Source organism: Mesocricetus auratus, unplaced genomic scaffold (assembly GCF_017639785.1).
Source record: "Mesocricetus auratus isolate SY011 unplaced genomic scaffold, BCM_Maur_2.0 Super-Scaffold_100010, whole genome shotgun sequence".
Lineage (NCBI taxonomy): Eukaryota > Metazoa > Chordata > Mammalia > Rodentia > Cricetidae > Mesocricetus > Mesocricetus auratus.
In genome coordinates this window covers 17,160,097-17,300,276 of record NW_024429194.1, presented here as the reverse complement: position 1 = coordinate 17,300,276, position 140,180 = coordinate 17,160,097, and the positions used below count along the sequence as shown (strand labels likewise).

At 51.6% G+C, this 140,180-nt stretch overlaps 2 protein-coding genes across 15 annotated transcripts; one reads left to right on the top strand and one right to left on the bottom strand.

Moving 5' to 3' along the window:
• Positions 1-34,161: 34,161 nt before the first annotated feature.
• LOC101837343 (aquaporin-12) lies at positions 34,162-41,043 on the top strand. The gene is made up of 3 exons (XM_005077210.4): positions 34,162-35,329; positions 36,782-36,898; positions 40,749-41,043. Exons 1-3 carry the CDS (start codon positions 34,723-34,725, stop codon positions 40,913-40,915), a joined length of 891 nt encoding a protein of 296 aa, XP_005077267.1. The 5' UTR covers positions 34,162-34,722; the 3' UTR covers positions 40,916-41,043.
• Positions 41,044-46,025: 4,982 nt separating this feature from the next.
• Kif1a (kinesin family member 1A) lies at positions 46,026-134,660 on the bottom strand. 14 transcript variants are annotated; one of them, XM_013118453.2, is made up of 50 exons: positions 134,512-134,660; positions 115,947-116,111; positions 110,320-110,396; positions 109,271-109,450; positions 108,617-108,682; positions 107,734-107,912; positions 106,506-106,617; positions 105,343-105,420; positions 104,575-104,640; positions 103,688-103,705; positions 99,057-99,132; positions 97,437-97,515; positions 96,492-96,634; positions 96,042-96,068; positions 94,699-94,832; positions 93,246-93,325; positions 93,088-93,163; positions 91,032-91,111; positions 90,510-90,616; positions 88,182-88,265; positions 85,415-85,595; positions 85,272-85,344; positions 85,006-85,099; positions 83,966-84,114; positions 83,421-83,599; positions 81,434-81,571; positions 80,441-80,695; positions 75,810-75,928; positions 73,906-73,991; positions 72,913-73,051; positions 72,645-72,813; positions 72,395-72,485; positions 71,883-72,001; positions 70,968-71,023; positions 70,154-70,262; positions 69,669-69,735; positions 69,485-69,569; positions 67,223-67,328; positions 65,012-65,038; positions 57,021-57,135; positions 56,026-56,159; positions 54,708-54,769; positions 54,241-54,386; positions 53,649-53,849; positions 52,998-53,075; positions 52,348-52,472; positions 51,119-51,271; positions 50,491-50,683; positions 49,530-49,648; positions 46,026-49,148 (listed from the first exon to the last, which is right to left on the bottom strand). In XM_013118453.2, the coding sequence occupies exons 2-50, from the start codon at positions 116,050-116,052 to the stop codon at positions 49,106-49,108; spliced, it is 5,379 nt and encodes a 1,792-aa protein (XP_012973907.1). In that variant the 5' UTR covers positions 116,053-116,111; positions 134,512-134,660; the 3' UTR covers positions 46,026-49,105. The 14 variants fall into 14 exon arrangements, with proteins under 14 accessions (XP_012973907.1, XP_012973908.1, XP_012973909.1 ...); XM_013118454.2 differs by lacking the exon at positions 65,012-65,038 and adding an exon at positions 58,181-58,204; XM_013118455.2 differs by having other exon boundaries at positions 80,441-80,671.
• Between the last annotated feature and the right edge of the window lie 5,520 nt (positions 134,661-140,180).

Below are 140,180 nucleotides of genomic sequence, written 5' to 3'. Positions count from 1 at the left end.
GCTCTAACCCCACACATAACCCAAATAAATAAATAAATGTAAAAAACAGCATAGTAGAAACCCTGTTGGTAAAGAGGAACACTGAACCCCACACCACTATTGGCCAAGGCCAACTAGAACTGGTGGGAACTATTGGAGTAGGTGCGGGGACCCTCCAGAATGTCTGGAGGTGACCTCTGGTTTGTTAAAAACTGCATGTGACAGATCATTCGTGACAAAGCTTGTGCTATACAAATAACTTCCCCAAAGCCCACTCTGTGTGCACCGGCTAGTTTTGCTTTGTTTTGTTGTCAACATGTCACAAGCTAGAGTCATCTGAAAAGAGGGAACTGCAATTGAGACAATGCTCTGTAAGACTGGCCTGTAGGCCACCCTGTTTACCTAATGCTTGAGTGATGTAGGCTCTGTTCATAATAGCCAGAAATTGGAAACAACCTAGATGTCCTTAAACAGAAGAATGTATAAAGAAATTGTAGTTCTTCTACACAATGGAGTATTATTCATCCATTAAAACAAAGCGACACCATGAAATTCACAGATAAATGGATGGAATTGAGAAAAATCATCCTGAATGAGGTATCCCAGGCCCAGAAAGACAAATCTGGTATGTATTTGCTTATATGTGGACATTAGCTGTTCAGTCAATGATACCCAAGCTACAGAGAGTAGATATAGAGTGTGGGGGAGCAATAGATGGATTAGGAAAGGGAAATAGAATAGATGCTATGGATAGATGGGGGTGCCCGAATGGGAGAATCAGGTGGGGATGCAGAGGAGACAGGAGAATAAGAGAAGGGATGTGGGGAGAGACAGCTAAAACTAAGGGCAATTGGAGAGCAATATTGAAACCTAATATAGTAGAAACTTCGTAAAATATGAAGGTGTTCTAAATGAAATCACCAAACTAATGGGGAAGACAAAGTCCCAACAGGCTATCTTTTGCAACCAAATGAAGTTTTTAGTACAGGGATTGGGTTACATCTAATTGAGTTGCTGGCCAAAGGGGTCCCATGGGACTCCCCAAACAACCCAGGCTATTCCAGGACTATAAGTTGCTCTCCACTAACTGATAGTAAGGCCTCAACACCTACAGAACTCATTGACCATGGAGAAGTGGAGCTGGTGCCTACGCAGAGCCTTCACCCCTACACTCTAGCATCTTTGGTACAGGAAGGTACTCTGCGCACTACCAGAAGAGAAGCACAAACACCAAGTCAGCCACCAACTTTTTGATCTACAAGGGTGTTCTGCCTGAAAGACATGCTAGGGTGTGGTGGCACAGACCTTGTGGGAGTGGCCAACCAGTATCTGATTTGACATAAGGCCCACGCCATGAGATGGAACCCATACCCTGCGCTGCTTGGGTGACCAAGAATCAGAGGTTAGACAGCCCAGGGGCCCAGGGTAAAACCAAATACTGTTCTAACAACAACAAAAAGACAGCAGTAAATGACTTCTAATGGCATTCTCCTGTACTCACAGGTTAGTGCCTTACTCAACCATCATCAGAGAAACTTCCTCCTGCAGCAGACGGGAACAAATATGGAGACCCAAAGACAGATATTATGTGGAGAGTGAGAGATCTTGGTACACTCAGCCCTAAATGGGATGTCTCTATCAAATCGCTCCTCTCAGGACTTAGGGAACCCTGAGAAACTTGAGGCAGAAAGAGTGTAAACGCCAGAGGGGATGGAGGATACCAAGAAAGCAAGGCCTCCTAATCAACATGACCAAACCAGCGTGAACTCAGAGACGAGGCAGCAAGCACAGGCCTGGAGGAGTCGGCACCAGGTCCTCTGTGTATATGCTATGGCTTTCAGTTTAGTGTTCTTATGGGATTCCTGAGTGCGTGAACAAGTGGGTCTCTGATTCTTGTGCCTTCTCTTGGGCCCTTTTCCTTCTGTGTGTCTTGTCCAACTCTGAAGTCATAACTTTTGGGTTTTCTTTTAAAAGATTTATTTATTTATTATGCATAGTGTTCTGACATGCGTGCCAGAAGAGGGTATAAGATCTCATTATAGATGTTGTGAGCCACCATGTGGTTGCTGGGAATTGAACTCAGGACCTCTGGAAGACTAGCCAGTGCTCCTAACCTCTGAGCCTTTTCTCTAGCCCCCATAGTTTTTTGTTTTACCTTATTTTATTTTGTTATATTTATTATTATCCCTTAGAAGTCTGTTTGTTTTCTAATGAGAGAGAAAGGGAGTGTATCTGAATGGGAGGGAGGTGAGAAGGAACTGGGGGGGGTGTAAAGGGAGGGAAACCATAATCAGGATATATCATAAGAGAGAAAAAATTCTATTTCCAATAAAGGAAAAAATTGACCTGTAGGCAAGCGTTTTCTTAATGAGTGACTGATATGGAGGGCTGAGCTCATTATGTGTGGAGTCACCCGTAGACAAGTGGTCACGGGTATAGAAGAAAGCAAGCCGACCACAAGCCAACCAAGCGATGGAGAGCAGGCCAGCTCCTGCACCGACTTTCCTCAGCGGTAGAGTATGACCTAAGGGTTATAAGATGAAGTGCTCCTTTCTCCCCAGATGACTTTTGGTTGTGGCGTTTTATCACAGCAATAGAAACCCCAACTAAGACACTATGCAAATGACCCCGAAAACCCAAAGTCCCAATCCTTTGTGTGTATCAGTGTTTGAGCTTCTAAGCGTTCTCTGTGTACCAGCCTGCATCTCTTTTGGAAGTGAATTCTTTCTTTTTTTTCTTTTTTTGATTTGTTTGAGACAGAATTTCTCTGTGAAACATCCCTGGCTGCCCTAGAACTCACTCTGTAGACAAGGCTGGCCTGGAACTCACAGAGATCCACCTTCCTCTGCCTCCTGGGTACTGGGATTAAAGGTGTGTGCCACCACCAACATGTGTGAATCGTTTCTTAATAAATTCTCTTGTTTTGCTTGCTACTATCCTTTGTTTGGGATGCCTGGAATCTCTTCAGAAATGCCCATTGAACTCACTAACGTTGTTCAACAAAGCTGTCCAGGAGGCAAGTCCTATGTGTCTAACTTCTTACTCATTTTATACTCTAAGAGTATCTGAGAGGATCCACTCCAACTGTGGGCATGGGTCAAGGAATTACTATACTTTAACACTCCCATGACAGGATATGTAGCTTTGAGCAGAGACTGTAATCCTCACTGGTGCCTCAAGACACTATAAAACCACAGCAACTTCCTGCTAGGAGCAACAACTTAAAAGGAGCCTAAAATGCTATCAGTCTCTCTCCTTCCTACTTTGAGGGGGAAAAAAGGACAAAAACAAATGTGGGTATGAACCCCTACTCTCTACCAAGAACTTGACTGCTTAGAGCCTAAACCAGTCCCTTATCATGCCTTATACAAGCAACTGCAGTCTAACTCCTGAGGACCTCTGACACCCCCCACCAGATGGCTAGTGTTAGGAGGGGCAAATGGCATTACAAATGTACCTACCCAAGAAGATACTGAGTTGCCCTCCTCTGAGCCATTCAAATATAATCTCCACACAATGCCCAACAGGAAAGACCAAGTCACTCGTCTTAACTGTTATAAAGGGATCCAGTTCCTCCTGGGGTTAGTTCCCTGTCCCATAGCGGCCAAGAGCCGCCTGGAGTCTCAAATGTCTTGACTCCTACCTCACCCAATAATTGTCACCTGAAGGATGGGGTCTTCATTCCTGGAGATTAATAACAGTCACCCCTGTCACAATTACTTTTTTTTTTTGAGACAGGGTTTCTCTGTATAACAGTCCTGGCTGTCCTGGAACTCACTCTGTAGACCAGGCTGGCCTCAAATTCAGAGCTCTGCCTGCCTCTGCCTCCTGAGTACTGAGATTAAAGGTATGCACCACCACCACTCAGACAACAGTTAGCCTTAAGGGCTCTAACCGTTTCCTCAAAGACCTGCAATATGGTTAAAAGGAAGTCTTAGCATTTCAATAATTTCTGGCTACTGATCACCTATGCAACCGTCTGTATGCAACACCCTATTTTGGCAGTAACGAAATCAAATGGATCTTCCAGAATGGTCCAGGACTGAACAACAATAAGTGAGGCTGTGTGGTTATAACCCATCTTATAGTTTGCAATCCTTTAATGCTTTGGGATAGATACCTTCAGTGTTGGTAGCTTTTGTCAACTTGACAGACTAGAGTCCCCTGGGAAGGGGTTGTTGGAACCTTGGCATTATGCTGACCCCGCCTACCCCACCCACAATGACCCCACCCACAATGGGCGTGACACGCATCACCGCCCCCCTTCTCTGCTCCTGGTTGGCCAACACCTAACTCCCCTTATTCCCTTCCTCCAATAAATCCCACATGGGTTTGTTGTGTTTCATTGCCTGTCGATGCAGCAAAAGAACAACAGTAATCTAATGGAAGGATTGCCTCCATCGGATTGACCTGGGATTATGGAGTGTGTGGGCATTTTTTTACATTGACAGTTGATGTGGGAGTGGACAGTGACTCTCGTGGGCAGCTGAGACAATCATGGGGCACATGTCAATAAAACAGGGTCCTTCCATGGCTTCTGCTCCAGTCCCTTCCTCCAGCTTCTTGCCTTGAGTTCCTGCCTGTGTGAGGAACTGTATAAGCCCTTTCCTCTCCAAGTTGCTTTTTTTTTTTTTTTTTTTTTTTGGTCATGGTGGTCATCAGCGCTAGAAAAAAAGTAAACTAGGGCACCCTCAATGCCTCCTGACTGGCAGTGTTAGACGTTGGGGGTGCTTTTGTGTTCTCACCCATCCAGACTCTCCGTTCCTATTTGCTCTCAAATGCAGGACATCTCCACCCACAACACAGTTTATCTAGTCTGTCTCGCCTTAGGGCTTTGGGTTATACCCCACCTTTTTGGACAGACCCTAGCCCAGGACCTGCCTTCCCTTCAGTTTCCTCCTGGAAGTAGCCTCCTTCAGCATCTAATGACTTATTAAATCGGCAGACCAGACAAACCCATGTCAAAAGAATCTGCATCATGGACAAGCTACCACAACTCGGGACTCAGGAAGGCTGTGTTCCTACAACTGCACAACCTTCAGGCAGGGTCGAGACTCTCTTGGCAGCATGGCTGGCCAGCCACCTCAGTAGCTCTTCACTGCTTCTTTAACCTTAGGGAGGGCCCTGGTGACCTTTGTTTCAGCTTTCCCAGACCTGTGTTTACTTCCTGGTGTTTCAGTTTGGAGGAAACTGTTATACAGCCCTAACTCCCTGCTTCTTGGCTGTGGCTGTAATATGACTAGCGAGTGCCTACTGTTGTGACTTCCCCACAGTAATGATGGATATTACCCTGGGCTGTTGGCTAGAACTCACTCACCCTTCCTAAGTAGATGTTGTAAAGGTATTTTATCATCGCCATAGGAAAGCTACTGGGACTCGGGGTGCTGTTTGTTTACCCTTCTGGTGGGCTTGACACCTTTGGATAATAGGCTGCTAAGCTCTAGCTAGGACTGTCTCAAGACTATCAATCATTACTGTCTGTGCTGACACGGTGCCCCACTATGTCTAAATGATGTCACAGGTGAAGTCAACCTCCTGTGACTGCCATTCACCTCCTTCTCAGATATACAGCTCAACCCTTTTACGCCTTATGATCCAAGAATTCTGTGACAGAGGCACCAACCAGGTTCCCCACCCCCACCCTGCACCCCTTCTCAGTTATGAGGACGTTCCAGAAGGAAGGAAGATCTTTACCTCTCGAGGATTTGACCCTGCTGCTCTGTTTGGGGGGGGGAGGGATGAAGAGATAAAAAAGTCAAAACCAAAAAGTGAAACTCCCATCCTTGATTCTGTAAAAACCAGATCCTGATTGCCTGGAGCCTGACCCAGTGACTTATGACACTTTAAAGGATTTATTTAGTTCCGTCCTCCTAAAGAGCCCTGGTGCCTCGCCTCAGTTTATGTCCTATGAAAACAGTGAGCTGCTGTTTTCCAAATTGAACCCCACACAATAGCTCAAGGAGTCGGTTACAGTCCGGTGTGTCATGTCCTTTCTGTTCACCCACTGTTGACAGTCCCAGCCCTGAAGGTGTGGATTTACTCACCCAGTCAATAAGGCACACACTAGAGCACGAGGTCCAGGAAAGAACATGAAACAAAACCCTCCATACCTGCCCATTCGCCTGTTTGTGACTTTGGTTTGCACAGCAAGCTGTGCCTGCAGGTGCAATAATGGCAGGATTGTTATAGGGGATAACTATCTTCTGGTTTGATTTGGGGAAATTTTATTGCTGGTACTGTGTTCCTGGTCAAAAGCCCATGGCTGGAAGAGTCATGGGCCCTAGGTAGAATGTCACGTCTGCTGCGCGGCCTGTGTCCGAGAACGTGCGGAGGGTGTCAGGGATTGACAACACAGAGACTTGTTCAATGATGTAAAGAAAACTTTAAGCAGGCTCCAAAAAGGTTCAAGAAAACCTCCTAAGAAAAGCTCCCACCAGAGAAGCTTCTGCTCTCTCCTCTACCCTGGCTGGTTCTGCTCTGACACCAGAGGTGGATGTGTGTGGGTTTTTGAAGGTGCAGTTTGTCTTTAGACAAGGTCGAGGTCAGGGCGGTTTCCGTGGGAAGGCCTTTTCCAGGAACTTATTGTATCGTTTTTAGTAAACATGTTTTTACTAAACATTGTCTACAGTTGCCTACTCCCAGGCAGAAGGGGAAGTGGGTCTCTGCTCAAGGTCTGGTGTTCCCACAATTCACCCCTTTTTATTTTTAAATGAGGCACTCCTGGCTTAGGTCAAGTAGGGTCACCCTCCCTTTCCCGTCTTTGGGGGACCTTGAACCCCTGTCTTAGGTGGGAGGGGTCTTCACCACAGGTTGCCCGTCGTCGGAGACACCCCAATCTTAAATCATCTGTAACCAGCCTTCATGGCTATCGGGATTGCCATGGGCTAAGCTAAGCAATACTTGGTTAGAGATCTCTTGCCTCTGGAACAAGGCACGTTTGAGCTCGGCATAAAGCCAGAATGCCTACTGCCACTGTCACCATTTCCAGGACCCCCATTGACATAGCACCTCTCCATCACCATACCCATCACCAGATCTGGGCCATAACATTCTACCAGCCTTCATCTGTTACAAGGGTAACCTGCACATGATTTACATTCTGTTACAAGGGTAACCCACATGTGATTTACATTTACAATTTGATAAAGTTTACAATCGTTTCAAGATCTGCTCAGGAAAGCATTTAGAAAGTGCACTTGCATAGATACATTAGGTACAATCATTGATGTTACACATGTAGCATTACGAAAAATATGAACAATAGTTGTCGCATTAGGACAAGTTGCATTTCTCCAGAAAAATACACTGGCCTAGTCGTGATTCCAGAAACAGGAACCACTAAGTCTGATATTTCAAGTGACCATGTCCTGTTCAAATCTTGAAAAGAGGCTTTTGCCACTCATAGTCCATACCAATGTCCAAATGCTTTAAATGGGTCATTTTTTCTCTGTTGGCTTCACGATGAAAACTCATGGGTCTGGAAGGTTGATGCAGCAGGTCTGTTGAGAAACTGGAAATCTCGAACCGACTGTTTTCTTTCTTTCTTGGGCTGTAGATTCGATGACATCAAGGGTCAGGAACACTGATTTAGGAGATCTCACTCAAACTGGCTTAGGTAGGCTCCCATGGTCTCAGGTCCAGTTTTTCTCTGCTCCATGCATTTCACTAAATGGTCTGACAGCTGCCAAAACTTTATTCTTTTCCTGCAAGAAAACACAAACATGCCCTCGACCCCAAATTAGGGTCTTCTCCACTGTCTAGTGCATGGATGTCTCCATTTGACCTGAGCAATGGTTGCTCAAGTTCCATCATGCCAGAATCTGTCTGAAGCTCACTGGCATTCACATTATAAAATTTTTAAATGAGGAGTGTATTATTTGATGAGTCATGTGGGGACTGGGGGCATTATTCCCCCTTTTTTATTTTGTAAAAAAAAATTACTTTTTTGAACTGTTGAAGCTGGACCATAACAGTAGAAGGATTTGTCTACCCTCCTTGGTTAACTATCTAGGTAAATTGGGATTACTACTTAGATTATTTGTAGATGCCCATTAAAAGGGACATATCCATTAAATATTTCCCAAAAACTTCTGAAAATCGCTCAAAGATTGTAAACTATACTGTGTCCAAATAACTTTTGAAAATTATTTGAAGTCTGTGAGCAGTCTTTTCCCAATCTAATCTGTAGAGCTCTCACTAGCTGACAAGGCCTCATTTGTATCTTAAATTTTTCTGTTAAAACATTAACAGACTGGCTGGATGTTCCTTTTGGCTATATATAAAGCAATCTAGGTAGCTTCTTAACTATTTTTGAAGGGACTTAAGTATCCTTTTAATCATATAAGCAGTTCACACTCACGCATTCACAATCACATTTCATACATACCGGTGTGGCCACACCATACATTCAGAACATACATGCATCTTTTAGTCATCCTTTTTCCCTAGGTCATGATTAGTCTGTTGTAATGAAGCTTCCTTAATTGAAATCTATGTAAAAGAACAACTCCAGCTAATCCTTGACCTAAAAGGGTTAAAAAGTCCTGTATGTTCTTTATCATTCCCCCATTTGAGCTACAGTCATGGGGTACAGCCGTACCTACTCCTTGTAATTCTCTAGATGCAAGGTGGAGAGGCCAGGCTTTTGGCCAAAAGTTTTTAGAGATGACTCACAAAATAGAACTTAAATTTTTTCTTTACTTAATACCAGTACCTCTTTACTGTTACCAAAAAAATTTTTTTTGAGTCAGGGTTTCTCTGTATTGTTTGGAGGCTGTCCTGGAACTTGCATAAAGGTGTGTTGGGATTAAAGACGTATGCCGCTGGGAATCTCTTGGATTCCCCTACTTCCTGACCCTGGTATCAGGCTTAGGAGGGGGAAACTCAAAATGTCTAGTTTCTGACTTTTTAATCTCATTGGCAGCAGCCGCTTCCAATGTATTATTGGTGTTATAAAAATTGATGAACAGAGAGCTGGAATGACTAACTGGCATTAACATGGGGGGAGAATCCTCACCAACGCCCATATTTCCTTTACCTGAGTGTTCAGCAATGGTTGGATCATCTTTAGCATGGTGAGCATTCCTAGTATCCGGAGTAGTATTGGGGTCGACATGTCTGATGCACCATTCGGGGACCCAAATGGGCTTCTCACTTCCTGGAGGGAAAACACAAACAGCCCCTCGGACCCTAGCTAGTAGGGGAGTGGGTGGCTGCCATTTTCCTGTGATCAAATCCTTCCATCTGACCCATCCCAAGGACTGGGAGGGTTTGTTCCAATGTCTCTCCATAGCAGACAAATTATTACGGTCTACGGTCAAAAAATTTAAAATGTAAAGTATGGTGGATAACTGAATATTGGGGGAGGTAACATACTCCCCCTTTTTTATTTTCTTAAAATACTGTTTGAGAGTGGCATGGGTGCGCTCCACAATAGCCTGTCCGGTGGTGTTGTGAGGAATACCAAAAGAATGGACAATGTGATGTTCCCTGCAAAAGGCAGCAAAGCAATTGCTGGCATAGGCAGGGCCATTGTCCGTTTTTAGGGCATCGGGTACGCCCATGTAGGCAAAGGCCTGTAGGCAATGAGAAATAACATCTTTAATCTTCTCTCCTGAGTGGAGAGAGGCAAAAATCAGTTTAGAATACGTATCCACCGAGACATGCATGTATTTTAATTTCCCTGCCTGCGGCAGGTGAGTGACATCCATTTGCCAGAGATGGTTGGCCCTGAGGCCCCCGGGATTTACCCCCTCATTGGGAGAATTATGATAAGGGGCACAATCAGGGCACTGAGAGGTAATCTGTGTAGCTATGGATAAGGGGCACCCAGTGTGAAATTTAATGGAGCGGGCATTTAGATGATACCTCTCATGGAGCTGGTGGGCAAGCTGCTCCTGAGTAAATAAGACCCTAGGGCGGGTCAAGGAGTCAGCAATTTGATTGCCCTGGGCAAGGGGTCCTGGAAGGTTAGTATGTGCACGAATAAATCCCACATAAGCAGGGTGGATGCGCTGCCAAATAAGATGTTGGAGCTGAACTAATAAGGAACGAACCTGGGAGGTTGGAAGAACATATGGAGAAGTTTCTAAAGGTCTAACAATGTTGGCAACATAAACACTATCAGTATATAAATTAAAGGGCTCTCCCTCAAACATTTGGAAAGCCATCAAGCAAGCAAACAACTCGGCAGCTTGTGCTGACATCTGTCCTATGGGTACCCTCTTCTGCACCTGAGAAGAAACTACCACCGCGAAACCCTTGGAGGAGCCGTCTGTAAAGACTGAGTGAGCTCCAACTAGAGGGTTCTCCTTTAAAATCTTGGGAAAGATCACAGGGTGTTGTTTAAAAAAGACATCAAGGGGCTATTGATATAATGGTTATCAAACTGGGTGCCAAAACACGGCAGTGGGCGAAAAGCTAGATGAAAGTACAACCAGAACAAGGGGCTGCCCATAATCTATACGCCAAAGGTGGGCTTGCTCTATACTTCTTAACAACAATTGTAGGGCTTCCCTGGCCTCTGGGGTAATCTGTCTAGGGAAGTTGGAGCAGGGTCCCCAGGAAGAATATCATAAAGCGCTTTAAGAGCCCCAGTTTTAATAGAAAGAGAAGGGTGGAACCATTGCACCTCTCCCAAAAATCTCTGCCAATCATGAAGTGTTTTTAAATTTGAACAATCGATCTGGAGTCTTTGTGGCCGGAGGCCACTTTGTTGAATTTGATGACCCAAATAAGTATAAGGGGGTCTCTTTTGGATCTTTTCAGGAGCCAAAATAAATCCGCGGGCCTCCAGAAGTTCCTGTAGCTCTGCAAAGGCTATGTAACATTGTCTTTCTTCGACCGCGGCCAAAAGAATATCATCCATGTAGTGGATAATGTAAAGATCAGGGAACTTACGTCTGAGTGGATCTAAACAGGCAGCTACATAAATCTGGCATATAGTTGGACTATTAGCCATCCCTTGGGGGAGCACCACCCATTGGAAGCGAAGGGCAGGCTCCCTAAAGTTAATCGCAGGAAGGCTAAACGCAAACCGAGGACTATCTTGAGAATGTAAGGGAATAGAAAAGAAGCAATCCTTCAAGTCAATGACAATCAAATGCCAGTCTCTAGGAATGGCCACAGGCATAGGCAAGCCAGGCTGCAGAGCCCCCATAGGTTGCATGGTCGCATTCACGGCCCTCAAGTCTTGTAGTAACCTCCATTTCCCTGAAGATTTTTTTATTACAAATATAAGGGTATTCCAAGGGGACGTGGAAGGAACCAAATGACCTGCCTCCAATTGTTCTTGAACTAGCTGGTGAGCCGCCCTTAGTTTCTCCGCTGGTAAGGGCCACTGTTCCACCCATACCGGATCATCTGATAGCCATGTGATGGGTATGGGGGCTGGCGGCACAACAGTGACCCTCATAAAAAATGACCAAAACCCTTCCTATTCCCTGGGGCCCTGGTCTCCAAAGGGAGGGATGCCACAGGGCAAACCTCTCCCTGTTCTAGTTTACCTAGTTCCCTCCCTGGGCTGCAGCCCCTCCCTTGCGTCATCTGGGGGCCCCTGCTTTTGGACTTGGGTGCCTGGGTGGTGAGGACCACTCCCATTTCTTGCATGAGGTCCCGTCCCCAGAGGTTAATAGGGAGGCCAGGCAAAACATATGGCTGGAAAAGCCCTGTGTGGCCCTCAGAGTCTTGCCACTTTAGGATTCTGGGGCTTTTTTGGGGGCACAGCCTGTCCTATTCCCTGGAGGGTCACTGTCCCTTCCTCTTTCGGCCAGGCGGGGGGGCCAGAATTTATCTGAGAGGACAGAAAAATCTGCCCCAGAATCTAAGACGCCCCTAAAGGAATTGCCTTCTATCTTTAATGTAAGCTGGGGGCGGTTCTCCATAGTGGCTACCCAAAATGCTGCCTGGCCGGTACTTCCAAAACCTTGGTTGCCCCTTTTCTCTTTAATTTTTCTAGCCTCACAAGGAGCTGTAGGGAGGAGGAGTATCTGAGCAATCCATTCTCCTGCAGGGATGGCAACAACCCCACTGCCCACTGATGTCATTATTTTAATCTCCCCCTCACTATCCTGGTCTATAACACCGGGGTGTACCTGGATGCCTCGAAGAATAGTACTGGACCATCCCAAGAGTAGTCCGACCGTGCTTGGGGGCAATGGCCCATGCACCCCAGTAGGGAGGGCCTGGATCCCCATTTCTGGTGTTAGGATTGCCCGGGCGGAGGGAGCGAGGTCCAATCCTGCACTCCCTGAGGTGGCTCTAAGGAGGTCTGAGATATGAAGGGGTTGCTCTGGGGGGGAGAAAATGAGTCCTGCCACTGCCCAGAGCAGGGGTCATTGCCCCGTACACATTGGTTTTGGGGCCCTGGGGCGGGGCCCTCCTCCCGTTTCCCTGATTATTATTAGCAGGAAGGAAATTTCCCTCCCGGTCAGTTTTAGAGTAGCAGTTATTGGCCCAATGATATCCCCTTCGACAACGGGGCATAAACCAGGTCTCTTGAGACCCGTAGTACTATTTTGAGGGCACTCTCTACGGAAGTGTCCCTCCCTGCTGCAGCTGAAACATGTTTTTCTCCTTCCCAGAGTAGGTCTTTCTTTCCCCACTTGGGGCCGAATAGCAGCAGCTAACACTTGGCCCTGGATGAAGTTCCCATCAATGTCCCTACAGATCCGGATATAGTCATTTAGACTTTTATTGCGATAGGGGCGAAGGGCTTCCTTACAATATGACTGCGATGTCATATTGCATTTGTTGCTGAATGGTGGCGTATTGACCACTCCCGGTAAGCACCTCCACATTTCTCTGGGGCTGTCCGGCCTGTGCATTTCTTTGGGCTGTCTGGCTGCATCTTTCCTGAAACTCACCTCTCCAAATCAAATAATCTCCCCTGACAGAGCTGCTCTGCAAAGCTGCTGCCAATCGCCAGGTGTCAAATTAAGAGACGCAAAAGATTCCATTAAGGAAAGTGTAAAGGGAGTTTGTGCTCCATAATTTAAAGTTGCCTCTTTAAGTTGTTTTATATCCTTAAAATTTAAAGGGTTATGACGCCGAATGACCTGTCCAGAACTGTTCGGATCTGGAACTTCCATTACTGGGGCCACCACCGGGCAGCATTGGACCCCTCCTCTGGGTCTTCCCTCCAGGTCTGAGAAGGACTGGGTTATCTCATAGGAGGAGTCCCTTTTTTCAGAGTATGGGGAAGGGTTTCTCTCCCTGTCCTGTCTTTCCTTAATTGGAATCTTTTTTAGTTCTTTTTTAAGGGTCGCGATCTCACCAAGTAACCGTTCCTTTTCAGACTGTGACGAGTCTGAGTCTGAGCTATTTCCATTTTCTAGATCTGATAGAGAAGGATATAACCGATTCTGACTGGAGCCCTTTTTGCGTTTTGCCCGGAGACCTCTACCCATTTTTTTGTTGTTACTAAGAGACTCCCCCTCATCCTCACTAATAATGGAGCCTCTAGTTTCAGTCACGGTCTCTTCCTCACTCTCTTCCCCTGAACTCAAGGAGGCTTGAGTCTCAGTCTCTTGTAACTCTAAAAAAGCCTCTTTTGTGTCCTGAACTACCTGGTGGTGACGAACCTTATCTGTCAAAAGTGCTCCCCTCACTAATCTCCATAAGGAGAATGTCGTAGGGGGCAAGGACTCAGATCCCTCTTTTCGTAAAAGTCTATGAAGATCACGGCGAACCTCCTTCCAATCTGGAATATTTAAGCTTCCCCAGTAATGAACCATGGACTGGCTCGTTCGATGGATTTTAGAAAGCCTTCTAGGGTTTTAGACTTGACTGCAGTCCCATGTCCTTTAAGTAACTTTTTTAGTTGATACTGTAATGATTCTAGGTTCCCAGAACTATTCCCCATAGTTTCTTAACCCTGTCCACTTACCTCGCTTTCACGATCTCAGTGGGACCTCCAATTGTCACGTCTGCTGCGTGGCCTGTGTCCGAGAACGTGCAGAGGGTGTCAGGGATTGACAACACAGAGACTTGTTCAATGATGTAAAGAAAACTTTAAGCAGGCTCCAAAAAGGTTCAAGAAAACCTCCTAAGAAAAGCTCCCACCAGAGAAGCTTCTGCTCTCTCCTCTCCCCTGGCTGGTTCTGCTCTGACCCAGAGGTGGATGTGTGTGGGTTTTTGAAGGTGCAGTTAGTCTTTAGACAAGGTCGAGGTCAGGGCGGTTTCCGTGGGAAGGCCTTTTCCAGGAACTTATTGTATCGTTTTTAGTAAACATGTTTTTACTAAACATTGTCTACAGTTGCCTACTCCCAGGCAGAAGGGGAAGTGGGTCTCTGCTCAAGGTCTGGTGTTCCCACAATTCACCCCTTTTTATTTTTAAATGAGGCACTCCTGGCTTAGGTCAAGTAGGGTCACCCTCCCTTTCCCGTCTTTGGGGGACCTTGAACCCCTGTCTTAGGTGGGAGGGGTCTTCACCACAGGTTGCCCGTCGTCGGAGACACCCCAATCTTAAATCATCTGTAACCAGCCTTCATGGCTATCGGGATTGCCATGGGCTAAGCTAAGCAATACTTGGTTAGAGATCTCTTGCCTCTGGAACAAGGCACGTTTGAGCTCGGCATAAAGCCAGAATGCCTACTGCCACTGTCACCATTTCCAGGACCCCCATTGACATAGCACCTCTCCATCACCATACCCATCACCAGATCTGGGCCATAACATTCTACCAGCCTTCATCTGTTACAAGGGTAACCTGCACATGATTTACATTCTGTTACAAGGGTAACCCACATGTGATTTACATTTACAATTTGATAAAGTTTACAATCGTTTCAAGATCTGCTCAGGAAAGCATTTAGAAAGTGCACTTGCATAGATACATTAGGTACAATCATTGATGTTACACATGTAGCATTACGAAAAATATGAACAATAGTTGTCGCATTAGGACAAGTTGCATTTCTCCAGAAAAATACACTGGCCTAGTCGTGATTCCAGAAACAGGAACCACTAAGTCTGATATTTCAAGTGACCATGTCCTGTTCAAATCTTGAAAAGAGGCTTTTGCCACTCATAGTCCATACCAATGTCCAAATGCTTTAAATGGGTCATTTTTTCTCTGTTGGCTTCACGATGAAAACTCATGGGTCTGGAAGGTTGATGCAGCAGGTCTGTTGAGAAACTGGAAATCTCGAACCGACTGTTTTCTTTCTTTCTTGGGCTGTAGATTCGATGACATCAAGGGTCAGGAACACTGATTTAGGAGATCTCACTCAAACTGGCTTAGGTAGGCTCCCATGGTCTCAGGTCCAGTTTTTCTCTGCTCCATGCATTTCACTAAATGGTCTGACAGCTGCCAAAACTTTATTCTTTTCCTGCAAGAAAACACAAACATGCCCTCGACCCCAAATTAGGGTCTTCTCCACTGTCTAGTGCATGGATGTCTCCATTTGACCTGAGCAATGGTTGCTCAAGTTCCATCATGCCAGAATCTGTCTGAAGCTCACTGGCATTCACATTATAAAATTTTTAAATGAGGAGTGTATTATTTGATGAGTCATGTGGGGACTGGGGGCATTATTCCCCCTTTTTTATTTTGTAAAAAAAAATTACTTTTTTGAACTGTTGAAGCTGGACCATAACAGTAGAAGGATTTGTCTACCCTCCTTGGTTAACTATCTAGGTAAATTGGGATTACTACTTAGATTATTTGTAGATGCCCATTAAAAGGGACATATCCATTAAATATTTCCCAAAAACTTCTGAAAATCGCTCAAAGATTGTAAACTATACTGTGTCCAAATAACTTTTGAAAATTATTTGAAGTCTGTGAGCAGTCTTTTCCCAATCTAATCTGTAGAGCTCTCACTAGCTGACAAGGCCTCATTTGTATCTTAAATTTTTCTGTTAAAACATTAACAGACTGGCTGGATGTTCCTTTTGGCTATATATAAAGCAATCTAGGTAGCTTCTTAACTATTTTTGAAGGGACTTAAGTATCCTTTTAATCATATAAGCAGTTCACACTCACGCATTCACAATCACATTTCATACATACCGGTGTGGCCACACCATACATTCAGAACATACATGCATCTTTTAGTCATCCTTTTTCCCTAGGTCATGATTAGTCTGTTGTAATGAAGCTTCCTTAATTGAAATCTATGTAAAAGAACAACTCCAGCTAATCCTTGACCTAAAAGGGTTAAAAAGTCCTGTATGTTCTTTATCATTCCCCCATTTGAGCTACAGTCATGGGGTACAGCCGTACCTACTCCTTGTAATTCTCTAGATGCAAGGTGGAGAGGCCAGGCTTTTGGCCAAAAGTTTTTAGAGATGACTCACAAAATAGAACTTAAATTTTTTCTTTACTTAATACCAGTACCTCTTTACTGTTACCAAAAAAATTTTTTTTGAGTCAGGGTTTCTCTGTATTGTTTGGAGGCTGTCCTGGAACTTGCATAAAGGTGTGTTGGGATTAAAGACGTATGCCGCTGGGAATCTCTTGGATTCCCCTACTTCCTGACCCTGGTATCAGGCTTAGGAGGGGGAAACTCAAAATGTCTAGTTTCTGACTTTTTAATCTCATTGGCAGCAGCCGCTTCCAATGTATTATTGGTGTTATAAAAATTGATGAACAGAGAGCTGGAATGACTAACTGGCATTAACATGGGGGGAGAATCCTCACCAACGCCCATATTTCCTTTACCTGAGTGTTCAGCAATGGTTGGATCATCTTTAGCATGGTGAGCATTCCTAGTATCCGGAGTAGTATTGGGGTCGACATGTCTGATGCACCATTCGGGGACCCAAATGGGCTTCTCACTTCCTGGAGGGAAAACACAAACAGCCCCTCGGACCCTAGCTAGTAGGGGAGTGGGTGGCTGCCATTTTCCTGTGATCAAATCCTTCCATCTGACCCATCCCAAGGACTGGGAGGGTTTGTTCCAATGTCTCTCCATAGCAGACAAATTATTACGGTCTACGGTCAAAAAATTTAAAATGTAAAGTATGGTGGATAACTGAATATTGGGGGAGGTAACATACTCCCCTTTTTTATTTTCTTAAAATACTGTTTGAGAGTGGCATGGGTGCGCTCCACAATAGCCTGTCCGGTGGTGTTGTGAGGAATACCAAAAGAATGGACAATGTGATGTTCCCTGCAAAAGGCAGCAAAGCAATTGCTGGCATAGGCAGGGCCATTGTCCGTTTTTAGGGCATCGGGTACGCCCATGTAGGCAAAGGCCTGTAGGCAATGAGAAATAACATCTTTAATCTTCTCTCCTGAGTGGAGAGAGGCAAAAATCAGTTTAGAATACGTATCCACCGAGACATGCATGTATTTTAATTTCCCTGCCTGCGGCAGGTGAGTGACATCCATTTGCCAGAGATGGTTGGCCCTGAGGCCCCGGGATTTACCCCCTCATTGGGAGAATTATGATAAGGGGCACAATCAGGGCACTGAGAGGTAATCTGTGTAGCTATGGATAAGGGGCACCCAGTGTGAAATTTAATGGAGCGGGCATTTAGATGATACCTCTCATGGAGCTGGTGGGCAAGCTGCTCCTGAGTAAATAAGACCCTAGGGCGGGTCAAGGAGTCAGCAATTTGATTGCCCTGGGCAAGGGGTCCTGGAAGGTTAGTATGTGCACGAATAAATCCCACATAAGCAGGGTGGATGCGCTGCCAAATAAGATGTTGGAGCTGAACTAATAAGGAACGAACCTGGGAGGTTGGAAGAACATATGGAGAAGTTTCTAAAGGTCTAACAATGTTGGCAACATAAACACTATCAGTATATAAATTAAAGGGCTCTCCCTCAAACATTTGGAAAGCCATCAAGCAAGCAAACAACTCGGCAGCTTGTGCTGACATCTGTCCTATGGGTACCCTCTTCTGCACCTGAGAAGAAACTACCACCGCGAAACCCTTGGAGGAGCCGTCTGTAAAGACTGAGTGAGCTCCAACTAGAGGGTTCTCCTTTAAAATCTTGGGAAAGATCACAGGGTGTTGTTTAAAAAAAGACATCAAGGGGCTATTGATATAATGGTTATCAAACTGGGTGCCAAAACACGGCAGTGGGCGAAAAGCTAGATGAAAGTACAACCAGAACAAGGGGCTGCCCATAATCTATACGCCAAAGGTGGGCTTGCTCTATACTTCTTAACAACAATTGTAGGGCTTCCCTGGCCTCTGGGGTAATCTGTCTAGGGGAAGTTGGAGCAGGGTCCCCAGGAAGAATATCATAAAGCGCTTTAAGAGCCCCAGTTTTAATAGAAAGAGAAGGGTGGAACCATTGCACCTCTCCCAAAAATCTCTGCCAATCATGAAGTGTTTTTAAATTTGAACAATCGATCTGGAGTCTTTGTGGCCGGAGGCCACTTTGTTGAATTTGATGACCCAAATAAGTATAAGGGGGTCTCTTTTGGATCTTTTCAGGAGCCAAAATAAATCCGCGGGCCTCCAGAAGTTCCTGTAGCTCTGCAAAGGCTATGTAACATTGTCTTTCTTCGGCCGCGGCCAAAAGAATATCATCCATGTAGTGGATAATGTAAAGATCAGGGAACTTACGTCTGAGTGGATCTAAACAGGCAGCTACATAAATCTGGCATATAGTTGGACTATTAGCCATCCCTTGGGGGAGCACCACCCATTGGAAGCGAAGGGCAGGCTCCCTAAAGTTAATCGCAGGAAGGCTAAACGCAAACCGAGGACTATCTTGAGAATGTAAGGGAATAGAAAAGAAGCAATCCTTCAAGTCAATGACAATCAAATGCCAGTCTCTAGGAATGGCCACAGGCATAGGCAAGCCAGGCTGCAGAGCCCCCATAGGTTGCATGGTCGCATTCACGGCCCTCAAGTCTTGTAGTAACCTCCATTTCCCTGAAGATTTTTTTATTACAAATATAAGGGTATTCCAAGGGGACGTGGAAGGAACCAAATGACCTGCCTCCAATTGTTCTTGAACTAGCTGGTGAGCCGCCCTTAGTTTCTCCGCTGGTAAGGGCCACTGTTCCACCCATACCGGATCATCTGATAGCCATGTGATGGGTATGGGGGCTGGCGGCACAACAGTGACCCTCATAAAAAATGACCAAAACCCTTCCTATTCCCTGGGGCCCTGGTCTCCAAAGGGAGGGATGCCACAGGGCAAACCTCTCCCTGTTCTAGTTTACCTAGTTCCCTCCCTGGGCTGCAGCCCCTCCCTTGCGTCATCTGGGGGCCCCTGCTTTTGGACTTGGGTGCCTGGGTGGTGAGGACCACTCCCATTTCTTGCATGAGGTCCCGTCCCCAGAGGTTAATAGGGAGGCCAGGCAAAACATATGGCTGGAAAAGCCCTGTGTGGCCCTCAGAGTCTTGCCACTTTAGGATTCTGGGGCTTTTTTGGGGGCACAGCCTGTCCTATTCCCTGGAGGGTCACTGTCCCTTCCTCTTTCGGCCAGGCGGGGGGCCAGAATTTATCTGAGAGGACAGAAAAATCTGCCCCAGAATCTAAGACGCCCCTAAAGGAATTGCCTTCTATCTTTAATGTAAGCTGGGGGCGGTTCTCCATAGTGGCTACCCAAAATGCTGCCTGGCCGGTACTTCCAAAACCTTGGTTGCCCCTTTTCTCTTTAATTTTTCTAGCCTCACAAGGAGCTGTAGGGAGGAGGAGTATCTGAGCAATCCATTCTCCTGCAGGGATGGCAACAACCCCACTGCCCACTGATGTCATTATTTTAATCTCCCCTCACTATCCTGGTCTATAACACCGGGGTGTACCTGGATGCCTCGAAGAATAGTACTGGACCATCCCAAGAGTAGTCCGACCGTGCTTGGGGGCAATGGCCCATGCACCCCAGTAGGGAGGGCCTGGATCCCCATTTCTGGTGTTAGGATTGCCCGGGCGGAGGGAGCGAGGTCCAATCCTGCACTCCCTGAGGTGGCTCTAAGGAGGTCTGAGATATGAAGGGGTTGCTCTGGGGGGAGAAAATGAGTCCTGCCACTGCCCAGAGCAGGGGTCATTGCCCCGTACACATTGGTTTTGGGGCCCTGGGGCGGGGCCCTCCTCCCGTTTCCCTGATTATTATTAGCAGGAAGGAAGTTTCCCTCCCGGTCAGTTTTAGAGTAGCAGTTATTGGCCCAATGATATCCCCTTCGACAACGGGGGCATAAACCAGGTCTCTTGAGACCCGTAGTACTATTTTGAGGGCACTCTCTACGGAAGTGTCCCTCCCTGCTGCAGCTGAAACATGTTTTTCTCCTTCCCAGAGTAGGTCTTTCTTTCCCCACTTGGGGCCGAATAGCAGCAGCTAACACTTGGCCCTGGATGAAGTTCCCATCAATGTCCCTACAGATCCGGATATAGTCATTTAGACTTTTATTGCGATAGGGGCGAAGGGCTTCCTTACAATATGACTGCGATGTCATATTGCATTTGTTGCTGAATGGTGGCGTATTGACCACTCCCGGTAAGCACCTCCACATTTCTCTGGGGCTGTCCGGCCTGTGCATTTCTTTGGGCTGTCTGGCTGCATCTTTCCTGAAACTCACCTCTCCAAATCAAATAATCTCCCCCTGACAGAGCTGCTCTGCAAAGCTGCTGCCAATCGCCAGGTGTCAAATTAAGAGACGCAAAAGATTCCATTAAGGAAAGTGTAAAGGGAGTTTGTGCTCCATAATTTAAAGTTGCCTTTTTAAGTTGTTTTATATCCTTAAAATTTAAAGGGTTATGACGCCGAATGACCTGTCCAGAACTGTTCGGATCTGGAACTTCCATTACTGGGGCCACCACCGGGCAGCATTGGACCCCTCCTCTGGGTCTTCCCTCCAGGTCTGAGAAGGACTGGGTTATCTCATAGGAGGAGTCCCTTTTTTCAGAGTATGGGGAAGGGTTTCTCTCCCTGTCCTGTCTTTCCTTAATTGGAATCTTTTTTTAGTTCTTTTTTAAGGGCCGCGATCTCACCAAGTAACCGTTCCTTTTCAGACTGTGACGAGTCTGAGTCTGAGCTATTTCCATTTTCTAGATCTGATAGAGAAGGATATAACCGATTCTGACTGGAGCCCTTTTTGCGTTTTGCCCGGAGACCTCTACCCATTTTTTTGTTGTTACTAAGAGACTCCCCCTCATCCTCACTAATAATGGAGCCTCTAGTTTCAGTCACGGTCTCTTCCTCACTCTCTTCCCCTGAACTCAAGGAGGCTTGAGTCTCAGTCTCTTGTAACTCTAAAAAAAGCCTCTTTTGTGTCCTGAACTACCTGGTGGTGACGAACCTTATCTGTCAAAAGTGCTCCCCTCACTAATCTCCATAAGGAGAATGTCGTAGGGGGCAAGGACTCAGATCCCTCTTTTCGTAAAAGTCTATGAAGATCACGGCGAACCTCCTTCCAATCTGGAATATTTAAGCTTCCCCCAGTAATGAACCATGGACTGGCTCGTTCGATGGATTTTAGAAAGCCTTCTAGGGTTTTAGACTTGACTGCAGTCCCATGTCCTTTAAGTAACTTTTTTAGTTGATACTGTAATGATTCTAGGTTCCCAGAACTATTCCCCATAGTTTCTTAACCCTGTCCACTTACCTCGCTTTCACGATCTCAGTGGGACCTCCAATTGTCACGTCTGCTGCGTGGCCTGTGTCCGAGAACGTGCAGAGGGTGTCAGGGATTGACAACACAGAGACTTGTTCAATGATGTAAAGAAAACTTTAAGCAGGCTCCAAAAAGGTTCAAGAAAACCTCCTAAGAAAAGCTCCCACCAGAGAAGCTTCTGCTCTCTCCTCTCCCCTGGCTGGTTCTGCTCTGACCCAGAGGTGGATGTGTGTGGGTTTTTGAAGGTGCAGTTAGTCTTTAGACAAGGTCGAGGTCAGGGCGGTTTCCGTGGGAAGGCCTTTTCCAGGAACTTATTGTATCGTTTTTAGTAAACATGTTTTTACTAAACATTGTCTACAGCTGCCTACTCCCAGGCAGAAGGGGAAGTGGGTCTCTGCTCAAGGTCTGGTGTTCCCACAGTAGAATGCAATGCTAAATGCCCATGCTGTCAAATTGCCTCCTAAATATTTATGTTGTACCCATAGCACTGGGGTGGTTTAAACTGTGTCATTTAACTGGGGTGGTTTCAACTTTGTCATTTAGGCCTAAGCCCTCATAATTTCTACTAACACCTTTTAAAAGAACAGGCTTTGGATTAAAGATCACTCAGTACTGTGGCCGGAATAACCAGATCGACAGTCTAACTTCAAAATTGGCAAATGGTGACTAGAAAGCTACAAAACCTTTGGGGTTTGAAATCTACGCATGCAGCTCTTGGTGGCTATGTGTTGTCTATGTGTGTTAGGCTTGTATTTTTGTTTACATAGCACCCAAGTGGCTTATAAATAAGTGGTCACAGAAATTGAAATTTTTCCTTTTAGTTCACAGAGTGAATGGAGTGTTAGGTGAAAAATCCTGATTGGTAGCCTGATGATAAATGATGGAAAGGGATAAAGAAAAGAGGTTAAATCAATGTAGCCATATTGGAAAAAGCAAACTGAGAAGCCCCAGGTCCATGTTTAGACACTTAAATTTAAATAAAAAATGAAAAGCACATCGAGGATGCTTATTAACTATAGCAGCCAAAGCAATGTGAAAGACAAGTCTTGTCCAGGAGACAAGTATCTTCTGACATTTGCTGCTATCTTCTCTGGGTGGGTAGATGCCTACTCAGCCTCGACTAACAAAAGTTAATCCCTACAATACAATCTATCTACTCTGGATCTCTACAGCTTCGAGAACACCTTGAAGGCCACTTATACATGAAAACTTTAAAAAACTAAATGTTTTCTTTAATCGAGAAAAATACATCTTTTAGATGTAGAGAAGTCTGATTAACACATCTGCTAGCATATGTAATCACTATGTTTTGGTCTTCATTATTTTTCTTTGGGCACTGTTTGTATAATACATGCTCAGGGATTAAAACCTCAACTGTTTTCTTTATTCTAGTTCACAATTATACTTCTTCTTTGAATTATTTTCTTCTTTCCCACATTCTCAATATACAACCATCAGTATTTTGTCTTAAAGCAACCCAAAGGTACAACCCAGGAGCGCACTGTACAAGGACGGCTCCCCTAGGACAATGCATGGTCATAGATTTCCTGTGCCCCAGTAGGAGTCATTGGTGGGCACTGTGCATCTTATGTTTTTAGCCTCCTTATAAAATTTGAGTCTCCTAGGATACAGAAGATTTGGGGTCCAAATCTTCCCAGGCACTGCCTAGAACAGGGAGTCTTGGGGGCCCTCTTAGGCAGGGATTGCGCCCTTCACAGCAGGAAATACTTACTAAAAAGTATTAAAAGATGTATCACTGTCCCCCAGCTCTCTCCCAAAGATTTCTGGGACCACCTCTCTCAGGAAGGAGTCCAGGTGGGAGAATTGGGAACAGTGTGAGACCTAGAAGGCCTTGCCAAAAAAAAAAAAAAAAGGGCAAAGATAGCGTATGAGCAACACCTGTTGGTGAAAACACCTGTTGGTGAAAACGCCTCTTGGTGAAAACACCTGTTGGTGAAAACACCTGTTGGTGAAAACGATGGCTGCAGCAGCTAAGCTGCCACCACACCTGACTAGACCTGGCACGTTACTGGAGCATGTGTAGAGGATTCCAGAACACTCAAAAGTGAGCCATAACTCATGAGTCACATGTATCAGGGCACAGAGAAATCCCATACTATACAAATGAAGCACAGAAGTAGGTGCTATGCAAATGAGCCCCCTAAAGCCCACCCTAGTGACACAAGTGCCCCAATCCTTTGTGAGTCAATAACTTTCTTCTGGCTCCAGCACACTTCCTCCTGCCCTTTAAGATACCTATATGATTTATATATTTTGTATACAGTGTTCTACCTGCATGTATGCCTGTAGTCCAGAAGAGGGCACCAGATCTTATTACAGATGATTGTGAGCCAACATGTGATTGCTGGGAATTGAACTCAAGACCTCTGCAAGAGCAGCCAGTGCTCTTAACCACTGAGCCACCTCTCCAGCCCCTGGAGATACATTCTTAGAACATTTACTTGCATTGTTTGTTGCTATCTGTGTGTCTCTGTCCAATTCCTTGTTTTGGGATATAAGAACCTGGAACCCCCCTAGATGTACCCACATGCCACCGTCATCACTGGTACACTGATTAAAGAAACACACAGTGATGTAAAGCAGAAAATTTAATCATTGTGGCCACAGCGGAAAGAGGAACAAATATGACCTCCTCCCAAGTCCTCTTTGGGATACTGACATGAGCTTTAGGTTAAAACAGAATTGGTGCAGGATAAACGAAGCTGTGTATATTGAAGCAGTCCTGGCCAACTCATGGCCTTGTCTTCATAGGTCATTGCCCTTCTCTGGAGAAATGTCCTGGGAGGCTTTGGTGCTCTTAGAATCTAAGGTGACCCAGGTTTAGAACAACAAATCATCTCTGAGATTTAGGCCTCGAAGGTGGGTGACATGGGTTAAGTATGCAAAACAAGGCAGAGATGTCAAGCTCTGACCCTGGGCTTGGCTGCTTTGTGGGCCCAGTGAGGAATCAGTGCTGTTGAACAAAAGTCTCTAAGGACCTATTCTGTCCTCAGCTGCACAGGGACATCTGGGGTGGGGCCAGGGAGGCTGTAACTCTGCAGCCTGTCCCAGCCCTGGGTGTTTGGAAGCCCAAGGCTGTTCCCCAGTGCCTTCAGATGGTAGCAGTGACCATGATCACTGAGCACTGATCCCTGATAACATTCTGGTTACTTTTCAGTAGTTCTGTGAGCAGAAGCTAGCCAACCCGAGCTGCTCTTACTTCTTGCCCCCACTGTACGCTTGGGCCATTGGGGGCTGATCCACTGTGCATGATCAGGAGGCTTCTGGCCCACCCTCACCCTCAGTCCAGTTGCTCATATCCAGGGAGAGGAGAGGAGCTTCCTGCCTTGCATCTGTGCCCTTGGGTGAGAGCCAGGACAATTTTAGGACTTGACCTTATAACCTGGACTCCCTGCATGGCCACCCCTAGGATGCTCAGTGCTAGGGGATGTGGCCCAGTCACCTCGTGACACAGGTCTGAGGTGTGCCCCTCTCTGCAGGGGATGCCATGGACCAGAGAGGCCAGATTGCATATCTCACCATCTTCCCAGCTGAGCATGATGGCAGGTAGGCCTGGGAAATGGGGACAGGAAAGGCATTTGCTTTCCAGGGTTTCTTAAAGCAACCATCTCAAGCACCCCAGCCTGGATGCTGCCTCTTGAGCAGTGTCCAGCACTGCCTACTTTGGCGCCCGTGCAACTGCAGGTCCTGGTCCCTCTGTCTTTGTGACATTGTCAGTCCAAATAGAAGACTAAAGTCACCCAAATGATCATCACTGAAAAAAAAAAAAAAAAGGCCAGGGCATCTATGCCTCCAATCAGGAGAAACCTTCATTTAGTAGTCAGCAGCCGATATACAAGCAGAACTACTAACATTGGCCTCGGGGCCTGGAAAAGGACAAACAACCACCGTAAGTCTTAGTGGTAGCCGTGCTGTGCCAGGAGAGTCAGGTAGAAAGGTAGGTCAGCAACAGCATATGAAAGAAACAGATTAGCAGAGGAGACGTGAATCCGTCACCTCCAAGGCCGGCTCATGGCGAATCCACAAAGAGTTTACATTCTACACACGACCCCCAGGCACTGGCGCCATTGAGCTTCTGACCTTTCTTCAAACTCTGGCCCACTTCTTCCCCTGGAGGTGCTTTCTTCCTTAATAAACCATCTCTGCTTCCACTACTAGTCACACGTCCCTGGGCCATTTCTTTTCCCAGGAAACACTGGAAATCCCAGTGACTGCTGATCAGATTCCAGTATCTGCAGGTAGAGTGATGACCCCATTACCAGTGCCAATGCTTGCTAGCCAAGGCCACACAGGAGGTCTTAGCAGCATCAATGCCTGAACTGCTGCTAGCTGGAGGTGTCTCAACATGCCGGAAGGGTCCTGGCCAGTTGGAGGCTTGCTGTCACGAGCCCGACGTGACAACAAGCCTCCAACGGTTCTGTCACTGAGCTGCATCCTAGCTGTGATAGGATTGGAGCTGTGTGAGGTGATTAAGGTCTGAGGAAGCTGGCTTCTGCTCTGGACTTAGTATCAGAGTGGGGCTGTTGGACGACAGGTACTCTGGTCTCTTTGTTGAGCAGGTGGAATGAAGGTAGGTTTGTACCATCGATGAACAGCATGATGCAGTCCTTCCTATAGGTCAGAGAAGGTGCTGTTTGTGGGTGTGTCATTTTCCTTTCTGCCTTGTTCCATCACATGCCAAAAATCTGTACCAGCCAGCAGTGGGAGACCTGGGAGAGGAGTTGGCCCATGTCCAAGGTGCCAACTGGGAAGTGAAGACAAAGTATCACCTCAGGCAAATGGGAGCATCTATCCGTTACGTCAGCTCCCCACAGTGGGCTCTTCCTGAGGCCCTGACCCAATGCTCATCCCTTATCCTCTCAGGTTAGCGTGGGCTCACTCACCTAGAGGTCTCCAGGCAGGTGGCTTTTGTGCAGGTAGCAGGTTGCAAACCCAGGGGTCTTCATCAGCAATGGCCAACCTTTTCTATATAGAGCCACATAGTAAACATTTTGTCTTCTTTGTAACTAGGCAGCTTTGTACTTGCTGTGTAAGAACAACCATTAGACACAAATCAACTCATGCCTTTGAGATCCAACAGACAGCAACTTGCAAAGGAAGCCAGGAGGAGTTCTTGGCCCACAGGTCAACAGGTCCACCATTGAAATAAGGCTGATGCCTTTCAGTCAGCTGTGGGCTGTTCTACTTTAGCTCTAGTATTTAAGTGCTGCAAGAGGTCTTGGCCATAGTACAAGTTCCTTGCTTGCTAAGAAGGGCAAGGCTAAGCCCTGTCTTTATCCACAACGGCTCAGCAGGGATAAGGAGGGCTGGGCTTGCTGAGAAATTGGCCTCTAAAAAGGGACAGACTGCCCTATACAAGTGCCACTACTCTCTGAACTGAGAATAACCACAGGTGACTAGGGGCTGAGATTCCTCTCCTTGGCCCAGCCTGGCCACCCATAGCTTGCTCCTTATCCTAATGAGCTCAGCTCTAGGACACAGCTAGAATCAACAGCACATATTTTGCCCACTGAGGGCAAGTTCAAAGCGTCTTCAATGAAGAGGTTGTGAGAAAACAGGAGATGAGAGGAAATCCATGCACCGGCAGTGAACCATGGGCAGGACTCACCTCGGGTGTGGCTCCTGTCACATAGTGATCAAGCAAGCTATGTCCATCCTCTGGAGGACAGTGTTGATACTTAGAAAAGAAAAGGCCCCCGGGGCATGGGAATACCTTGGGGAAGCTACCCTCTGGCTCACCAATGAAAGGAAGATAATGGGCTCATAAAACAGAAAGGACTTGGGGGGGGGGTCTCTGTGCTCTGTGAGCTGAGAATCTTCAGATAGCAGCTACCTATTCCCTGGAAGAACTGCTGTCTAGATGGCTCTTATCCAGTTAGAGACACCTGAAGGAAGACAGGAGTCCAGACCGGAGCCTCAGTGTATACAGAGGCGTGGGGAGCTGCAGGGATGTGGGTTTCAGAACCTCAGTTGTGTTTTCTCAAAAGACAGCAGGGCAGCACTGTCTGCAGGTAAGCAGGGGCACGTTGTGACTCTGGGGGATACACGGGCAGCCACGTTCAGGTTGTGACAAGCAGGTTGACCAGGCACTACGTGCTGGGATCAGGACTGCAGGCCAGAGGCTGAGGCCACAGCCAGTTTAGTCTTGATGCTCTGGGTTGTGCATTGAATATAGAGACATGAGGAAAGAGCAGTGGGCAGAGTTAGAGGAGGGGATCAAAAAGACACGGCTCTTGATGGGGGAGGAGGGGCCGCCGGTAGCATCAGGACCTGCCCTGCCTCCTTAATGGGTCCTTCTTGTGTCCGTGATGCTCTGGATGCCTTTGGGGCCAGACTCACTCCTGCTGGAACACCGCCATTTTATATTTGAGGCTGTGAAAGTGGGACATCACCAGCACCTCCAGGACACGATGCTCCGAAACCATTCTCTTGGCAGTAGAGACAAACCACCCTGAGCAGGATTTTAGCCTGTGGGATAGAGACAGCTGGGAAGTCCTGGCTGCAAGTAAAATAGAAACAGAAATTGACACCAAGGCAGGCTGGTGATCTGCAGTCTGGCTCCTCTGATGCCTCGGAGCTTAGTGGGGGTGGCAGCAAATGTCAGGCTCAGGGGAAGAAAATGAAAACAACTTTCTGGCAGCTGGGATGCAAGGCCATGTTGTGTTGTGATGCTCACCAGGGCATCCGTGAGCTGCCTGTAGGCTTTGGAGGAACTGCACTTGTTCCTATGTTTGGCTGGAGGCTGCGGTATTTCTCCGCAGGGCTGGAGTCTTCTTCTACAAGGCACTCAAGTCTGTGGACAGAGACTTGGAGGAAATGACAGGTCTGTCTTCCCAGCATAGACTATCCATGCTATATGGAGGTTGGCCCCAGTCCAGCAGTCTCGGTGACCAAATGGACAGGTCCAATCATCATTTCTCTATAGTACAAGAGAAGACTGAAGGTCCCCTCTCTCAGAGGTCATTATCCCTGAATAATCGTTCAGGGTGAAGAAAGTGTGCCTCCCACTGATGTGGACTTTATTCCTCTTGCTGTCAAATCCAGACCATATTTGAGCTCATGCATGACTGAGCTCAATCTCATGATGATAGCCTTACCCATCAACAATGTGGAGAGGGCAGACGGCACTCAGGGCGGCACGACCAGCCAGCGGGGCTTCTCCATGTTCTTGTGACTGGGCTACAGCTCTAGCGCTGCCTGGGAGGCAGGCGAATTCTAAACGGTCCCGCTGTGGGCAGTTGTAACTGTCACTGGGCGTGGCCAAGCATAGCTAAAGGTGACAGTGGAAGAGGGGGGCCTTGGCGGACGAGGCTGGGGTGATAGGTGAGAGCTGGGTGCCCAAAGCCAGAAATGGCCAGGGGTTTGGGAGCCAAAGGACACAGAGCTGGCAAGCATTGTCAGAATCTTAGGAAATGTCGGGTGCAGGGCTGGCTGACAAGGGGTGAGTCCAATTTAGGAACCTCTTAGAGACCCCACCCTACCTACAGGTGTAAGGATTCAGGCATTACGCTGGCCTGCCCCTGTCCACCTGGCAGAATGCGCTCAGGCAGTACCCTGGTCAGTCCAGGTGCAAAGGACCCTTTGAAAAGAAAGACCTCCGCCCACTTACGCTGGTTCCTGGCACCTCTCTCTCTGAATTCTTCCTTTCCCGCTGTTCTCCTGGGGCAGACAGCACTTTTCTGTCTTCTGCCTTCTCTCTTTTTCTGTGTCTCTTTACCGTGTCCCGTCACCCCCATCCCCCTTTCCTTTCTAGTAAAACTTCTCACTAAGGTCTGTCTGCCTGGCATGTTTGTCCCTCCGCCTCGGTCACCCTTGCCTGCCATGGAGTCCGCCAAGGTCCCCTCAAGCGTATCATAACAACAGGAACACCTTGAAATGTGTTTAAAAACCCTGGCTCTGAGAGCTGTCACTCAAGTGAGAGGCTACAGAAAAGTATCGGAAAGACAAGTAGGGGAGACCAGATGCCACTCGATTCACCCCGAGGTGGATTCAAGGGTAAAGACTGTGGAGCAAAGCCCATGGCACTACCTCCTGGAGTCACCAACATGCCAGTTTCCGGGAACCTAAATCGTGCACTGCTCCCAAAACCTTCACCACGAACAACCGAGCATGCGCATAACATCCGGGTTACTCTATGACAGCCACGAAGCCAAGTGAGAGGAATGACATAGTTGGCTCATGAGAGAGGGGATTTCTGGGCCAGTGGAGACTCTCCAAACCACGCACAGCGTCTAGACATCAAATGGAAACCATTTGCTGATAGAATCCGTGTCTATGCCAGACCTAATGATGCACACCTGCAATCCCAACACTTGGGAGGTAGAAGTAGCAGGAGGATCAGATGTTAAAAGTCACCCTCAGCTACGTGAGTTCAAGACCAGCCTGGATCATATGAGATCCACTCTCAAAATACAAAGCAATCCGTGTTAATGTAACTATGCATATTCACCACACACTACTGTACAGTAGGGCCCCATTGAGAGCCTGTGTAACTGCTTAGATGGGGTGGGGGGAGAAACATCAAAACTATTTTAGAAGACAAAACAAAGTTCTCATTGGGCGTCCTATTGCTTCACTACAACCACAAAATGGTGTAATCGCCCCCTTCAAAATAGAATAACAATTCCTAGAGTCATGCCTACATTATCCCGCATGCCTAAATGCAGATTGTTGTCCTAGGCTTATCTGTCAGATTGACTGACAGCCATGAAATTAAAAGAGAAAAGTGGATATTCATTAAGTAGAATGGCTCTAGAATTGAGCAGTGGGCTTCCTAAAGGACAGGGTCTCTGGAAGAGGACGTGACAGACACTCTTCCGTGGTCAGACAGTGTGGACAGCATGTGGTGTGGACAGGTCTCTGGTGTCTGAACTGAGGAGTCTTGGAGTCATCTGACCCTCACCAGGGAGGGGACAAGAGAGGGAGGATGAGAAGAAGGAGAACAGAGGCCAAGCCTGGCGGCAGTGAGGGCGGCCAGTGTGTGTGGTGAGACTCAGTTGTGCCAGGGAGATGCCAGAACTTCGGACTACGGATTGGAGTGGAGGAGAATGAAATGCGATGCAAAATAGTTCCTACTCACCAGTCCTCTCAGAGGGAAGAGAGGGCAAGGCAGAGAGAGAAAACAAGGTGCACTAAGATATTCTTCCCTAAAGGGTGACATCAACAAGTTTTCACTAGTATTTTCCACTTTCAAGGAGGTCCTGGTGGCATAGATGGATGCTCATCACTGTGCACTTTAATGCCCCACGGCACTCTCTCTCTCTCTCTGTCTGTCTGTCTCTCTGTGTCTCTGTCTCTGTCTCTCTTTGTCTCTCTCTGTCTCTGTCTCTCTTTGTCTCTTCTGTTTCTCTGTCTCTCTGTGTCTCTGTCTCTCTGTCTCTCTTTGTCTCTCTCTGTCTCTGTCTCTCTGTCTCTCTGTCTCTCTCTCTGTGTGTGTGTGTCTCTCTTTGTCTCTGTCTGTCTCTGTCTGTCTCTCTGTGTCTCTGTCTCTCTTTGTCTCTCTCTGTCTCTGTCTGTCTCTCTCTGTCTCTGTCTCTGTCTCTGTCTCTGTCTCTGTCTGTCTCTCTCATGCCTCTTGAGTCCATGCCACCTTGCACCTGACAGCTGACGAGTAATCAGCTCATATGTCTCTAACCTCAGATGTTCAATCTCAGAAATCACTGCAACTGGTGTTAGTGGACTGCAAATCTTCCACCGGAATGGCATCGATGCCACTGTTGGTAATATGGGTGACACCTTCAGGACAGACAGCCTCCATACTGGTGGTAATAAAGGCTAAAGTGGTGGCATTATTTCAGCCTTCAAAACTTGCCTCATTATTCAAAGGCAAGGCTCCTCCACCCAGGGATAGAGCAGGGCCTCCCTTCCTTACCCAGGGGGCCTTGACAAGCCTTGATGTTCTTAGTGCACTCAGAGCAGGCAAATTCCTCTCACCTGTGCACGTGTATGTATTTCTCTATAGGTCATCTGGATGTGCCAAGTGCTTCCCTGGGCATGGCACACAAACATATCTTACCACTGTGGTGGTGGTGGGGGGCAGTCTCCAGCAGCACAGGCTTTGACAGGAATCCACCGAGTCATCAAGGCTAGACTTTTCTATCTGAGGGGGGTTAGGGAAAAGGCACCCACAAACTCTCTTGATTCCCTTCTTTATTCTCCCTCTCTATTCTCTCTCTCCTCTCATTTTTTTTCACAGCTTTTATACCCCGACAGAATCTTCTAGGCAGTACGAGAGTCAAAATGGTTGCATTCCATTTCTCAAGTAAATGATTATAGGTAAAAACACGTTTTTCATCTCTCTCACATGATTAAACATTTTATGTATTACAGTTGAAAAATAAATTATCTCAAGAATCCACATACATTCATACCCAAGCAACTTGTTACAGATTGACCATTGGGCAAGCAAGGTGTTCTTGTCAGCTCTTTTACTGGCAGGATGCATTATAAAGAAAGGGCCAATTATTTTTTGCTTATCTTGAAAGGTAATCTTATAAGGAATCTTAAATTACAAACCTAAACTTTTATATGTGAAAAAGAATCAAACAGCTCTACTTTAAATCTTTAGGATATATATCAATTCATATATATATATGCATATATATACATATATATATATATCAGGAGATTGAGGGCAGAAATGGGTATAAGAAATTAATCGGGGCTGGAGAGATGGCTCAGTGGTTAAGAGCACTGGCTGCTCGCTCTTCCAGGGTTCCTAAGTTCAATTCCCAGCAACCACATGGTGGCTCACAACCATCCGTAATGAGATCTGGTGCCCTCTTCTGGCCTGCAGGTATACATACAGGCAGAACGCTGTATACATTACATAATAAATAAATCTTTAAAAAAAAGAGAAAATCATAACCTTTGGTCATGAAACAAACCTAGTAAGGAGAATATGTTAGTAATAATTGGGCTGCTTTGTTCTTGTTCTCTGACCTTAAAGAGTTCCTCATTCAACTGTGTGCCTTCCTAAAACTTTAGATTGTCTTCTTGGGTTTTTCGCCTCAAAATTATTTAACAAAAACATCTTGATCTAACTTTGTTATTTTCAAAGCTTTGTTTCAGCTGTGACACACTCTGAGACCTATGAACACATCTCCTGACATTAAGGTTAAAAGAATTTCAACTATCTGGGCCTCAGGGACTCAGTTGTTTTTTCTTAATCACTAACTTGAGCTACAATCTATGCAACTCCTTAAGTGAAATTCACAGACCCTGGCTGTGAAACATATCTGTGTATTTATTTTTATCCATCAAAACTCTGTATAAGCTTATCAAGCTAGACAGTATAGCTTAGAGAGGGATCATCTTCTTGATAATCCACAGGTAAAAATGCCCCATAGAGCAGGATGTTTCCAAAAGATAAACACATTATATTACATGCAGTAGACATCTCCCTACATCCACTCACACCACACTAGATAGCAGAGAAAAGAGAGCTGTGACAAATGTGTAAAGACAGAGCAGAAGCAAGAGACACCCCAGGGTCTGCCATGCCGAAACCTGATGATTCCTTCTGGTGGGCAGATACCTGGAACTTGAGTTGCAATTTGCTTCTCCTCTGGCATGGCCAATGGCAGTGTCTTTTCTCTGCAAGCCAGCTCCACAGTAGGAGGTCTTGCCATGCTCTTTGCCATACCCCAATATGACAAATGTGCAGTTTGTGCTTGTGCCCGGATCTCCAGAGTCCCTCCCTTTGCTGCCTTTACAGTAGGGACAGATGCACGTGTCCCACTGGGTCCTCTGACCAGCTTGGGGACAGGGCTCAGGGCTGTTCTCTTCTCCACCCGATGTCTCATTATGTGTCCTATGGAGGTCAAGGTGAACTCATCATCAACTGGGGCATTTTTGATAGCCAGTGGCAGACTGGGAGAAAGTTCTAGTTCCCTGAAGTACCCAGTTCTGAGGTGAATCACCCGGAGGCTTGGAATAGAGGAGAGCTGAGCAGCGTTTACACTACGCGGCAGGAATGGAGGGAGCTGAGGCAGTGGGTATCTGAGTGATACTGCTGCCGCTATTCTGCTTGGAGCAAATAGTCTGCCCTGGAGGCAAGTGATGGTCTGGGTCTGTGCATTCCCAACTTGGACTGGGAGGGGGGAAGCGGGAGGTCTGCTAGCTGACATGTCCCTTGACTCCCTCATTATTGGTGCTCAAATGACGATGACACCAGAGTCCGGAGGGTTTCCCAGGGAAATAGCTTGGGCACTGCCCTGATGATGGTGATGCTTGGAGGGCCTGAAGAGCTGTCCCCCTTGAACCAGCTTAGAGGAGTAAGGATTTGTGGTTACGGTGTCTGCAGGTTTCACTCCCTTGCAACGGCCTTCCCAGCGTCTGGTTCCACTGTATGTTGAGAACACCAGGCTCCCGTAGCCCACTGACCTGGAGCATCCGGCCCTGAGAGCTGGATCCTGATTATCTACTGGTGGTAAACGCCATCATTTCCATGTTGCTGGTGGCAGTGGTTGTTGAGTGCCTAATTGGCTCTGGCGCAAAAGGAGCAGGAACTATCGTGTGAAGACAACAAGACGGCAGAACTAATGGAAGTCCCTGAGGAGACAGACTGTGACATCATCCAGAGCTGATGGTCATGACTGCCTGAGAACTAGGAATCCGTGAGTCAAAGCAATTGCACAAACGCTGCTGACAGAGTAGCAAAATAATGCTTCCCTTCAGAGCCAGCAGGACATCAGGTCACATATGGCTTCTGTCTGAGGGCACATCAGTCAGACCTGATAGGTGATGATCCATTGATTTGCAGCTGGTATTATGGTCATTCAACCAGATCCATGGCCCGCCAGTTAGCTTGCATCTCTAAGGACCCTACCCAGGAGGGGACACAGTACAATTGCAGGGAGACGGGGGTCAAGTGCAGATGTTGGGAGAGGTGTTGTGGTCTTGGTGCCAGACCCTGTGCGAGCCACAGAGCTTATGGTGGCTTTGAAGAAAGTGGCTTGTCTCCAGTGCCCAGGCTGGTGAGAGAGAGAAGTGGGAGTTTCGGCCAGGGAGGACACCAAGCTGGCCGCGCCCTCTGTGGGTGTTCCTTGCAGCACTTGGCATTGTGAGCAGTGGTGTCAGTTGCGAGGGTCACAGGTGTGGTGTTCCCACAGTTCCTCTGTCCCTGGGCTGTGGGGCCAGCCAGTCTCCCACACGTCACCGGGTCCTTGCTCAGCAGGGCTCCTCGCAGATCCTGGAGTGATGGCCAGTCTGAACGTGTCCCTCTCTTTCTTTTTTGCCACCTGTGCCCTCTGTGAGGTGGCGAGGAGAGCATCCAAAGCCCTTCTCCCGCCGGACACCTACGTCAGTTTTTCCCGGGAGGCATTGGGCGCTGCCCAGCTGGCAGCCTGCTGCCTAGAGCTGCGTGTGTTGGTGGAACTTGGCCCCTGGGCCGGGGGCTTCGGGCCCGACCTGTTGCTGACCCTGGTCTTCCTGCTCTTTGTGGTGCATGGGGTCACCTTTGATGGGGCCTCTGCCAACCCCACTGTGGCCTTACAGGAGTTCCTCATGGCAGAGGCGTCGCTGCCCAGCACTCTACTGAAAGTGGTGGCCCAGGTGCTGGGCGCTCAGGCTGCCTGTGCCTTGACCCAGCGCTGCTGGACCTGGGAGCTCAGCGATCTACACATGCTGCAGAGCCTCATGTCCGTGCACTGCAGCTCAACCCTGCGCACGTCCATGTTGCAGGGCACGCTGGTGGAGGGGGCCTGCGCCTTCTTCTTCCATCTGAGCCTCCTCCGCCTGCAGCACAGCCTTCCTGTCTACAGGGTGCCTGCCCTGGCCCTGCTGGTCACTGTCATGGCCTACACAGGTGAGACTGCTCCCCTTTCTGCTGGACCTTCACTGATACCCCGCAGGGGACCCACAAGTCCTTGTAGTCACTTCTTGGGTCCCTGACAGGTGGGTAGGGACTGGAAGGCTAGACCCGGGTTTGAGTGCAGGGGGGCCCTGTACCATATATATTTCTGCAGTTCCTAGCTGCAATGTTCATTACATCTGGGGTAGCTGGAGCGGCCAGGCAGTTTAAGACTTGGTTACAGCTGTGCTCTGAATGCCCCTGAGCCCTCGAACACCCCCAAAAGGGTGACACATCTTATGATTTCTTATCCTGGGATCCACCTGGAGGGAGGCATCCCTAGATGGGATCCCAGGACAGGGATCCCAAGATGCTATTGACCAGCTGTTTCTAAGAGCTGTGGGTTCTGTGGATGTTTCTTCATGCCAGATGCTGAGGTTTCTTTCTCTTTCCTTTCTTTCTAAAGATCTGTTTATTTATTATGCAGTGTTCTGTCTGCATGTATGCCTGCAGGCCAGAAGAGGGCGCCATTACAGATGGGTGCGAGCCACCATGTGGTTTGCTAGGAATTGAACTCAGGACCTCTGGAAGAGCAGCCAGTACCCTTAACCTCTGCGGCGTCTGTCCAGCCCCAGAGCTGAGGCTTCCAAAGGCTCTTTTCAGGAGACCAAGATCCTAGGAAGCAGTAACAGCACAAGTCAATGCTGAGCCAAGCCAGCCCAAGACTTGGAGACCCATACTAGCAAGACCACAGGAAGGACCCCAGCACCCTGATCAGAATAAACTGAAGCCAGAAGTATAGAGAATGCGGGAGGGTGGTGACCTGCAGCAGAGTGGACAGGAATGGCTGTGCCCGGGCTGTGGGTCAGGGTTCCCACCTCCCACAGAAGAGCTGTCTGTGTCCTGCGCCCAGGTCTAGGCCCACACAGCCTCTGCCTGCCTGCCGGCTGCCATTGTCCTGCTTCCTGGTGTGGCCCGAAAGATTGTAGCTGGTTCAACTGCTTGCTCCCCTCACCCTGCTTCTCCCCTCACCCCGCTTCTCTCCTGAGGCCACTCAGCAGGTGACAACTTCTTTGTAGTTCTCCCAAGGCCTGAAAGTGACATCTGTCACCTTCGCTGTTTTCAGTCTCACCCTCCCTGTCTCGGCCTTGCCCCCATCCTTGTTTACTTTTTGTGTTTTGTTTTAATCCTCTCTCTGGCTCTGGCCCTCTCTTGGTGTGTCTGGAGTCTCAGGGTGAGGGGTGGGGAAGTGTGTCAGGCATCCCTGGCGCGAGCCTGGTCGCGGCTGCTCTCCTGGGACCTTTGGTCTTGGCTGCAGCAGCCCTGATCCCTTGTGCTCACCAGCATGCGACAGCTGTCCCCAGTGCCCTAGTGCTAAGAGCCCAATCCCATGTCCAGCAGTGTGGTCTCAGAGGTGGCAGCTTCAGTCACAGCCAGCCCATGAGAATTCTGTGCTTCTGTCCACAGCTGGGCCCTACACATCTGCCTTCTTCAATCCTGCCCTGGCCGCCTCTGTGACATTCCACTGCTCTGGGAACACCTTGCTGGAGTACACCCATGTGTATTGCCTGGGCCCTGTGGCAGGTGAGCGGTGCGGGCAAGGCTGGGCTGGGTAGTGTCCATGGGCAGACACAGACACACAGGGCATTGCTGGCTACAGATTCACCATGCTGCCACCCTTCCTGGCTCCCTGGGATCCTGGGGGTTGGGGGACAGGGATTTCAGATCTGTTCTCCTAGTCTCTGCAGTGTGGACAGTTGGAGGAAGTGACTAAGGTGGGTATGTCTGGTTTGGATTGTCACAGAGGAGAGGGGATGGTGTTAGGTGGAGTGTACGGTATGGAGAATTGGACCCTCCGAGGGCTCTGTATGGGCAGCAGGGACAAGCTCCACGAGTTCGAGTGTTTCTGGGGTTCTTTTCCTCTCGGGACATCCTCACATACCCAGTTAAAGCTGTGTTTCTGGGCGCTGCCATCGCGGGGCCTGTGGGACACAGAGGCTATGCTTGGATAATCCCAGACTGCAGGCCTGGGTGGTCAGGGCCTGTAACTCCTAGTAGATCTGCCCTGTGACTACCTGAAGCACAAAGGGGACCCCCGCCAGCCACCGTAGATTTGAAAGAAGAGTAGCAGTGAAAGTCCTTGGGCAAGAGTAATCCGGAGAAGGCCACCAGATGTCCCTAACTACAGGATCTGGGAAATTCTGGTTCTGGCAAATTCCTCTCTGGCACTGGGCCCAGGCACTAGGTTTCCCCACTCTGCCCACAGCTTTAGCAGATGACTGATATCTACCCGGAAATGTTCCGCTCCTTCCAGGTCCACGCTTGGCAGAACTCAGGGCAGAGCCAAAACCCGAGGGGAACAGAGACAGAAGCCCCAGCTCTCCCCACAAACACAAGCTTGGGATGATGGCTGACATGGTCTCACCGTTGTAACCTGGGTTCTTTGCATGTGCTAGAAAAGATGAGACCACCCTCTCTGCCCCAGGTGCCCTATACCCACCTGGGCCACTTGGACTGCTTCCAATGCATCCCCTTGCTCCCAAATACGCACTGCGGGATTCCTCTATGATTTTTCCACTTTAATATACTTGTGTGTAGGTGTATGTGCATGTGTGTACATGTGTTCATATATGAGTATACACGTGGGTACCCATGCACACAGAAACCAGAGGTCAACCTTGGGTGTCATTCCTTTGTTATTGGTTTTGTTTTGTTTTCTGAGAACTCTCTGATTAGCCTAGACTGGCTAGCAGCAAGTCCCAGGGATCTTACTGTCCCTTCCTCCCCAGAGCTGGGATTATAAGTACATACCACTGTATCTTGCTTTTGGTGGAGGGTGAGCTTGGAGTCAGGGTCTCTACATGTAGCCCTGACTGTCCTAGAACTCTTTATGTAGATCAGGCTGGCCTCAAACTCATATAGGTCAATCTGCCCCTATCTCCTGAGTGCTAGGGTTAAAGGTGTGTGCCACTATATCTGGCTTGCCTAGCTTTTTATACATAGATGCTAGAGACCAAACTTAGACCCGCATACTTATAAGACAAGCACTCTATGGGCTAAGCCATCTCTTCAACCCTGATAGGTCAGTTTTTGACATAACTTTGGGTAGGCTGCCTCCATGCTCATCCCTCATGATGTGGATTCATTGGGGGGAGGGAGTGGCGTGGGGGGGATCACTTCTGGCCTGGTCAGCTTGGCCTCAGACTGTGGTCCTCCTTCCTGATGTGACAGAACGGCAGGCATGTACCACCACGCCTGGCTCTAGTCACCATCTTCATCTAGAAGTTGTCAACACAAAACAAAAGTTTACAAAGGTTATTTAGAATTCAGCACTGAGGAGTGGGAGAGGTGGCTCTGTGCTATAAAATGCTTTTGTCTAACACACAAGGAACTGAGATCAAGTCACCAGAATGTACATATGACTGAGATGCAGAAACACACACACACACACACACACACACACACACACGCACACACACACACACACGCACACACACGGGATAGGGGAGAGAGAGACAGAGAGCAGGGAGAGTCATAATTGAGAACTAAGAACGAGGTAGTTGTCTTTAATCCTAACATTCAGAAGGCAAAGGCAGGTGGATCTCTGTGAGTTCGAAGCTAACCTGGTTTACAGAGCAAGTTCCAGGACAGCCAGTGCTACACAGGGAAACCCTGTCTAAGAAAAAAACAAAAACAAAATAAACAAAGAAACAACAAAACAGCACACACACACACACACACACACACGCACACACGCACACATACACAAAGAACATGGCAGTTAAACATTAGGCAGAGTTCAGGGAATCCTGCTGAGGAGAGGGAAAAAGGATTGCAGGAGCCAGAGGGGTCAAGGACATCACAAAAAAAAAAGAAAAAGAAAGGAAGAGAGAGAGAGAGAGACAGAGAGAGAGATGAAGGAAGGAAGGAAGGAAGGAAGGAAGGAAGGAAGGAAGGAAGGAAGGAAGGAAGGAAGGAAGGGGAAACCCCCACAGAATCAACTAATCTGGGCTCATAGGGCCAGGAAGTCTGTATGGGACTACCAAGCACTCTGCATATGTGTTACAGTTGTGTAGCTTGGTCCCCTTGTGGGTTTCCTAACAGTAAGAGCAGGGGCTGTCTCTGACTCTTGCCTGCTTTTGAGACCCATTCTTCATCCTGTGTGGCCGTGTACAGCCTTACTATGCGGGGAGGAGCATTGCCTAACTTCATGCTATGTTTTGCTGATATCCATGGGAGGCCAGCCCTTTTTGGAGGAGTGGATGGGGGAGGGGCAGAGGAGAGATGGGAGTGGAAACTGCAGATTGGGATCTCTCCTACTTTCTATCGGATCCCTCTAGAATCTGGAGGAGGTGGAGACGGAGGATATCAGAAAAAACATGAAGACTGAGCCGGCTTCCCTCTCCCTAGTCCTTCCCAGCCCAGGTCTAGCCCTGCTCTTTCCCTGTCTCGGGTGACTATTGCTGTGACCAAAGCAGCCTGGGGAGGAAAGGGTTGAGGGGAAGGGTTTTTTTGGCTCATACTTCCACATCACTGTTCATCATCAAAGGAAGTCAGGACAGGAACTCACACGGGGCAGGAACCTGGAGGCAGGAGCTGATGCAGAAGCCATGGAGGGTGCTGCTTACTGGCTTGTTCCCTCTGGCTCGCTCAGCCTGCTCTCTTATAAAATCCAGGACCACCACCCACAATTTTGGCTCTCTCCCATTAACTGGTGATAATTGAGAAAATGGCCTACAGCTCACTCTTATGGAGGCTTTTCTTTGACAGGGTTCTCTGTGTAGCCCTGGCTGTCCTGGAGCTCAACCAGGCTGGCCTCAAACTCACAGAGATCCATCTGCCTCTGCCTCCCAGTGCTGGGATTAAAGGTGTGCGCCACCACCACCAGGTGGAGGCATTTCCTTAACTGAGGCTTCTTCTTCTAGATGACTTTAGCTTGTGTCAAGTTGGCATAAAAGCACCCAGCACATTGCCGGGCGGTGGTGGCGCACGCCTTTAGTCCCAGCACTTGGGAGGCAGAAGCAAGCGGATCTCTGTGAGTTCGAGGCTGGGCTGGACCGACAGCCTCCAAAACAATACAGAGAAACCCTGTCTCGAAAAAAAACAAAAACAAAACATAGAAGCACCCAGCACACACCCCAAACTTTAGCTCACTGAAAGCAGCTTTGCCCACCACGCCACCCATAGAGGCAGCCTGGAAAACAGTGTGGGACATTTGTTTGGGCATCCTGAGTCCCGGGTCCCCAGAACATCATCTAGAAGCATCCTAACCTCCCACGAGGGCTCCATGAACTATCTAGACAGCTTGTTCTGGGCATTAAGAGGCTGGACTCGGAGAAAGAACATGGCCAGAAAGAGCCAGGCCAGAGCCCAGGTAGGAGCCTTGCAGGGAGGGCCTGGCCTCTGGTCTACAATCTAACCCCATCTCTTGCAGGGATGATCCTGGCTGTCCTACTCCATCAGGGCCACCTTCCCCGCCTTTTCCAGAGAAATCTGCTCTACCGGCAGAAAACCAAATACCGAACTCCCAGAGGGAAGCTGTCCCCGGGTTCTGTGGATACCCAGATACCCACAAAGGAGTATAGTGGCAAAAGTTTGTAGCTTTATATACCAGAGCTGTAGCCACTGGGGTCCAGCTGAGCTGTCTTGCTCACAGAAGCGTCAGTCACCTCCTGAAACTTCGGGGCTCCCCTCCATGGAAACCATTTATCAATAAACAGTTGCTAAGACCCACCTTTCTCCCTGACCTGACAGAAGCTTCTGGAAGGACAGGTGAGTGTGAGTCCTTTTTAACCTTTCTTTCCTGATTCGTGTTTACACAGTGATAATAAAAAGTAAGGTTACAAAGACTGGCAAAAAGCCCAGGGTTAGCTAACTTGGGCCTGTCCACCTGGCACAGTCGAGAAAGGCCTAAGACTTCCTGTGGGCCCAAGGATTACAGTAGAACCTGCAACGGAGATTTCAATGACTGTTCCTGGGGTCTGGGCCTGGCACAAGGAACCCAATGCTGTTATTTATCAAGTTTCCTCCCCTTAGGACACTGGCTAATTATCCCTCAAAGATAGGCCACCCCTTATCCCAGGAGCTCCTGGGTCAGAGCATGTGGCAGGGTAGGCCTAGAGGCCAAAGCAAGGGCATAGCCCTGGTTTCCTGGCTGCTGGTGAGGCCACACCGAGGAGAAAGATCTTTCAGGCCTTCCCACGCCTGCCCCTTCACCTTCTCTAAGGCCCCCCTGCTTACCTATCCTGGCAGAGGTCCCTGTCAAGAACCCTTAGACTCCTTTGTGACTAACCTGGGAATGGGTGACAGAACCCCAATTCCCCAATGGCCCACAGAAGTTTATAGACGCATCAGGTCTGGGGGTGGCATCATAATTGCTGCACCAACATCCTAGGAGCAGAGACAGTCCTCATGGCCACACTGAACCCAGGGAGGTTGGCAGCCTGAGGTCCTCATGGCCTGCACAGATGGCCAGGACAGGAATCCTGCTGTGACTGAAGGGTCAGGGTCACAGTCCTGTCACACGATGTGGCTGAACTTGGTCCAGGGTGTAAAGTGAGAAAAGAATGCATGAATGTGGGGTGGCTGTGCTGGGCGTTGTATACAGAGGATGTAGGAGTCATGTGTCTGTGCTGTGTGGTGATGGGTCAGCTTGGAGCTATTCTAGAAGTGTGTGAGTATGGTGCGCACATGCTCACGTACAGGGGCAGATCCACATACACGGGGCAGAGGGGTGGATATCCACACACAGTTTTTGGTAGAGATGTGTCCCAGAGCATGTTCCTAGTCTTTGGTGGTCTGACGCTTGCTGCACCACTGTTTCCAATACTTTTGAAAATTGACCATTTTCACTATGAAATGTCTATGAAGTCACATGTTGAGAAGTCTCGAAAACATCATAGGTTAAGATTTGTGAACAAAGCCGGGCGTTGGTGGCACACGCAGCCTTTAATCCCAGCACTCGGGAGGCAGAGGCAGGTGGATCTCTGTGAGTTCAAGGTCAGCCAGGTGTACAGAGTGAGTTCCAGGTCAGCCTCCAAAGCTACAGAGAAACCCTGTCTCTAAATGCCCCCCAAAAGAAAAGGGGGACATGAGCCTGGCAGCTTCCTTGTGACTTGGGATGGAGAGAAGTGAATTCATATTTTCAGAGGGCTTAGCCTAGGGCTGAGCATACCACATGAGTCTGGTATAAGCTTTTTAATTTTGAAAAAAAAAAGAAAATGTAAAATTTAAAAGTGAATGTACATTTCGGTTGTAAGGATAAACCCGTGTCATTTCTGTCCAGCTCTGACTCCGTTTCCGGCACCCACAGATGCTAAGTGACTGCCAACAGGCCCTGGAATGCCTAGGAGTGGAATCACGAGTCATGCCTCCAGGCCACTGGATGACCCCAGCTCGTGCCACCACCTCTGTGGCTGTCTTCTGGAGTCAGGAGCCACCTGTCCCCAGGTGGTGTTCAACAGTTGAGCACTGTGACCCTGTGTGTCTTTTTCCTTCTCCTGGGTCACAGCCCCCCCTCCAGGAGACAATTCTCCCCTCCGTGCTGGTTCCCCAATGCTGGCCCCTGGTGGGCAGTCCTCTCAGGCCAAGTGTTCAACTCTTTTGATTCTTGTTTCTCTAGCCTGGAGTACCTGGCAGTATGTGGCGCCAGCGCCACAAGCAACTCCAAGGTATCAGGGAAAGAAAGACCAGACGTCCACTTGTTTGTACTAAGAGAATGCATGTGCTGCCTTTATTGCCAGGAGTGTGTGAGAGTGTGTGTGTGTGTGTGTGTGTGTGTGTGTGTGTGCGTGTCTTCATTGCAAGTGCTAAGAGGTCTCCCTCTTGTAAGAGGGAGGAGCTTTATATACAGGTTTACAGCACAGTGGAAAAACCCCAGGTAGAAGAGATCGTTGTTTTCCTCCTGCTGAATGTTGATGTCAGAGGGTCAAGGCTGGGGCATTAAGCCAGTACTAAAAAACAGGAAGCACTTGGACTGGAAAACAAGTTGCACTTGTAGGCTGACCCCCAACTCACAGAGACCCCATTGGGCTGGGCCCCAACAGCAGTAGACACTCATCCTAAATCAGAGGGAGGTCACTGTCAGTCCTGAGTGTAAAGTCGTCTGCCTTGGGCCCTGCATGGGTCTAGACCAAAGCTAACAAAGCCTTTAGGACACTCAGGCAGATGAGCCCAGGATTCCCAAGCCCCAGGATACCCAGGCCAGCCCAGCCAATAGGGGTCCCCGATTCCCATCTGCCCCTGCCGGGCCCTTTGCCTCCTCCACATCCCGTGTCCTGCCATCCCAGAGCCTGGCCTGGGCTGGGGTCAGCCTAGTTCTGTTCAGCTCCTCTGTGGACAGGAGTCAGGGCTGAAAGCCAGGGCCCAAGAGGATCCTGAAACCCATCCTAAGGAGTAGGGTCCATGCTACCCCCGCCCGCCCCAGATCACTCCAGACCCAGGCTGGCCCTTCTCTAGGAAAACGCCTGTTACTCTTGATTCCTGGTGGCCTTGAAGCTAGCCCTGCTCAGCCTGGAACGACCCAGTGACAGCACAGCTTTCCAGAGTGTCTCAGGGCCATGTTGCACGTCTGGGAATCTGGACCCCAGCTATGGAGCACCTGGAATGACCCAGTGACAGCACAGCTTTCCAGAGTGTCTCAGGGCCATGTTGCATGTCTGGGAATCTGGACCCCAGCTATGGAGCACCTGGAATGACCCAGTGACAGCACAGCTTTCCAGAGTGTCTCAGGGCCATGTTGCATGTCTGGGAATCTGGACCCCAGCTATGGAGCACCTGGTAGGGGTCCAGTCTCATTACACTGGGACACGCACAGGTCGGCCACGCCCAATGATTCAGGGCTAGAATATAACACAATGACCTAGATCAGGAAGTGGGAGCAAGGCTAACCTATACCCTCTGTTGCATTCTTGGTCTCCACCGACCACAAGCCTAGAGCCCAACAGTCCTGAGACCCAACACTCCCACCTCAATATTCCAGAGTGATGCAGTCACACCTCAGATTGGTGCAATACCATCTGCAGCCAGAGGGTGGCACCACAGGAGACTCTGCTCCCCCAGGATCCGAGCCTACTCCGTGTCTTTTGGAGGTAACGTGCTAACACTTGCAGCCACACAGATCCCTTCTTCCCATGGGAAACAGACAAAATGGACTGCTTTTTCCTCTCAAATAGTTAAATAAGACAAAACTTCACGTAAAAAAATATAAAGAAGCCACTTGGCAGGGATTGAAATTCCTACAGGATGAGCATTTCTTGAAATAAAAATACATGCTAAAGCTCCATTTCTGCCCAGGAATTGTGCAGTTTGCATTAGTCGATCAGCTAAGGACGTGAGGGAGGGTGATGACCCCAGAGTGAGACACTGGGCTCTTGGCTTGCCGATAATACTTCGGTCTGTGTATCATTTTCTTGAAGTCCAAGACTCAATTCTTTCTCTTTAAAATTTGTTTTCATTTATTTTGCATATTTACATACTGACCACAGTTCCCCCTCCTCCCCTCCCCTCCCCTCGCTGTCCTTCTACGCCCCCCCATTCACTCCTCCTCCATCTTCATCCTGAAAGGGGCAGGCTTCCCCTGAGAGTCAACAAAGCCTGGCACATCAAGTTGAGGCAGGACCAAGCTCCCCCTGTATCAAGGTTGCATGAGGCAACCCAGCATGGGGAATGGGTTCCCAAAAGTCAGCTCAAAGTGCCAGGGACAGGTCCCGATCCCACTGCTGGGAGCCCCACAAACAGACCAAGCTACACAATTGTCACACCCATGGTCCCAAGCAGGTTCCCTAGCTGTTGGTCCAGAGTGGGTGAGTTTCCACGAGCTGAGTCAGCTGTCTCTGCGGGTTCCCCTGTCATGACCTTGACCTGGCTTGCACAATCCTTCTCTCTCTTCAGTGGGACTCCCGGAACTCAGCCCAGTGCTTGACTGTGGGTCTCTGCATCTGCTTCCTTCAGTTACCGACTGAAGGCTCTCTGATGACAGTTAGGATAGTCACCGATCTGATTACAGGGAAGGCCAGTTCAGGTACCCTCTCCACTATTGCTAGGAGTCTTAGTTGGCGTCATCCTTGTGAATTCCTGGGAGTTTCCCTGCACCAGGTTTCTTCCTAGCCCCCCAAATGGTCCCCTCATCAAGAAGTTTCTTCCATTATTCTCCCATTCCATCATGCCCCTACCCACCCAACCTGATCCCTCATGTTTCCATACCTCCAGCCCCTTCCTGGCCCCAATTTATCCAGGAGATCTCTTCAGTTTCCTGTTCCCAGGGAAATCCATGTGCCAAGTCTCATTTCTTAAACTCCCATGAATCAGCAGTGGATGGGGACCCCAAACTCCCAGTCCACTGAAAGATGATCAGGGCCCTGTGAGTGAGAGCCTCACTTCAGTACCTCGGGGAAAGTTCTGAGGCCCTAGACACACCCTGTGGGCCAGATGTTACGAAGAGACCACATCCACAAGGCTGTGAGTAGCAGCAGCCCAGAGCTTGGTACACGCAGGTAGGGATGCCTGGAATAGGTTCAGTCAGGACTGAGGAAGCAGTGGGCTCAGAGCTAGCACCCTCTTGCACCTCTCACCCCTCATCCTCCTCTTTGACCCCCAAGAAGCCACCGTCTCCCTTCCTCACCGCCAGGGGGCTCTGGTACCACCTCTGATTGCATAAAGGCACCTGTGAGCATTTTCGCCACAGCCAACAGACAGAGACACAAGTAAATGGTTGTGTGTTGCATGAGAGCCACGTTTATTTCTTAATTTGACAGAGCCCTAAGTGCATACAAACAGTACAGGAGCCTACAGCTAACACTCAGGTGTAAACAGCAGGATACTAGTCATTACGTCAGATGGTTACGACACGGGGGCCAGGGGGTGCCCACAGCAATCACATATGTACAAGTCAGGGACACAGCCTCTGAGTTGCAGGAGGGCCCTCAGTACAGACAAACTACAGGAGGTCCAGGCTCAAGGGAAGGCTCGGGTCAGCCCCAGCATCTGTCCATCCTGAGGGACTGCATGGTTCCAGTCCCAGGAGTAAAAGGAATGTGTCTTGTGAGATCCCCATGCTGCACAGAGCAGAGAGGATCAACACCTTAGCCTTGTTCACATCTGTAACATTGGCCATATTCAGTAATCCCAAGATATCCAGGGGTTTCCAGGGACCAGGATAGATGAGGAGGGCAATTTAGAACAGCTGGTGTGTGTGTGTGTGTGTGTGTGTGTGTGTGTGAGAGAGAGAGAGAGAGAGAGAGAGAGAGAGAGAGAGAGAGAGAGAGAGAGAGAGAGAGAGAGAGAGAGAGACGAAGGTACTGGTATGATTGCCTAGAGCAGGACAGGAGGTCTTAGATGTGTTCTCCAGGAATTAGCAGGGTCCCACAGGAACCCAGCTCAGGGCTGGGTTCTTCCCAAGCTCACCCTCCCGAGGAAAGATGAGTATCCCAAACTAAATTGAGGTCACAGCCTGGACAGCATCAAGTAGCAAAACCAAACTGTGGAAGTGACTTTCTGGATCTATCTCACTCTCTGGCCTTAGCAGGAAACAGGCCTCAGCTAGAAGGACTTGCTTCTGTCTGGTGACTCCCCCTCCATCCCTGTTTCCAACTCAGCCCTCTGTCTCTATGCTGGATGAAAGACCTTTAGCTGACATGGTAAGTTTTGGACAGAGAGGGCAGGAAGAAATCAGGTTTCCTGAGCTGTGGACGGAGTTCTTGCTCAGTCAGTTCTGGTTACTAGGTTCTGACTCAGGACCTCCCACCAAAGCAGGGAGCCCACCTTGGCTCCTACAGTGCCAGGATAGCACTGGGCCAAACTGGAATGGCCCCTGACCATGTGTGTGTGTGCGGAGGGGGAGAGCGCCTACCCTTTCTACAGCCCGACCCAGGCGCAGGTGCTCTGTAGGTTGGCTGGCCTCAGACACCCACATGCTGGGTGGAGCCGCACTCTTCCAAGGCCTCAGCTTCAGGTTGGCTGACCTGAGCGAGCATGGCTGCCTCTCTGCCTTCCGGGGGCTGTGTGGCTGTGACCCTTGGGAACCAAGGGATTTAAGCAGCCCGTTCCTTCCCTTCTTTCAGTCATGAGTGCCAGATGAGCTTGCTAAGGACACGGTTGTCTTCTCTTCACTCTGTACCTCAGCCTCCTGCCTCCAAGGTCCACAGTAGACAGCCCAGGTCACCTGGTTTCTGGGTTAATTTTGGTCTGGGGTGGGCATTTTGATCTGGATTCTTAGAAGTAAGTCTTATCCTACATTTCAAAGACAGGGTTTCCTGAGACCTGAGGCTAAGGACTATTATTACCTCAGGTCCTGGGGTTGAGGACAGCCGGGCATGATGGTGGCCACCCCCAAGGCACCTGACCCCAATGATGGGCAAATTCTCACTTTCAACAGGGCTCACCCTGGCTGGCAGGTGCACACACTACTGCCAGTGTGAGCCCTGCCACCACCCTGAATCTTGATGCCCGGATGAAGGGCAGGGCCTTTGATAACAATGCTAAGGGGCCTTGAAGCCAGAACTTCTCCTACGCCTTTCCAGTCAGTAGAGATGCTGTGAAGAATCGCCTCGAGAGAATCCATGTCATGTCAGTGCCATGTGGAGACAGCCTGGGCTGAGAGGGAGCTCAGACCCAGTGGCTCAATTGGAGGGGGGAGGGGCTGGTCAAGGTGGAGGGAGAGGCCTGGGGTAGCTAGATGCTGAGTGTCACCGCTCCTGATGGGCGCTGGGGACTTGAGGTTTGGTTTCTGATTTTCTAAATGGGCCTGTGATATGGAAATTCCCCAGATGCAGAAAGGAAGAGTCCCTTTGCCAAAACTACCACGAGGTCATACTCATCTGCCTGACAAGGACATGCATCACTCACTGAGTTCTCCTACCGAGACGTTCAGAGAAGCTTGCTGGGCAGATTGTAAGGGATCACCGATCACAGAACCTTCCCAGAGCTATGTATTTACCCCTTTTCTCACCGACACCGACACCCAAGGCTAAACTCAGAGATCCCATCCTGAACACCAGTGCCTGCCACCCACAGCCCTGTGCAAACCCAGCCGCCTTATCCGACAGCCTAGACATAGCCCAGCTGGAACCCCTTCCTCCACACACCCTGTCTGATCCTTCCCACTCTGGGAATGAAGCTGCCTGCACCACCCATCTTAGAAACTGCTCCCTCAAAAGCAGCACACAGCACCTTCTGAGTTGCCTAAGTCTCGGAACCGGCAGACCCCCTCACATACACACCTGCTGGGTGTGTCTCAGATAAAACTGGCCAGGGAGGAGCATCCCTGTGCCAGCTGTGAGGAGCCATGGCTTGTTCACAACCCCCCCCAAATCTGGTCCCAGAAGACTGGAGACATATGTGGGAACCATCAGGGCCTAGGCTTGGGGTGTCAGGGAGAGCTCCACATGAATCTTACAACCCTACCTGGAGGCATTAGAAATAAATACTTATAAACAGAACACAGTCTTATAGTTAATGTCTCAGAGGACTGTTTCAACACCACTAATGTATATTAATTATAAGTCTGTCTATGCTTAAAAAAATATTAGAACAGCGGCAATACCCTGGGTCTTGTGCCCTCTAACCTTCCTGGCATTCCGAACTTCCCACCAGAGCAATTTTGGAAGAAACAACAACACGCACAACCTCTGGGGAGCACAATGCATCGTGTGGTAGAGGCCCCCCGCCAGAGGTGGGGGTGCTGGGCCCAGCGCAGGAGTCCCCTGGCGGGGGAAGGGCTGAGTGGCAGATGACAGGACAGATGATAAGGACAGGGGACTGGTCTGGGCCACTGGATGTCCGGAAGGCTTCGGCTCAGACCCGCATCTGTGCAGATCTCCTTCGGGAAAGCTTGGACCTGCAAGGGTGCGGGAAAAGAAGCTAGAGTCAGAGCCAGAAGTTGACCCCCGGGGCCTCCAGCATCCAGAGGCAGCTCAGCAGACCCCCACGCCACACCACAGCCACATAAGGACGATATCTGATCAGTGCTTTCGGGGGGCACCTTAGTCCTCCCCGTGGCCCTTCGTCAAGTCTGCGATATGGAAGAGGTGGGATCCCATCCACTAGGGCCTGGGTCCATGTGTTAGAACCTGCACTGAGACAGTCTTCCAGCTGACTTATTGCATGAGCATACTCAAGAATGCCCCGGCCCCGTGTGTCCCGGCCTCTGCAGGGTTGGACACAGGCTAGGTCTCCCCGTGATGTTTCCTTTTCTTCCGTCTCTCTGCCCAGCACGTACCGGATGGTCCCAGCCAGGAGTGGGTTGAAGGCATACAGCCAGTCGTGCATGTCCTTGTCACTGTTGGCCTGCAGCAGGATGCCCCGGTGCTCAGTGCACACAGCAAACGTGTTGGGTGTCTGTGAAGGGAAGCTGCTGGAGAGAAGGCTCTGTGGGGACATGGCCCCTCCAATTCCCAGGAAAGAGCTTTAAGAGTGACTGGGGGGGAGAGATGGCCAACCAGCCACAGCACAGCACCCTGCCCCCTGGGGGAGGGGTGGGGCTAGCTTCTCTGGGAAACACACACTTTGTCCTGTCCACACAGGCATGCAGCTCCATTCTGGAAGCCTCTGCGGTCAGGAAACTTGTTTTAGTTCTGTTCGTGCTGCTGCTCTGTGTCCCCCTGGGAACGACTCTGCCCTTAATGGGCCATATATATATATATATACACATATATATACACATATACATATACATATACATATACATATACATATACATATACATATACATATACATATACATACATACATACATACATATATATATATATATATATATATCTGCCTGGGACCCTGGCTGAAGTGTCCCATTCAGCCATGCCCTCTGTGTTCACGTAACTTGCTCTCACCACAGGGAATATCCAGCAGGCACTGTAGCCTCATTCCACAGGCTAGGAGAGCCTTCCCTCCAACCATACTGCCAGGAGCTGGCTCCCACACTTCTGGGGCACTGTTGGCTTCTGGAGGGCCACAGGTTAATAATGCCTTGGGAATGAGCACTTGTTGGGACTGTGAGACTCTGCCTAACCTGCCAGGGTCCTCGGGAACCCCAGGACGGGACCTAGCTATAGGTCATTGTATGGGTAAATGGCAATGCCTGCCACCACCAATAGTTACCAGGACAGGCCAAGGGCTATAGCCAAAGAGGGGAGAGTGGACACCTCCTTTGGTGAACTCAGTGCGTCTGAGCTGGGCCTCACCTTCAGCATGGCCTGCTGGTCCTCGCTGTACTCCACCTGGGCAGTGGAGAGGTTGAGCACAAATCTCTCCACGGAGTCCTTGTCACTGTTGTACATGTAGGCATAGGGGCGCCGCACCACGACAAAGCGCTTGGCCCAGCCAGCTGTGTGTGGTTCCAGGAAGTGCAAGTACCCCTTCTTGGAGACGATTGGGCTGTGAGGTAGAGACACATCTGTTGGCTCAGGACCCTTGGGCAGGCAGGCAGTCGGGATAGGGGAACCAACACGGGGGTCACACCCTATCACCCTGCATTAGGCCCTCAAGAAGGAGACCAGGTATGAAGGGGATATCCAAGAACAGAGCCACCAACTCGTATCTGGGATAAGTCCCCCAATTTTCAGTGGGGAGATTTGGGGGGAAAAACTACAGTCCCAGAGCTGTTACCCAGTGCCCAGTGTCCACTAGGTCCCCATCTCTGTCCATTCACAGCTCTCCACTCTCCGATTGTTACCGCCTCTGTGCCCAGAGGGGCCGTCTGCCTTGTCCATAGGTGAGGGGTCCCCTGGCACTAAACTCCGCCCTGCACACACGCCAGGGCTGGGTGCCTATGTCTAGACAACTTCTGACTGAGGCAAGGACCTTGCGTACCTGACTCGGATCTCTTGGATGTCAGGGACCAGCAGGCGCTGGGGCTCCTCGTCCGCCTCTGTTGCCCGAGCTGGGGAGGGAGTCTTCTTGGAATCGATTTCTGGCAGGAGCTCGGGCTCTGGGCTGGCAGGCCGGGAGCAGGGCTGGGGGGTCCTAGAAATACAAGGTAACGTTGTTTTCTGCCAGGGTTCTTCAAGGGACTAGTGTTCCCTGGGAATGTCCTCCTCAGAGCTGCTGGGGGAAAGTCCAGGGACTGTCTGGCTGAGTCACAGGAGGAGTTCCCGGGTTTCAGAGTCCCCCTGGCTCTGGGGCTGCTGGGCTGGGTGAGGAGGTTCCACAGCCACTGTGGCCCAGCCAGGGTAGGCTCTGCATTGCTGGGGAGACAGCACTCCCTTCTTCAGGACATTCTCCAGTGTCGGCTCTGTATAAAAGCCCCCCTTCCCTTCCTCTCTAAAATCACCCCTGTTGCTCAGTGGTGGCTCTGTGTTCTTGGGGCACAGCAGTAGACTTGCCAGGACAGGACAAGGTGACTCATGATGAGCGAGTGTTCCACACCTTCTATTTGCTTGTTTGTTTTGTTTGTTTGATTTTTAACTGGAAAGTCCAAAACATTCTTTTAAAAAATCATTCTTAAAAAAAAAAAGAATAAAGGGCTGGAGAGATGGCTCAGTAGTTAAGAGCTTTGGCTGTTCTCCCAGAGGTCCTGAGTTCAATTCCCAGAAACCACATGGTGGCTCACAGCCATCTGCAATGAGATCTTGTGCCCTCTTCTGGCCTGCTGGGATACATGCAGACAGAACACTGTATACATAATAAATAAAAATAAAAATAAAAAGAATGAAAATGGCCAGAACTCTTAGCAATCAAAGACGCGGCAACGGAGGTGGGATTTCCTTTCCACACTGCTCTGTAGCCTCAGTCCCTCAAGTTCTGTTCCATTCCCTTTTGTTCCCGGAGTGTTTTAAGAGCCCCGTCCCTGGAAAGGGGGTGTCTCTGTTCTTGTGTTTCTGGGTTTATTCACCAATATATCTTTCATTCGTGCCAGCAAGGAGATAGAGGGCTCATTGTGGCTGTGTGAGCTAGACAGACTCGGGTACTCCAAGAAGGCCCGGGCCTCCTTCTTTCAGGCCCTGCCTTTTCCTGAGGCCCCTCGCCCACTTTCTCCATTCCTGAGTGCCAGCAGTTACTCAGGTGTGAGCCGCATCCCCAGGAGTGCAGAGCCCACTCACCTCACGTCAGCGGCACCGTAGCGTCCTTCAATCAGAGAGGGGCAAGTGGAGGAGGGAGTGAGCGTAGCTGCACCCAGAGGAGACATGGACGGGTCCCGCATCAGGGTGACCGACATCTCAGACAGCTGCAGGAGACAGAAAGTCCTCCTCAGCTGGACCTCTGGGCCTCGAGGAGGAGGGGGCTGGCCTGTCTTTAACTTTCCGCTTAGTGTGCCCTCGCTCCCGCTTCTCCCAGCTCAAGGTGTTCCTTGCTTTTGTACCCCTGGCCTTCTTCTAACGCCTACACAGTCCCAACTGTTCCTCCCAGGGCTTCAGACTGCTCTGGCCCGGGTGGGTCCCCTTCAGAGACTGTGGGGTGGTGGGTGGGGCATGAGATTCTGGAGTTGGTAGGAGCCTGCAGGATGAGGGTCCAGGGAAAGAAGATAACGTCAAGGGAATGGGAAGAGAGCAGAAGACAGGGCCTGGGGAGACCTGGGTCAGGCCCTCACTCACACCCCGGCCTCCTCAGATCCCAGGCCCAGAGAAACCAGCCGTTGAGCTGTGAGGTACCTCGCTGGGCCATGGGATCTGAGATCCTAAGAACACCCTCCTTGCGTTTGCCTGGCAGGACCAGGACCACCTGACTGTGGGCCTCTGGGGCCTGTACCTACCTTGCTCTCGCTGGCACTGACGCAGACGTGGCTGTGGGTGTACTCTCTGTTGAATGTGTGCATGAGGAGTCGTAAGCACTGTAGGCAGAGAGCACATGGTCGGACCCAAGGCCGCACGAGGCCTCCACCCACCCTGCTCCAACAGAGAGCACATGGTCGGACCCGAGGCCGCACGGGGCCTCCACCCACCCTGCTCCAACAGAGAGCACATGGTCGGACCCGAGGCCGCACGGGGCCTCCACCCACCCTTTCCAAATTGTCAGACGGGAGTTGCTGAAGAATAGGCTGGGGGCGGGCAACCATGGGGGTGGGGCAGATTAGGGTGGGAACTCCCACACGGCTTTCAGGGAGTCCATGACTTAGCGTCACCTACAGACACAATGCCTCCCTAGTGGCTCGTCAAGCAACAAGGACTGACCCTGCATGGAGGCAGTGAGCTAGCTACCGAGTGGTTCGGGGATTTAAGAGATGATCTATAAAAGGCCTCAAGCTGAGGGCTCTGAAGGAGAGTAAAGTGGGGTGAGGTAGCAGGCAAGGAACTAACTGACCCCTAGCCCCCCCCCCCTGCAAGTTCCTGGCAACTCAGACTGGAGTTGGCCACAGGCCAGGTTGGGCACCGCCACGGCCACAACACCCACCAGTATAGCCTACCTTGACCGCCAGTTCTCTCTGCCTCTCGTTGGGGGCCTCCAGAGGTGACGGCTGACCCTCGGCTGACAGTGGGGACGAGGCGCCTGAGGAGCTGCGGGACTCAGAGTCCTCACTGGAGGCTAGGGACAGCGCCTCAGGGCCAGGGCGCTGTGTGGTCTCCAGCTTCTCCCGTAGGAGCAGGTAGTGCCGCGTCTTCTCCACCTGCCACGGGAACCAAGGTAAGAGACGGCACCAGCCAGAGCAGGTGGCCAGCGACCCCGCACAGCAGCGAGGCCTTCTGGTGAGGTGTGGAAAAGTCTCCCCTGCCCGGGTTATGGCTGGTAACCCCAGGGACACACTGATGGCAGCACTCAGGAGACACAGGCAAGCCTTGTGGTCCCCCTCATAGTTAGCCATTCCCATGAGGCTCATGGGCCCTGTCGTGGGCAGTAGGGAACTATGCTTCTGTATTCCGCTCCCCACGTGCACCCTCAGGATGCACCCAGCAACGCCACCTCCAGGGGGCGCCTTCCTGGCTCCCCTTGGGCTTCATTCTGGGTAACAGCTGGCTGACTGCTCTTGCTTTTTGGTCTCCAGTGGCTCCCATGCTCACCTCCTGTAGCAGGCTCAGCTTTTCCAGCTCCCACTGGTGGTCCAGGATCAGGCTGTCACTCCGAGGCCTCCAGCCAGCCAGGTTCTCCTCACCCCGGACGTAGGCTACCGATGTGTCCAGCACGCGCCGGCGACGGCGCTGCATTCCTGCATGGGGATCGACACTCTAGCATTCTGACAGAAAGACGTCAGGATTCTCCAAAGTTCTTTCCTGTATGGGCTCAAGATCGGCTCCCCTGGGCCTCACCCGCAAGAAGCTAACGGTCCCTTTCCCAGGAGACTATGACATAGGTGGCCACAGCAGCTAGCAAACTTGGCCCCTCCTATCCACCCTTCCATCTGAGGACATCCTGGAGGCTGGAGGGAGAGCACTTGTACTCTGTAGAGCGAGACTCCCAACTTAGCAGAGGCCAGGGAGAGTGGAGGCTAAGCTAGTCCCAGCAAAGAGTAATCAAGACAGTCTCCTACCTGGGCTACCTGCATCTGCCACGTGGCAGAGGCTGAGCTCGTACACACCAGTCACACGGTTGCTGAGGGAGCAGAGGGAGAGGTCACATCATTAGTCAGCACAGCGATGGGGACAGATCACCACCATTGACGCATTCTGGGCATAGATCTCATCACAGCCTAAGGCAGGTAGCCTGCCTCAGGTTGTGGTATGTCACATCCTGAGCTGCGGTCCCCATGCCAGTCTTCGGGGACCTCAGCTTTGTGAACTAAGTAGCCCTTCTGGAAGCTGGAACTGCTTGGGGAGTTGGAGGACACAGACATGAACACATCTGTCGCCCAGATCCTCAGCTGTTGTGGGATATCCCTTTACACTGTGAGAAGACATGTTGCTGTGACTGATTCAATAATAGCTAGGCAGAATTTTGGGGGCAGAGAGAATGCTGGGAAGAGAGGGAGTCGTGGAGGAAGCATGGCATGTAGGAGATGAGGTAACAAGCCATGAGTCACGTGGCAGCATGTAAATTAACAGAAATGGGTTAGTTTAAGTTATAAGAGCTAGTTAAAGACAAGCCTAAGCATTGGTCAAGCCTTCATAATTAATAATAAATCTCCATGTGGTTATTTGGGAGCTGGCTGGTGGGACAGAGAAAGACTTGCTACATTCAGTGCCAGACATCATCAGTCCCCTGAGGTCTTCATACCCACAGAGAAGCCCTCCTGTTCTTATGATGCCAATGCCACCAAGGCTACCAACATAACCTCTCATGCAGCTGAGCCTTGATGGCCACTGAGTCCTGATCCTTTTGACTGTGCCCAGATTTGGCCCAGTCCCTGGTTCCATGTGGTAGATTCGTGGCCTGCACAGAGCTGGTTCTAGTTCACTCCACCCCCCCCCACACACTCATTCAGCTTTTCCTGTGAGCTGGAAGCAGACCCACGGGCAGAGTTACCTAGGGTAGTAGAATTACAGGGCACCATGGGGAGGCTGGTGTGCATAGGCCTCTCTACTTCCCATGGAGAACAGAGGGCTCCCTCATGCCTGCTTGACATGATGCATGTCCCCTACATGTGCTTCCACTGCCTGGCAGGGGCGACTGAAGGCAGCGAGCGGAGGGTGGGTGGTTGGTCCTCACCCCAGCAACCTGTGCTATGGAACTCAGGAGGGGGCTCTTGACACAGGAGTGTCTGTCTCCTGGGGGACACCCAGGACTGTTCTCGAGTCCAACATTGTTTCCGCTTGCCCAGGGTGGGAAGAGGCGGTCCTCTCCTATCCCTTTAGTGAGTTCCCCTCTTTAAAAGCACAGGCTCCCCACTTTGCCCACCCTAGTGAACTCACCCTTCTGTGGCCCTCAGGCTCCCACTGCCAAACAGGTTGCGAATGGAGCGTGAGGCTGGCAGCTTGGCGTCACGAGAGTAGAAAACCATACAGAAGTCCTTGGTGATGACAGCTGGCTGGGTGCAGTTCTCCATCTGTGACAGATGACAGAGGTCATGAGTATAGAGATGGTCCAGAGTGCCCAGGTCCCTGATCAACCAGGCATAATGCCCATCTTTCCCTACCTTCCTCTAGGACATAAGAACTACCACTGAAGCCTGTTAATGCCTGCTCCTGACCCTGGGCAGAATCCCAGGGAAGAGAGCCAGGGCTCTGCCCCTCACTGCTGAAGAAAGGGCTAGCAAGGATCTCGGAGCACTAGACCTACTCTGCCCTCCGGCGGTAAAGCCATAAACCAGGTGCAGAGCCTGAAATCTTCTTGTATATCAAGGCCAAACTTGGCCACTCTCACTCTTGACTCTAGAAGGCCACAGCAAATTCCTTTCTGCTGATGCTGGGTGCCTCCAGCTGTGCATGGTGGGCTTTTCACAGCAAATGTGATATCCAGAGTGATTTGTCTCTATGTAGGAGCGGTGCCCTTCAGGCGCAAGGCTCCCGCCATCTCCAAGCGTCTCCTTGGAGGCTGCGGCCAGGTGGAAGCACTCACACTCTGGCTCTACCTGCGCCTCAGAAAAGGCCAGCAGACGTCTGGCCATAGCCTGGTGGCTGTAGGCCTGCAGGGAGGAGCAACAGTAAAGGGCTTCTAGTTTTGTACTTTCTGGAATATTGATATAATGTCTGGTGATGATGCAGCCGCGCTGTAGTCTCAAAACTGAAACGCACACACTAACAATATAGGTGTCTACTAGTTCAGCATTGCTGCGGAAGGCATACGGGTTTCCTCAAGGACCTGAGGCATTCTCTGAGAATAGAGTGGGGTCACCAGACCTCAGTGTCACTTTGCAAGGCCTTGAGTTATCGGGGGTGGGGGGCTAATGTGGACGTGGGTGTCTTGCCTCAATGTAGGCAGAGAGGGTCATGTAGATTTTCTCCCGGTAGGGGGTGACACGATTCAGCAGGAGAGAGTTATGCATGGAGCTGTCCCAGGCTGCCTCAAACTGGTAGAAGGTCCTAGAAGAAAGCAGACGAGGTAAAGGCCAACGTGTGGGGTTGCTCTCGGCGGGAGTGGGAACATGCAGGCAGACACAGATAGAGGAGAACTGTAGGGAGATCACAGAGTCACAGGCTGGGAAGCTTGGATGGCACCAAGAAGGGCAGACCCCTCCTCACTCAGACCCGGGACCGAGCAGGGACCTCCGTGGGGCCATTTCCTGCCAGCCCCAGCTTCCTCAACTCCACAGCGTGGCCTGGGAGAACCCTCAGAGGACACACCAAGGGCAAGGAGGAAGGGGAGGAGGCTGTCTCAGCCTCAGTCTGAGCAAGGAGGCATCACCGGGGAGCTTTAGCCCAGCCCTGCCATTGAGACTCGCGCTGCCAGGGGGAGGCCCTGAGGGAGGATGCTTGGAGTGGAGACAGTGGCCTGTGAGCAGCATCCCACGGGCTCCGGACAGCAGTCCCATGGGAATAGCAACTTGGGGCTTTCATCTGTCCCTATCTCCAGCAAGGCTCAGATTTGCCCACCGTGGCTCAGGGTGGCTGTCAAGAGCCTAGGACTTTGCATCTACCATAGGGGCCCCTGCACTACAATCCCTGTAGGCCTCTCCTCTGGAAGACGGCATCTGTTCTATTTATCCAAGGTTCCCAGGGGGAAATTTGCCTCAGTTCGTAGCATGGCCACTCCACAGCCCCACTCCATCCAAGCACCCTCGCTGACACACAGTTCACAGGTCAGGCGGCAGCCCACTCTCCCACCACCTCATGGCCAGGCCGTTCAAGGATGCCAGCAGGCTCCCTGAGGTGCCTGGCCATGTGAGAGCCTGGCTGGTACTGCCTTTCTTCCTGTACGACACTGTCCAGGGAAAGGATACGGGGCCAACAGGTCGGGGGCATGGAACAAAGCAGGCTGGACAGGGCCACTGTCAGACACGCCACTAAGGAGAGGTCTGAGGCAAGAGGGGACAGCGGACACCCGGAACAGGGCAAAGGGCAGGCAGCACTGGAGGAAAGGGGGAAGGGGGATGGAGCAAGCGAGGGCAGGAGAGAATGGTGCCTGTACCTAGTGTCATTTCCGAAGGAAACGCTAAGGGCGCAGCCAGGACACACGCACACACACAGAAGAGAGCAAGACGTCAGAACAGGCCCTCCATGGCCAGCACAGCTGCTGAGGGGCCCCCTGGAGCCCCAGCCCAGCCCCATGGATGCCCTATGTCCTCATGAAACTGCTTCCAGCTGTGACCACAGGGGTCAGCTATATCTCTGCTGTTTCCTTGTGGTGTGTAGGGCAGCAAACGTCCCCACTTCATCGCGGTGTCCTTCAGAACCAAGGAGCTAACACGTGAGTGAGGAGAGCAGGGGTTGGCATGGGGCATCTTAGAGCCAGTGTCACTGTTACAGCGATGCCAGGGTCGGACCATCACTGTCATCTTGCTTGGACCCCGAACCTGTATCTACCATCCTTTGCCTTCAAAGCTTCTGAGTGGCGCGCGCGTGTGTGTGTGTGTGTGTGTGTGTGTGTGTGTGTGTGGTGAGTACAGAGACCCTCTAGCCATTGGAATCAGTATGGCCGCCCCAGTTTGGACTCCCCCTCAGGGACTGAGCCCCAGGCCTGTCCTTGCCCCTCAGCCCTGAGTGAAACATCTAGAAGAATGAGTCTGGCCAGGCTAGTTGTGGTTTTCAAGCTTCTCTGGGGGTGCTCCTGGAAATAGAGTGGGCTCTGCCAGCTAGGCCTAAGGTGGCCTTAGCTCAGCCCAGGTGAGAGAAAACAAGACCGTGACCCTTGAGTGTGTTGGTGGAGGACATTGCAAACCCCAGCAAAATGGAATATTTCCCAAGTCCTGACTGGCGGATCCCTATTTGAGGCAGATTTGACTCCACTTGGACCATTTTCTGTAGCAGGACTGGCCTTGTCAAACATTACCCTATCTTACAGTGGCCAGATGGCCAGCCAGAACAGGCTTCCAAATCAACACAGCCATGAAGCTTCTGGCAAGTCACATCCAAATGATGGTCAATCCCTAGCCTTGGAGGTCATCTGCTGTCCTCTGGGGGGCTGCACACATGAGGCCTTATGACCAGCTGCTACCCTCCACCAGCCATGGCTTAATGTCATGGGACACAGACCGAGGGCCCCAAGGAATGTCCCTGAAGTCTCTGTTGAGGGAAGTCACCCTGCCCGAGAGTGGGCAAGCTGGGGGGTGGCACAGGGGAAGCAGAGGACTGCCACCTTTGTGGGACCCTCCAAACATGCAAGCCATTATGTGGAACCCATGACTTACTGCCATTTTCAGTAATTAGAAAAACAGAATTCAGAGAAGTTGAGGTGCCCTACACAGGAAGGCCCAGGACAAGGACAATGGGGAGGCCCTAGGAGGTGCAGTGGGCTTCACATGGAGTTCAGGATCCTCTTGGATCACTGGGCATCAGGTACCCCAGGGGAAGCCTGAACCTCCGCTACGCAACCTCTTCTTACAGGGTGACATTTAGCCAATGGCTTGGAGATGTGACCCAGCATTCCTGCACGTCCTGTTGTGAGGCATCCGCAGGGGGGAGGACAGTGTCGAGACATGCGGCCTCCAGGAGTGAGTGGCACTAAATATGGTTGCCAGAGCTTCTCCATGACTGAGCTCTGATGGCTAAGAGTGAACAGAGCGTGTCCATGCACCTTCATGTCACGTGCTGCCTGTGTGTCACTTTCTAATTCTGCGGGCAAGAGGCCTTCTCCAGGTGCAAACCTCCCTACCCTCAACTCACAGTGAACCAGAACTTAAGAGTCCAAACACTCTTTTCTTAGCCACCCAAGCTCAGATAGTTTCCTAGAGCATCAGAAAATAGATCAATACACTATGAGAACAGTCCAAACAGCTGAGACCCTACACTAGAACCACTCAGGAACTTGTTAGGGTATGCATTCTTGAGCCTCACCCAAGACCACTGAGTCAGAAACTCTGGCTGGTGTCTCTTGTGAATGGAGAACCTCAGCTGACCCCGAACAGCATCTGCTATCTGCTCTGCTCTCCATCACCTTGCAGACCAAGGCCTAAGGCAGGCGAAGTCCCTCCCAGCTCCATCAACAGTGCTCTGGCTGTTACCCCTCTGGTGCCATCTGAGTCCATGTCTATTGTGCATATTCCCTTGGCTTCCCCATAGACATGGCATTCCTGGAACCTTGTTCCAATGGAACAGATGTGAAATGGCTAATCTGCACCATTGAGAAAGTGGGGCAGGTAACATAGGGTCTTCCAAAGGAAAAGGTGGCCAGCAAGGCTCCTTCTAAAGCCAGAGCCAGAGCCCAAGGATGCAGTAGCTTGGACCTTCAGGCAATGTCCTGCCTCCAACTGGCTTCTTTGACTTGGAGGGCACCAGGAGGCCTACTAAGTGATTCTCTTCTCTCCAAGGGGGCACAGCTGCCCTTGCAAGCCTACAAACAGGACAGCCAAATGCACATCTGGGATACAGCAAGTAAGGGATGACCCATGTACCAAGCACTGCACTCACTATACAAGGGTTGCCCACGGCCAGGACGGTGGGTGCTGTGTAGACACACACTGTCTACCTCCATTATCATCACAGACAGGCTGCAGGGACCTGGGCAGGTGACTCCATGCCACCACAGATTTGGAAATTAGAAACACGCCTTCCCCCAGTCTGACCAGAATGATACGTCCTAGGGAAGGCAGATGCACTTCTTGCCCGGCCTCCAGAGGGCAGGCCATGAACACACCAGGCCCTACAGAGCACCAGATCTACTGCCCGTGATACTGTGAAAGGAAAGAGCACACTGTCAGATTGGAATGGAGTCCCTTGTGTCAACTATGACAACTAATGGATAAAGCCAGGAGGCCGTGGAGGGAAGCTTCTCACCACAAACTGCCCGCAAATGACTGTCACAAGACAGGCAAAGCCATGAACTTGTACAGATACTGCTGCAAGGACAGCTGTCCAGCTTGTCCATCCAACCTGCTACTGACGTCTCATGGTATTGATCACTGTGACTAAAGGTCACTGTTTCAAAATACCTGATGTAATAAAAAAAGAAAAAAACCTTAAAAAAGACTTTGTCTTGCTCATGCTCTCTGAATAAGCCTGTGGATTATGATGACACGTGTGTTCCCGTGAGAGTTTGTAAATAAATGTCAAAGCTCTCTGCCTGTTGCTGACGGCTATGGAAGTGTATTTAAAATGCCCTGGGAAGTATGTTTCAAGAGGGGGAGACCCAGGTCCTCCAAGGAAGTCACCTCCCAGGCTCACGTCTGTCACAAGTCCCCAGACTACAGCCAGGGCAGTTCCTCCCCCCATGGGGACTTGATGTCATTACTCACGACAAACTGAGAACAAGGGAAGTGCTCCAATGACCCTGGAGATCCCGTGTAAGAGGTCTGGATATGACACCATACACAGCCAAGCACAATTCCCACCCATAGCTCCAGCTCTGATGGCCCAGGACAGACAATGACAATATGCAGCTGGACCCTCCCCCAGGACTGAAATGGCAGTAGTACAACTAGGCCAAGTTGCTGCCACCAAAAACATCCCGGGAGGCTGGAGCAGCCACCTTAGGGAGCTCCACCCCAAGCCCGCCCTGCAGGCTTCTGGCGGCTCTCCACCCCTCTGACTGGACCCTGGTCATCCTGGCTTACTTTCCCCACTCTTCAAGGCCGCCTATGCGTTCCTCCGAGCAGTCCCTCATTTGGGGAAACTATGAAGCTAGAACCCGAAGCCGTATTCACCAGATCAAGACAGGGAAAGGGAAGATCTGAGATAAGCAGGGGAGGGGAGTGCCTAAAGGAGGGTGATGCTGAGCAGGAAGCCTGCCAAGGGTGTGGGCTGAGGAGCTGGGGTGACAAGCAGGCCAGTGGGGGGCGCATATTTGCAGAGAGCCTCTCCCTGATACACAGACCAAGGAATGTACAGGACCCTGAAGTGCAGGGTGTGACCCAATTCAAGGTCTATCTGGGAAGTACTGGGGCCATAGGCCAGCAGAGGCAGCCAGAGCTGGTAATAGCTTCTGTACCTAGAAGACAGCCTTCTTCCCATGACTCCCGGGACCACACTGCCAGGCCCAGTGTGAAGTCACTATCTTTGGAGGAGGAGGACTCTGGGCAGACCTACCTTTAGGGAAATCCTGGTCAGTCGCCCCTGACAATCCTCTTGTATTCATAGGATCCCTTTCTACTCTCAGCCTGGTTGAATTCCTCCTTCCTGATGCTCTGTCTCCCATGGGCCTACCCCTCACCATGGAGATTCAAGGGTTGGATCCTGATGCAAAACTCTGTTACCCGCCCACACCCAAACCCCACCCCCGGGGGCTCAGGGCAAGGACAGAGCTCAGTTAGCAACTGCAGAGGGGTTGGGGTGGACGAAATAGGCCTTGGGTCTCTGGACCCACAGTTCCTAATGTCAAATCAGATGCAGCTCACGGAGGGATGCCTCAGAGAGTGAATGTTATGGGCTCACAAATGTATCAGGGGAGGGATACAGGGAACTAGGCTTCCATGAGACCCCGCATCTGACCCTCCCCAGGAGGCTGGAGAACTCTTGGAGCATTAGAAAGAAAGAGAGTTCTGAAGCCAGGTGGATGAAGAGATCCAAGATTCGGCTGCTTCTCTACTTCTTGTGGACGCTGAAGAAGGACCTGGCTTTAGAGGCCCTGTTGCCCTTCATGCCCATTGGGCAGGAGGGGCAGAGGGCAGATTGTCTTTTAAAATGTGGATATGTCATTAACACCCATGCTGACACTCCACAACTCTCATGGAGTTCCTGTGTGTGATAAACCACTGCATTTCTACATCAAATGCCACTGTCAGTGACGATAATGGGAGACTAGGTCTGAGTGAGGCCTTTGCATGAATCAGCTAATGCATCTCAGCCTGTAGCTCATGACTCCCCACCCTCAGGGCAGAAGTAACCCCCAGAAAGTTCTGGCACGTACATGTCCCTCTTTAGTTAGCTCTGGCTCAGCTGTGTGGTTCCAAGATCACATGGGATAACACTTCTCCCATTCATGACCACGATGGTGTTACCAGCCACCACAACGGATCCTTTCCTGTCCTGTAGAACTGGATTTGGGAGGAAGCTAAAGTTCCAGACTAAGGACTTCCTGGACTTCCTTCCTTCCTTCCTTCCTTCCTTCCTTCCTTCCTTCCTTCCTTCCTTCCTTCCTTCTCTCTCAAGCCCCAGGCCTGTTACTAACACATCTAATTTTAGAATATTTTTAGAATGAATGGGAGGGACCACTCCAAGAAGGTCAAACCCCGGTGCATAAGCAGGAGCTCATGAGACTTGTGGGCTGAGGAAGGACCAAAGAGAAAACAACCAGGTCCCTCCTCTGCATGGTGCCAGGGTTTCTTTGCTCATCCAGAAGCCCCATGGAGGCACTAGATGTTTGTAGCTGGCGCTATCTGGTCCAGTTAAAAAGACCTCTCAAACACACAGAGGCCGCCAGCAGACGGAAGCCCAGCTCTATTTGGTTTCAGCATGGATTTGCCTCCAGAGCCAGCCCAACACACCCCCTCCTCTAGCAACCCCGCCTAGCTGATCTTGGTAGGGAGAATGCTCAGACTTGGCAGGGTTATGTCCCCTGCTTGAGTGTGGCCACCACTGAAGTTGTCTCGTGATGAGGTTTCTGCCTCATTTAGTCCCAGGTACCAAGGGAGTATCCACTAATCTCTTAGCCCATAGTATCATGTGAAAAAGATCTAGTCAATAACTCAGATGTGTCCCACATGCCTAGCCCAGGGAATATGCTTCAGAGAAACACAGTCTCATAACCCATGGAGTCTCCTTCTGAGGCCCTAACTCCCATGTACCCAGGCAAGACAGCAAATGAACACTATCCGTACTGACTGTTACAGCCATGACCTGCCAAGGATACAACCCGAAGTCTGCCTGTGTCTACTCTTTTCTAGATCCCATGTGGGTGGTGCAGCTTAAAGATCCAAGTGTTCATGATTTTAAGAAAACTGATTCACGAGAGAGATAACCACCAGGAAGCTCTGGCCACCGTCCTGCAAGTGCCCAGAAGGTAACACCTTGGTCTTCCATTCAGAACAGCCCCAAGTTCTCCCTGGACCCAGTATGGACTCGAGACTTGGAGGTTATCCTTTCCCAGTGATCACTGAGTCCCAGCATAGGCCAGTGTGTTCAGGGACCTCCTCTAGCCAGAGGAAAGGAAGCTTCAGCAATCTCCCCTACCAGGACTCAGCACTGACAAGTGAGTCTGAAACGGGTGCGAGCCATGTTCCAGAGCCTGTCAGCCTTCTCATGGAGCTAGTGCCTGCCACTTCCAAAACCCAGGCCGAGGCCATGGCTGGAGTAGAGAGGCTAGAGTGACGTCCCTCTTCCTGACTTGTTCTGGAAAGGGCTCCTGGGCAGCTGCAGAGCACATGGGGGCTGGGAGTCTCCTGGCAGTGGGTCCTGTCTGCCCCTTCCCCATGCTCCAGGCTCTGCCTGCTATGGCCCCTTGCAGGAAGTGGCTGGCCCTTGGGAGCTGGTGCGGCCCAGCAGCCGGGTTGTCCAGCCTACATGCAGGAGATGTCTGCACCCGCTGTGGCCAGGCTAGAGGTTGGCATAGAAGGCAAGGCAGGGGTGGGGGGAGCAGGAGGCCGGCCAGTGTCTACAGAGGCAGAGAACTACAAAAGCAGCCGAACTCAGGAGTCAAGGCTAGAGGAGGCAGGAGAGACTCAGCCAGGAATCTGGGGCTGGGGCAGGAAAACAGAAATAAACCAAGAATGCTACTCCAAGGAAATGAAATTCAAAGGAGGGAGAAACAGGAAGGAGCAAGTTATGAGTTGAAAAGGCTAGAAATTAAAAGTTTAGGGTTGTGTAGGTGACCAGGGAAGGAACAGGGAAGGTAAGAGGCTGAAATCAAACCAAGGGACAGAAATGGTACCTAGGTATGTCCGAATCAAGAAACTGCCTGCAAAACATAAACAACCACACGTTAGTGAAGGGGCTGCGGGAGGGCAGCGGGACAGCAGGGTAGCAGCAAGCGGCAACAGGGACAGCCGCCAGTGGCTGGCAGACCCATTCGGGGTGGGGCGTGGGGGGGCTGCAAAGCAGGGACCACGGAGCAGGAAGAGGCCCGGGATTGGCAAAGCGCGTGGTAGCCTGAGGCCCCGGGGCAGAACTGGGGCCAGGCCCAAGCCTCAGCCTCCATATGGTGGCTGGTCTCTGAGCAGCCTGGCCGCCAAAGGCTCCTAGGATGTCAGCCGTGTCCAGGGGACAGGAAGCTGGCCCCAGTGGGCCCTGGGAAAGAAGGTCACGGGCTAAGGAGCGTGCCTGAGACTTCTCTAGGGTAGAAAGGGCTGGGGTTGCATCAGCGGGAACAGCAAGGGCAGGAGCCAAGCGAGGGGCCACATCTGTCTTCCCGCTTCCTGGTACCCAGGGCCTCCATCCTAAGAGTGGGGTTGGAAGGGGAATAGGACAGAAGCTAATCAGTCCAGGGCCTGGGCCGAGGCTGTTTAACCAAAGTTCTGCCAGCTGAGGGACAATGAGTCTTGACCTCCTAGTTGTCCTCTGCCTAGCCAGGGTGAAGGATAGCGGGGCTGGTGGGGGAAGATAAGAAGACACCAGCCACAAGGTCCTCAGCACAAGGAGACAACTAGAAAGGGAGGCCCAGAAGGCTCCCACCTACCCACTGACCTCCGGCCCCACCCCTCCCCCTTTGCTCCCAGAATGTCTTGCAGTGCGTGGTCAGAGGTCAAGGGGGTTAAGTTACTCCCAGACCCCAAAGCACCTCTTGGCACTCAGTGGCAGACAGGCCCTACCAGCTCCTGCCCTGCCTCTCTGCCCAGGCACAGCAGCCTACACTCATGGGCAGCACCCACATTGGGAGTCATCCGGCTGTCTGCCTCCTCCGCAGGGTGCATTTGCAGAACAAGAGGAGACGGACGACCAGAGGAAGCTCTAGGTCCCAGCGCCTGTCAGATCGGGCTCCCCTGCTGCTCCTCGATGTGCGCTCCAGCCTATCCCTCATAGTGCCTTCTTCCCAAGAAAACACCTCCAGAAGCACAGGGTGAGGACCAGAGCCGTATGTGTACACCCTAGTCTCCGTCCTGCCCTGTCCACTGTTCCCGCTGCTCGGCCCTGGCTCCCCACTGAAGCTGCCTGTGGTGCTTAGGGGAGGACCTCCTCTGGTCCCTCCTCAGGACCAGAAGTGGAGCTCTGGGCCCAGGAGTTGGCAGAACACAGGCCACTCCTGGGACTCTGGGTCCATACAACACCTCACAGTGGTGGGATCCTCCTTTACCTCTCCAAGGGTGTCATACCCTCAAAAAATGTTTTGCCACAAATGGTCTCAGCTATAGTTCCTGGGTCAGCTCTTGGCTTCTTGGCACTGGGCTAAACTGAGTCACTGAGGAAGAACCAGACTGGGGCTCAGCCCCTGCCAAACACCCAGAAGTCCTTGGAAGACTGTGTCCCAGGCAATTTTGTCCAGTTGGGGCATCCACCCCGGCAGGATGACACTGGCCCTTGGCAGCCTTTGTGCGACCTCTGTCATACCCATGCACCTTGGCAAACCCTTCAGGGCTGCTAGGAACATCTCAGGGGCCCATCCCTCTACTGTTCGAGTGGAGATGGGAGCTGGGACTCTCCGGAGCTTGGAAAGTGATGAGAATTGTGTGTTAAGTGGTGACCCACAGTCATCTGTGCTCAAACTGCTCATGCTAACTCTGTGGACTCCGGACTGTCCCCTTGACCCCACCCGTCCCTGGGTTCCCTGCCAGAGGCTTCAGACCTGTTCACAGCAGTGTGGTCCTCAGAAACATGGCCTGTGTTAGCTAGTCTCCCACCCCATGCCACCACCCACCCACCCACAAACTCCCAGGGACAGGCCGCTGAGCCCATGCTGGCCCTCATCAGGTGACAGGATGATGTGAATGCATAAACCAGAGATGGGGAAGTGCGAACACGGGAGCAGAGAGACTTGGAGGCCACCACTCACTGCTCTGTCCCTCTAGGCGTCAGAAGGAGGGTGTAGGCCTGGAGCTGGCCATGGCGTGAGTGGCTGGGTCAGCAGACACCATGGCAGGCTGGCAGTTGACCTGTTCGGGAGCCGGTCAGCAGGGGTCATGGCCCTCTCACCCTTCTTGTGACTCACCGGTCATCCTGGGCTGGGCGGACATATCCGGATGAGAGGATGTTGAGGGACAAGATGTTGGGGTCAATCAGAGATTCGTCAGTTTCTGGAGTGTTTCGGATGCGACCTGTGGGAAGGGCAGTGGCTGGGTGTCATGGCCCCAGGAAGTCTAGCGGTCCAGTTATACCGGCCTCTGGACAGAAGCCAAGGTGGCAAGTTCCCTCTGTGACTGTTGACCAGACAGTAGCAGACACTAGGGTGGACAGGGAAGCTGATGGGGACCTGGTGGCTCCTGTGACATGGCCAGTGCCCCCCTGCTCTGTCTCCTTCCAGCAGAGGGCTGCATTCTATTCTTCGACTCTAATTACACTTCCTGGTGGATCTCAGCTGCCTAGTTTAGCGAGCTCAGGGCTTTCCACCTGTGGGACGAGGAGACCTAGGCCAGATGAGGGGATAAGCCTATTCCATTTTACGCTTAAAATAACCACAACGAAGAGAGAAAGCAGTATTGTCCATGAGTATGTTTTTCATGCACCAGACCTCTCCCGAGCCTCAGAGATGCCTGCTTATGGAGTCTACCTGTCTGTCTGTGAGACAGACACTTCATCTCATAATTCCTCACCCTGGAAGTGACTTCCTGCTCATTTAAAGGAGCAGGCAGATGGCTCACAAGTCCTCTGCTCTGGCCACAGAGTGGCCAGCTTCCTTCTCCTCTGCTGCACGTTCTGGGCAGTCCTACCCGGTTCCCTGCAGCTCTGCAGCATGAGGATTCTAGAAAGAGGAGGCAATTTGGGGTTCCTCGGCCAGTTCTTTCTTGATGCCAGACTCTCCGGGGCTTGGGATACCATGACAAGGAGGAGTTTAGGGCAAGGAGAGCCTGCTCAGAGCAGATACTCAACCCTGGGGAACTGGCCTCTATAGAGCTCTCTGCCTGAGGATCTGATGGACACACTTGGGCAGGACACAGAGGAAGGTGGGGACTAGGCAAGGGTCATTTATATCTCTCAAAGGCCACCTATATGGAGCTCATGGCCACCAGGGTCTCTTGTCTTTCCTCCATTTTGCTGGTCCCTCTGTACAATGTCCACTTCACAGAGCCTAAAAGACCCATGCCTTCCAGGGAGGGATGCTAGACTTGGGATCAGCTGTAACCTGAATGGGACCAAATGCTCACAGCAGTATGTCCCCTACTTCTGTTAAGTCCCCATGGCCACCCCAATGGCAGCTTTTGGTGTCTGTATTTTTAGAAGAGGGGAAGGAGGTGAGATTTAAGGGCTGTCCATCAGAGTGGGAGGACAGAGTGGGGGTGGGGACACCACTGGATGACAGCACAGGCAGAGCTGGCCCCACTCCAGAGATAGCTTGGTTCAGAAGCCAGGTACTAAGCCTGACCTTAGCACTGGAATTTCAGTTTGGACTCTCCCCATAGGACATTCTGACCACTGGTTTCACGCTTTTTCTGATCCCTGACAGAAAATCTGTGAAACACAAGTGTCCATCCTGGTACCCAGGCCAACCATCCACAAGCCTATATGTGGGGACACAGGATGATAGGTCAGTCTGAGGACGTCGGTCCTGAGATCCTACCTACCCAGGAGTGGGAGGAGATTCTAGATAGATATGTCTCGGCCGCAGGGTGGAGGAGCCTCAAACTGGGATGGATATCTACCCATGTTGCCAAATGAGGGTCAGAGGACAGTTTGGTCAAGCAGAGTTCAAAAGAGGAGGTCACAGAGAAAGACAGTGTTCTTGTCTTCCCTAGCAAGGTGTTCTAGAGTCCCGGCCCCACAGCACAGCAGTGTCACTAGCCAAGCTGAAGTTGTCCTGGAGTGAGTTTGGTAGCCCTACTGTCACATGTCTGATACCATCAAAACGCATGGAGCCCGCCCCACAAAGCCAAGGGTTGGAGTTAGTCTTCCACAAGCTAAGGACGCTCGGGACTATAGCCACCTCCCAAGACCAGGCAAAGCAGGGAAGGACTCTGGAGTGCCCCGGACAGCATGCTTGTTGCTGGCACCCTGATTTCCAGGACTGTGACACCTGGTAGTTTTCTGCTGTCTAAAGCCATTTAGTTGTGGTACTCTTTCAATGACTTGAAAGGCAACACAGGCTAGGTAGATACTTGGGATTGTAACACAGGCCCAAGGTTCTCCCTTTTAGGCGATAGGCTGAGGCACAGAAAGGCTTCGTGGCCTAGCCACAGGCACACAGCACAGGGCAGAACTGTAGTTAGAACGCAGGGTTTTGTCCACTCCTGATGTAACCCCCACCTGCCCCACTCACCCACAACCAGCTCTCGCACTTCCTTCCAGCGGATGTGACTTCCTGTCTCATGCAACAGCGTCACGGTTATCCGTCTCTGGATGCCCTGCCACACGCCAGGAGAGGGAATGGTCAGGTGACACCGGGGAGACAAGGGATTTCGGGGGCGGGGCAAGGCTAGAGGAGGGTAGGTAAGGCTCCCCACCTGGTGGAGAAGGAAGGTCCCCATGCACGGCATACCGCCACGGTGATCTACCACAGCGGGGATGTAACTGGAAAAGACGGTGACAGTGAGATGCAAAGCCCCTCCTCCCCCCTTCCCCCTCCCCCAGTATCATAAATCCCGGCCCCAGAGTCTGCAGAGCTGAGCTCATTGCCCACCGCCTTCAGGAGAGCAGGTCCTCCTGGCTGGCTCTCTACAAACAGCTCAGCTCTCATATTTTTCCTCATACCCTACAAGTCAGAGATTACACCCGATGACCTGGGCATGGATGTGTCATGGCTCCCGTGCTCTGTGCCTCAAGATTGGGACGCTCAAGGAGAGCCTGGGCCTCCCCGGACATCATCTCAGAGTCCCCTGTTCCTCCTTTCCCATGCTAGTCACTGTGCCTCCTCAGGGGCTCCCAGTGCCCTTCTCCTCCTCTTTAATCGGACTCCTGGACCCCAAGCTGGTGCCCAAATATCACTCACTCGCCATTGGCTTCCAGCTCACAGATCTCGAAGTAGACCAGCAGGTCGTACTTGCAGTGGCAGGGACCTGGGGAAGGTCGTGTCATCGTACTGAGCTTAGTGGCAGGCACTAGGAAGATGAGAAAACAGTGGGTCACTCACGGAGAGGGCAGCAGAGGCTGCACAGACACAACTTGCCCAAACAGAGGCGCCCAACTGGAACACCCACGGCCACGTCACACCTAGCTCTGCTCAGTCCGGGGCGGGAAACCTGGCACCGGTCTCAGGTGTGCGCCACTTAATGCTCTCTATACCCAAGCAGGAGCATGTGGCTTCACACAGCTGCGTATGAGGATGGTGGCTTGAGACTCCACCACTAGGGCGGCGGAGACACTGCTCAGTGTCCTATGGCATGCACGGGACCCCGCTGCCTGGCCTGTTACCTGAGCTACACTTGGCCACAGCAAAATCTATCAGTCCAAGTCTTGCCAGCACCAAACCTCATCCAGCAATCCCTAAACTCAACGCTGCTGGCTCTCCAATATGTCTACCTCCTGACAGCTTCTGCCCACACCCCCCCCCATTCCTGGGCCCAACCATGTCTGTCCACAGGGCCCTTTGTGAACTAAGTCCCCTCATCATGCCACCTGTCACTGGGTGTAAATATCTCCCTTGTGGACAGAGCTGAACAACAGAGCAAAAAGTCGTTATACACGCCACAGGACAGAAAGCGTCTGCTATGTCATCTGCGGCCTGAAAGACCGTTACATTCAGAGCAGGTCCACCCACACTTGCACCCGGACTTCCCCACTGGACTCAGGAGAACCCCACCCACCTGGCTTGGATAGCGGCATGACCCGGGGGAAGTGGCGACGTGAGGGCCTCAGGGGGCTGTGGAGGAAAGGCAGAGTGAGCAGACCTTAGGTTGGTGTCTGAGTCCTGGGGCAGCCTCGGGCAGGGCGGGCTCATCAGAACGCATTCATGTGTCCCTTATCCCCCGTCCTGTCAGACTCAGGAGAACCCAGGTCTCTGTACATGCTTACATATGAAAGGAGGAACTCTTAGGGCCCAGACACCATCCTAGAGGCTCCATGAGGCCCAAGGGACTCAGTGCCCCAAATAATCCCTGTTGCCTCCCTCTTCCGTTCCCATACCCTGGGTATCCCTCACTGTGAGGTCTATTCAGCTGAAGAGAGATGGAGTTGAAGAGGAGCGAAGACCTCGGGGTGGCTGGCATTGCCATCCCGCCTCCTGGACCCAGGGTGAGATGGCTTACAGGTACCTTTTTTTTTTGTTTGTTTGTTTTATGAGACAGGGTTTCTCTGTATTGTTTTGGAGGCTGTCGGTTCAGCCCAGCCTGGAACTCACAGAGATCTGCCTGCCTCTGCCTCCCGAGTGCTGGGATTAAAGACTTGCGCCACCACCACCCGGCTGGCTTACAGGTACCTTAACCTCACATCCCAGCCTCTTGAGACTTCCCTCTGTCCCCTCCCCCCCCAAAGAATGAGGGAGTCGGACAGATGTTCCCTTCCCGGAAGTGGCCAGTGGGCAGCAAAAGCTGGTTACGCCCTGGATGCTTCCTGTGCTTGGCTGATGGCCAAGGCTCTGAGAGCAATAGTCCTTAAAACCCAGTTCCAAAGGGGAGAGGAAGGCACGGGCTATGCCATCCCAAACAGCTAACGAGAGGGCATCAGGAGCATGGCCTCTGTAGCCTAGAGACAAGGACACTTGGGTGACCTAGGCAGACGACCTGAGCACGTCCTTGCAAAGAGGTGGGAATGGGTGCTGCTGGTAGTGGCCGAAGACCTCAAACACAATGGGCTGGCTCTTGATGTACTCGATGAAGGACTTGGTCACCTCTACTGCAATCTAGAAGGAAAAGGGGGAGGTGCGGGTCGTATCTCAAAGTGCTTAGTGTCCGTGAAAACACAGCACTCCAGGCCCTGCCCTCAGCACCAAGTCCAGCCATGTGATCCCTGGGGGTTCTGAGCCAGTGGCTGCTCAAGGCTGACTGTGACAGTTTTCAGGAGCTCTATTATTCTGACCCTAGGATCCAGTTTCAAACAGCACAGAAGCCCCTCCCCCCCCCCCCCCCGCTACCTAGCTGTAATGTCAGTATCCCAGCATGACAGTGGAGGGTCACCACCCAGTGCCAGACCGCCCGCAGGACAGCTCAGAGCAGAAAGAATGGATGGGAAGGGAAAGCCATGTTTAGCCTTGTAGAAGGCCCTTGGGTGTTGGGGGATAAGGGCCAGGACCTACATTTTGGACATGGTAGAAGCCGAGAGGGGGTCCCCTGCCAGTGTTCTTCAGGGGCTCAGTGGAGAAGGCCTCATCGTGGCGGTGGATAAAGCTGCAGGTCAAGAAGAGGGAGTTGGAGCAAGGACCTGCGGCCTCACTGGGCATCGCGTAAGCCTACATGGCCCCCCCCCCAGCACAGCCTAGGTGGCTGCGTACCCCTCAGGAGAGCACCCTCCCTCCCAGCAGCCCAGGGTACAGACAACGGGCTCACTTGAACTGGCAGAAGATGTCGGCATATTCAGCAGAGATACTGGATGCCTGCAGGACTGTCACACGGAAGGTGAAGGTGCTGCCTAGGCGGAGGTGGTCCAGGGCTGTGTCCAGAGGCCCATCCAGGGCAGTCTTCTCAGGGCTGTCTAGGAGGCCTTCAGGAGTCACGGCTGTTGGGAGCCAGAGCAGAGCGACGGAGCCTCTAGATTCCATGCTCTTCAAGCTGCGGCCCCACACGCCCGTGTCCCACACAGTGGGGCTGCACCTACCTGAGCAGGTGTTGTTGTTGACCTCATCGGCCGAGGGCCCGGAGTCAGCACCCTGACCCTGGCCTTCTACAATTCGCAGCTCCTCCTGGGAGGTCCCTGAGCGGGACATCCCTACCACAGGGCAGGACTCAGACTGGAACTGTGAAGACAGAGCCAGAGAAAGTCAGGAAGCTAGATGGCTAAGCTAAAGCCGCCCTGTCACAGGCTATAGAGATCTGTGCACCGGGACCGGGGTCTTTAGGGCCCTAAGCGGGCCTTGTCACTGGCCCCTCAGACGCATCAGTCACTCTCTAGGCCTCCACTCCCATTGCCATGAGAGGCCCACTTTGACTCTCTGGTTCAGACGAGCTGAGGTGTAAACTGCCTGGGAGGAACATACTGCCTGCCTCAGTGCAAGAGACACAGTGAAGGGAGGCTGGGAGCCATTCCTGGCCTTCAGTTCTAACCCCAGGGCACCAGGGAACTGGGGCAGGCCACAGGCAGACTCTTCCATCTTGGACATCCTCAGACTGAGAACCTGAACCAGACAGCTAAATTAAGCTCGTCTGGGAGGGGCACTGCATGGGATCAATCCCTCCACCGTCTCCTCAGGCAGTCCTTTCTGTGTGGGTCAGAGGGTGACCTCAACGGGGCTGTGCTCATTCTCACAGGACTGGGGGAAGGCAGGGAGAAGGGTGGTAGAAAATATATGGGAACCCCGAGAACAGCTACCCAAGAGGAGAGAATGGGGGTGCCTGTTCTAAAAGCTGCCTCCACTCACCAGCTCTAACCCTTGCTGTGTGAGACTCGGGAAGACGGTTGGACCAAGTGGGTCATGACAGACTGGGGAAGAGACATTGTGTGTTTCAGACAGCAAGGGATGGGACAGGCACAGTGCTCAGGGAGAGAGAAAGAAAAGACTCCAAGCCCATGGGACCCTGCCAGAGCTGGCCCTTAGAGCCTAGGGTTCAGTGGAAGGGGCTCCTCAGTAGACAGGGCAAGACTTCATAGTACCTTTTCAAAATGCTGGTCATCAAAGGAGATTTTAGCAGTCCCTGACTGACGGACACCCGAGCCATAATCCGGAGCCTCTTCATCAGCTGCAAGAGGAAGAAGCAAGCGGTTGGCCAGCTTGTTCTCCATGTGAACACAGCCAGCCAAACGGTCCCAGGACCTTGGAGAGGGTATAGGAACCAGGTGACCAGATTCTTTCTTTCTTCCTCCTTCCTTCCTTCCTTCCTTCCTTCCTTCCTTCCTTCCTTCCTTCCTTCCTCCCTTCTTCCTTCCTTTCTTTCTTTTGATTTTGGTTTTTCGAGGCAGGGTTTCTCTGTGGCTTTAGAGGCTGAACTAGCGCTTATAGACCAGGCTGGTCTCGAACTCACAGAGATCCGCCTGCCTCTGCCTCCGCCTCCCGAGTGCTGGGATTAAAGGAGTGCGCCACCAACGCCCGGCTCAGATTCTTAACTGTACTGAGCAGCCAGCATCACCACCTGCAGATCAGGAGTCAGAAGGACACACTGACCACCAGCGTATATTACCTCAGGGACCCAGAGGGATGTCCTTGTCAAGACCCACTCATCATGAGCCACAAGCCCTACACTGTCTGACCTGTCCCAGGTGTTGGGGAGAACCCCTCTCGATCCCTTCCACCACCTTCTCCAGAGCCCATGGGCCCTACCATGTCACCTCCAGCTTGTGAATACTCCTCTACCACCCAGTCAGCCAACAGTGCCTGATAGTCAGGACAAACCCAATGGGGTTCAGAGGATGAGCTGACCCCAACCCATGGACGCAGGGCAGAGCAGGGCAGGGCAGGGTAGGGCAGGGCAGGGCGGGGGTGACTAGATTGTGTTTCCTGAGTTCCTTTCTTGCATTGCCACAGGTAGGGAAATACTAGTTGTGACTCAAATACAGTGAAATCCAGTGTCTTCATACATGATCTAGGGAATCATAGTCTCTTTTCCTGAATATGACTCAGGGAACAGTGAGGCTGTGGTTGCTCACAGGCCTGGGCTCTGAGCCCCACAAACTTCCTAACTACCAACCCTCTGCTGATACACAGCACCCACTGAGTCCCACCGGGTTTACAGTGGCAGCCCTTTGAGGTAACCCTCAGCTTAAATTTGGAGAGAGGGTCATTCAGCAGCCCTCGCAATGACCCCCTAAAGGTCTTTATCACTGAGAATAGAGCAGGATAGGCACGTCTTCTACAAGGGCTGTGGACGAGCCCCTTGGCTTCTAGGAATACATGGACAACATGGAGACAACTACCTAGTGTGTTTGGGAACTGCTAAGTCAGACAGGAGGAGGAGGGCCTGGCAAGATGGAGGAGGAAGGCCCCCAGGAAGGAGGCACCCCTCAGTGAGGATGTCTCAGTAACACTTTCCAGCAGTGTGGCCAGGGTGGTATCGAAGTCTGGGCTCTTCTACCAGGTCATGATCCAGCCACCCCTGGCTTTCCTAGCTACCTGGGGCCTCTGGACCAGCACTGGGCGGGGACTAGCAGTCTGCAGGTTCCCTTGGCTGTGGAGAAAGCGGGGGGGGGAATGGGCTGGGCTAGAGGGCAGCCCGTGTCTCTGGGAGGCAGCAAGGTCATCTCTGGGTCCACCTGAATGTGTGATATGTGGGGGCTCCAAGCCAGAGCAGGTTCAGGCATCCTGGGCCGAGCCTGCGTGGCTGAGATGCACCCATCCAGTCCGGGAGAGTCTAGGAGGCCAGCGCCAAGGGCTCAACACAGGAGACGCTTCCTCCAAGCTCCACCCGCCTACCTGCCCGGGAAGGGGAGAGTTTCATGTTGGCCACGGGGAGGCCGGGAGTCCAGCGGAAAGCCGGCTTCATACTGGCTCCCGCACAGTGTCCTTCCCCCCACGTTTGCCTACAAAGGCAAAGCCCCCCCAAGGGACGCAGAGCCGCACACACCTGAGATCGCCTGCACCGCCACACGGAGGAAGCCTTTCACCTCTCCCTTCTCGCTGACGATGGCCACGCGGTGCACCAGGGGCACAGGGTACAGCAGGTTGCTCAGGTACACGAAGGCCCTGCAGGAGCAGAGCCACAGTCACAGGCCACCCTCAGGGTGGGCTTTGAGCTACAGCAGTGACGCCAAGGCCGGCTCACACACACCCTGAAGCTGCAAAGCAGAGCAAAGCGGCGAGGCAGCCAGGGCGAACGCAGTGCAAGGGGGGTTGGGTGGGGGGAGGGTTTTCAGGGCTCAGAGGAGACAGGAGGCAGAGGCACGGAGAGGAAGGAATGGGCCTCAGTGCGTGGAGGGCACAGCCCAGCTCAGCCTGGACTCGGCTGTCTGAGAACAGCCGAAGAGGGGGGTTTCAGCCTGCTTCAAGGGTTGGAGGACCTGGGCTGACCTGGGACAGGCTAGCAAGCCTCAATGTTTAAGAGTATGGATGCCTACTTCCCGCTGGGCTCCATCAAGCAACTCCTCCACGGAGCTCCATTAACGAACACCTGTGTCCTCTCAGCTTACCTGGAGGCCAGACACAAGCCGTCCCTAAGTGTCACCCTTCTTAGGGCAGGTGCAGCTCAGAGTGTGTGCCCGTCACTCAGAAGTCTGGGCCCTGCCTGACCCCCACCTTCCAGTCAACGCTGCCTACCGCGAGAGTCTTGCTGGTATCCTCTCAGTTGGCCTCTCCCACTGTGCCTTCTATGTGTCCCCGTCACACAGAAGTCCCCACACCCTCAGTGGTGCCCAGGCTCCTTACAGAATCATCTAAGCCCTGAGAGGTCCAGCATGGCCAGCCCCATCTCACTGCCCCCAAGTTCAACCTCCCACACGGGGCAATGGGTCCCTGTTACCTGTCTATTCTCACCACAACAGCCCATTTCATCCTCTGGGCTCCATCTTCTGACTTTGAGAATTTGTAGGCTTTCTGGTTTTCTGTACTTTTAATATATAGCAGAGCTCCCGACAAGTTGTTCCAGCAAAGCCTTCAAAGTCAGGCCTCAGATGGGGGAAGGAAGCTCTCTCAAGAGGCCTCAGTGGTCCCCTGGGCGACCTCTCTGGGACTTTCCCTAGCACAGTGCCCTCTCAGGAAAAGCTCGAGCCCAAACCCCTTTGTTCAAGGTACCAGTCGGGGCATTGTGGGAAGGATGCAGAGAGGAGCCCACAGAAGACTGTGAGGGATTACCCACACTAGGGCCACGTGAAGGCCCTGTGATGGTTGTTCAGGGCCCCTGAGTCCGAATGAAACCCACCTCTGCCGTCCCAAGGCACTGACCACCTAGGTTTCCTCTCTAGAGGGCTAGGGAGGCGGTGTCACAGCACTTGCTTGGAATCAACAGAGCCCAGGTTCCGGGCTATCCGGATGTGCCCTACTGGCACTATGGAGACACCCCAGTTCTGTGAGCACCCATAGGGGAGCTCAGAGATCTTGTACACTCACTTCTTAACCCTCACAGTCCAGAACTGAGGCAGGGCAAGGTTGTGACTAAGTCATATGGTTAGACTTCAGGAGGCAGCCATCCAGGCTCCCTACGGGGCCTATTGTAAAGTGGGGTGACCCCAGAGACTGCAGGACCAAAGGAAGAAATACATATCCTGGGACAGCGGATATCCCCCAATGCCTGGAAGGTAGTTTATCAACCTTGTCGTAACAGTGATACCCCTCGATTTAGCTAGTTGCGCTCTCCTCTCTTATGGATGTAAAGAGTCTAGAGTCTAGCATGGCCCATTAGAGCTGGTGGAATATGACACTCAGGCTCATTTCACTAGAGAAGAAACTGATGCATAAAAATATCAGGCAGTAACCAGGGGCGGCAGCAAGGGCCAGAGCTAGGATGGGACCCTCACGTTTCCCTCTAGTTAGCGCTCAGCCCTGCTGCTCACTGCTTGTCAGTGGCAACTGATCACAAATACATCTTGTATCTCCATCTTTTAGAACTTCCTCCCATCAGAGAGGGAAAATCCAGGCTGCCATGGCCCACATCCAAGCTGTAGGAACAATGTGGCCCACATCTAACACTGACCATAGCCCTGATCTCTCACCGGAGGCTGGGGTTATGCACTGAAAGAGACCCATTTGTAACTAAAGCCCCCGGAACCTCACGCTCCCCGCACAACTCAAATGGGAACTGTGGGTCTAGCTACAGCCGTTGGGTCAGATGTTGCAGAAGACAATGCCTGCCCGCCCCATCCCCGCTTTCTCTACGTGATCTATACAACCAGCACAGTCCACTTGGCACTGTGATGACGTCATTCTGCTAGAAGAGACCTCTGGACCTGGACTGTCTCTTAAAGGCAGTAACGTTTTTGAAGGGGCCACAGGCTGAACCTGGAAGACTTCTGTGCCCCACTCTGAGTAGAACTCACTCAGCCAGCACACCTGGGAGCCGAGGGTACCCGGGCGAACACTGCTCAGGGAGGCAACAGACTCCAGCCTTCTTCTTACCTGTCCTCCAGGCACAGAAACAACTAGAAGACAGTGTAAGCCACTGCAGGGCTTGGCATGCCACACCAGCTGACACCGGCTGCTCTCAAGGCCAGAAGGACACTGCCACAGCCACACTGGGCTAGATAAGGAGGCCTAGCATGGAGCTAAGAGACTCGGGGTTGCACAGAGCTATCAAGTGTAGCCTCTTGCTAGGTCAACATTTTCCCAACTGGTGCCCTCCCCAGCTCCTCCCCTGACTCTTAATGCTTGTCCTCCTCTCTGCAGTGCCTGTCCCTGTCCCCATCTTCTGGATGTGCATTAACTAGGAAATGGAAGCCTCTAAGCCCACTTCATCCGCCAACTCACCCACATCCCCAGGCCACCTGACATCTAACCACCGGAGCCCCTGGATGTGAGGAGGGCCCTGGTTATGGCCGTGAGACAACTGCCCAGGACCCAGAGCACCTTGAAGCAGACTAAAATACCCAAACGAGGGGGGGGGGCAGAGTGGGCAGAGCAGCATGTGTGGCGAGGCAGGAGGGGAGGAGGCAGCGCTAACCACAGATTGGTGAGGTGCAGAAACGCATGCTGGGACCCAGGGAAGCCTTTCCAGAGGGGACGAGAGTGGGCACCCCAATTTCGCTTAAGCTTTGGAGAGAGAGCCAGCAGCTACCAGAGGATAAAAGGAAAACCAAGGTGGCGCCCTCCTCAGGGCTGGGCCTGCATAGCTGCTGTGCGGAGAAGCCAATTCTTGCCAAACCAAAAAGGTCAGGGTGTTGCCAAATGAAGCCTTGCACAGAGCACCCCACAATACAGGGGGCCGGGCCTCTCATGGATGACTTTTGCTAAGTTTGGTCATTTTGTAAAATCTCAAATCCACAAGAGGGAAAACAAGGGTGGAAGGACCCAGCTCTTTTCATGAGACTGCAGAGCCCATACCCCATTTCTCCTCATCTTGTCTCCTGTGTTTCCTGACCCCTTGCCTACCTGACACCGGAACCACTCCTAGGGCCCAGCAGGCATGGGGAGTCTGGTACTATAGCCTAAGGCTTGTCGGGAGACGCCTGTGCAGAGCTTGTCTGCAATCTGCACCTCTTGCTTAGGCCCAGCAGGGTGAAAGGCCAGAGCCAGGGTATCTTGGAGGGAGAGGCTACCCATTTGTGTCCAGCTTGCGAGTTCATCGTAGCTAATGCCAGCCGATGACAGTTAGGAACACTGATCAAAGATCCTGGCCGGTGATATGGAACCTGCTACCTTCCGAAAGGGAGCGGGGCTCTCATACCAACACCTCCACTCAAGGAAGAAAGGAAGGAACGCCATAGAAAGATCATAGTCTGTCAGGACTTGTGCTCCAAGATCAAGAGTTCTGAAACGTCCGTTGTCCTAGAAGCAACCTTTCCTCAGCCTCTCTCACACCTATCCCAGGAAGTAAGCGGCCGTGTGTGTGAGTGTGTGTGTATGTGTGTGTTTGTGTGTGTGAGTGTGTGTGTCTGTGTGTGTTCTGTGTGTCTGTGTGTCTCAGTAAAGGGCATGTGCTCATATCACCAGGCTGGCCTAGGAGGTCAGGGGCTTGGAGCTCTTCTCACCTGCCAGGCTCTACAAAATTAAGGCAAGTAGGTGGAGGCCCTTCCTCCCCTGCCTGCCCTGGGTGGCCCATAGCCCTGCTCTCAGAACAGAGTGGCGCTGAACACATAGGGTACCTTTTCTTTGGACAACAGGGGAATAAGCAGAACCGGCCTCAGCTGAATCAAGCTGATTCCCAAGACAAGGGTTTGGGGCATCCTGCCCGGGGACATCTTTCTTCCCCTCTCAAATGTCCCTTGAGCCCTGAACAGGGAGTCAGGGAGTCTTGGTGATTTCCTATGGCCACTTCAGGAACTATCCCAGGCACTCAGAGTGGGTACCGGGAGCTCTTGGCTGCAGTTAGGTGCTCCAAGCCCCAATGTCTCCTGCCACTGGCTTCAGACTTCCCCGCTGAGCCAGAGCATCCATCTCCCACCGTGAAGACACACGGGGAGCCCGGCTCTCTCAGCCCCTCAGAGGCGAGCCCTAGCCTGCATGGCCCAGAGGGTCCGGTGTCTGCCCTGATACCCGATTAAGCCACAGCAGTGCTCCTATGCAAAAGAGCTGGTTCCTCCCCAGCATGCGTGCCTCAACCTCACCAACCTTCCTACTAAACTGAACAGGGGGGGCCGGTCGTAAAACGGGTCCCGGCCGTCGCACAGCGTGTGCTCCGGAAAGACGTCGTCCTCCAGGTCCTCCTCCTCCTCCTCCTCCTCCTCCCCCACGCTCTGCTCCTCGGCAGGCTCGGTGGTGTCGGAGTCGGGGCTTGAGAAGGTGGGGGAGGGGGTGAGAGCAGCCATGCGCTCGCTCATGCATGTGTTGAGAAGAGGGTAGCTGTTGCAGCCAGAGATGACTGAACTGAGGTTAGTACGACAAGACAGAAAGAAGTTAACACCAGCTACTCCAGGGAAGGTGGGGTGGGGCGGGGCGGGGCAGGACAAGGAGGACTTCTGTTTAAAACCAAACACCAACCATCAAGAAACGCTGCTTTGAAAGACAGAGAACAAAAACGCACCCAAACTCCCGGCTGGGAAGAGAAAACTAAACAAAACACCCCAGACTAACAACAACAATGGAATCCATGGTCAGTAGAAGGCTCTGGAAATCACCACCAGCAAGTATGAGTGAGGTGAGGGTCCAGGCTGGCCATGGCCAAAGCTCTTTGAGAACCTCCTCGGATGACATGGGCGTCGGAGACTGGGTGCAGACACCAGATTGGAAAACAAGGAAGGAGCTGGTAGTCTCTAACCTTGCCTCTGTGTTCCCACCCCCAAGATGCCAGTGACCTAGAATGCCTGCTTTAGGCCCCTGGGTGCTTGGGCAACACACACACACACACACACACACACACACACACACACACACACTCATGGACATGTATCATAATAGGTGTAGTCAGTACTAACAAGATGGCACCCCAGGTCTCCTACAAACGCTGGGCCTACAGGTACCTGATGAGGAATGGCTGACTTAAGAACAAACTTGAAATATGGCTCCTTCTTGACTTCAAGCCAGGACAGTTCAATGTCTGGGCTCTAACCCCACTGCCATCTCTCTCTCTCACTTTCTCTGCAAGGACAGGGCAGAGGTACCCACCTGCCCACCAGCCGGAACCAGGGGAAACGGTCATAGAAGGGATCCCCGCCTGTCACCACGTTGTCACAGTCTTCAACGACGCTGGAAGGCACCTCTGCGGCCCTGTCATACATCTCCCGCATCAGGTCCAGGCGCTGCCTGTTGGGGTTCAAAGACCATGGAGGCTCAGACCAGTGCCCATAAGTAGCTTGGCACCCATTTCTCCTAGGGCATCAGACCCGGCCTGGCTCTGTCATCATCGTCTTGTCACAGTCACAGGCTCAGAGGTCTGCCAGCTAGTAACCCCTCGTGGTCCTCAGAACTCAGCACCCACAGGAAACATGTGAGTGAGCAGGCAGTTCACCACCAGGGCTCCCGAGTCTTCCCGTGCCAGCAGAGGTTAGCTGAAATCAAGGCAGAGCACAGCTGACAGCTGACAGAGAAGCAGGGACACACCCGACAGCATCTCAGAAGCAGACTGGTATCCTAGCCCTGCAGGCTCTTGTAGTGAGCTCAAGTGAGGCAGGAAGGGGATGAGAAGACAAAGCTTTGTGGTGGTGGTGTTGCTTTGTTTATCAAGACAGGGTTTCTCTGTGTAGCCTTGGCTGTCCTGGATCTCATTCTGTAGACCAGGCTGGCCTCAAACTCAGAGATCCACCTGCCTCTGCCTGCTGGGATTACAGGGGTGCGTCACCACTGCCCAGCAAGACAAAGTAGCTTTAAATCTCACCCCTGGGGTAGGACAAAATGTAGGAGGAAGAAAATGAGACTGTGCCCACCTAGGGCTCAGTTTGAGGGCTGTGTCCACTACTGATGGTGTTATATTCAACCTTACTTCTAGAGGGGTAAGTGTCCACTACTGATGGTGTTACATTCAGCCTAACTTCCTAGGAGGACAGAGAGCCTGTAGGCACATACAAATTGAACAAGAAAAAGGTGTGCCTGCTAGCCATGTTTTGCTGGCCTCTCTATCTAGCTCAGTGGTTCTCAACCTCCCTAATGCTGTGACCCTTTAATACAGTTCCTCACGTTGTGGTGACTCCCAAACCATAAAATTATTTTTATTGCTACTTCATAACTGTAATTTTGCTACCGTTATGAAACATAATGTAAATATCTGTGTTTTCCAGAGGTCTTAGGTGACCCCTGCGAAAGGGTCATTCATCCCCAAGGGGTCATGACCCACAGGTTGAGGACTTCTGGTCCAGCTACTCCCTAGAGATAGCTCATTGATGAGCCTGCCTTCTGCAAACAAAACAACAGACCCCAAGTCCAGACCCACTTCCCCTCATTCTAAGGTCTCACATACCTGATCCGTGTTCTGTCTGCCATAAATCAACTAGGACAGTGAGAAGCTAGGAAGGCCACTTGCCCAAGGCTGGCCTCATTCCAGGGAGCTGGTCCATAGAGACCAGCTGCCCCACATTTCCTCAGAAGTCCAAGGAGCACTCTGGCTTTCCTGCTCCTGGCCTGGCCTGGTGCCCAGTCATGGCCCTGCAGGGTTGTGCCTCATTTCCAGGGCTGTGAGTTTCTACTCTCCTCATGGCAGATGTCTGTGCCATCGCCCAGTCACTTTACACGTGAAGACTTGGCATGAGCTAGAGGAGGAGGCCGAGGAGGCAGAAGCACGCTCACAACACACAAGCAGCGGAAAACTTCGGCGATGGCGGGACACTACAGATACCCTTCCACCTGCCCAGGTCCTCAGCCTTCTGGGGACTGAGGAGATGATTTCCTTCAGGCATGCAGAGTGGAGAAGCCAGGGCACCCCTGTCTCTGAGGCTCTTGGCAGACCTGGCTGGAGACACTGAGCCACTTTCCAGTGCCCTCTGCTGCCTACGTGCTCCCTCAGAAGCAGAGCACAAACACCAGGAGACGCACCGCCCACCTCACGGCCCTCCTCACCGCCCACCCCACCGCCCTCCCCACCGCCCTCCTCACCGCCCACCCTACCGCCCTCCTCACCTCCCACCTCACCGCCCTCCTCACTGCCCACAGCCTCAAGCACCTGAGCTTCTCTAGTGTCCAGTAGTGGGTGGCCCCGTTCTTCTGGTCCTGCACCTCCACTGCCACAATGGTTCGAGGGAAGGGCCGTGTCTCTCGGTCTTTGGCGGCCTCTGGAGGCAGTAGGTCTGGCGGTAGCGGGGAGTAGAGGGTGTCTGTGAGGAGGACGAACTGGAACTGGACCTGGAAAGGGGCGGGAAATGACCGTTTATCCACGCCTTGCTGAGTGGAAGCCAGGTTCCCAGGGGCTTCTCCCCACGCCCCCGAGATCTCGGCTCTATGGTCCATAGTTCACCAAACTGTTCAAGCCATCACTGAAACATGGCTGACACCCCCTCACCCATCCCCACCACTACTTGTGGACTCCCAAGCAGAGCCAGCGAGAAATCAATTCCAGCCACCCCAGTGCCTCCTCCAACCTCCACTCTGGATACCCCGCTCAGGCAACGGCCCGGTCAGCTCTAGGGCTGGCTGAGTGTGCTGTCACAGGGTCGTGACTATAAACAACCAGCCCAAAACTCATGGAGAAACCCCTCTGATGGGTCCCACCTTCTTCTTCAGCTCCACACTGATGGCGTTGGCCTCCTTCAGGAAGATGGCATTGCCCCATAGCAGGTCCCGTAGAGAAGTGAACTGGTACCACTTCCATTTCCGGAAGGCCCACAGTGCAAGTTCACACTCCCGCTCCGTCCACTGGACTGTGGGAGAACCAGTGGGTCATCAAGGAAAGCCACAATACAAACTACCACAGCCCGAGTTCCAAAAGTTCAAGATGGCTTGTCAAGGCCAAAGCACCTACTGAGTGGACTCTGGACCCAGTCCACACTATAGCTGGTCTATCAGATAAAGAGTAGTCCCTCTGAAGTCACTGAAACCAGAGGTAGATGTTGAAGGTCAGGCTAACTTGGAAGACTTTCTGGGTTCTGGCTCTCTCTCCCCAGATAGAGGCTCTGGTCAGCCCCTGCCATGCTGGCCTGGAGGCCTTATGCTCTCAACCCTGATTTCATACTAAGTCCTCTTGGAATGGAGAACAGAGACCCCAGCAGAAAGACCAGCCAATCAAGTAGTGTGGGATGCCCCAGGTCACCCAAAGATTAAGTGGGCTCCCCAAATGAGTTTCCCTAATCGATTGAAAATCAAAGCATCTCAGGGGTCATATCCCCAGTGACAGCCACCTGCCTTGCAGGACTGCCAGTGGGGAGGGGCACTCTTGGGAGAGGAAGGGCAGAGGGGAGGCTCACATGCCCTCTGTTCATGGGGCCCTCCTGAAAAAAGGAAGCCTCAGATGAGTTGCAAAGTGAACCAGATCTTTGGTGGTCTCCACACTCCACACAGTGGATAAAGCAAGCCCTTGCCAGCACCCATGGCTCTGGCCCATTCCCATGAGCAAACATGTGCCTCGGTGTGTGTGAGATGTGTGGTCACTTGCTTCAGTACAGCCTCCCAAATCCTGTCCATATGACAGTACCCAGAATTAAGGAGGTTTATCTCCCAGGGCAAAAGTTTAGACCAGTCGACTTCCTTGGAGCCGCCTGGGACCTGCTCTTTCAGGCCACGCTGGAGGGAGACATGCCACCTTGAGTCCTTACCCTCATCCTCTGGCTCTTCCTCCTCCTCGTTCACCTCTGGGTAGTACCTGGAGTCCATCTGTCTCTGTAGGGCCTCCAGCTTACTCTCATAGTCCTGAAGAGACAGGCAGGGCCTGTGGCTCTACCACAGAGACCGAGACCGCCTCACCCCAGCCCAATGGAGAGCAAGAGAGGGAGCTGGCCAGCAGGGAGGGTGGCTAGAGGGAGCAGAGGTCCACTGTCCCAGTGTGCTAGGTAGGGTCTGGGAAGCTAGCAGGGATCCTCACCAGCCTCTGCTGCTCCAGCAGGTACGTGGCCTCTTCCCGTTCCCGCCGGTACTGGTCCTCCAGCTCCTGGAGCCTGCAAGAGAGCATCAGGTGAACACCAGGCCAGCGGACTCAGCAGGCTGGCAGCTGACGCTAGGCCTCACCTCTGCTCCATCTCCTGCTTCATGTCGATGCCCTGCTTCTCCAGCAGCTCACGCTGGGCGAAGGCCCAGTCCACTGGCTCAGCAGGTGTCTCTGCACAGGGAGTCCGCTCACGCTCTTGGCGGGCCTGCTCAGGGTGGTTGAAGCGGAACACGTGGCTTTTCCCCATGATGATGCGGTTTCCTGGGAGGTGGAGGCAAAGCCGGGCTTGGGGTACTTGTGGTTTCCAGGTACCCTCAAGGGATGGGCGAAGGAGAAAGAGAAAGGGGTACAGGTACTTCATTTGCCCGGGTATCCCAGCATCACCTACCTCGGGAAGACCATCCAGCACCCCCAAACCCTGGCTCCAAAATCGTCTTTCTCCTTTGAATGGGTCCCTTTGTTGTCTCCCAAATCCAGCCCCTTGACTATGTGGCTTAGTTTTTTTGTTTGCTTGCTTTTGGTTTTGCGAGACAGGGTTTCTCTGTGGCTTTGGAGGCTGTCCTAGAACTAGCTCTTGTAGACCAGGCTGGTCTCGAACTCACAGAGATGGGATTAAAGGCATGCACCACCACCGCTGGGTTGTAGGAGACATTTGGAAAAGTTTAGAGATACAGAGTATAGAAGCCCTAGGATGGTGTAAGGAGAGGTTAATTCTGGCAGAAAGAAGTTCAAAGGATTTGGATGCTGCTTGAAAATCAGATGTAAAGACTGCCTGTGAGGTTTCAGATGAGAACAAAAATCCCATTAGGACTTGGGCTAGAGGCTATCTATGTTCTGGCAAAAACAAGAACACCATGAACAAAAGCATGGCTATGTTTTGTCCATGTGCTAAGACTGTGTGAGAGGCTGGATGTTAAAGTGTTAGATTAATTAATTTAGCGGAAGAAATTTCAAGGCAGCGCACCATCCAGCCAGCCATGGCATTGACTTTAACAGCTGCTTTTGGCCAGGTTTACAGAAAGAATGGGGAGCAGTAACCAGAGCAGAAAGATTTGAAGACCTTGGGAGTTTTGGTAGAAAAGAAGCACATTTATATGTTAGAGTCAAGAAAGCCACGCACACAGGCTGTCTCAGTAAGTACTTCCCTGTGTCCAGTCATCCAGACACTCAGTGGCCACTACAGCCATGATTCAAGCTACTCCTCAAGCTGGCAGTAGGTATTAGCATTGTCCAAGTGATGCTGATTTTGCAGATAAGTGAATCATTAGAGTTATATAGTTACAGAGGCTTCCCAAGAGATTTCAAAGTAAGTTCTGAAGGGTGTGTTTGTGTGTGTGCGTGTGTGTGCGATCCCTCACAGGCACACCTTGAGAGGATAAAGCTGTGAGAGTAAATACTATGTTACTGTGAAGACCCCCAGCATGCTAGAGATGCCAAGAACACAGAAGGTCTTCTGAGGAAAGCCATGAGCCACAAGCAGAGCCTTTCCAGGAAATAAGCCTCGTGGGCCACAGCTGGAGAGGCCAGAGGGCTGAGACTACCAAGGCCTTTGAAGTTCACGGCACACCACCGCATGCCTTGGCTTCTAAGCATGGAGCTGTAGGACTTAATGTTTGCCCTGCTGAGTTTTTGCCTTACTTCAGCCTTGCTCCTCCTTGCTAATTTTCTATCGCTCCCCTTCACTGTGGGAATGTAAACCCTGTCTCATCATATACCAGAAGTGCGTCATTTCGGTTTTACAAGGCCTTGCCTGAGTCTAAGAGGACACCTTACACTCCGGCTCCTAAGCAGTGATGGAACTTTATGTGTGTGGAGACTCTCGGAGACAGATGGAATACGCTGTGCATTATGAGATGGACACAGGCTGGAGACTACGAGTAGAATGCTGTGGGTCCAATATGGCGTCTCTCTCAAAGTTCATACGTTGAAGGCTAGGGGCCCAGCCAGCGGCATTATCGAGAGGAGATCAGATCATGAGAGCACTAACTTCATTGGCGGATGAGTTCACAGTGGATGAGTGAGGGACTAGGGGGTGGGCTTGTTGGAGGAAGTAGAGGATATGCCCTTGAAGGCTATATCTTGTTCCCAGAACCTTTGTATTCTGGCCTCTGCTCCCTGGCTCCTAAGAGGTGAGCAGCTCTGCTCCACCACACCCTCCCACAAAGAAGCTCTGAAAGCCTCTGAAAGTTTGAGCCAAAAGCAATCCTCCTCCCCCTGAATTGTTTCCCCGGGTACCTTGTCACGGCAACAGATGGTGACTGACTTCTGTAAGTCAGTTCCTAGAGAGTCTCCCTATACGTGTGTGTATCTCATTACTCATCTATCTGCCCAGCTCTGTCTTCAGACACATGTGTATCCATGCCTCCCATCATGCAGACAACAGCTACATCATATATGTGACTTTCCTGGAGGAGACTTTAACAGCTGCGTGCATGTGGGTTTTATAGCAGCAGGGTGGGGATTACAGTATCTAATCCCAGGAAACTGGTGTTGAAGCAGGTGGTCACCTGTCCCACGCTGACTGCTCTGTAATACCACAGTTTGGCCAACCATCTGTCTGTCTCCTGCCCTGTCCCCTGAGCTTAGTCCAACAAAGTGACCATTCAGGACCTCCTACCCGACTTCACACTCCACATTAGCCCAGAATTCTGGGAGCGGAGCCTCCTCTGCCTTTCTAGTCTCAGGCACTTTAGTCCTCGAGTGCCCCACTTGGGGCCAGAGGGTCTCAGGGCTGCTCAGGTGCCCACAGCAAAGCCACCTTTTGTTGGGATTAAACTATGCCAGAGAGGACGAGCACAGGGGCTTCGTCATGTCTACCCTGCAGTCCCCGAGTGCTCCCAGCCATACCTGACCGCAAGATGCTGGGCTCAGTGACTTTCTTGCCATTGACGTATGTGTCAGCTCCTTCACAGGGCTCCAGGGTCACCACGGCTACAAGATACATAAGAGGGGCCCTATAAGAGGTCATTGCTTCAGTGGCTCAGCTCTCCCGGCCCCTGGTGGGCACCAGTCAGGCTCCTTATTCCTGGATGGCAATGGAATCTGACCATGAGTAAGACCCCTTGGATGAAGCCAAGGCTCTCAACATTTAGTCAAGGAGACACACGGGCCCAAGCCAAGACTGGGTGAGGGGCAATGCTGGGCTTCACTTCTCATGCTCTTACTCGGGTCTCTGAGTGGACAAGGATAAGAAACAGTGGCTAACATGCCCAGAAGGCCTAGTTCCCTCTGACTCATCTGCACAGAAAAGAAATAGGGATTTGTGGGTGGGAAAAATCCAGGAGTAACAATTGTTCCAAGAGCCATTTAGGGCCACCATCCCAAGGTGACCAAGTTAGACAGGGACTCAGGAATGGATTCGTAAGCCTGAGGGTGGTCAGATGCCTTCTGGCTTGGACACCAGCTCTGCACTCAGAGGCATGGACAGTGTCTGCACACCAGCTGGGAAGGCCCAGAGGCATGGACAGTGTCTGCACACCAGCTGGGAAGGCCCAGAGGCATGGACAGTGTCTGCACACCAGCTCTGCACTCAGAGGCATGGACACAGCGTCTACACACCAGCAGGGCAGGCCCAGAGGCATGGACAGTGTCTGCACACCAGCAGGGCAGGCCCAGAGGCATGGACAGTGTGTGCACACCAGCTGGGAAGGCCCAGAGGCATGGACAGTGTCTGCACACCAGCTCTGCACTCAGAGGCATGGACACAGCGTCTGCACACCAGCTGGGAAGGCCCAGAGGCATGGACAGTGTCTGCACACCAGCTGGGAAGGCCCAGAGGCATGGACAGTGTCTGCACACCAGCTCTGCACTCAGAGGCATGGACACAGCGTCTACACACCAGCAGGGCAGGCCCAGAGGCATGGACAGTGTCTGCACACCAGCTCTGCACTCAGAGGCATGGACACAGCGTCTGCACACCAGCTGGGAAGGCCCAGAGGCATGGACAGTGTGTGCACACCAGCTGGGAAGGCCCAGAGGCATGGACAGTGTCTGCACACCAGCTCTGCACTCAGAGGCATGGACACAGCGTCTGCACACCAGCTGGGAAGGCCCAGAGGCATGGACAGTGTGTGCACACCAGCTGGGAAGGCCCAGAGGCATGGACAGTGTCTGCACACCAGCTCTGCACTCAGAGGCATGGACACAGCGTCTACACACCAGCAGGGCAGGCCCAGAGGCATGGACAGTGTCTGCACACCAGCTGGGAAGGCCCAGAGGCATGGACAGTGTCTGCACACCAGCTGGGAAGGCCCAGAGGCATGGACAGTGTCTGCACACCAGCTCTGCACTCAGAGGCATGGACACAGCGTCTACACACCAGCAGGGCAGGCCCAGAGGCATGGACAGTGTCTGCACACCAGCAGGGCAAGCCCAGAGGCATGCACAGTGTCTGCACACCAGCTCTGCACTCAGAGGCATGGACAGTGTCTGCACACCAGCAGGGCAGGCCCAGAGGCATGGACAGTGTCTGCACACCAGCTGGGAAGGCCCAGAGGCATGGACAGTGTCTGCACACCAGCTCTGCACTCAGAGGCATGGACAGTGTCTGCACACCAGCAGGGCAGGCCCAGAGGCATGGACAGTGTGTGCACACCAGCTGGGAAGGCCCAGAGGCATGGACAGTGTCTGCACACCAGCTCTGCACTCAGAGGCATGGACACAGCGTCTGCACACCAGCAGGGCAGGCCCAGAGGCATGGACAGTGTCTGCACACCAGCAGGGAAGGCCCAGCACTGGGGCAGCACCATCTTCTGCAGCCCGTGGTGGGCAGACGGAGAAAACACAACTGCTCCCCAACCAGCAGGAGAGCATGCTCTCAAACCACTTCCACCCTAGAGTGGGCTCCATCCACATGGCCCCGCGGTTCCTCTGACCCCCCCCCCGCTTGCTTAACACACTTACACCCTCCTTGTCCAGCATCCCACCATGCCCCTAACCCCCTTCAAGGCAGATGGATCCCCAGAGCAACAGCCATTTGGCCACAGGAGTCACCAGGACTTTCCCAAACACCTTTCGAATAGAGGGTGTCACTCAGCTGTCCTCGGGGCTTATACGGTTCCCGTACCAAAGTGTGTTTCAGGGTCTACTTAGAGCCAGGAAGCTGGATAGGGGTGACCCACTAGGTCTCACGGATGCCTGGTCAGCAGATGGGGCAGGAGCGGGGGGCAACACTACCTTCTCCCCCTCCCCGGGAGTCACTCCGGAAGATGCAGTGCTCCTCCTTGATGAAATGCCCACTCAGGACAATGTCTTGCCTCCTCTCTGCATCTTCTCTGCCCACTCTGTTGAGGAATCACAGGCAATATAGCAGCAGGGCCTCGGGCACAACCTGTGTCCTCACTCCTCCATGCAGCCTCCCAGGGATGCCCAGCTGGGTTTTGTTGTTTGATTTTTGGTTTTGTTTTTAAATATCAGGGTGTATGTACTGTTGGGATATGGGGATGTGAGAGCGGGCCAGAGACCACCAGTGCAGCCCAGCAATATGGAGATCCAGACGCCCCCCAGAGGCACTTTAGAAAAAGCACTGTGGACCACACAGAGCTGATACCCAGCTCTCACGGGACAGTGTGGGATGGTGGGGGGCCCACACTCCCCAACCCACTGGATGCAGGCTGACTGGGGATGCTATAGCTCCCTCACCTTGTGAGCTCTCAGCTGCTACCCTTCCCTCCATCTGATGACCCATCTAGCCCCTACCTGGTGACTCCGTCTTTGATGTAGTAGAGGAGACACTCAGACATCAATGGATCCTCATTCAGGTTGACAAGATGAGGTGTCTGGGGAGAAACAAAAGGGTCACTCTCCTGGGGAGAAGCAGAGTCCCCACAGTGGTCATTCCCTGGCCCTCTGCTCAGGCACCAGACTACCAGCATGCTCAGACCTGGCCTTGCCCTCCCCAGCCTGGCAGAGAAGAAAAGAGACATGGAGGACAAGGGTCCCCGGGGAACCTTTAGTAGGGCGCCCAGGACCCCAGAGCCCCAAGCTCATCTGGCCTCACCGGGTTGGCAACTCCTCATCAGGAAAATGAAGGACAAAGAAAGCCCAGGGCCCAGACTCAGCCCATCCTGACAACAGCAGTCACAGCAGGGCCTGAATATTTTGTGGGGAACTGGGCTGCCGGGGGAATCTGGAGGCCCAGATCCCAGTTCTTAGAAGGCTCCAGTTAGTTAAGGCTTAGACGGAATTTGTGTTTGCACTCAGGAGGAGGGCATCCTAGATGTGTAAGGCACATGCTGGGCTCCAGGGCTGGTCCTGTACCCAACCCCAAGAGTCCTAGGCTCTGTACCATACAAGGATGCTCCGGAAAGGTCATTCCAGTGGAACAACCTGGAACCAAAGACTCTCCAGAGAAACTATCAGCGGGCAGGATGAGGGCCCTGGCCAAGAATAGTCTCCCCAGAGGCCTGGGAAGAACCAGCTGATGGAGTCATCCCTGGGCTACCTAGGACCTGCATGTTAGCATCCCAACTCCAGGTCAAGATGTCTGCCTCCGGTCTCCCCACCCATTGATGGCTGCCTTCTGCCTCCTGTCCAGGTCGTTCTTGCCTCAGCCCCTCCCACAGGCTTCTTAGGAGCCGTCTTATCCTCGTGTCCCAAGCAAGGGTCTTGTAAGGAAGAGGTGACAAGATGGGACTGCTTCCTGTTTGCCCCAAGGTACCCTGAGGTGAACCACTGCCATGCTAAACTATAAATCCAAGTGCACCCTTGAGCGTGGGTGCAGAGTCCCGACCATCAGCACCAGCCATCCGCCACTCTCCATCTAGGAAGAGCTCAGTGGAGGCGGTATAATGATGGCTCAGCAGGACACCTCCTTTCCCTGAGTCTCAGGAACCCTGAGGTCCTCACAGAGTCCCAAGCTAGATCATGGCCTTTCTCAGCCCTTCGCAAGCTTTGGTCACAGAGGTGTCTGTCCACATGCTCAGCCCCCTAATGTTATGCACTGGCAACATGGAGCCTTCCTTGGACCCTGGCAGAGATACACCATGGGCACTCCGCAGTGCTGTGTCCTCTGCTTCTGGGTGGTACACCAGTCTCAGAAGCCAGGGATATGTGTAATGCCAAAAAAGGCTCTCTGGCAATGCATTTCACATTTGGGCAAGTTTAAGTGAACCTCTCTGTGTGTGCACAGTGAACCAGATACAGTGTCTTGAATGGCCTGGCTAGAGCCCATAGGGCCTACACCTGGGTCTCTCTCCATGTTCCCCAGCCTGCCACCTCAAGCTATCACGTAATGCATTGTTTCCAAGCAGTCCCAGACCAAGGCAGGACAGCAGAGTCTAGGGAAGCTTCTGGTCTTATCTCTCAGATGTCCAAGCCACTAACACCACTTCCCTCCAGGGCAGACTTTCTTTGACACAAAGCAGGGCCTGGAAACTGCTACGGCTGGGGACCAGACTGTCTTCCTAGACGTTTGCCACTCTGTCTTACAGACAGTGAACTGCTCTGGGAAAGAAGGCCAGAAGCTTCCAGAGGTAGCAGACTCAGGGTGGAGGTAGGTCCACAACTCAGCTCTCCAGCCTGGGCATCTCCCCCAAGTCTTGCTACAATCTTGACGAACCCAGTCAAGCAATCCAGAGCCCCACAGGATGTTTCCCAGCCATCAGGATGTCCCGCCACACAATGGAAAGTCTAAGTAAGGTTGACTCATACCCGGGCCAGAGCCCCACCATGCTGCTCCTCCCCCCAGGGACCCTCCCCACTTTGACATCCACCAGTAGTAGCGCCACCTTGTCCACACTGACCTAGCTCCTACCTTTTTGGGAGAAAACACACCCAAGGTGCCACCATCTTCTCTCATGGCCACACCCATCTCAGCCAGCAAGGCTTCCCTGGGAGACAGAGCTTCGGTCAGCACAGCCTCAGAGGTTTTCAGGACTAGGCCCACTCCCAGCCTGTCCCCCCACTGCCCACCTCTCCATCCGGATGGCTTCCGTCCGCCGCAGCTTCTCCTCCCAAGTCTCGTTGAGCTCAGCAATGATCTTCTCTGTCTCCTGGGGAGCGAGACAGAGCATGGTGAGACCCCAGGCAGTGTGTGCATGTGTGCGGGTGGCGTGTCAAAGGGCACGGGGGAGCCAGGAAAGGGGTTGCAGAGCCCTGGGGCTCAGATGCCCAGGCCCCTCCCGGCATATGAGATTCTGGGGGATCAAGGTGAAGTACAACAGACTTTCCCGAGCACACCCCGTAGAACAAGGCCAGCAAACTAAATCAGGAGTGAAAAAGAAGCAAGCGTCCTGGAAAACACTGGGAGCAGCTCCCAAACATACCAGCCCTTCCTCGGGACACGGCCTCGCTTCTCATCAATGGCACTGGCCCTTGGTCCCTTCCTACTCACGTCCTAACCCCCCAATACTTCAGGTGAGCCCCCAAGTCCCAAATAGGCCATCTATCCCACACCTCGGGAGCTTTTGATCCTTCCTCCTTGGTCACCCTGTATTACTCCTCACACTGTCCCTTGTCTCCTTGGTCCCTCAGCCCCCAGGGACTGGGCTCTCTGTGCAGGCCACACTGCCTTTGGAGGGAGTATGAGGCTGGTGTTAGTTAAGCCCAGTGGTGGGAAGCAGGGACCACATCTGAGTTGAAAACCAGGCAGCCCGGAAATGGCTAAGAGACTGACCGTCCACCTCCCTTCTTGGTGAAGGCAGCTAGCAGGACGCCAGGCACAGCTGCCAAGACCCACAATGGCACCGAAGAGAGGCTGCTGGGACACCCCCAACTCAGCCACCGCGAGGCCCCGTTTCCTGTGCCAGCGCCTGCTCACCCAGTTCAAGACTCAGTGTGAACCTGTGCCTGACATTCCACACACGGGTCTCCCTCCCCCAGCACTCAGGGTCAAGGCCATCCAGAGATGTTCAAAGCCTTCAAAGAAGGGGCTGGAGAGACAGCTCAGCAGTTAAGAGCACTGACTGCCCTTCCAGAGGACCCAGGTTCAAGTCCCAGCACCCGCATGGCAGCTCACAGCTGTCTGCAACTCCAGTTCCAGGGGGCCCAACAAACCATGGCAAACCACCAATGCACATAAAAAATTTTTAAAAATAATTATGAATGAATTAATCTTAAAAAGGATCTTCAAAGGCGCTTACTTCCCAGGAGCTCTGTTCATTATCTGAACCTCGTACAGCCTGATGCCTGAATGCACTAGCTATTCTGGCTGCTGGGGGGGGAGGGCTGGCCACAGTGGCTCAGGGTGGCCGCCTGCCGAAGACTTCCATTATTATAGCACTATGATCGTGAGAGGTGAGGCTGTACACAGGGGTGTCCCAGAGGTCACAGGCAAGGGTGCCCCCACACTTCTCTAAGCCTCCCTTGTCCTACAGGCTGATGCCGGTCGCCCACCCAGGAGGGCCCTGGACCAGGGGGTCCTCACCTTCAGCCTTTCGATAGCCTCCTCGCTGCCTGGGGCAAACAAGATGCGCTCGTGGAGACTGGACACAGAGGCCGCACGGCTGGACAGGGCTGAGAGCGAAGATGAGGGACTCATGCCCACCAGGGCATTGGTCACTGTGGAGAGATTGTTAGGGGCTCGGCTTAGCTCGGCCCCGCCACAGTTACGGTTACTGTTCTCAAGGTCGAGCATGTCGAAGGCATGAAGGGAAGAGAGAGAGGGGGGAGAGAAGAGAAAGAAGCAGGTGGGGAAAGCAAGGGAGACAAGAAACGGGGAACACAGGCAAGGCACGGCAGCCTGGCCCAGCTGCGCAGGACGAGAGCATGCAAGGTCTCCTGCCACCCTCAGCCCTGCCACTCACCTGCCTGACCCACGGCCCGCTTCCCGCAGCAGCACCCGCAGCCCCTCTCTGCCTCGCCCCACTCCCCCTTCAGCCCCTCTCTGCCTCACCCCACTCCCCCTTTGCCTAGGGCGTGTTCGCAGCCCCCGGACTGGCATCCAAGGCCCGTGCCCGTTAGCGCCCCTGCACCTGAGGCCGAGAGCCCGCCTAAGCTCGCTCAGGCACCTGTCCTCCCTACACCCCAAGGTTCATTTCCGCCTTCTGCAGATGGGCTGCACCTGTGCTGCAAGCCAAGCTGCATTCCTCATCCCACTGAACCCAGAACGGGCCCTAAGACTACCTGGAGAAGGTGCATGGAGGACACTCCTGAGGGAGCCCCTACTCTTCCGCCACCCCAGAACTCCATCACCCTTAAAGATGGGGAGTTGGGCTGTGACACCTGGAGGAGAAGTGCCAGGCCCCTCCCAGTAGCAGACACACAGCAAAGCAGCAGCCAACACAGGACAGCACGGGGCACTGGGGAAGTGAACCCCAAGGATCCAGGCCCCAGGATGGAAGAGACGCCGTGGGGCAGGACTTGGTATCACCCTTGCTATGTTCAGCCTCAAGAAACGTCCAGTGACCCAGATGTGGGGATAGCTGGAGCAGGCAGAGGCAGGCCTGGGCCAGGAGCCAGGATAGCACAGCCTTCTGGCCCTCCAAGTCCTCGGGCTCTAACATCTGACCTTCTAGAGCCGTGGGCGCTCAGGAGTCTAGCCCCAGTTGCTTTTGGATGCACTCTGCCTATTTATTGCCTCTGTTTCCCACAGACAGCGGTGAACCAGGAACTTGGCTTGGAGACAGATGTAACACCCCATTGCCTAACAGCCCTGAAGTAGGGGAGGCAGAAGAGGTGGTGGGGGTCTCCCTCCCCACCCGTGCTGCCTTGTGGCCCCCATGACTGGGAAGAAAGCAGGGGGACAGAGCAGCAGTGGGGAATACACACATTTGGGTCCTCCGGGCACAGTGTTGGCTATGGGGAGGGCAGGCGGGGGAGGAAGAGACAGAGAAACAGAGCAGTTTGTCCCCAAAGGTCCATGTACCCATCTCACAGAGTGAACAGCTTAGGGGAAAGCAGGTCTTCAGGGTAGGGACACAGGACCCACCGAAATCCCAGCATCTGCAGCTGGCCTGTGGGCTTCCAGGAAACATTCCCTGGCCTGCTTGGGCCAGCTCCAAACCCAAAGCATGCAATCTATCCAGGCCAAGGCCAGAAAACCTGGCCCCGTCCTTGCCCGCCCGGCCTCCCACCCCGAGGCTTTCTGCCCAGGAGCTGGAGGAGGGACGAAGTTTTGGGCAACTTCAACACTTCCCAAATCTACACCACATGAGGCACACCGGGTCCCCAGGCCGGAGGCCCCTGCCCTACGCAGGGCAGACCGGCGTGGACACTCACTGTCAGTGATATCGCCCAGACCTTGGGCGTACAGCAGGTCTCGCAGCCTGGTCACTTCATCCTTCAGTTCTCGAATCAGCTTGTTGTTAGGATCCTCGTTGATAATGGCGTTACAGCGGATCTGTTTGGCCCGGTCTGCATATCTGGGCAGCAAAGGGATGTAGGAGTTGGGGGTAGGTCCACAGAGCAGTCCCAGGGGTGATCAGAACCCTGCCTGGTGAGTTCGGCTGGGGAGAAAGTCTTTGACCTAGGCTGGCGGGATGAGAAATCACCCCACCGCCCTAAAGGATAGTCTCTGGGACCAGCGCAGGAACAGCCTACAGGTGGGTTGTCTGCCTTGTCTACTTAGGGAATTGAGGTGCAGGGGCAGAATGCACAGGACAGCCTACCCCAAACTGACCACCCTGGACCTGAATCTGATATTCCAAGGTAGAGAAGGCTATTCTAAAACAGGGGTGCAAGATGCGTGTGTTCGTGGGGATGGCCACACATGTGTGTCACAGCTCAGCATGCTATTTGCCATCACGGAAGCACATGTGAATTTGACGGGTGACACAGGCTCCATTTTCCACAGAAAGTGTATACTCTGTAGAGGGCAACCATTCCCAACCCAACCAATCAAGCTGCCTTCTGCCCCCTCACTTCCCTTCCCAAAATGTCCACCTCATAGTGGGAGATTTGGGGAGAGCTTCTTGGACCTTATTTGCTAATTTAAAGTCCTCCACTCCCACAACTAGAAGTGTGGCTTTTCCAGCCCGGGGTCACGAGGCTCTGGGCCACCAGCAGACCTGAAATTTATCCTACAGGTCCCACAAGCACCCGGCACAGTTACTGCTGGCCTCTGAGTTCCTGGAGGATGCTCCCCAAAAGAACACCCTTTTCCTGGTGCTGTTGGCTGGACCATGGAAAGACGTGTTCTTGACCCAGGGTCCCTGCAGAACATACCTCAGTGTGCTGAGGGTCTCATCATAGTTGATGTCTGCTGGGCTCAGGGCCGCCACCATGGCTGTCCTTGAGTTGCCGCCTGTGGGAGGACAGTCTGTTTGTATACAAGGCTCTCCTGCTGCAGCTACAGTCCGTTTCTACACAAGGCTCCTACTGCAGCTACAGTCCGTTTCTATACAAGGCTCTCCTACTGCAGCTACAGGTGGAGATGATGAAGCCCAAAGAGAAACTCAACCCCAGGCCTGCGTCACGTAGACAGTGACAGGTCGGGCCTCCCGTGACTGCCCCTCAGCTCTCATAGCCATTTGCCCACCAAGGGCCTCCTTTTCCCTACAGCCAAGATAAGTTGTGAAGAGTTTGTTTTTGGTTTTCGTTTGTTGTTTTGGTTTTGTTGGGTTTTTTTTTTTTTGGTGTGGATACTTATTTCATTATCTGTGGCCAACATTTTTTTCTATTCATTTTTATCATTTCTATTTGAAATACTCTCCTCAGTATTCGACATGAGATTCTTGGCTTAGAGTCGGTAATAACGAGAAGGAAACAGTGACTTGAGTGTTGGCTAGCGAATCCTGTTAGGGTCAGCTGGCCCAGACAAGGTTACACGCTTCAGCTCTCAGGACCCCTGCTTGTCCAGGCCCACACTCTTGTCTGCTTTACCTCAGAGAACCTTGAGGCCATATCCCTGAGGTGTTGGTGTCCACTAAGTCTCCTACAGGGACTGTGAGGAGAGAATGGCTTGGGCACAGACCCCCCCACCCCAGAACAGTTATATGAGAGGATTCCCATGAAGCCCTCCTCTAGGGCTAAAACTATGGCCCTATGGCCTACTTCTTACTTAGGTCTCATCTCAGGTGGAGGAACAGGTAATTGTGATGACAATCCTGTCCTCTCACTGGGGCCCATCTACCCCTACAAGCTCCCGTATGCTTGGGGCTGCCATGACACATGATGCTGGCCCGAGGTGGATATCAGTGTAGCCACCTGTGGAGTGCAGAGCCGCATAGCCAAGGAAGCTGGAGAGAGGCACCTAAGATCTAGTTTATCACCCTGGGGGTCAGTTTCTCCAGCTCTGAGTGTACCCAGAGAGGACCCTGGGGTCACTTGGGAAAGGATGGGTTCCATGTTGAGTGTCCATCAGCCTTCATGTCTTCTCTCTCCCCACTCAGAATCCAGGCGGCAAGGAGAATGTTAATGTCAGTCCCTCAAACCCCAGCAGCTCAGCAGCGCTCCCAGAACCAAAGGCTAGGTCCCTATTACAGACACAAAACTAGAGACCCAGAGAAGGGTAGGAACTTGTTTAGGTGCCATAAACAAGTCGCCCACGAAGGCAGACACCAGGGCATGTGTTCTGCAGGTCCCGAGGGCCACCGTGGCCCCCCCAAATCTGCTTTGGTTCACCCACCTTTGCCTCAGGCCTTCCAGAAGGGCTGAACTATGAACCAACTGGCCCCTCTAGGGTTACTTCAGACTTGCCCAGAAAGGGCAAGAGGCTGCGTTGTAGCCGAGCAATGAAATGTTTCTTTCTCCCCAAAGAGATGGGCATAGTTCAGAGAGGAAATCAGAGCCAGGGAGTTGGCAAATGCTCACCCACTAGTGACCAGAAAATTGGTGCATGCTCACCCAGGTTTTCCCGGAGAAGCCAGGTCAATACGGAGTCTCGGTAGGGGATGAAATCTGTCTTCTTTTTCTTCTTGTTCTGTGGGAACATTCAAGGTCAAGCTTGTATCTACCGGAAGGGAAGGGAAGAGGAGAGGAGGGAGGGGTGGGGGAGTGGGAGGGGGCAAGGGGGGAAGGGAAGGGAGGCAAGTACCATGTTCTCAGTGCCTCCCTTCACTTCACCTGAATCCTGGGGTGCCATCTCCAGACAACTCCAGTCTGGACTGGGGTCAAGGCCATGACAGCACATCCTTCCGGCTCCTCCCTCTCCCGTCCCTCTGTGTCTGGGCCGCTCAACCGGACTCAAGGCCAGGAATGCTGGCATCACTGGTCACTGTCTCTTCCGCTACCCTCCCAGAACAGCAATGCCATCCGCCAGGGTGAAAAGGCTTCCCCACTCATGAAGCAGCTCCAGCGTCCACCTAGTCTCTGTTCCCCACAAAACTCCTTCCTGCCCCCTCAGAAGTCAACTCTGGGTCCGTCCTTTAATAATTTGCTCTCTCTGTGCCTCCCTGGAGCATGGACACCCTGCATTCTCCTGACCCTGGCTTCTTATAGACACCGGTGAGTGACTTAATAGCATTGTAAGTTATAGATACATAGTTGCTGTCCAATGTCTACTAGTTCATGGAGCTTTTGTTGACGAATTGATGACTGAGCTCCTGCTGTGGCAGCAGGCACAGCCCCTGTCCCCTGCAGCCTGCACTCTTGGGGAAGCACATGGGTTCCATCTCAAGGGTTGCTGCCTTTCCTCGGATGAAGACATAGTTCACCATCATTCCTAAAACAAACTCCACTGCCTCACAAGGGTGTACAGTTTGGATGTCCTTACGCCACGCCATCAAAGTGGGTTTCAGAACGGTTGCACCAGCTTCTCTATGAGCAGCATGTAAGAGTGTCTGTCATTCCCTCCTGGCCCTCCCCCAAAAGCTTGTCCACACCAGACGCTTTCTGTTTTGCCTCTGGAAACTCAGTACAAGAAAAAAGTATTTCCGGTTTGGTTTTCTAATGTCTGGTACCTGAGGTTGAATTCTCTGTCATACGTTGTGTTTCTTGTTCCCACAACCAAGGAGCCCAACAGGAAGTACCCCACGGTTCTACTGTCCCCATCCAATCCTCTGGCAGCCCCTGTCCAGTCATCTCTGCCTCTTCCCAGAACGTCTGACTGTGAGACTCTCTCTCTCTCTCTGTCTCTCTCTGTCTCTGTCTCTGTCTCTCTGTCTCTCTGTCTCTCTGTCTTTCTCTCTCTGTCTCTGTCTCTGTCTCTCTGCCTCTCTGTCTCTCTCTGTCTCTGTCTTTCTCTGTCTCTGTCTCTCTGTCTCTCTGTCTCTCTCTGTCTCTGTCTCTGTCTCTGTCTCTCTCTCTGTCTCTGTCTCTGTCTCTCTCTCTGTCTCTCTCTCTGTCTCTGTCTCTCTGTCTCTGTCTCTCTCTCTCTCTCTCTCTCTCTCTCTCTCTCTCTCCCCCCCCCCCACCTTATCAAGCCTGGATCACTGCTACACTGACTTTATTCTGCTGACTGCATGCAGACCATCTCACTGGCAATCTACATTCATGCCTGAGCCCGGCCCAGATTAAACCTGACTTAGCCCTGCTGAAAACTGACCCATTGCTTCCTATTAAATCACAGTCAAAGACCTCACACCCAACCTCAGGCCATGTCCTTCCTCCTCATCCACAGCTGCTTCCTCTGCAGGTTCTGTTCCTCACCCAGCAACTTCAAAAGTCACTCCATTCCTACAAGTTTTTATGAGGGTCCCTCACACAGCTCGCTACACTGTCCCCACAAGGTCCTCTGCCGCCTCACTCAGCCCCCCATGGTTACACACACCACCAGGGGTTCTTCACGTCACTGCACACAGACCCTCAACGTTCTACTCCATCCACTCACGGCTCCTCACACACTTCTCACGGTCTCTGGTGGTTCCTCGCACATTTTCCCCAAAAAGTTTCTTACTGCCCCTTAAAGCTCTCACAGAATCCCTTACATAATTATCCATTTTCAGTTTCCCCATACAGTCTTCACGGTGTTCATAAGTTTTACACAACACACCCCACACTATTCTCCCAATACGGTATTCACACCATTCATACAACTACTCTTTTTTTTTTTTTTCGGGCGGAGAAGGGGTTAAAGGCAGGGTTTCTCTGTATCATTTTGGAGGCTGTCTTGGAACTCACTCTGTAGACCAGACTGGCCTTGAATTCACAGAGATCCACCTGCCTCTGCCTCCCAAGCATTGGGATTAAAGGCGTGCGCCACCACTGCTCAGTTTATACAACTACTCTTAACTCATCATCAGTTCCTCCACAGTTCCTGCACAAGCTGTCCAGGTAGCTCCTCACAGTTCTTCAAACATGGCCACACAGGTGCTGCAGACACGATTCCTCACACAGTTTCCTCACACAATTTCTCCTAAATCCACACACAGCACCTCACATAATCCCCCAGTCGTAGACACAGCAATTACGCAAGCCAGTAACATTCCCTCCACAGTTCATTTTCTCTCAGAATTCTTCACCGTTCCCTGCACACATCCTCAGAGTTCCTTCACATGTTTCTACACAGCTCCTAGTATTCATCCAGCTGCCCACAGGCTTAAATTCCCCACAGTTCTTCATGCAAACCCTCAAGAGTCTTGGGCACATGCAGTTTCTCATGCAGCTTCCTAGGTTCTCACAGCTCTTCACAACGTTCACCTCTTGGGTCCTCACGGACCACAGCATGATTACAAACACTGTCAACTTGAAAAAAAAAATCTAGAGTCACCTAGGAGACAAATCCCTGGACACGGCTGTGGTAGAGTTTCTAGTTAAGTTCACTGAAGTGTGAAGACCCAACATAAACGTGAGTGACACCATTCCCCTCACAGGGTTGAGGTGGTCCCGGACTGGAAAGGAAGGAGAGCTGAGCTATGGTATTCATTCCCACTGTGCCTTCCCCACCATGGTGGACGGTATCCTCAGCCCATGAGCCAAATAAACCCTTCTCCTCTCTGTTTAAAAGATTTATCAGCCAGGCAGTGGGGGCACACGCCTTAATCCCAGCACCCGGGAGGCAGAGACAGGTGGATCTCTGTGAGTTGGAGGCCAGCATGATCTATAGAGTGAGATCCAGTATGTGTGTGAGTGCACACACACACACACACACACACACACACAGCAGAGGACAAGCTGTGGGAGTTGGCGGTCCTTTCACCAGTAGGTTCAAGGGATCAGAGTCATGTAGTCATGCGTGGTGGCAAACACCTCTACGAACTGAGCCAGCCTGCTAGTTCCTCCCCTTTTCAAGTTGTTGGGGATTTTATCACAGCGATGAGAAAAGAATCTACATGCACACGCTTCATTTCAGTTTCTTTAAAATCCTTCCTCATACACTCCTTACAGTTCCACAAAACTCACGTCCCTGGAAATTCCTCACACAATTTCCATGCAGCTCCTGCAATTTCACAATTTCGCCTCATATTCCCATAATACCTCACATACCCCATGGTTTCTGAAAATCCACGTAATCTGTCAGTTCCTGTCAGAACCCATCACCAAGTTCCTCAGGCCTTCCCCCAAGTTTTCTCACAGTTCCTCAAACAAAGCCCAGACAGTTGCTCACTGCTCTCTGCACATCCCCACCCTATAAAAACGCCATTCGCTCTCACTTCCTCACAGGCTCCCTTACAGTCTATCATACACTTCCTCACAGGCTTCCTTACAGTCTATCATACAGTGCCTCACAGGCTCCCTTACAGTCTATCATACACTTCCTCACAGGCTTCCTTACAGTCTATCATACAGTGCCTCACAGGCTCTCTTACAATCTATCATACAGTGCCTCACAGGCTTCCTTCCAGTCTATCATACACTTCCTCACAGGCTTCCTTCCAGTCTATCATACACTTCCTCACAGGCTTCCTTACAGTCTATCATACAGTGCCTCACAGGCTCCCTTACAGTCTATCATACACTTTCTCACAGGCTTCCTTCCAGTCTATCATACACTTCCTCACAGGCTCCCTTACAGTCTATCATACAGTGCCTCACAGTTGCCTACATAGTTCCTTGTGGTTCCCTCACACAGTTCCTACACCTTCTCACGCACTTCCTAACTCCACACTTTTCTCCTGCTTTCTCTCAAATTGCCTCTCAGTATCTCCCACACTTCCCTAATACCAACCTTATACCACCTTGGCTTCCCCACGTCAGCCCTTCCCACTGCACGCCAACCCCCCTTGCCTGTCTGGGTCCTCGCCAGTTCTCAGGTCTTCTGCCTGACGCCATGGTTCTTTCTAAAGCTTTCTATCCATTCAGATTGGAGATTTCACTGTGGGGGTCACCACTGAAGACTCCCCCCCATGTAGAATTCGGCACAATTTGTAATTACGTTCTCATGTTTCTGTTTACTGTGCTCCCAACTGTGGAGTAGTTTGTGTGGTTCATTCTAAGACCCAGCTGCTAGCACAGGTCCCAAGCTCAGAAGTTTACTTTGTTTTTTCATTAATGAATGAGGTGTTGACTTTACTGCTGAGACTTGCACAGCAGGGAGCAGGGGCCAAGGGCACTCTGTCTCCAACCCCTCTCCCTTGAAGTTAAAGAACTCAGTTTACCTTGTTGGGTCCAGAGTCCTGAAAAGCAAAGAAGAGAAAGAGCTTAAGAACCTGGAGCAAGGCTAGTGTCCAAGGGTACAGTGGGCAGAGAGGACAGGCTAGTTCCAGAGGAACAAATGGTAGGTAGAAGCCCAAGTACCTGCCAGGCATGTGCCATTTACTGCCCAGACACGGCTTGTCACCCTGAGCTGGTCATGGCAGGCAAATCAAATAAGAGGCTGTTGACACTCAGCAATCTTTGCCTACTCTTAATAATTTCAGAATAGGATGCAGTCTCTAGAATCCTTCCCTGGATGTTTTGGTGGGTAGACACGGCTGTCTGTCCTGTAGGCTGTCTGTCCTGTAGGATGTATCACACCTAACTCATCACCTCCAAGGACTGTGGGCTCCCTCTAGAGGATGGTCTGTATCAGACCAGCACTGGTCAGAGCTAAGCACTGCACTACCCATCCACAAGGATGCTAGCCAATGTGCTCGCGGTTGACATGCGGTAGCCCTCAGAAAGGTGGATGAAGGAAGCATGTTAACTCTTTTTTACAGGTAAGAAAGTTGAGGTTCAAGTATCTCTGTGAGTTCGAGACCAGCCTGGTCTATAAGAGCTAGTTCTAGGAGAGCCCCAAAGCCACAGAGAAACCCTGTATCAAAAAACAAACAAACAAACAAAAAACTGAGGTTCTAGAGGGTAGTAACAAGGATTGCTATCTTGTTTGCAGCTTTGTGGTACTCTCCCCATCTCTGGGCTTTCCCTTGAGTCCCAGCAACCTCTTTAAAGATAGTACCTAGGAACATGCATGGCAGACACCCGACTTTTCCCTGGGAGCAGGTGAGGGTCACACCTCTGTAGCCCATCCCACCAATTTAGCTCCAGAAGCCTGGAGCCCACTCACCATTTCAGCCAGGGCAGAGATGACCTTCCCCAGGGTGGTCAAAGACTTGTTGATGTTGGCTCCCTCCTGTGTGTGCAGAGAGGTGATCAGCATGGCAGGTGACTCCTGGAGCCTCTCCATCTAGCACGATCCCCTGGGGCCTGGTCTGTGTGGCCCGGGGCTGAGGCCCTGGAGCTGATCTCTGAGGTCACTAGGCACAGAGGATGCTGGGGCAGGCAGCTAACTGGCCAGAGGTCCAGTGTTCTTGCTCAGCTCCTATCAGCACCCTAGATAACCTCTCAGATGTCTCCACACAGTACAACTTACAGAGGCCCTTCCCAGTCAACAGATCAGGGGCATGGGTCAAAGGTAGGAGACACTCAGAAAAGTAAAAATGCTCCTTCCTGACATGCAAGATTGTTTTCAGAGAGGGTGTGCCCTCAGGACTCAGGCCGGTCAGCTCAGTCCACTGCTGCCCCACAGCCTGTCTCTCCTGGGATGGGAAACAGAAAGTACTGGATTTAAAGCTCAGTGAAGGACACGATGAGCTTACTCTCTGGCTAGCCTGTCCTGGTTTGCTAGAGCTGGGGTGCCAAGAACGCAATTCTGTCTACTGAAGACCAAAGGCTCCGGCCCACATACCCCACCGTTCCTGTTCAGGCTTGCCTTTGGTGGTGGCCCAATCTTGCTCCATCCCCAGCCAGACCTCCCGCCCAGCCCACCCTGGAGCAGCAAATGCTTGGACACTGAGTGGACTCACTGCTCTTTCCGGGTTGGACCTGGCCCTACCTTGAGTCGTGTGCCCTTGGCTCCAGTGGAGTCAGCGCGTTCACTGCCAGCCAGGTCCACAAGGCTGATTTTGCTCACCTGAAATGACAGAGGCATCACGTGCAATCTCCTGCTGCAAGCCCCGATCTGAGGCTGTGGCAGGGGCACCTTGTCCCCCTGGGGATTGTCTCATGAACCTCTTAAGGAGCTTCGGCGCACCCTTTCCCTGGGGCCCTCCATCTTTGATCCCCCAGGTCCCTTCTTCAGCTCCATTCACAGCTCTCTTGATGTTCTGCCCTAGCGAGGTACTGCACCGCCTCTTCAGAAGCTGCACACACCTCCACAGCCCTGCCTCCTTGGGCTGAGCATGCTATACAGCGGCACAGGAGGGAGACTCAGTTAGGTACTGTCACCATTTTCACAGACGTCTCTAATTGTCTGTGATGGGATTTGAACTCAGATCCACGAAAGGCCTTGGTTTTCAGCTGCCTCACAGGGCGCTGGTCGAGCTCTCTGCAGGGACACAGTCAATCACATGATCCCAGGAAGGCACAGCCGCTCCTGGCCTGATAGTGGATACAAGACTGACCCTCTCAGAGGAACTTTGTCCTCTCCAATGGCCCTCCTCTGCCTTCCCGAGCCTCTTACTAGCTCAAGGGGACAGTTGGGAGCATGGCACCAGGCCCAGGTGACCCCAGCACCATCAGGATTGACATGGGTCTTAGAGGAGATTCAGCTCCTCTACAGAGCTCTTTCCTGAGGAGTCTGAGAATGTTTGCACAGGAGGACCTTCAGATGAAGGGACACAGAAACTGACAAGTGGCTCAGAATGACCTTGCTACCCTCCCAGAAGCTCACAGATTAGATAATTAAGATAAAGACCCCAGGAAACACCCAGACATTGTCCCAATCCACTGAGAATGCCAAGGTGGGACTTCTAGGAGGGGCATCTAGGGACTGCCAGGGCTATGCTCCTTCAGGATAGGCACTCTGCCTAAGAAGACACTGTCCGCCACATGTTCTGTTCCCAGTTGGGACCCCATCTCTCCAGGGGGAGTGGGAGACCCTACCCTACCAGCCAGTATCAAGAGCCCACAAACACGACTGTGACCTTCCAGCCCTACCCCAAAGGCAGCTGCCACCCTAGGTAGAATCTGCCCACCCAGACCACTCTACATGCTCACTTTCTCTGTGGTAATGTTGGTCTCTGCATCGTGGCGCTTCTGGGTGAAGATGATGTTGAAGACGGCATGAGAACGGCTGCTAGTCTCATTCATGTTTGTGGCCGCCACGGTCCTGGGAACAGGAAGCTGTTTGAGGTTATCTGTCCCTTACCCAGTGGTCAGGCATGAGAGTTACTAGTGGTAGTAGTGTGCTCACCTAGGCCACTGGAACTCAAATTCCACTTGGCTGTGACCACACCGCCTGCCAAAACTCAAGCCCAGTTCCCACCTGCTGGTCCATCACGGAGGGGCTCAAAATACATATGGTGTCATATATATGGGGGAGGGCAGTGTCTCAGATACTTCCTGCTACTGAGCCTCAATGCCACCCAACTGGACAGCAGTCCTCACAGGCTCTGATGAGGGAAAACCCCATTGGGAAGGAACAATACCCATCACCCACCTCATGCTACTCCAGCCACTCTGGGGAGTCCAAGGAGAGTACCATGACCTCAGTAGCCATACCCCGCAGAAGGTAACATGAACCAACTAAGCTACCCACGAGGGGAAAGAGCTCAAGGCTGCCTGAGAGATGTGGGGGTAGGTCCCAACACAGCCCCCACCTGTCAAGCACCTTATAGGATCTCCTAAGATGGAGTTCACTACAACAACTCAGACCTGGTATGCAAAGGTCACACTGTCCCTCATATGTACTGAGGGACTTTATGAACAACCCCGAGGGGGGCTGTTGGGGTAGCTCAGGACCCATACACACACACACACACACACACACACACACACACACACACACACACACACTACCTCAGGAGCTGAAGGCACTCACCTGAGAGACCTGAGACAATGTGTGTCAGAAGGATCATCATGACAGTCAGTGTCCCAGGCTAAAGGAGATGGGTTGCTAATGGCCACCATGATGAACCTGGCACTTTCTAGACCTAGGCCTGACAGAATAGCTGCCCTTGGGCCCAGAGACTGGCTGGGAGCTATGGTATTGCTATGAGAGCCTAGTTGCTGGAGGCGACACAGCTGCACAGTCCATTTGCTCAGCCCATGAGCAGCCCTTACACAGGTGGAAGCCAAGCCTCTCTCAGGCTGACGCATGTCCTCAGTGGCCTGGCACATGAAGCCCATACCTCCTTGGGAACTACCACATAGACCTATCAGGAGATGAAGCCTCAAGGACCAAACAGAGGTGAGACTGTGGCTAAGGAGGAGCTATCCCACATACCTAGCCTTGTTCCCTGAGTCCATGAGGTCCTGGATGTCATTGTAGGAGGTCACAGCCAGTTTGGAGAGGTCTTCCACATAGGGACCCAGCAGAGGATGCTCCCTCACACGCAGGTTGCCTTTGTTCTTGGGGTTCAGGAGGTCACGGACCCGCTCACAGTAAATCTCCATGTAGCTGACCTGCAGAGCAACACCATCAGGACCTCGAGTGAGGCTAGGCTGCTCCATTATGACCCTGAGTGAGCCTGAGCAACACCATCAGACCCCAAGTGAGGCTGAGCTTCACCGTCAGAACCCTGTGGCAGGGCAGAGAGCTGATCTCTGGGAAGGGCACACAGGGCACCCTGGCTGTGGCTTCTGCATGAGTGTGGATGTCATCCCACCTCTAGCTGTCCAGTCCTCCCTCCATGAAACTGACTGGCAGGACCAAGCTATACCATCAGGAACTCCAAGGCAGGACAGTGGCTGCCTGCCTACAGGGCAGGGCATGCAGAGGGTACTCAGCCTGGATCAGACTACTCCCATCTGCCCGGCCCTCTCCCACTCAGTGAGACTGGCCACACAGCACAAGCCCCTATGGTCACTCTAGAGTTACTTCAGCTTCAAGTCATAGGGTAGCCCAGGCTCCGTGGTGTCTGCCCATACACTGGCAGACTAAGTAGCTATATAATAAACACCTGCTGGGGATGAACTTCCCATCACCCCTGATCCCATCACCCCTGAGCGCTGAGAGTCTCCCGAGTCCCATGTGGGCATGCTGACACAGGCACTGTGTGGATAAGTAACAGGAATAGATACTCATTCTAGGTCAGAAAAGCATCACCGACCACACATAGAACCCCCCAGATCTGACTCAGAAACGGGCGCCAGGCAGGAAGTCCTACCTCCACTGAGTAGGACATGTTGTCATTGGTCGTGTCATTGATCCGAGAGAAGAGGTCTTCACAGAGCTTCAAGGAGAGACCAAAACACTTTAGCCGATGAGAGCTGGTGGCCCAGAGCCCTGTCCCTCATGGTGCTGTGAGTAGCTTGTACCCAGGCAGGGCGCTACTTTGCTCTGGTCCCTCCAAGATGCACATTCCAATACAAAGGCCTGGGTTTTCTAACTCTCATCCCCCTGCTTAGTATCGGACCCTTTCCTAGATCATCTATTTGTCCCACTGTCCTCATCTGAGTAGAGGCTGGGGAAGCTGTTTCCCAGCTGACCCAGCATTCCTCCTTCTCTGACCAGGACAAGTGCTGGCCAGCTTGGAACCAGAGACCTCCTGCCGGGAGGAGAGAAGGTCTGGAGGAGGTTAGACTTTTAGTGGCTTCTGAGGAGCTGTCTGTATCTCAAGCATGTGATTAACCTTGTCCAGACTACTTGACATCTGCTCCTAGTCCTCACAGAGAGCACTCTCCAGCCAGTGCCTTATCTTGTGGCTATGCCCCCATTGGGCACTGTCAGAGGCTGATCCCCCCCCCTGCAGCCCATCCCAGGCCCTACCCCTCCCTCCTCTCATGTCACCTCCCACTACCCTTTCTAGGCCCAAACATGCCTGTGGGATGATGCCTTGTTGGTCCTTCTCTTGTTTGCCCATCATGGTATAGGACTTGCCAGCCCCTGTCTGCCCATAGGCAAAGATGCACACATTGTAGCCCTCGAAGGCATGCTGTAGCATCTCTTCCCCGATGTCCCTGTACACCTGCTTCTGAGAGGCATAGTTGATGTCCTCGGGCTGCAGAGAGAAGTGTGGTTGTAGGCGGCTATGGGCCCTGAGTCCCCGAGTCCTCCAAGCCCAAATGTGGTGCCTTGGAGTGAAAGGGTATGCTATATGGTACATCCCAATCCTGACCGGGAAACAGAGGGTGGCTGGGCAGCGGAGGGGAGTCGTGCAAAGAGATCACAGCAGAGTGTGGCAAGCGCAGTGACCCAGAGATAAGAGCTAAGGCTCCTGTGGCAGTGGTGAGTTTAGCAAATGCAAGAGCTGAAAGGAGGCAGCGCCCAGGGGCTCAGGGACTGTATAACTGTATAGGCTGGACATTATCCTGAGGGCCTCTCAGGAAGAAAAACAGCACGGCCAAGCCAAGGACACACCTGTGGAGAAGGACTAGATGGGGAGACAGCACTGAGGAAACCCTGGGCTACATTCACAGACCCAGAGGTCAAGGAGCTTGAGGGAATGGTCTGCAAGCTTCTAGAAGGAGCCAGGAAGAGGCGGAACACAGACAGGGCTTGATGTGGACTGGGCATGGGGGCTGGGGAGGGAGGAGTCTAGAGTCCTCTTATCTCTCAGCTTTCAGGGTGCTGGAGCTCCCAGGTAGAGCTCAGCTTTGGGATTTCTGAGTTTGGAATGTTTGGGAAAGGGGAGAAGACACGGGTGGATGGTCACAGCTGCAATGCTGAGACTGTGAGCAGCAGGATCTGGTCCTTAGAGGTTGGTGATCAACTCAGAGTGACCCTCCAGGTGAGCAGGGTAGTGTCTTCATTCCATTTTACAGGAGAACATGCAGCTGTGGGAGGTCTCAGGACTCCCAAGGGTCACACTACAATCAGGCTGGGCCAGTTTTCACAACACCAGCCTGCCTCTCCCCAGAGGCAGCTCACCGAGGTATGTGACCAGTAGGAGTAATCGAAGCTGAAGCTCTTGGGTGTCTCCTTGGGCTGTTTGGGGTTGACAATAGCTGCAAGGGACACAGATAATGAGGTTGTTTAATTCTATGTTATGGAACCTCAGCCATCCAGACTGCATCCTAAAGTAGAAATCTAGTACTCAGAGAGTCCCAGGCAAGCCAGACCGACCCCCAAACTAGAAGGGACAAGAGACCCTTGCAAACACACAGGACTCTCTGCCCTGCTCTCTGGGGAGGACTCACAGATACCAGAGAGCATCACCAGACCAGGCCTGTTGTCTTGTGACTACTTCCTGAAGACATCCACACCACATGTTCCAGCTCCCCTAGTCTAGGGTTCTACAGCCTACTGGTCTACCTGCCCTACTAGCACACTTGTGCCTCCAAAGTAGCTGTTATCCGGAACACCCTGTCACATTCCCAGTCCTACCCCTTGTAGGCACTATCATACCTGCACAGCTCATGTGGGTGTTTGTGGGTGACATGCTCACAGTCTTACAGAGGAGGTACTCATCACCAGGAATACCACAATCCCCTCCTCTCCTGTTGTCGATGAATGCCCTCTAGCCAGTTGTTATGACCCAAGCTCATGGGCCTGTTCCCTGACTTGTTTCTCTTCAGGTATCACAGTGTCTGCCTCCTCTTCCCTCTTCACAGAGGCCCCATTCTAGTCCCAGGGACCTAGATGGCTGAAGCATGGTCATAGTTTCACAACCAGAGACAAATTCGGTATGAGCACTAATGTGTCACTCCCAGTTAAGCCTGAAGTTTCCCAGGAGAGATTCCCAGTAGTCCAGGAGGCCTGCAGTGTCCCACCATAGTCTATGATTTCCATCCCAAACAGGCCTGACCCACAGCACCTATGCTCAGTAGCCATAGAGAGGGGACTTGGCTCCCACACCCTAAGGCTGTGTCCCCCAGACTGTCAAAGACAAAATACTTGTGTATGATGTAGGCTTGAGGACCCTGCCTGGAGTTCTGACATCCATAAAGGACGTGGGCCAATCACAGTCATCATCAATTCTGGAAAGCTAAGCTCCCCATCCCCAGGACTCTGTCAAGTTGAGACTAGTCTTCCTTAGTGAGAATCACAGCATAGCTCTTAGAATTCCTGGTACACCCACCAGCCTGCATCCAAGATGACTACCTGCTGTGGTACGGGGAGAGACCAGACACCTCTTCTCAGTCATGATTGCATTGTTTTCCAAAGCCTGAACCTACTTCAAAATGAACCCCCTGGTATGCTAAGGTGACTTAGGAGATGGGGGTCACTGCAAAGGGAGTCTGTTAAAGTGATATCCTCAAAGTGGACCCTCATCTAGTATGACCAATAGGTATCCTTACAAAACAGAAAAATTTGGGGACACACACTGCATCCTGTTAAGATAAAGATGAAAAGCAGGGCGAGAACTCCCCAACACCAAATCCATCAGCACCCCAGGAGCTCTGCAGGGGCCTGAGGAAGCTCCTCCCTCCCGCCTCAGAAGGCCTCCACCCGTACTATAAATCTGCAGAGTGTCTGCATAGAACATTCCTGAAGCTGAACTACCCTTCCATGGTTTGTCATGGCTGCTCTGGGAAGCGGAACACTGTGTGGTCCTGCAGTCCTCTGCCACTGTAACACACTCAATGGTCCCTAAGGCTCTATCTGGCCCAAGTGTCCCTGGGAGCCCTCTCTCCTCAGACCCTGCCTAGGCTCCTAGCCTGGAGTTCTCCCAAGCCCAGCCTTTGCGAGGCCAGCGGAAGAGCACAGTAGGTTACCACGGCTGCCTCTAGGGGACGGTAGTGCACGCCGGCCTAGTTTCATGTCCTTTAGAAACCCAGGAACAGTAGCCTCAATGCAGCCGGACCCTGGGCACGGAGGCGGGTGCCGTGGAATAACTGAAGAACCTTCTTCAGGGCAGCCTGAGCTGGGGCTCCCCAACCCCATGAGGAGCCCGTGACCTCTCGTTTATGCCACCATCACCCTACCTCTGTCAGCTCTGCTCCCGTACCCCTTGTGCTGTGGGTCAGGACTTCCACAAAGCCCCAAATTCCCTGTCCCATTCTCACTCCTGGACAGGCCTGCGCTCCGGACTCCATGCACCGAACTCCCCATCCTCTCTCACTCTGACGAGGTCCCGGGGTTAGAGACATCACTGCACCCATATGGACCCTAAGCTCCCTAGGGTGGGGTCTCCCAGGGCACAGGAAGTACGCAAACTCATTGGGGGTGGGGCAGCAGACAGTGAATGGGGAGGAGAGGTCTTCATCTCAAGTTGTAAGTGGTTCATGGAGAGAGTCTGCTGTGGGACCCACCTGCTTGCCCTTGCCCCCACAGCCTGTCTCCTGGATCCTGCAGTATGCTACAGAAATGCCGTCAGTCATTCTACATGGGGTCTAAACTCCAAAGAGTGAAGCGGTTCCCCGCAGCTCACACAACACAGAAGACCTAGATCCCAGAGTGCACCAGGCCAGGCTGTCCAAACACAGCTCCCAGCCCAACCCACAGAGGCCCTGTTTGGGGCCAACAGCCCCTCCCCCAACATTCTGCTTCTCATAAAAGCGGAGCCCATTAGGCCAGAAAGCAACTGGCTGTCCTGTGGCAGCAGGAGGAGGGCGAAATGAGGCCTCTGTGGATGGCCTGGAAGCTGGCTCACTGGATCAGCTCGTTAAAAGCTCCATCCCTTCTTCCCATCACTGTAGCTGCTCCCCCACGCCCAAGCAGAGCTCTTCCAAGACAAGATGCACAATATAAGGTCTGTGGGGCTTGCACAGAGGCTGCCACCCGGTGGGAAGGACAAAAGTGGGGATGGGGGCCCTGTGCAGAGTGACAGAGGGAAAGAAATTAATTGGGTAGTTTTTCTCAGAACCAGAATGTCCCCTGCAGCCAGGAACACAGCAGAGCCAGGGGGTGAGTATGCTAAGCAGAGGCAGGGGTAGTTGCCCCCTGACCCCCAGGCGTTTCTTTGAGTGGCTAGCAGACTCAGAAGTGACCTGGAATTAGGACTGTGGAGAGGACCCAGCATCACTTCTTAGCACAAGTGGGGAAACTGAGGCCTAAAGAGACGACCACCAAGGCCAATCCCAAGTAAACACAGGTGAGTCCCTCCTCCCAGGCTCTTTTATCGGTGGCTCTCCAGGAATTCACTTCGGGGGCGCATCCTGGGCCGAGTCTTCATTGTGAGGAGACCTGTCATGAGCCCACCCTGAGGCCTGCACAAGCCGCGTCTGAACCAGAGCCCACCCCTGAGAGCAGAATATGAGTTGAAGAGAACAGACCAAGAGGTGCAGACTGCCCGTTGTGTGGTGAGGATACTGACCACGAAAAAAAGCACCCAAACATTGTTTACCCAGATGACAACACACAGTAAGGGGACCTACAGGCTCCTGGAGCACCCACAGCGATTCCAAGGTCTTCCTCCTCCCTCACAGGCCTTGTGACCACCCAAGGAGGCAGCAATGAACACCTCTGAGACCCTCAACTCCAGCAGCCACCTGTGAGCTAGGAAATGACCGGCCAGGCGTTTGCACAGGTGCTGAACACTCTGTGACTTCTCCTCAGGAAAGGCCAGATAGCTGTTGGTGCCAGTCACTGGGTATAGTTTGGACCTGCAGGAGCTTGTGGAAGGCAACAGACAGAAGTCACATGTGACCCAGGCTTACGTGTCCACCAACCCTGAACAGAGGTTCTAATCCTAAAATGTAGCTTTTTAGGGTGGTCTGTCATTAACATTGTCATCTCAAACACTGGGTCATTCGCAAAGGACCCCTGTGTGCGCTCACCCAACCTAGGGAGTCAGAAGCTAAGCTCGCAGCTCCCCTAGTGGAGGAATGGGACACTGCAGCAACAGCTGGTCCTGCTGAGTACTGTTCCAGGTCTGGGTGTGGTTGTCAGATCCTGAACAATCCAGTGGCTTCCCACTGTGATCTGCCCATCTCTCTGCTGGTCCATCACATCTCATTAAGAAGCCTTCCCAATAAAACAATGAGCAAACAAGAGCCTCAGATCCCGGGCCTGTCCCCACCCTAGCAGTCAAATCCTGTTGCTGATGGGACCCTTGGGGCAGGTCTATGTCCCTGACCTTATGGAAGGGCTGTCCCCTGGCTTACCACTGCTTCCTACTCCCCCAGGCTAGACCATACCTCCCACTCATCAGAGCCTGACATGACCAAAATGAGAAACACAGCAAGGAACAGGCAAAGTGGGGGCTGGAAACCCAGGGCTATAGCCATACCCTGAGCTAAACAGTGTTAGCTTCTACCCCCAAATTCATAGTCCTGGGCCTCAGCCTGTGGTCTTATCTGGAAACCCAGGGCTATAGCCATACCCTGAGCTAAACAGTGTTAGCTTCTACCCCCAAATTCATAGTCCCGGGCCTCAGGCTGTGGTCTTATCTGGAAACCCAGGGCTGTAGCCATACCCTGAGCTAAACAGTGTTAGCTTCTACCCCCAAATTCATAGTCCCGGGCCTCAGCCTGTGGTCTTATCTGGAAACCCAGGGCCATAGCCATACCCTGAGCTAAACAGTGTTAGCTTCTACCCCCAAATTCATACTCCCGGGCCTCAGCCTGTGGTCTTATCTGGAAACCCAGGGCTATAGCCATACCCTGAGTTAAACAGTGTTAGCTTCTACCCCCAAATTCATAGTCCCGGGCCTCAGCCTGTGGTCTTATCTGGAAACAGGGTTTTTGTTGTCTTTTGTTTTGGTTTGTTTTTTTAAGTTTTTGTTTGCTTGTTTTCCTTTAACAAACAGGACCTCACTATGGAACCCAAACTGGGTCCTCCTAGCCCCAGCCTCCTGAGTAGCTGAGACCTGGGCTTGAAAACAGGATGGTAAAGATGTGATTAGCTGTTAAAATAGAGTCATACTTGCCGGGCAGTGGTGGCACACGCCTTTAATCCCAGCACTCGGGAGGCAGAGGCAGGAGGATCTCTGCGAGAGTTCAAGGCCAGCCTGGTCTACAGAGTGAATGCCAGGACAGGCTCCACAGCTGCAGAGAAACCATCTTGAAAAACAAAACAAACAAACAAAAAAGTGGAGACGTACTGAATTAACTTATGCCTTAAATCCTTGTAAAAATGCCACCTGAGGACAGGGAACAGAGATGCATCCAGGTGTGGTGGCACATGCCTGTGTCTCAGGCCAGCCTGGTCTTATGGGGTTGAGGCCAGAGTTCAAGGACAGCCTGAGCTACAGTGTGAATATTAATCCAGTTTAAGATACAACCTGAGACTATCTCAAACAACCAGCCAGAACACAGGGACACAGCTGGCAGGCAGACCAAGTGACAATGAGGGTGGCAGTGACAGCAGAGTAGCCACAAGCCAAGCCAGACAGCAACCACCAGACACTCGGAGAGGCAGAAAGGACAGTCCCTGCCCAGAGGTGAAGCTCCTTCCTTGATGTTGAATATCTGGCTTCCAGAACCTGAGAACAAATTTCTGTTTCCACAAGCCATTGTCTGTGCTCATCTGGTATCTGGGAGCCCTGGGAGCCCATGTGAATGAGGAAGGCTCGGGGCTCTTGGATGTGGGTTAGGTTGAGTCCAGCTAGTAGTCATGGTCCCAAGGTCCCATGTGGCTAGTAGTTGATGGTGGCCATTGTGGCCAGTACTCACTGGTGGTGCTTCCGGACATCTGGATGATGCACTTGGAGTCGCGGCTCATTTCCCGGGAATTGAAGGGGCGGACACGGACCGCCACCTTCACAGAGGCCCCGGCCATGTCTGTGGAGTTTGCTGGTAACTCAGCAGCTGCAGTTGCCCCAGAGAGGGCAGAGTCACCTGGGGGGAGGAGAGGACACACGGATTAGGAGCGGTATTCAAAGAGGCAGTACAAGGGTGTGTGGCTGTACCCACAGGACTTCTCCACTCCCTTCATCCTCCCCAGTGACACAATGTGGTGGCCAACCAACAGGACACAGGCATGGGAGCAGGTAACTACAGGTGAGGAAAGACACCAATTTCAACAGCACAAAGGCAAGCTGTGTGTAAGGAGCCCAACAACGCCAGAACAAGGCGGCCCTCCAGCGGGAAAAAAACTTCACTCTCTCCCAGCAGCTATAATGTGCAAATGGCTTCTTGGTGGGGGATGGGACTTTGTGTCCACTTCTTTTCTCACTGCTGGGATTTTACCTGGATTGAACTTGTGCAGATTTTGAGCATGAGTTAAGAGTGGGTACATTAACCACATGCTGGGGCAGGTGGACACAGAACAAACTCTGTTATTGTTTGTTTGGTTGGTTGTTTACTAGGGTGTGTCCTAGGTAGGGTGTATGCTTTCGCTTGCTTTCGTTTGGTGCTGTTTTGTTTTTTAAGAGAAAGAATATGAAGCTGGGTGGTTAGAAATGGGAAAAGAGCTGGGTGGAGTTTTGGAAGTAGAAAAATTGTAACCCAAGTCGGGCGGTGGTGCTGCACACCTTTAATCCCAGCGCTTGGGAAACAGAGGCAGGAGAATATTTGTGAGTTTGAGGTCTACAGAGCAAGTTCCAGGACAGCCAGGGCTGTTATTTAGAGAAACCTTGTCTTGGAAAACAAACAAACAAACAAAAAGTAAATATAACCCAAGTATATTGTACAAAAAATTTTTTTTCCAAGACAGGGTTTCTCTGTAACTTTGGAGCCTGTCCTGGAATGGAACTCGCTCTGTAGACCAGGCTAGCCTCAAATTCACAGAGGTCTGCCTGACCCTGCCTCCCGAGTGCTGGGATTAAAGGCATGAACCACCACCACTCAGCTTGGAAAATCTTTTAACTGAATTTTAAAAAGGAGAAAGTGGTGACCCTCACACCTATAGGGCTCCTTGACAGGTGTCAGTCTGGCCCTGCCTCTCTCTGGCATTGGTTTATGGGTGTGCTGAAGGGCAGGGTTGAAGCCGATGACCCCACACGCAGGCTGAAACTGGAGCATGGTGGCCCCTCAGTAAACAGCTTGGAAGAGCAGAGGCTGCAGGAGAAGGACAGACCTCCCTATCACTACGGGCAGACAAATCCACACAGAAACTGACCGAGCTGGACTCAAACCTTCACGGCAGCTCCTGCAGCACCAAGGCATAGTGTCAGCCAAACTGAGAGTGTATATCACCTTCCCCAAGTCTATGAGTGGCCACCCAAGTTTCCTCATGTTGACATCCTAGCTAGAGCTGAGAGTGGGCCACAGGCAAGCCCATGAAGTCCCTAGGACAAGAGTCCTAGGCAGTATGTATGCTCTAGTACACCTTGTGCCCTTTAAGACAGTATCATGTGATGGAAATAGGAAATCATTAGCTAGTAAGAAAATGTTTATGAGATAGATGACGTGGTAACGATCTCAGTCCCCTCGAATTTAGCTGCATAGATGCTTGACTCCTGTATCCCAGATATTCCAGCAGGATTTTTAGTGAAATCTGGCAAGATAAGATCTCTGGAAAATAGGACCCAGAACGGCCACGCCCTCCCAGCCCCCACATACGCTATAAAGTTGCGCTCATTTAAAGGCTGGCAGTGGCGTCTGTTCTAGTTTTATTTCTGTTGCTGTGACAACACAGACCAAAGGCAACATGGGGAGAGAAGGATTTATTTGGCCGGGCCTTCTAGGCCACAGTCTATTGTTGAGGGAAGTTGGGGCGGGAATCTAAAGCAGAAACCATGGAGGAATGCTGCTTGGTGGCTCATTTGCAGTTCATATCCAGCTGACTTTCTTTTACAGCCCATGGTCGCCTGCCTAGAGATGGTGCTACCCACAGTGGGCCAGGCCCTCCTGCATCAATTAATACTCTCCTATAGACAAGCCCACAGGCCAATCTGATATGGGCAATTCCCAATCCAGGTTTTCCTCTCATGACTCAAGGCTGTGTCAATTAAAGCTGATTAGAATAACACCAACACCGGGAGGCTCTGTGGAGAAGAGCATGTCCATAGACTATCTCCTCCCCCCCTTTAGAAATAGCTCAATATTGGGGAACTGAAGAAATGGCTCAGAAGTTGAGAGTACTGGCTACTCTTCCAGAGGACCCAGGTTTGATCCCCAAAACCCACACTGCAGCTCACAACTGTTTGTTTTTCTGATGTCCTTTTCTGGCCTCCGTAGGCACTGCATACATGTAGGACACAGACATTCATGCAGGCAAAACACTAACACGCGGACAATGAAAAATAAATTAAGGTCAATCTTGAACAACTATCTATTTTGAACCATAAGCTGGAACTTTCTTTTTGGAAGAACAGTGGGCTATTCCCACTCTGGAGCAAAGCCTGCAAAGCACCCCCGCACCCCTGCACCCCCGCACCCCTGCACCCCTGCACCCCTGCACCCCCGCACCCCTGCACCCCCGCACCCCTGCACCCCCGCACCCCTGCACCCCTGCATGCAAGTGGTCAGCTGGTGCAGATAGAACCCTTGCAAAGGATTCAGAGTTACTGAAGCAGTGAGGGTAACGGGCCAGGACTCGTGGGCAGGGGCTAGAGGGGTGCAGGGACAGGGAACACCGAACAGTGCTGGCTCCCAGCCCATTTGCATTCTGGACACGGGGTGAATGGCTGAGAGACTGGAGTCTTTCCAGGCAAAGAGCTGTTGCTGAGTGACAGAAAAGCCTGCAGAGCTGTGGTGGAAAACAAACGGGGGGGGGCCAAGAAAAGGAAGTGGGATCCCAAGGTGGGCACACAGGCAGCTCTCCCCGAAGACATCTGGCAAGTTCTGAAACCCAGGTAGAGAACTGAAGAGCCCAGGCCAAGAGCCTCTGAAAGTCAAAGTAAATTTCCGCAGTGGGAGGCCAGCACTGAACACCGCAGGGGCCATGGAGGCCCGTCTAGAAACCCAGGGATGCACAGCAGATGAGACCTGCCACAGCTTGGCCTCAACTGGCTACGGCTGAAGCTTCTAGAAGAAGTGATCTATCTCCAATTGGGTACAGCAGTGTCAGGGTCTGGGTGGCATCTCAGTCGGCACTGTGAGCCCTTACATCATAAGTTACAAGGCTCAGAGTTGGAGAACGACTCAGCAGTTTCGAAAAGCTGGCTGCTCTCACAGAGGACCTGGACACAGTTCCCAGTACCCATACTGCAGCTCACAACCAGCTGTAATTCCAGTTCCAGAGGATGCAGTGCCCTCTCCTAGTGTCCTCCAAGGGCTCCAGGCATGCATAGGGTGCACATATATACAGATGTGCAGACAAAACACTTACATGCATAAAATAAGAATAAATACATTTTAAATCGTCTGGGAAATACCAACAAAACAAAAGGCTGCAGGGCTTAAAGGGATGAGAAGAGGAAAACCAAAACTTCAAAAGGGGGAAAAAAACTACACACTAAACAGACCCAGGAATTACTGACATGGACTTTGAAAACATCATGACATCAAAACACAGAGCAAAGGGGAGAGGACGTCAGTGAAGGGGAGAATTTTACCAGAAGATTTGTTTTTCGAAGAAGTTCAAAAAATATTTATCTTATGTGCATGAGTTTTGTCTGGTGCACAGTGGGCCAGAAGATGGCATCAGATCTCCTGAACCTGAAGTTATATATAGATGGATAAAGATAATGATACATAGATGGAGAGAGAGAGAGAGAGAGAGAGAGAGAGAGAGAGAGAGAGAGAGAGAGAGAGAGAGGATATATGGATATATGGATATATGGATGCCACAAGTGCTCTAACTTCGGATCCATTTCTCCAGCCCTAGGATTGAAGACTGAATGAATCAAAAGGAAATTCTCAGATACATGGACTGAAATGAAGATGTGAAGACACTGGGTAGAATTAGGAATGAATACGACAAGTAGCTCGGGTAGAGTGGGAGGCATAGTCTGAATGTCCCCCACAGATTCGTATGCTGAGGTCTTAACCTCCAAAGTGTTGGAACATCTGCCAAACAACTGAGTCAAGAGGGGATACTCCATGGTGGCCTAGCTCACCTACAAAGGAGGCGTGAGACAGAACCCAGGCTCCATCACCCATGTGAGGACACAGCAAGAAGGTGCCAGAGCGGACCTTCCTCAGACACTGAGCACACCTCAGTATAGCCTTCCAGCCTCCAAAACTGCAAGAAATGAATTGCTACCATTTCAAAGCAGCGCATAGACTCTCTCTCTCTCTCTCTCTCTCTCTCTCTCTCTCTCTGTGTGTGTGTGTGTGTGTGTGTGTGTGTGTGTGTGTGTGTGTGTGTTAGGGGTATGGGCATGTTGATGCTGTGCCCTCTTCAATTTCTTTCATCAGGGTTTTGTAATTGTCATGGTAGAAACTGGTCCCCGAATCACACTGTAAAGTCGTGAGGACAGGCTGGGTGGGGAGATGGCTCAGCGGTTAAGAGCACTTGTTACTCTTGCAGAAGTTCAGCTCCCAACACCACACAGTGGCTTACAACCATCCACAACTTCTTCTGACCTCTGTGAGCACCAGACAAGGCACATGGTGCACATCATTCAAACACCTAAAATAAAATAAATGGAAACACAAGCGGTAAAGACAGGCATCTTTGCCTTATCCAGAGCCTAGACAAGCTCCCAGGTTTTTTCCAGTTGAATGTAATAAAAGTTGCAAGGTCATTCATTATTAAAGGTCTTTATCATGTTGTTACATTCATTATGTATCTCATTTGTTGGAGTTTTTTTCATAAAAGGAGGTTGAATTTTATCAACTGCCTTGCTTTATCTGTTGGAATGACATTTTGCCCCCCATTACATAAAGGTGCCTGGCTTGGTTACTTATATATACTGAACCATCCTTGAATATCTGCAAAGAATGCCACGTGACATTCTTTCCAATGTTGTTGGGTTTGGCTTGCTAGGTACTTTGTTGAAGATTTTGGATTCTACATTCATCAAGGGTATTTTCTTTATTTCTTTTTGCTGTTTTTAAGGGCTTTCCTCTGAGTGGCATTTCCCGTGTGCTATGAACTGGTTTGATTGTCCTGCCAGTCTGTGCTCTCAGTTGTAGTTTTCCTCATGGAAAGCCCAGCTTTCTTCCTTAGTTCTAGCTTACACTCCTTCCCGGCAGGGTTTCAGAGCATTGATGAGTGACCCTCAAAAGCAAGACGTTGAAATAAACAAAACACAAAAGCTAAACGCCTTAACCGCCTCTCCATACAATGCTAAAAATAGTGAGACCTGACAGGATGTAAGTTCATTATTTTGCTGAAGAAAGAGTCTGAAAACAATTTACATGGATGAAATAAACTGGGATGGAAGGAAAAACCGGTGATTTTTCTAACTAAATGTGGTACATCATTTGATCTTTCCATGTGCATACTGACTTAAAAAATTATCTTAGTGCTAGCATTAAGAAGTCCAGATAAATAAGAACTCGACTGGGTGTGGTCACACACACTCCTGTAATCCCAGTACTTAGGAAGCTGACATAGGAGATTTGGAGTACTGTGCCAGCCTGGGCCGTGTATCTTCAAACAAACAAGAAAAAAAGGATCGTTTTGGTCGGCAAATAGTGTGTGTGTGTGTGTGTGTGTGTGTGTGTGTGTGTGTGTGGACAAGAGTAAGCTTTCTCGTTAAAGTGGACATTTCTCAGTAGAGAGAAGAAATGGAAACAGCCACCTCTGGCCTACATTACAGAGCACCTGGAAATCCGGAACAGATAACACACATCAGAAATAACTGAGAAAACTACTCAGGGAACAGAAATGAATGGAAAGTGCACACATGGCATTACTAACACAAGGATGCCGTGTCAAGCCAGAAGGCAAGGGCCTTTGCTGATGCAGAGGCATCCGGGAACTCGGACCGTGTGGCAGGAGATAGACCACTCACGACCCTTCGAAGCTACACCCTTGGCGACTGCAAGGCTGGGGAGATCGGGACACCCAAGGGACGCAGGGGAATTGTCTCAATGACATTCAGACACAAGGAATGACAAAGCAAGAGTTTCTAAGAATCTAAGGTCATGGCCTGTCCTCAGGCAGTTTCAGTTGCAAATGGAGAATGTCTGTGTGACCTATGCACCCAAGCTGGTTTCAGCATCAGATCTGAGTCCTCAGAGAGAACAGTCACAAGCCTTCCAGAAAATTATCACCATCCAAGCTCCCCAGCTCCAGCCTCCCCAGTGCAGATGACCATCCACGTGTAATCTCAAAATCATAGATTGCCAAGCAAACGGAAAAGCAATTCATTCCACTAGAGTCAAGGGAGAGAGAGAGGAAGTAGGCAGGGATGATGCCCTGAGAGACTTCAGGGCTTTTTTGTTTTGTTTTAGATTTATTTATTATGTATACAGTATCCACACCAGAAGAGGGCACCAGATCTCATTACAGATGGTTTGTGAGCCACCATGTGGTTTCTGGGAATTGAACTCAGGACCTCTGGAAGAGCAGCAAATGCTCTTAACCGCTGAGCCATCTCTCCAGCCCAGATAGAGTTGCCTTAGTGATTATTGAAGAAAGCAGTAATTAAAAATGATAGGAGAAAATATGGACTTTTAGAAGTTTAAAACCCAGCAGGCCACAAAGTCACTCCCAATAACTTTCATATTATATCAAATAGACTGCTTCACTTGAAAACAAACTAAATATTAACAACAACAACAAAACCCTAGCCCACATATTTAGAAATTTTAAAAGCAAACTTTTAAATAATGGATACACCAAAGAAGTCACGATGGAGCTACAGAAACTCTTAGTAAATAATAACAAAAAATGCTTATTAGCAACCATAATGCAATTTCCACTTCCAACCAGGATGGAATCACAGGGACCAGACTCAGGGTTTGGGTAGGGGGGAAGTCAGACAGTTCTGGAAATGACGAACTGCTCCCAACTCAAGATATTTGCCAGTAATGCTGCCACTGAGCCTTGCAGAATGTCAGTCTATGGCCATCTGATCCAGAGCAGTTAAAAGCTAGACAATACCCAAAGCTTGTACTGAGTAAAGAGGTATTTGTGGATAGAGTATCTCTGATGACATGTTTTGCTCAAGCCCATGGGAGGCCTGCCCCTTTCTGAATAGAGATGGAGGAGGAGTGGGAGGGGAGGGGTAGATGGAGGAGTAGGACTTGGAGGAGAGGAAACTGTGGTCTGTATGTAAAATACATTGTTAAAAAGTTATTTTAAAAAAGAGGTATTAGTAATCCAATCAGTCAGTCTACTGGGTCTTCTCCATCCCAGGAATTCCATGGAGACACCAAAGAATCCTGTAGTAGCTGGGTGACTCCACACCTCCCTGCAGGAAATCTACTCTAGATCTATCCCAGAAAAGTTTTATGGGCTTTGACTGACAAAGCCGTCCCTCCAGAGAGCTGCCAGTCTGCCAGAGCAATGGCCAATGGGCACTAGAGGTCACCTATAACTCAGACCAGAGTGCAAAAGCCACACCCAGTGTCCAGTGCATTAGCACTACGTGTGCTGAAGAGCAGGACAACCCGGAACTACAGAAAACCCAGCCAGCAGAAGCAGGGATTTTCTACATTATTAGATAAATTAGAGTCAATGGTTCAAAACTACCCACAAGCCAGGCACCACGGTGTGCGTCTGCACTCCCAGCGCTAAAGAGATGGAGGTAGAATCATTTGAGTCCAGGAGTTTGAGACTAACCTGTGCAACCGAGCAAGACTCCACCTCAAGAGAAGAGCTAAATTAAATAATATAAAAATATAAATTTGCCGACAAACTAGACAAAAAAACTAGAAATACTTTGTAAGTGAGGTCATCATACATTTTAAAAATAATAATTCAAATCTTATATAGACCTTGAAAGAAAATGGGCAAGAGAGAAGGAGGCAGGGAGAAAGTATGTATCTACGATGTATTCACGGAAACTATGTATCTACGACGTATTCACGGAAACTATGTATCTACGATGTATTCACGGAAACTATGTATCTATGATGTATTCACGGAAACTATGTATCTACGACGTATTCACGGAAACTATGTATCTACGACGTATTCACGGAAACTATGTATCTACGATGTATTCACGGAAACTATGTATCTACGATGTATTCACGGAAACTATGTATCTATGATGTATTCACGGAAACTATGTATCTACGATGTATTCACGGAAACTATGTATCTACGATGTATTCACGGAAACTATGTATCTACGATGTATTCACGGAAACTATGTATCTATGATGTATTCACGGAAACTATGTATCTACGACGTATTCACGGAAACTATGTATCTACGACGTATTCACGGAAACTATGTATCTACGATGTATTCACGGAAACTATGTATCTATGATGTATTCACGGAAACTATGTATCTACGATGTATTCACGGAAACTATGTATCTACGATGTATTCACGGAAACTAGCGAAATTTTGGTGACAAAGTAGTCAAGGAAAATGGACACTGTAGGTCGATTTCACAATGAGCATAAGTTCAGGAATCCATAAGAGTTAGCGCAGAAGCCGACCAGATGGCTCAGGGGTTGAGGCACTGGCCGCTAAGCCTGGGGTAGATTCAGGAATCTAGAAGAGTTAGCGCTGGAGCCGACCAGATGGTTCAGGGGTTGAGGCACTGGCCCCTAAGCCTGACTTCAGTCACAACCAATGCTCGTAGGAGGAGAGAGGAGAGCCAACTAACACAGGTTGGCCTCTGGCCTCCACAGACATGGTTACAGCTCTCAAGTTTGCAAACATACATACGATAAAAAGTAAATAATGTGACTTAAAAAATTTAATTAACAAAACAACATGGAACTCCTGAAATATTGGCGGAAAGTGTAACAGGGACATCTGTCATTAAGTTTCTTTACACACCTGGGGAACGGGGAATATATGACATCCTCAGTAGATATTTAAAAACAAAACAACAATGAAAATATCAATAGCCTTCCAGGCCCACATACAATAAATCTCTGATCGATATTTGAAAAAAATTTAAATCCCAGAAGCTATCCACTGAAATCCACCCAAACATTACACTTGCCAGTGATGGGAAAAAATGTCCCATTTATAAAAAAATCTAGGACCAGCCCAGGATGACTGCCACCACTTCTGCCTAACTGTTACAGAGGTTCCAGCTACAAAGACAGGAAAAGCGAGAGAGAGAGAGAGAGAGAGAGAGAGAGAGAGAGAGAGAGAGAGAGAGAGAGAGAGAGGGAGGGAGGGAGGGAGGGAGGGAAGGGAGGGAGGGAGGGAGGGAGAGAGGGAGGGAGAGAGAGAGAGAGAGATAGCACAGATAATCACCACAGTCTGTTTGCTCATTTGCATAGATGCCAGTATTTCCCACAAATCATGAGTGAGTGCAAAGCTTCAGCAAGTTTGTTGGAAATCTATATGTTGATGCACACCATGTCAGAGACTTAGAAACATTTTACAGTGCCATTTAAAATAATAACCAACCAAACTAAGAAGTACTAAAGATCATCACTAAAGATTCCATGAAATTTTCATGAAGAAAAATTTTAAACTTTACCAAGATCTAAATAAATAAAGAGCTACAACCTTTTCCTGTTTATTTTCGTGCATGTGAAGTGTGTGTGCACATCCGCGTGCATGGTGCCTGCAGGGCATGGGGAGGGGGCAGAGGTCTACATCCAGTGTTTTCCTCCACCTCAGTTTTTGGGACAGGGTTTCTCACTCAGCCTGGAGCTCACCCATTCAGTTAGGAGCCTCCCTGCCCCTACCTCCCCAGCACTGGATTACAAGCAAGAACTGCCCATCTCCAATAGCACCAGGGATCGAATTCGAATTCAAGTCCTCACGTTTGCCTGGCACCAGCCTTACCAGCTGAGCTACCTCCCCAGCCTGAGCTATGAACTATTGTGGAAAACAAAAATCTCAAAAATGTCGACTTTTATGTAAATCAATCTAAAACTCCATTGTAATTTCAAGTGATATCTTAATCTCTTTTATTAAACTTGGCAACTTGCTTCTAAAAATGTGTGTGGGAGAATAAGATACTAGGAATGCCAATACCAAGTCTGAAGGGAAACAGACCATGGATTCACTGTCCCAGGGCTACAATTTGGATCCAGACTTCCCACACTCAGCCCATGTGACCCCAGCTTACTCTACTGGGAGGTGATGTGATCTTTGGGAAAGGACCTGGGGTGGTGTGTCCCAGTCACTGGGGAAATGCTTGACAGGAATACAGGGACCTTAGGCCCTCTCTTCCTCTCTCCTAAACATAAGATTTAAAAAATGGCTTCACACACAGTGAACCCCTGCAGTGATGGCTCAACACAGGCCAAAGCAATGAGGCCATGCAACCTTGGACCTAAACTCTGAGCCTTATGAAACCTTCCCCTTTGTAAGATGATCCTCCCGGGCATTTGTTGTATTCAGCTGCCTGGGGTCAACCGATCTAAAACTATTAAATGGATATTTGTAAAACTAAGCAGTTTCTAAGTTGTTAATTTTGTTAAGGTTCACTATTATAACAGCTTCATTTTATTATGAGCTGCTGTTGACTTCCTACTGTGCCCACCCCATAAACAAAACTTTATCAGATACACATGCACAGGAAAAATCAGTCTCTATGGGGCCGTATCCCGCCATAGTTTTGGGCATACACAGAGTCTTGGAATGTGTTCCCTGCAGATCAGGAGGTATAATGCAGTATTGGGACTGAGTGAGAAGCTGGCTGTGGTGGACCCAGCCCTGTAGTCCCAGCCTTTAGGAGGTAGAGACAGGAGGATCAGGAGTTCAAGGTCATCTTCTACTCATAGCAAGTTCAGGACCACTCTGGACTACATGTGATCATGGATGAATGGATGGATGGATGGATGGATGGATGGATGGATGGATGGACAGACAGATATAAATAGACTAACTGATTTAGAGAGGGATAGAAACCCACCCATGTTAACAAAAAGGATCAGAATCACACCTATGAAGTATAGTCCTTTGCATGTGGTGTGTAGCTACAGCCAGGGAGATGTCTCAGTGAGTAACAGGGCTTGCTAACCAAGCATAAGAACTTGAGTCCATATTTCCAAAATCTATGTAAGAAGCCAGGAACATCTGTAGTCCAAACAGGGTTTGAGAGTCAGGCGCTGGTGGCACATGCCTTCAATCCCAGCACTAGGGAGACAGAGGCAGGAGGAGCTTTGCGAGTTTGAAGTCAGCCTGGTCTATAGAGTGAGTTCCAGGACAGACTCTAAAGCTACAGATAAATCCTGTCTGGAAAAAACCAAAACAACAAACAAACAGGGGTTGAAGATACAGGTTACAGAGACAAAAGTATGACAGGAACTTGTTGGCCAATGATCCTAGCTGAACAAATGGTGAGCTAGAGTCAGTGAGAAACTCTTGTCTTAAAAGAATAAGATGGAGAAAGGTAGAAGAGGACACCCAAAGTTCTCCCCTGGCCTCTGCATCCTCTGTGCGTGTACAAACAAGGTCACAAACACCTGCATACACGTGCATGTACAAACACATATATGAAACATTTTAAAATATGTTTAATTTTTAAAAGGGTAGCTAGGATAACATCATCATCACACCATACTCTGGAGGGTGTGGGGGGATGAATTCTCTCAGAGGCAAAGAGAATAGGTCATTGTGTACAACAAAGGGGAGCATGGAAATGGCAGAATCAAAAGGAACTGTGCTGCTTGGGGGTCCTGACCCAGGGAAGGGGGCCCCTCACTCATGATTTGTAGGCCAGGATGTGTCTGTATATTTCAAGCTTCGACATCAACGTGGGACAGGACTGTGTACAGGGAGAGCAGGGAGATGCCAAATCCCTGTGGACAGTGGGTAGGAGACAACCATGATGCAATGGCGGAGGATGTAGCCACGGATCTAATCCCCAGAGTCATGTGCTAACAACATCTTTAGGATGAAGAAATGGACCGTTTGTGGACTCATGATTTAATGGCGCATCATGGAAGCAACTTTAATATAAAATCAAGCTCTCTGGTACACTTGTTCTGTCTTGGATGGGATAGTTTTGGCTGTTAGATGCAGTATAAGTATTTCACCATAGCTAAGCAAAGGCAGGCATCTATGCTATTTGACTACAGACCCTATGTTCTGTGAGTTATGTGGTCCCAGGTATTTCATGATAGCTACAGAATTTGGATCAAGACACATGCAGAAGACAGACAAGTATGTGGGGTGGGCATGAGCAGCAGGTGCTCTTGGCCACCCGGGAAGGTGATAACTCTGCAGAGAACTCATGAGGGTTGCCCTGGCAACCTAGCAGCCTTTACCTGGGGATCAGTCTAGCTTTAAGATAGGTCAGTGGAGTTATCTGTGTCCACACAACCATACCAGAGACACTGAAGAATATGGCATCAACAGGTTCCTCTTCCTGAATATGAGAGGGAAAACATCTGGAATGGGTTCTCTTTTTATCACAACGGATGCAAAGATTCAAAGCCGGTTCACACCCAAAGAGTGAGGAGGGGGCCCTCAGCCAACTAGTGCTCCTGCCTGCCAGTCACACTGAGACCTCATGAAATGAGAGACAAAACACAGCAGAGTCACTCCAGTGGTGAGATACAGGGCTGGGTGGCCGCAGAGGTGCAGGGAGGCAGAGGGGACGCCCGTGTGGCACTCTCCCTCCCAGGGCTACGTTTGGGTACCCAAAGAATCCTGAGGAAGGCAGGGGTGGGGCTAAACGGGAAACTGTCCCACTGCCACCATCCACCTCATCATAGGTAGCATGACTGGGCCACCCACAGGCAGCTGAATGCCTTTTTTCCCATAAAAACTAAAGAGCACAGTCTTCTGGTCAGAGGTTGAGACCAAAGCCCTGGTGCTGGGTGGGTAACGTGGCAGCAGCCACCCCATCACCTGGGCCTACAAAGGGTCCCCAGTCGGAGCCCCACTCAGAGGAAGAGGGTGCATCTCAAGCGCTTCCGACCCTGGGCCTCCCAAGTTGGCGTGTGCACTAATAGGACTCCAGTGTCTGTGTGCCACAAGGGCGCAAAGTGGGCAGCTTGAGTAAAGCTGCAGGAAACGGGCCGCAGGGAAAAGGGAAGCCGCAGACAAGGCAAGCAAAGCCTCAGCTTACAGACTCGGTGCCCCAGAAAGAGCCACCTTCGGCAACAGGAGCAGGGCACTCTGACACGGAAGCCGCTGCTAAAGGAGGCAAACATGGAAAAGGCGGCAGGCAGGATTTCAGACCGGGAACTGGAAGATGAAGTCTAAGAGATGTCCACAAAACAGAAAAGACCAGAGACAAATGTGGGGGAGAAAAAAAACGACAACGTGGAATCTAAGGAGGAAAAGAGGAAAAAGGTGAGAAGACCATAAACCTACAAATAAGAGACCGGGTCCTCCATTCAAATGGCCCACAAGCATCGTTAAAAAGAAAATCCCACTGAGAGCAGTCCAAGTGCACGGTAGACTCCCATGGAAAATGACGATTGCAGAGAGAGGAGTTCCAGGCCAAGGTAGTCATAAGCCCGGGATGCCCAGGCCCATGAAGCCAGAGCCTCCATGTTCTGAGGAAATGACTCAGCAAGGGTGAGGATGGAAAAGAACCTCATACACTCAGATCCATGTGGCATTTTCATTGTCACAAGGATGCGCCTCAGCAAAGCAGGATAGAAAACCATAGAAGACAGCCAGAGACTCAAACTGGAACCAGCTGACAGAAGATGGTGAGCATTAGGCTAATAGTCATTAGTCAGACAGGAGGGTGGCTCCCAGTCCTGGGGTGCCAGGAAAGAGGGGACTCTGCAGAGCTGCAGAACCCTAGAGACAAAAGGAACCCATTCAGTTTAAAAAAAAAAAGTGATATCTGAGGTCAGAGGAAAACTCTGACCAAGAAAGTCTTGCCAGGGGCTGGAGAGATGCCTCAATGGTTAAGAGTACTGGCTGCTCTTCTAGAGGATCTGGGTTCAATTCCTAGCACCCAATGGTGGCTCACCATCGTCTATTCCGGGAACACCCTCTTCTGGATCCCTCAGGTACCAAGCATGCACGGACATATGTACAAACAAAACACACACACACACACACACACACACACACACGTAAAATTAACTTTAAAAACATATATTAAAAAAGATGACCCTGCCGAAGCACAGAAGAAATACACAAACAGCAAAACTCCAGGCCAGTGCTCCTCCATGTCCTTCCTGTAGTCACCTATGGTTGCTACAGCTCTGTCCCATGCTCCCCAGCAGCCACAGGGACCGAGAAGCAGGCAGAAAGTGAGAGCCACTCACAGAGGACAACTGGGCCCCCCTCCCCGAGGGAAGTGGCCTCAGAATGGTGCCCATTGGCCCTGTGTCTTACTGTCTTAATTTGAACAGGTGACAGATGGGATAGGCAGCTGAGCCCCACGTGAAGATGAGTGGAAGAGGGGAGTCCTCGAACCCCTCTACTGCACTTCTGGGCCAGCTCAAGGGGAGGGGACCAAAGGGACCGTCAGGGGCTGTTGTGACCCCTGGATCTCCACCCAAAGGGAAGGATGTCCTGCTCAGCCAGCCTCAAAAATTCCTAGACCTAAGACTGCCCCGGTGGACAGTGTAACAGCTGTTTACCCTGAGCTTTGGAGATCAAAGACGGTACTCACTGAGTCTTACTGGAAGGCAGGTGGCAGGGAATGGGGATATAAGAGAAAAAGGAAAGACAGACGGGAGGGGTGGAAGACAGACAGAAGGCACCAAAAGAGCAGCAATTGTTTGGAGCTTGGAAAAGTCAAGCATGACTCTTCAGGATCCTCAGTGTCTGCATCTGAGTAATGGGCACACTACCACTGGCATCTGAAAGCATCGGATAATGGAATGCACACAATGACACATTGCAATTTATATCATATAAATGTCCCCTGCTTTCTTCCCAGTCCCAAGCCTGGGGGGAAGAGGGCAGGAGAGATGGGGAGGGGGAATCCGCATCCTGTGTGCTGGTGACTTACAGCACGCTTTGGGAAGGAGGAGGTACCCAAGAAGCCTTTTGGGAAGATCTAGGGCTGGAAAGAAAGAAATCTAGAGAAGGGTCAGACAGGGGGAAAAATCAGGCACCCAGGGATGCCAAATGCATGTGTGCCTACACATGTGCATCTGCGTGCATGAGTGTGACCTGCAGATGTGTACACATGCGAATTGTCATAGTATATTTGTATCTGATGTGTGTGGCCCCAACCCCCCCCCAACGTAAATGTGGGGAAGATGAAACCCTTAGGGTCTTGCTGGCCCTGACCACTCCTGCACCCCCCCACCTTGAGCTGTCCTCTGGTCTGTCCCAGTGTGTGGTTAATGGTACCCAGGAAGTCCTAGATGGATGCCTCCGCCTGCCAGTCACCCCCAGATGGGCCACAGCTGCCTTCCCCACCTATCTCCAGCCCTAGCCAGAATGAGAGGTTGGTGGGAACCAACATTGAAGGACATCAACAACCTGAGCAAGGGGATACTCAGATACTCAGTGTCCCTGGTCCTAACCCCCCACCAGCTTCTAGGACCAGGGCTGCCACTGCTGCAGGTCCCTGGAATTGGGCAGGGTAAGAAGGATCTCCAGCTACATGGACCGCAGTCCTGAAATCTGAGCAAGAGACGGCACACAGGGGGCACCTCCAGACAATCTGAAAGTCTCTGCCTGCCCACACCACACCCGGAATTACATTAAAAGTATGTATGAAGGCTTTGCTGAGGGCATCTCAGGAACTACATGCCAGCAGGCGGGACTGGGTAGTCACCCCGAGAGACAAGAGAGCCTTTGCTGCTGACCTTGACTGAATCTTCCAGCCCTGCAGTGTCCCCACCTGCATCACAGAAGGCCTGGCTCAGCCAGCCTTGAGTCACCAAAACCCTGGGGGAGGAGCAGTCAGCAGGGCCAAGTGTGGATCCAGGACCCCGGTTGGATCCACCTCGGGTGGAGCTGGGGTGCCTCTGCTCTGCTTCCGGTACCGGTACCGCTTTAGTACAGCTTCGGTACCGGCAGTGGGAAGCTCTGTCCTTTGGGACTAAGAGCCCTGGTTTTGCCCATGCTCGAGGGAACATGTGGACCTCTGCACACCGGAAATTACGTGTTCATCTGCCAGCTCAGTGGCCCAGGTCCGTCACTCTCCACAGGTGACCACTGAGTCCCTGCCGGTTCTTGGAGAGATGAGCTCTGCCCAAAGGCTTGGCCAGTGTACAATTTTTGTGCAGGAGGACCCTCCTTGACCAATCTTATCCGTCTGGACTTTCGCTGGGGCTGGTCAGACTCACCTGCTACTCTGTCTTTGCTCCCCACCCCCACCCCCGCCAAACCCTGCACGAAGCCCACAGGAGGATTGCCCTGCTGTATTTACAGAGCATACAGTCAACGTAAGAGACAGAAAAATGGGCACAGAATGGGCTGGATCCTGAGACAACCCACTGCCCCAGTTCCTGCCTACTGGCGGGACCGAATCCCACTCAGCCACTCATCAGTCTGGCCTTGTGCAGAGCACAGGCCTCCACCTGTCTGAGGCTGGTGCAGTCTGCAGGTTCCGCGCTCCATCTGAGTTGGGCGTTAGGACGGGGGGGGGGGGAGGGGACATGTCCAGAGAGGTATCCATCCTGAGCAGTGCCCAGTGCAGGAGCTCCCGCGGCCAGCAAACCAAGAAGGACAAGCTGTCCTTCAGATCCATCCTCACTCTGAGGAAGCCGTTAGTAGGGAGGGGTCCCTGCCTTGGAAACAGGCTTCACACCCAGAGGATGGACGTTGAGTTTCCCGCAGCCCTCTGAGAAGACTCGGATGTTGACTCCACCCACCAAAGGCAAGGAACCTCCCGCGGACCGTGCTTGTGCAGAGCAAGAGCAGACCTGAGGCCTGCCTTGGACCCCCGCAGCACCCCTCACCCTGCTGCCCCACACCTGTCCTGCCCACCCCCTCCCCACAGCCTGGCTAGGGCAGGTGACAGCCACACCTGCAAAATGGCCGCCGCAGGTGCGGCCCCAGCCCCCCGAACCCCACCGCTTCCCCGCAGCCTGCGCTGCCTCCTTAGACAGAGGCGCTGGGCACGTTGCCCTGGCAGCCGCCTTCGGCCAGCTCGGTGTGACCGTGTCTTCCGCAGGAGCCTGCGCTGAGCCCGTGGGTCCCCGGGATTGGACTAGCACCAGCCCAGAGCGCAGCAGGAACTCTCCGCACCTCCTCCTCCCGCAGCCGCGTGATCCGATCCGCTTGCCCTAGCAGGCCTTTAATCCCAGCAATGCGGTTCCCTCTTAGGTAGGCTAGCGCTGGGAGACTGGTCCTCTGGCCTCTGGGGAAAAGTCCCCATTCCTGGGGACGTGGGCGCGCATCGGGTCCGCGCCCGGGCGACGTCGCGCCGGCGCCCAGCAGGCCCCATGACTTGGCAATCCCTCTCTCCCCTTCCCCTCCCTCGCCTGCGGCCCCCATCATCCGGCACCTCACCGCACCGCGGACCTTCCCTCTCCCTCTCAGCCCGGATGCACTCCCTGCCTCTTCGGGAGCAGAGGGCGCTGCCTTTCCCCTAGGAAGCAGGTGGGGGGAGGAGTGGCTTAATGGGGGAGAGCGAGGGTCTTCGCAGGCAGTGCTCCTAGAGCCAACCGATGCCAGACGCCTGGGGACCTCTGCGCGTCCCTCAGCCCCTCCCTCCAGGCAGGGGGCCACACCTGTTACTGGGGCGCTGGCTTAGTAGCCGCCAGGCGTGTCTGTGGGTGGTTCCTCCCGTGCTGTGTCTTTCTGGAAGGGAAATGGGGTCTCTGGAGGGAGGGGCATCGGAAGCAATAAGAGTGATGGGCAGTCACCAAGTGCGCATTAAGCCGGTGGCCGGGCCGTGGCGCCGCATCCCCCGCCCCGCCCGCCTGTTTTGCTGCTGGCTCCAGCATCTGCCCTCCCCCACCCACCGGGGACCAGAGCGGCTGCCCCGCGCACCCTCCCCTAGGGCCCGGATCAGCAGCCGCGCCCCGTCCCGACGCCCCGCAGCCTTGTCCTGCTCCCTATTCCTCGTCTCTGCCTCCCCTCCCCCGCGGATCCATCGCATCCCTCTGGGTAGCCCCTCTGCAGTGGAGAGATACAGGGGGAAAGGAGGCTTTGACCAAATCTGATGGTCCCTCTCTCTGGCGACCTCCGCCCACACGGGCCAAGGGTCGAGCGGCAGCAAAGGCGTCTTTTCTAAGGGTCCTGAAAAGCTTCGCAGGGAGCACCGACACCCCTGAATTCGCCCCTTTGTTCTCCGAAGAGGCGGAGGAAGGTCGGGGGAAGGGAAGCCGCAGCTCCAAGCCCGCGCTTCGGGCTGCGACAAGGGCATTGGCGTTGGCCGGGAACCCCCCACCGATGCACACTTAGTGCGGGTGCCGGATGCCACCGACAGGTGCGGGATGAAGAACGCGGATGGCGACAGGCCGGGCGGGCGGTAGCCTTACCTCTCAGGCGTCACTGGCGGCGGCCCCGCATGGGCACTGGCACCAGAGAGGGTCCCCCCAGACTGGAACCGATGCTGCTTGCTGACTGCTCCTGGTGCTGTGACGGTGGCGCCGCGTGACGAGCTCCGTGCCCCCGGCCCGGCCCTCCCCGAGTCCCTCCCGATGCGCTGGTTGGCTGCGCGCTGCGTCCGAGCCTCAGCCGCCAGCTGGTTTGTCGCGCGGGGAGAGGGACGGGCGTAGCGGCCGCAGAAGAGATGGGGTTGGAGCGGGAGGGGGCTGGGGCTGAGCTGTGACATCACCAGTGAGGGGTGGGGGGCAGACGCCCGGAATCAGATGCAGCATCCCCTCGCTCAGCACGGCCTTTCCCTCCCAGAGAGGCACTGGGTAGCGCCCAGCTGAACCTGCCTGCAGACTCGGGACCAAGCCCTTGCTGCTTTCAACTGAAATCATAAAAACTGTAAAACATCCACCTGCTGGATCCGGTGGCCTCAACACCGGAGCATCGTATGGGGACCAAGGGAAAAAAAGCTGGGTGTGGGGTTTGGGCGGGCTCATCTTTCACTGGAGGGTAGGTAGGGGCGTGTTAGGGCTCTGCACTCCAGGGAGTTAACAGGTGAGTCTTAAAATCGCTCCTGGTGTCTGGGCTGGGTCGCAGCCAGGGCATTGAAGGGAGTACTGTTAACAGGATGACGCCACAGCCGGAGGCTGACCCCACCTCCCTCCCTCAGGTGCAGACCTTCATCCTTGTCCCCTAGTCCACGGGTCATAGGCTGTCATCACACACTATCGCTCTGGTCTAAATTCCCTGGATCCTAACCCACATGCTTCTCTGGATCTTCAATGGCAAACCCAGCTTTCATGGACTCTCCTCCTTTCACAGTAGGGGTTGGCTGGCAGCTCAATGCACCATGGGGCCAACCACAGCCCAGGACTGAGTAACTCGGACAGGGCCTATGGTCAGTTTACCCACCAGGGCTCCTCGCACTGCGGTGGCGGGTGTGATGACGTCATGTGATCATGAAACTAGGGCTCCGGGCTTGCTCCCCAAAAAGCCCCTGCCCGCTGCATCCCCTGCTCCCGGCAGTTGCTGGGCACTTTAAAATGTTAGTCACAATCCACAGAAGCCCGTGGGAGGCGGCGCTCCACCTCAGTTGCAACTGTGAAGCAAGATCCCTGTAAGCAGAGCAGGCCCAGACCCTCCATCTTCTGGCAGACAATACCTCACTCCCACCCCGCCCCTCCAAAGCCCGGAAAAGGCTCCCCCCACTTTTGTTCCCCATAATCACCCGAATAAGATGACTGGACAGTTATAGACAGCATAGCTAATAGGCAGCTAATCTTCAAGGATGACAGGAACAAAACATCATGGTGATTGTGACTCTATTTTCGCTTGTTAATTCAGGCAAAGCCTATGGCTCTCCAACAGCTGAGCTTTTGCTAAGCACTGTTTCTCTTGAGTTTTTGAATTGCCAGCCTATGGAGGTAGGTATGTTCCGTACGCTGGTGGCTGCTGTGACAAAAGCAACTGACAGAAGGAAAGGGCTTATTGTGGTCCATGCTTTATTAATGTCCTCTGTCCATCGCAGTGGGAGGACAATTTAGCAGAGGGCAGCTGATCACATCATGTGCACAGTCCGGAAGCAGAGAGGAATGAATGTTGGGCTGGGATTACTTTGTCTGTTTTATTCAGTTCAGGACCAGAGCCCAAGAGACGGTGCTGCCCACATTTAGGGTTTTCTCCATCAGTTACAAACACCTCACAGGCAAACTCCTGGTGATGCTAAATCCAGCCAGGCTGACAATGAAGACTGACCACCCTGCTGTGCTTACACCTATCATTTCTGTATTTTTTCATTATATGTTTTTTCTTCCACTTTATCCTGTGTGTGTGTGTGTGCTTTGCATTTATGATTGAGACCACGTGTGTGTGCAAGGGCGTTGTATGTGCATGCATGCATGCAGCACCCAGAGGCTGACACTGAGTCTCTCCCTTGGCCACCCTCCTTATGTACTGAGGCAAGAAGGTCTTGAAGGTAAAGCCAGAGCTTGCTGATTTGGCAAATCTATTCTATCCGGCTCTACCCAGAGGTTCCTGTCTCTGTCTCCCAGGCAATGGGATTAGGTGGGCTCTAGGAAGTTAAGGCCTACGAGGCCAAGAGATGAACCACCCTGAAGTTTGCCTGCCGCTGTCAGTGTTCCTGCTCCTGCCTAGCCAATGAGGGGTCACTACACAATGTCGATGGGTCAGAGTGCCTGGGTGCTGGGAGAGTATATAAGTTTCTTCCCATTGCTAATAAATGAGTCTGCTGTTTTTCCTTTCATCTGACTCCCAGGGTCTGTGTCATTGACTTCCAGCCTTCTCAATCCCTCCCCCCAAGTGAGCCATTAGGACCCAGCAACAGTGGGTCACCACACCTACCCAGTGTTTACACAGATCCCTGGGATCTGACTCTAGTCCCTCATGCCTTCAAGGCAAACACTCACCCATCGAGCCATTTCCCCAGTCCCCATTTCTTCTTTTCACTGTGTTTTTAAATATTGCCAAAAGTCCAACCTTAGTTTAGTGACTTCTCGGTTTCCCCTTTATTTTACTCACCTGTTGTTCCCTTCACCAGTCTTTGGGTTCTGTTTGTGGCTCTCTTTACAGCTTTCAGTATTCTAAAATTTCACTATCTATCTAAAGCAACACAACTCCTTCTACAGCCCTGCCTTGGACCGATATAACAAATTTGCTCCTATGTCATGGTCGCTCCGATCTAAATGCTTGCATACCTAACGACCTCTCAAATAATCTTACTTTCTAGTCTGTTTGTTGGGAATCTTTTGTTACCACAGTCCGATTAAACTTCATTACATTACAAAGTACGTTTGGTCGAGATCCTGGCCAGAAGTAAATGTGTGTGTATGTGCATCGTGTGCATTCAGGAGCCTGACGAGTCAAGAAGGGGCATAGGCTCACCTAGAACTGGAGTTGTGGGGGGGGGCGACAGGGGGCTGCAGCTTCCATGTGGGTGCTGGGGATTGAACCCTGGTCCCCTGCACACAGCCGGTTCTCTTTTTTATTATTATTATTTTTATTTTAAATAGCTTGTTTTACATGTCAATCCCAGTTCCCTCTCCCTCCCCTCCTCCCGCACTCCCACCCTATCGCCAATTCCTTCCACATACAGGATATCTAGAGTCTGTCATTTCACTCAGGGCAGGGTCCAGGCACTCCCCTAAGAGTCCAGGCTGAGAGAGCATCCCTCTTTGTGTTATGGACACACGAAGTCTGTTTGTATGCCAGGGATAAACAGTGATCTACTGCTCAGGGCCCCATAGGTTGCCCAGGCTTCCTCACTGACTCTGACATTCAGGGGGTCTGGATCAGTCCCATGCTGGCCTCCCAGCTGTCGGTCTGGGGTCCAAGAGCTCTCCCTTGTTCGGATCACCTGTCTCTACTGGTTTTGCCAGCCCATTCTTTGCCAATTTGCTCATTGCTCCTCTCTCTCTGTCACTGGGTTCCTTGGGTTCAGTTCAGTGTTTAACTGTGGGTGTTTGCCTCTGCTTCCATCAGTCACTGGATGAAGGCTCCAGGATGGTTATAGACATCAAGTTCATTATCAGGAATGGGCATTCGAGGTGGTCTCTCCACTATTGCTTAGCTTGCCAATTGGTGTCATCCCTTTAGATCACTAGAGGTCACAATGGTGCCTGATCTGTCTTCTAACCTATGATTCCCTCTTCCCCCTGTCCTACCCCCCTCAACCTTCCTATTCCCCCATGACCTACTCTCTCTTCCTATTCTCCCCCTCTCTATTTCCCAGCTCCCACTCCCCCCACCCCTCCCCGTGTTCCCCATCTGTTCAGAGGATCTTGCCTCATTTCTCTTCTCTTGGGTACCATGCATATCTTTTAGGTTCTTTCCTGTTTCCCAGACTCTCTGTCAGTGGAAGTGCAGACTGGCACTATCCTGATCCATGTCTAAAATCCATATATGAATGAGTACATACCATGTTTGTCTTTTTGTGACTGGGTTACCTCACTCAGGATGGTTTCTTCCAGTGCTATCCATTTACCTGCGAATTTCAAGATTCCATTGTTTTTTTCTGCTGAGTATACTCCATTGTGTAAATGTACCACATTTTCTCTATCCACTGTTCAGTTGAGGGGCATCTAGGTTGCTTCCAGGTTCTGGCTATTACAAATAATGCTGCTATGAACATAGTAGAGCAGATGCCCTTGTTGTATGAATTTGCCTCTTTTGGATATATGCCTAAAAGTGGAATTGCTGGGTCTTGTGGTAGATTGATTCCCATTTTCCTGAGAAATCTCCATACTGATGTCCAAAGTGGCTGTACAAGTTGGCACTCCCACCAGCAGTGGAGGAGTGTTCCCCTCTCTCCACATCCTCTCCAGCATAAATTGTCTTTGGTGTTTTTTATTTTAGCCATTCTGACAGGAGTAAGATGGTATATCAAAGTTGTTTTGATTTGCATTTCCCTGATGACAGCCGGTTCTCTTAACTTCAGACCTTGATCACTTTTTGTTGTTTGTTTGTTTGTTTTTTGAGACGGAGTTTCTCCATGAAGCTTTGGCTATCCTGGAACTCACTCTGTAGACCAGGCTAACTTCAAACTCACAGAGATCTGCCTGCCTCTGCCTCCCAAGTGCTAAGGTTAAAACATGTCCTGGGTCAGTTCTTGGAACTTTTAAGTCTAGTTTGTCTCAACCTTTAATTCCAACTTAATCCACTATAATAATCAGCTTTATCAAGACCCAGTTTTAACACTACAATTAAAATTCAATGGTGTCCTCCGTATTTCTAATAGAATGATCTGGGTTTTCTTCTGCTGAATTATTCTTACTTTTATTCTACAGCAATTGCTCTGAATTCAAGATTCCTTTTTATTTATCCCATATCCCTGTTTAAATTTTTCGGTAAAATTATGTGCATGTTTCTTTAAAAAGTATGTGTATGCACACATTTGTGCAAGTGACTTAAGAGGTCAGAGGAGGGCATCAGATTCCCTGGAGATGGAGTTACAGGCCACCCAGAGTGGCTGCTGAGAACTGAACTCTGCAAGAGTAACAAATGTTAACTGCTTAGCCATCTCTCTTCTCCAACAAACCTGCTTTTTTCCCCTTTGTTTATTTTTATAATAAAATACTTACTGGGTGGTGGTGGCACACGCCTTTAATTCCAGCACTGGGAAGCAGAGGCAGGCCAGTCTCTGTGAACTTGAGGTCAGCTTTTCTACAGAGTTAGTTCCAAGACAGGCTCCAGAGCTAAACGGAAAAACCATATCTTGAAAATCAAAAATAAAATATTTAAAACAGTGAACTTACAGGAAGAAAAAACTCAATGTTAGCAGACCACTCTGGAGGTTCCAGGCACAATTGGGGAGGGGCGGTTCCTGTGTCTTGACCTTAAGGGCTGCAGATCATGGCTGGAGTATGTTGGAGCAAATTGTTAATCCCCAATGCCTTAAGGGTTTCCCACTAGGATCCAGAGTCTAAAGATTCTTGCCTTTTCCCCACAGTGGCACCTGGGGCCAGGCCTTTGTGTGGGACACTCATCGTGCAGAGCACAGGGTTCAGCATAGTCTCCATGTCCACTTTCCGGCCATCACCTTGGTCCCTTCTTCCCCATGGCAGGCACCGCTGAGTCTTTCCAGACTTAGTTATGG

Coding starts and splice junctions, on each gene's coding strand:
- LOC101837343 (XM_005077210.4), top strand. CDS start 34,723: ATGGCCAGTCTGAACGTGTCCCTCTCTTTCTTTTTTGCCACCTGTGCC. Junction 35,330..36,781: donor CACTGTCATGGCCTACACAG/GTGAGACTGCTC, acceptor TTCTGTCCACAG/CTGGGCCCTACACATCTGCC. Junction 36,899..40,748: donor TTGCCTGGGCCCTGTGGCAG/GTGAGCGGTGCG, acceptor CATCTCTTGCAG/GGATGATCCTGGCTGTCCTA.
- Kif1a (XM_013118453.2), bottom strand. CDS start 116,052: ATGGCCGGGGCCTCTGTGAAGGTGGCGGTCCGTGTCCGCCCCTTCAAT. Junction 69,570..69,668: donor GGACCTTCCTTCTCCACCAG/GTGGGGAGCCTT, acceptor GGCGTGTGGCAG/GGCATCCAGAGACGGATAAC. Junction 57,136..65,011: donor CTTGATTCGGACATACCTAG/GTACCATTTCTG, acceptor GCTTTCTTCTAG/GACCTTCTACCAGTTTGAGG.